At 47.8% G+C, this 142,058-nt stretch overlaps 3 protein-coding genes across 13 annotated transcripts in view; 2 read left to right on the top strand and 1 right to left on the bottom strand.

Moving 5' to 3' along the window:
• VIPR1 (vasoactive intestinal peptide receptor 1) overlaps nt 1-39,364 on the top strand; it is a 100,120-nt gene extending 60,756 nt beyond the window's left edge. The window contains exons 5-13 of the mRNA XM_044425305.1: nt 2,494-2,591; nt 5,269-5,401; nt 24,497-24,650; nt 24,979-25,039; nt 26,174-26,240; nt 29,356-29,447; nt 36,555-36,693; nt 37,302-37,343; nt 38,844-39,364. Of these exons, the coding sequence (XP_044281240.1) occupies nt 2,494-2,591; nt 5,269-5,401; nt 24,497-24,650; nt 24,979-25,039; nt 26,174-26,240; nt 29,356-29,447; nt 36,555-36,693; nt 37,302-37,343; nt 38,844-39,035 (978 nt within the window). The 3' untranslated portion in view covers nt 39,036-39,364. The remainder of the gene's footprint in view (nt 1-2,493; nt 2,592-5,268; nt 5,402-24,496; nt 24,651-24,978; nt 25,040-26,173; nt 26,241-29,355; nt 29,448-36,554; nt 36,694-37,301; nt 37,344-38,843) is intronic.
• A 42,142-nt stretch (nt 39,365-81,506) lies between these two features.
• Nucleotides 81,507-105,900, bottom strand: SEC22C (SEC22 homolog C, vesicle trafficking protein). Of its 4 annotated transcripts, none has more exons than XM_044425262.1 (7): nt 105,886-105,900; nt 94,397-94,606; nt 93,116-93,279; nt 91,835-92,014; nt 90,557-90,675; nt 90,061-90,126; nt 83,604-88,869 (listed from the first exon to the last, which is right to left on the bottom strand). In XM_044425262.1, exons 2-7 carry the CDS (start codon nt 94,576-94,578, stop codon nt 88,666-88,668), a joined length of 915 nt encoding a protein of 304 aa, XP_044281197.1. In that variant the 5' UTR covers nt 94,579-94,606; nt 105,886-105,900; the 3' UTR covers nt 83,604-88,665. The 4 variants fall into 4 exon arrangements, with proteins under 4 accessions (XP_044281199.1, XP_044281197.1, XP_044281196.1 ...); XM_044425261.1 differs by lacking the exon at nt 105,886-105,900 and adding an exon at nt 97,486-97,596; XM_044425264.1 differs by lacking the exons at nt 83,604-88,869; nt 90,061-90,126; nt 105,886-105,900 and adding an exon at nt 81,507-82,001 and having other exon boundaries at nt 94,397-97,248.
• NKTR (natural killer cell triggering receptor) lies at nt 105,402-141,088 on the top strand. 8 transcript variants are annotated; one of them, XM_044425254.1, is made up of 17 exons: nt 105,402-105,548; nt 107,036-107,131; nt 111,458-111,532; nt 112,628-112,735; nt 114,049-114,093; nt 116,202-116,289; nt 125,127-125,156; nt 125,822-125,967; nt 127,872-128,103; nt 129,021-129,173; nt 132,265-132,352; nt 133,403-133,548; nt 134,774-137,605; nt 138,029-138,124; nt 138,278-138,337; nt 138,715-138,819; nt 139,686-141,088. In XM_044425254.1, exons 2-17 carry the CDS (start codon nt 107,074-107,076, stop codon nt 139,762-139,764), a joined length of 4,341 nt encoding a protein of 1,446 aa, XP_044281189.1. In that variant the 5' UTR covers nt 105,402-105,548; nt 107,036-107,073; the 3' UTR covers nt 139,765-141,088. The 8 variants fall into 8 exon arrangements, with proteins under 8 accessions (XP_044281189.1, XP_044281190.1, XP_044281188.1 ...); XM_044425255.1 differs by lacking the exon at nt 105,402-105,548 and adding an exon at nt 106,031-106,415; XM_044425253.1 differs by lacking the exon at nt 105,402-105,548 and having other exon boundaries at nt 106,031-107,131; nt 138,718-138,819.
• Nucleotides 141,089-142,058: the final 970 nt, after the last annotated feature.

The raw sequence follows: 142,058 nt of genomic DNA, 5'->3' as shown, positions 1-142,058 counted from the left end.
TCAAAAACAGCCCACCTGGGGGCCTGATCCAGTCCAGAATTCCCCAGCTGCCCATGCCCCCGTCCCCAGGAACTAGCCCTTCCCCCGGCTTTTAGCTCGCCAGCATTCAATGCCAAAGCTAGAGTTTGTCCTTTCTCATCGGCTTGCCAAAGTCACACTGACATTCAGCTGCTCAACATTTACTCAAGCGCTGGCCGGACTGCAGTGGTGGAGTAGCCAATGTGTCCACGCTCCTCTCCACAAAACCTCATGCAAACCAAGCTTGATCTGGCCTGCGGAAACAATTTGGCCCCAGGATTCCGCGAGCGCTCCATTCCGAGCTAGGAAGTCGTACAACAAGGCAGCTTGCAGGACAAGGGTTGGAGCATCCCCTCTCCCGTTGCCGCCTGATACTCTGAACTTGCGTCTGGCGCCTCCGCCATGCAAAGCCTCTGCTCCCTTGCCAGTTCTTTCCTCCCTGTGCCAGGTGGAAGGGGGTCTGTTTTACTTCTGTTCAGCAGTCCACTCTTGCTCTGGCTGAAGCCTTGTTGGTCCAAATGGGCATCTCGGAAGTGTGGAGTTAAAAAAAGCGAATGCACGAATTAAGAAGCCATCGTGTGTGTTCCACTGAGATCAGGCATCCATCCAAGGCCCTGCTCCACTGTGTACAGAAAGCCACACAGCAGGAGTTTCCCTAATCCCTTTGTGGCTGCAGTACAAGTCCTGTGCCCTCCTGGGTGGCCAAGAGCCTTCAGCATTCCTGACAGCAAGCAGCCAGTTGAAAGCTTGAGGGACTTTAAGCTTCGGCCTGGAATTTTGGGCATGGGGAGAAATAAGCACAGCTCAAAGGGTACCTCTCGCTCGCTGTACCTCCAGTGATGCTCCATGTGTGAATTTCCCATTAACCTTGAGTAGAACTGCTTTAAAGCAACGTTCCTTCTGATTCCGTAGGATGCTGCAGTGTGGGAAGTCTGTAACGGTGCCCCGTGTGACCCAGCTATTTCTAAGCAGTTTTAACGGATTGATTGCAGTGCGGGGTGGGAGTGGGAGTGGGGGTGGAAAGGCAGGTCTGAGAACATCAGCCGTGGTTCCGCAGTAGGACAGTGACTCCGCCTGGGGAACGTCCCAGGTTTGATCTCTGATGTGTCTCCATTTGAGAAAAGCAAAAGGATCGGATGATCCTGGGCCAAACGGAAGGACAGACAGGATGGGATGGACCAGATGGAAGGTGCCATGCTGGGGTTCTGTGTGCCAGCTTCTTCCATGGATGCAAGTGCCTGCATTTGAACAGCACGATGGACCATATTCAAGGGTGGAGTATAGCTTGAATGTGGGTTGTCCTTAAAACATGGGTTTTCTGTTGTCTGAACCCAGCTAACAAACCAGGGTGAACAACCCAGTTTACAACCCAACAACAACTATGGGTTCTCTTCTCTTCATGGTTCAAACATCATGGGCTTTTTAGTCCAGCAAGGTTCAGATGATACAACAACCCATGTTTGAACAACAACGCACAGTTCAACAACCTATGCTCAACCCGTATTTAACCCTAAGTGTGAGTTCTGGTGTAACCCGAATACAGTCCCTGTCACTCAAATGGGGATAATGGAGGTACGTAGCTTACAGATTCTGAGATCAAGAAAAGAAAAGCTATAATCAAGAATGACACCTTTCTATAATTTCGGAGCCAGTGAGCTGGTGGCATCCAGAGGAGTTGCAGCAGATGCGCATGGGCAGAAATAATCAACCGCTGCGAAAGGAGGCAGAGGTGATCGGGATTGCCCCTTGAGCTACAAATGCAACCATAAAACCAATTCATGTTTGAGATCCCCAGAGCATCACCTCACTAAATGCCTGCTTTAGCGTTGTCCTCTGGGCCTCTTTGGACACTGGTAAGGATGCCTCCCAGTCTAAGGTGCTCTAAGGTGTCCTGATTTCTCCCTGCTTGGGCTCTGAGAGAGCTCTCCAACCCTCAAAAGCAGCAGCCTTCTTCAGGCCGTTGGCAGAGATGATGCCTAGGACTAGCCCTGCCGTCAGGCAGAGTGGAAAGCTCTCCTCAAGCCGCAGAGGCTAAGAGGAGGCAGTACAGCACTGGAGGAGAGAAGCCCCCGTCCAAGCTCTGCTCTGCATTCAAGCGCAGCTGCGTTCGAGTCCCATCGTCCGCGTCAAAGCAAGATGCAGCCCCCAGTCCAAAGGGCTTTTGTTGGGCGCCATTTTGTGCTTTGCCTCAGGGAGCAGTTTGTTCCTGGGATGGCCCTGGAGACCCCCCCGCTTTGGTGGACTTGCAGGAATATCTGCAGTGGGCGCCTTGCAGCAGAGAGGATTGTGTTTCTTTGCCAAATTGGAGGGGGAGGGGTGTGCTATAAGATTGGGGGATGATGGGTAGTGGCAGGGGGAGTGAACAACATTGGATGTCTTTTAATGTGTTGAGGGCATCTTGGCCAAAGGGGAGAGAAACCTGTCTGTCGAACCGGCAAGCAGCATGTTATTCATCTCTGTTTTCTGTGCTGTCAGACTGCGTTCTACGGCATGGTGAGGACCGGGTACACCATCGGGCACAGCCTGTCGCTTGTTGCCCTGACGGCGGCCATGATCATCCTGTGCTTTTTCAGGTAATGGGCAAACTGTGGAGAGGGGAGGGAACTTGGGGGAGGGGGAGGGCATTGGTTTCTTCCTTGGCTCTCAGTATTGCCCCCCCCCACGGTATGGTGAACCAGTGGGGTGCTTTGCTGGACAGAATGGCAGAGCTGGACAAGGGTTCCAATGCCCACTCAGAAATAATGTTGAAGGGGTGATGTTTGTGAAATCATTGCAACCCATCTTATTGAGAGTTTTAAAAGAGAATGTGGTTTTTAGAGTGTTGGACTGGAATTCAGGGGACCAAGACTCTAGTCCTCATGAGGCGTTGAGCCAGTCACTAACACTCAGCCTTACCTGCCTCACAGGATTGTTGTTGTGAGGATAAAATGGAAAGGAGGAGGGTTGGGTAAGGTGCCCTGGCTTCCTGGAAGGCAGGCAGGCAGGCAGGCAGGCTGGCAGGGTGAATATAGATCACACAGCAGCAAAACCCTCCCACTTCACAGGTTATGCATGACTCCCACTTGCATAAAGAGCACAAGTCAGCTTGCAGGCCACATTTAGCAGAGGGACATGTGGGGGTGGGCACATAAAGGGCCAGGCCACTTAAGAATGTCAGAGAAATCCACAATGGATTAAAAGGAGTTTGGATTTCTGTGACTTTTACTGGAACCTTCCAATCTTTTCCTAAGCATACAGATTCAGTAGAGTTGTGGACCGGTTTGACGTTTTTCAGAACTGTGTGCAAACTGTGTGCAGAACTTAGTCATTAAAAATACTGAAAAGATCAAAAAGTGTAAAAACCCAGCCCAAAAAGTGCATTTCCCCTCATTGGATAATGTATAGTGTACATTTGCGCAAGGACACATTTTTCAACCTGAATGCAAGCTCAGGATGTCCAGGGGACAATGGAATTGAAGACAATTGATAATCCATGAAAGTCAGACAGAAAGGATTTAAGACCCTGCACTGTAGGGATACACTGAAACAAGGAAATTCAGTTGATTTGTGCTCAACAGATTTCCTATCCATTTCCAATCCACTGATCAGAAAAAGGCCAGGTCATGTTTGGGAGTGGGTGGGGTACAGACTTCTAAGACAGAGTGTGATTTGTGCATTTTTATTTCCCACTAATAATATTCGTGCAAATAGGCATCCCCACTTGGTCTAACACGATTTGTGCAAAGTCAACTAATTTGTGTAAATCAAAATTTGTGCAGATTATGATTTGTGCAAATTACAATTTGCACAAATCAGCCTATTCCACACAAATTACGCTTTAGTCATTTAGTTCTGGGGTGCTTATTTGTGCAAATTTCATGCACAGTTTTTAAAAAGCTACAAATCATGATCCTTCTCAGCAACAGAAGTCTGCGAGCTTCATATGACAACAGGGTGCTCCCAGTGTGGGACTAGCCCAGTGAAATCCAGGAGGCAATGCATGAAAATCTGTCAGGTTTTTAGCCCCCGCTGGCGTTTCCACATGTCCCTCTCTGTTGCCAGTGCCTAATACATTATTTTATTTGCTTTTGCAAAGTTCTGCTGCTTTACAGCAATCTGCGGAGCCGTGTATGATTCAGCATATAAAAACAAGAATGCCTCTGTAAAAGAAGCAGAATTCTATACAGCAAAACAGTATAAATCTTCCCTGAGGCACCTCTGGGAAAGCTCAGGGAACCTTTGCCCAAAGCAGCAAGTTCGTTACTTACTAAAAAAATCATTTCAGTTTAATACCATCTTTACTGCTCTTCCTTCTCCTCAAAATCCTAGAAGCTGGAGGTGCGAGGAATCCCTCTGGCATTGGGAATCTATTGGATTCCCTGGACTCACCTCCCTGGACTCTGGTCCACTTTGCAGTGGCCCAGAGTCCAAGCAAGTACGCCTAGGATTCGTGGGGTGCTTTTCGGGAACGGGCTGCACCACCGCTGGTAGCACCGAGCAAGGGAGAAGGTTGGCCTCCAGGAAGGGCACCTGGTCCACACACCCAAAGCATCCCTCTCCCGTATCCCTGAGCCGCTCCTGAGGGGGAAGGGCTGCCAGGTGTGCATCTGGGTGCCCACAAGCATCGCCAGGCTTCCTTGTGGCTCAGAGCGCTTTGCAGGACCAGTCTGAGTAGAAGACGTCCACGGATGCTGCGGGGATGGATTCCAAAAGCGTTCTCCACAACCCAACTAGGACTGTAGCTTAGTCTAGTGCTTGGACTGTGTTGCTTATGCAGTTGCATTAATATCCCAGGGCACAGGGCCCTTTTCCTCACAATTGCCTATGAGGTGCGTTCGGCTGAGTGCCAGCGTCACACCCCACGTCACCCAGGAGCTCCCTGGCTGAGTGGGGACCAGAGCCCTCCCGAGGTCTGGTCCAAGGCTCGGCCCACTCGTTCCCTAGAAGCCCTGCTCCTTCCAGCAGGCTCCTCCCCTTCCCCGGAGCGAGGGAGCCAGCGAAGTCTTCCTCCTGGCTTGACATCCAAGGCACCGACGGTCCCAAGCCCTGGCCTTTTCCCCAAAACTAGAGGTGCCGTTTTCCCACAGGGAGAGAGGCTGCCTGTGTCAGCAGTGTAGCTGTGACCTGCTAGGGTTGGTATCCAGAATCTTGCCTGCCATGGCAGAAGAAGACCAGGATCAGGGACCTGGCTGGTCGGTCTGTCTCTGCCTCTCTCTGTCTGTCTCCATTTGGAACCCTTTCCAAAGGCCCCTTTCTCCTCTCTTCCCCCAGGAAGCTGCACTGCACCAGGAACCACATCCACATGCACCTCTTCATGTCCTTCATCATGCGCGCCATTGCCGTCTTCATCAAGGACATCATCCTCTTCGAGAGTGGCGAGTCGGACCACTGCTTCATCAGCTCGGTCAGTCATGGCTTCCGTCGTGAGCGTCCCGACGGGTTTCACCCCCTAGCCTCGTGCACACCACTTGCCTTCCTCGTAGCATAGCCCATCTCGCCTGGGCCCCGGGTGAACCTCCCTGGCAGGGGATGAAAGGTGTGAGCGAGACGCCCCACCTGGTTGGAGGAGGCCTCACCTGGGCGTGCGAGCTCCTGCTGGACCACCCCCTGCATCCTCCTCCTAGAGGATGCTTGAGGGATGGACACTCCGGTGCTTGGTGCTCCTGTTCGCCGGTCGACAAGTCCCGTTTAGGTCTCTGCTTGGTGCCAGGAAGGCATTCCTGTTCTTCGGGTTGGCAGTCTTGGTTGAGATGAGTCGCGCATTTTCAGCAGAGTTTGAGCTGAAGGGCTAACGGCTTTGTCACTGTCCAATGGCTCACTCCTAGCTCTTCGGACAGAGTGAATTTTTCATCTGCTCCCCCGCGGTTCAAAGGCTCCCGACGTCAGGATTCTTTGCTGCTTAAGCCCCTGCATGAACCAAGATACACACCAGTGAATCTGGTTCACACATGCAGTGGGTGGAGGCGGGAATCCTCCCTTTAAGGTAGGAAATAGATGATTGTGCCATTTCAGATCGGAGGCAGAAGTCGTGTTTTGGAGTGCTTCTCTGTGTGCCGACCCGGCGTCTGCAAGGTTTGGGAGCAAGGAGAGAGCTGGTATAATAATCCATGTGCTTGGATTCTAACCCACCCACAAGAGTTGAATGACGTGTCTCAGGCTTTGCTCGCCTTGAGACTAGATTACGCGAGCCCACTCGGGTGCCCCGGGCTTGGTCTGCAGCCTGTTGCAAAGCTCAAAATGCCGCACTGAGGCTGCTAACCAGGGTTTCTTTTTAACAGAAAATTATGCCCTTGCTTGTAAAGTGCTTTTTGAGATCCCTGATTGAGGAATTTTCCTCCCGGAGAGCTTTGCCTGGCATCTATATTGAGACAATTTGGGTGCTTTCGCTCTCTTGCTAAGACCACTTGGCCAAAAAGTCTGGGGCAAGTTTAAGCAGCCATTGTTAGTGTGTGAAGCCTTACACAACTTAGGATCAGGTTACGGAAAGTGAAGGAAGGGCCTGGAGGGTTGGCTCTCTTGACTTGATTTTCAACCGACGGAGATGACCTAGTGGATAAAGTGCAGGCAAATGAATTCCATGCCATACTTGAATTCTGGATTCTAAAGGAAGCAAAAGCCAAGTATAATAAACATGTACTCTGGATTTTTGAAAAGCCAGTTTCAACACACAGTACCCTCCTGTGTGGGATTGTCAAAGCGGTTTAATTGTGCCGTGTGTGCGCAACAGCTGGAATCTGTGAGGTCCCGTGGCCACAACAGAAAGAGTCTGAGCTGGGTGGGAATTCTCAAGACAGGAATTCTAAAGGCACAATTGCAAACAGCTCCAGTAAGGAAAAAGGCAGAAGGCGGCAGAAGTCGATGTGGCTTCGGAAGACACTTAGCGATGACCTCAAAAGGGAAAAGGACGTGTCTAGGAAGCAGACGGAAAGCCAGGTTACAAAGGAAGAGTACGGACAGGTAGCGCTTCACTGCAGGTAGGACAAGTGCGGCCCACAGGGCTGACATTTCAGCACCTGAGCTCTAACTAGCACTTTAAACTCAGCTCAGAACCTTGAGCAGCTGCATGGAGATGGGGCAGTGCCGGTTTCTTGCCTCTTCCTTTCCCACCTGGGACCTCCAGGGACCGTTCTCTTGCTTTGCCAGTTCTCCCAAGTCCAGGGTCAGTCGTGAGGGCCTCTGAAAAAATCCAGTTCTCAGCCTGGCCCACAGCCTCCTCAGGGGCTTTTGGCTGTCCCCTCTTCTTAAAATTCAGAGCTGTGTGTCGTTAAGGGCTGCCTTTGCGAAAGGACAGATCCCTCGCAATGTCTTTCCTGCTGGAGCTTTGCTTGAGGGATCGGACGCCTTTGCTAGTTAAGGAGTGCCAGCTGATTAGCCGGTTGACCTACTCACACTTGGCCACTGGTCCAATGTTTGTTTATTTATTTATTGTTATTTATTTATTTTTCGATTCATATCCTGCCTTTTCCCTACAAAGGGCTCAAGGCAGCTTACATCCTTCTCCTCCTCCATCTTATCCCCGCAACAACAACCCTGTGAGGTAGTCTGGGCTGAGAGTCTGTGACTGGCCCAGAGTCACCCAGTTGGCTCCATGGCTGAGTGGGGACTCAAACCCGGATCGCCTGAGTCCCAGTCCCACGCTCTTAACCACTGCACCACACTGGCTCTCAATGTTGCCAAGTGTTCGCATGGAGCCAAGAGCACCCCCAGGGGGTGGGGCCATCGACCAGTTTTCACTGAGCCCAGTGAGCACAGCAACTGGAAGCTGTAAACAATGCCTGGAAAGGCTAATGCAGGAAAGATGTTGGAGAGGAAGCGATGGGACTGAATTCTGAAAGGGCTGGCAAGGGACTTCTTGAAAAATTCTGTTGCTCTGGCCTTGGAAAACAGATCGAACGATAGTTCTTATCCTGGAGAGTTTGCACATCTCAACTTCAAACAGATTTAATGTTGAGCAAAAGCACAGCGTGTTGTCAGGCCTATCGGCAAGCTGTGAAAATGGAAAAGGGATGTCGGCGAAACTGGGGCTCTGGTGGCAAGGCAGAGATATGAAGCTTGCTCTGCAGCCCTTCTCCTGGTCCCTGCAATGGGCATCCTGCAGTCTCTTCCCGCATTCCAGCCCAGCCTGGGTCTGTTGGACTACAACACCCAGCATGCCCTAGCCAGGGGAACCTCTCTGTGTCAGTTCATCCTGCCCCAACGTTTGAACTAAAGCCCCCCAAAACGGACAGGTTGTTGCCCCCAATTCATTATCCACGTCCCCTTTCAAGGTGAAAGTTGTTTTGTACAACGAAGTACACACGTTGTGTTTGGCGCACTGCCAACACACCACTAGAGTATCCCCCTTTTGACATTTTCCGGGAAAATGTGGCTCCCAGAAGGCCCCTCTGGCAAAAGTAATGGGAAGAAATGCTATTAAAAAGAAAGATTACATTAATAAGGTTTGTACCGTCGTGTTCATTCTGATTCATCAATGAATTTTCTCCTCCTCCTTAAACTCTCCACTTCCAAATAAACTGAAAACTTGCAGAGGGAGGGAGTTTGCTCAAAGAAGGATGCGAATGGGAGGGTGACCTCTCAGAACCAGGAGGAGCAGCCACAGTTTCCGAAAAGCTGCACCTGTCTCCCCATCTGCTTTTGCCGGGGTTCTTCCTCCCGCCAGTGCATATCTGCATAATGATGGCGACTATTAATTATTATTAATTATTTTAATTTATGTGGTTTTAATTTATTGTTGTAAGTCGCCCCGAGGCTTCGGCGAATGGGGCGGCATAAAAATGTTTTAATAAATAAATAAATATTATTATCAATTTATATAACATTTACACGCCACCTTTCACAAGCCAAAGTGGCTTGCCTAGCTCCCTATTATCCTCACAACAACCTTGGGAGGTAGGTTGAACTGAGAATCTGCGGCTGGCCCAAAGCCACCCAGAGAGCACCACAGCCCAGTGGGGACTAGAACCTGGATCCCCCTGGCAATTTTTGTCCTACTATATTGGATTGATGATCAATTGATTTGATACCCTGGCCTCACTTTATTAGTTAAAAAGCCATCCAGTCAGCATGCAACAAATTAAAACAATAAATCTTTAACACATTTAACACAGTGAAAGCAAGGTCATTGTAAAGAGTAACATCTTAGAATAGCAGTGTTGGTTTCAAAGGCCAAATGGAAGATGCGTATCTTTGCTTCCTTTCTAAAGAGAGTGAGGACCCGCGGTATTTCTCGAGTAAAAGCGTTCCATCGTTTGGCTGCGACACAGGCAAAAACCTTTCCACAGGTGCTTAGCAAGCACCTGAGGACCGTGGAAATCAGCAGAACAGTCTGCTGATCAAATTCGCAGACGACACTAAAACTGGGGCAGTGGCCACAACTGAGGAGCAGGTACTCCAGATCCAAAAGGATCTGGACAGACTATGGAAGTGGGCAGGAGACAACAGGATGGAGTTCAATGTGGATAAGTGCAAGGTCTTGCACCTGGGGCACAGAAATGGGTGTCGTAAGTCCAGGTTAGGTGACAAGTGGCTGGAGAGCAGCACTTGTGAAAGGGACTTTGGGGTGCTGGTTGCCTGTAGGTGAAACGTGAGCCAGCCGTGTGATGCGGTGGCCAAGAGGGCGAATGCCACCCTTGGTTGCATAGCCAGAAGTGTGGCTTCTAGAGCGAGAGAGGTGATACTACCACTCTATATGACTCTGGTTCGACCGCAACTGGAGTATTGTGTTCAGTTTTGGGCCCCTCATTACAGGAAGGATATAGCCAGGTCAGAGTCAGTGCAGCGAAGGGCCACAAGGTTGGTGGCCGGTTTGCAGGGGATGCTGTATGAGGCAAGACTGAGGGAACTGGGTCTCTTCAGCTTGGAGAAGAGGAGACTCAGAGGGGATCTGTTGGCGACATACAGGTATGTGAGGGGATGTCACACGGAGGTGGGTAGAGACCTGTTCTCCCCTGCAGAGGAAGGCAGGACGCGCTCCAAGGGAGCAAAGCTCAGGGAGCCAAGGTTCCATTTGGATACCAGGAAGCACTTCCTGACAGTTAGGACCCACAGGGTGTGGAATGGGCTTCCACGAGAGGTCGTTGAGGCCCCATCAGTGTGGGTGTTCAAGGATACAAGGCTGGACATGCACATGGTGGGCATGTCATGAGCGGAGCCGGCTGGAGCCGAGGGTCAGACTAGATGGCCCGGGAGGTCCCTTCTGACTCGCTTTGTTTCTATGAAATCTAAACAACCCTGCAGGTTCATAACTAGAGAAGAGAAGGGCCCGATCCCCTGGATCATTTGGCAACGTTGCCACCTCATTTGCCCTGGCTGCAGCTTCCAGATGCTCTTTGGGGTGTCCCCAGGGAGAGCTGCCCAAGCTCCCAGCTTAACTGTCATGGCATCCCCTCAAGGAATCCTAGGAATTCGAGTTCAGTGCATGCCGAGCGAGATGCCCTGGTGGCAGAATGGGGGGTGATCCAAATCACTATAGGGCAAGATGTGTGGGGAGGCAAACTACATCGGTGCAGGATGTAACGGATCCTTTTTTCCATTGAAACTGTTGGAGCATTGGATGGTAAAGCCGTTTTTACTTCCAGGAAAGGATGCCTGGAAGGAGGGGGAAATGGAAGGACATTTGTGGCGAAAAGCACCCCTCAGCATCCCGTCCCTCCTCGTGCTGTGCTCGAAGGTTTCCCTTCCACCCCCGTGTAACCGTAGCTTGGCAATAGCCCGAGTTCTAACATATGACTCTAATTTCCTTCTTGGTGGGAGCCCTATCCAGACCCTTCAGTAAAATTCCCAGGGCAGCTTGCAACATTTCCAGCATAATAAAGTGAATTAAAATGCACATAAACAGATGCAGTCTACTTTAAAAAGAAGTCAAAAAAAGACCTTAGCAGCATTTGGAGCAGCATAAAAACGAGACGCCCAGCCAAATTAAAACATGGAATTAAAAAGCTTGAGAATGTGTAGGTTTAAAAAGCGCCTGAATTGTCTCCGTGTAGATGCCAGGCAAAGCATTCTGGGGAGAAGATTCTCAGATCTCAGCGGCCTTTTACTCCGGATATCATCCGTGTTGGTCCAGAGCTGCAGAACTTTTGGCCTCGGACCAAACTGCATTTTGGAGAAGCTCTTGGAGGCTGCATTCCAGTGGTGGGTGGGGCTAAAAGCAAAAAGGGAGGGGCCCAAAAGCTGGGAAATGGGGTTGAGCCAGGAGAAAGGGGTGTGGCCATGAGGGGATCCCGGGAAGGCCAGGATCGGCTGCTGAGGTTCCACATCCCTCCCTGAGACTGTGGGGATCACGGAGAAGGGCTCCGATGAAGATCTGTGTGCACGGACATTTGTGGTCTTTTAGGAGATCTCCAGGTGTTCAGACCTCCAGCATTCCTGGCCACCGGCCATGCTGACAGGAGCTTCTGGGAGCTGAAGCGCAGACATCCGTGGCCCTCCCTCCTGCCCACCCGTGCTTTTGGTAGCTCGCTCCATTTATTAAGGAGTGGAGAAGAATTCAGTGTTATTATAAAGTGTTTCCATCCCCTTAAGAAGACGGGCTGTGTGACTGTGGACTTGGCAACCCAGCCTTGGTTTTAGAAACACGCACAGCAGGCTAAACTGAGCATGGACCAATTCATTAGTCCGGCCTCGTCTCTCTCCGTTCTTGCATGCAAAGGGACATCAGAAACGAGTGCCTTGCAGAAGCTGGCCTGCTTTTGCTCCATTTTTCACCAAGTGCCAAGAGCAATTATGCAACTTGCTTGGCGCTGAATTGATCAGGTCCCCAGCAGGTGCGGGCAGCAAATGACCCGATAGGCAGGAAAGCATTTCTCCTCCAGAGAACTTCAAGGCCCATCTATACCAAAGGGGCCATGTAAAAACAGCATCAGCAACCGGTGGGGAGAGAGCGGAAGTGGAGAGATGGGGCATTTCACATTGTGCGCTCTCGCTCTCGCTCGCTCGCTCGCTCGCTCTCTCTCTCTCTCAGCTACTGTACAACCTGGAGATGATCCACAAGAATCATCCTAAGCCCCTACAAGGGTGTGGGCCTCCCCCCACAGGCCAAACCCAGCCAACCAGGAGTCCCAGTCCAGCCTTCTAGGCTTCCTAATTGGCCATGCCTTCTTCCTCTGGCCCCTCCCTTCCCCAACTGCTGATCGCTTGGAGCTTTCCTGGGTTTTGTGCGGAAGTTTTCCCCATTCAAAAAAGTTAAAACACCCTTGCTAAGGCTTTATTATGGGCAGCAAGAGCTTTAAACTAAAATAGGTTGGTGTTTTTGGCCATGTGCTTTATGATTTCATCCACCCTCCCCACTGGAAAGTGGACTGCAGGATGGAATTCAGTCCTCGAGCTGAAAGGGGCAAGCACCCCAGCAGGGACTGTGCTTCTCAGGTCTGGGGGCTCGTGGGTTTTGAAATGCTCTGCTCCTGGGGTTTAGGGAAGCGACGCCAGGATGTATTAATTCTTCATCAGAATTCATGTTGAACCCAGGTGTTGGGTTCCCACCTGCAATATCCACCCGGATGCACGATATGATCCCATCTCATTACATTGCTCATAATGAGCAAAATCTAGCATTAGGCAAGATGTAAAACTTGTTTACACAAATCGTTAATAGTTGGACAAGCCTAATCAGTTCTACTTCCAAAAAGCTCAGTAAAAATGCTCCATTTCAGAAAGGAAACAGGTTGTTTGGAAGAACTGTACCCTGGGCCAATTCAAAAACACCGCCTGACTCCACTGTTCCCGACTTATGTCGATCCACTGACCTCACCCATCTGCATCCTTCCCTGGGAGTAAATGCCACTGAACTCCATGGTTCCTCTTTATGAGTAAACCATATAAGTTCAGCTTTTTTAAAGCCTTAAATATCCTGGCATTAGAAGTGCAAGCAATGTTGCTACACAGCTAGCCTGAAATAGGAGCTCCATCATTTCTGCTCAATTCTTTCATTCTCTTAATTTCTGAAAAATCAGGGGGAGAGGCGATTTGGGGGATTCCAGGGGCTGCTTTGCCCCCCTGGACCTCTGAAAGACTCTCACAAACATTGTGCCAGTACAACACACAGCCAGGAACAAGAAAGAATGAAATGGGCAGCGATCAAAGGATGTCGGGATGTATTTATCTTCACAGCAAGCTGAATATGTCTTTTGTCCACCTCTGTAGTGGCTTGGCATTGGTTCTTTTTTAAAAATAGGACTTTTGTGATGGGGGGGGCGGAGGGTGAGGAGATAGTAGGAACCACACAGGGAGAGTCACTGACAGGCTAAAAGAAGTGCTTTTTGGAAATGTGTCTCTGCGTGTTGGCATGTTTGCAGTTTTGCCTATATGTGGTTTTGGTAATGCATTTTTAAGTCAGCTGGCCTTTGTAAACTGCTCGGAGAGTTTCAGCTATCATGCAGTCTAGATATTTAAGAAACGAAATGAAATGGAAGTGAAATTAAATTAAGTGAAATTAAATTAAATTAATGCAAACTGCAGCCTGCAGTTTGCCCGCTCCTGGCTTATAGCAGTCGAATGCTTGCAGTTCAGAACTTTACAACTGAGCAACCGCAACAGATGTGCAACTCGAGAAAGAGGGTCGCTCCCACAAACCAATTAGCAGAGATCGGATCAAGCATTGCTCGACAGCACAGCTGGCCCACCTTCCTGTATTCCCACAGTATTCCAGTCCCAAACAATTGTCAAATCCCAGGCAGCATCATTCTGGACAGAGGTTTATTTTCAGTTTTGATCCTCTCGTGTCTCGTTGATAGAGCCCTAAATAACTGAACCATGTTGTTTGGTCATCAGGAAAAATTTATATTCTTCACCATCAGGGTTGCACCTGCCTCTTCCTCGTTGGCCCACCCATAGAGGTCGGATGGCTAGAGCATCCCCTACAGTTGCCACTCTTCCCAGAGAACTCTGTGGTAGCCACGTACCAGGACTGCGGGAACTGTGATCTCGGGTTCAGACAGCACAAAAAACCATGGTGGTATGAAGGAGCTGTAGAACAAACCATTGATTCTTATCATGGTTTCTAAAGACCAGACTTACCATGGTGAAATACCACACACAGCTGGGTTCAGACAACACAAGAGACCAACAATGGTGAAAGAACCACCCTGGCTTCTCGTGTTGCCTGAACCCAGGCACTGCCTCTGAACATAGAGACTGCATTTCGCACCCTGGGTAATCACCACAGATTGATCTTTTCTCCATGAATTTCTCCCATCCCCTGTTAAAACCATCCATGCCAGTGGCCATCACCACATCTTGTGGCAGTGAGTTCCAGAGACAGATGCTTAACACTGACCTAAGTGGCCTGGGAAGTCCTTGATAATCTTGTTTCTTCCACTGAACATCCTTATCTATTCCCATCTATCCCTCGCTGCTTCCGAGGAGCTCAAGCACCAGCTGTATATAACGAGGGGAGAATACAAACAGAGCCATTCCATGTTGACAGATTAGGTTCCTCTTTGCTCCCCAATTCTTCTCCTTTGTGTGTGTGTTTTTTTTAAGATTATAAGCCTGCTACCAGAAACTGCCATTTTATTGATTAAACGTAATCTGTTCTAGGAGCCTTTGTGGCTGAGCAGCAGGATAACATTACTTTCAGTAAATAAACATAGATAATAGGTAGAGTTTCTGCAGGAAGTCTTTGATGAAGACAGGTTATATGGCCAAACTTGCTTGATTTTCACAGCAATGCAACTTTATCTGCCTTTAAACTAGTCTCACTTTTGTGATACCTTCCCTTTAGCTTGAACACACATTTACGGACTTGTGGCTTTTGCAGTCAAGTATGTCTCTTTTTCCGGTTGAAATGGACACGCACACACAAAATGCTTTTTGATATTGGAGACATGAAGTGTTTCTCTTGGCAAATACAGTCTCCAAAAGACACTCAAAATATGGCTTCACAAGAATAGCAGAATGACTGGGACAATTGTCTCCATTCATGGCAGGTGATGGTGGGGATTATTCTATTTTTATCTTGCTTCCTAAACTTGATTTTATATGTCAGCTGAAGAAGTTGATCTCAGCTTCTCAGCTCCTGAAGCCAAGATCATGTACAGGAAAAAGCTGAGCCAGAAGTTATCCTGTGGGAGCTGGAGGGCAATGGTGGCACTGAACTGGCTTTGTGATAGTGACGAAGCTGACTCCTTTGAAGGCAAGCAAGTCATTGAGGCAGAAAGAGCAGCATTGCACAATGGTTAGAGAGTATGAGTCATAAGCTAGAAGAGCCCAGTTCAAAATTCAGTAGCTCCAATAGAATCATCATAGTTGGAAGAGACTTCACAGGTTATCTTATCCAACTCTCCAGGAATGTAATATACTCCAGGGGCACAGCATCCCTGGGATTCTAGTCCTTATTGAGAAACCAAACCTGGGTCGGGACTTTTCCACTTCAGGCTGTAGATGGAGGTGTGCAGTACTGAATTACTCCTCTGTGTACAAATATTCCTAGCGTTTCGGGAACTGACAAGGAGATCAGTTCAGGCATCTCATTTTCCCAAATGTTCTGCCTTTGTACATGCAAGGAATGTATTCAGTTACGTGTGTCTTACCTGCAGTCTGAAATGGGACAGCTCAAGAATCGGGAGCCCTCTCTGTAACACCAAAATAACACTAGCCCACCATACAGCTTGGTTTTAAACATTTTTGAGAGACATATTTTGAGATTAGGAATCATTCTTTATGGCTTCTTTATTCAAATATCTACACGCTTTACAAACCACAGTCAACGTGGACGTCGCCCCATGACCGTGTGGATGGCAAGGGGACAGTAACTTTGTCCCCGTTTCCGTACTGGGATGACAGTGTCCAGTGGGCAGGGGAGGAGCTCCTAGCTGGCTCCACCCCTTATTTCAGAGATGGGAAACTGCCGGCTCATAGGCCTTGCCTGCGTGTGCGGATGGGATGTGTGGGAGGTGAGAGGTCTCTATGGCGCCTCATGAATTCACGTGCTAGAAGAGAGAAACAGCCACGGTTGTAAAATGGCCGCCACGAGTCTCCTTGCCGTGGGCTTTTGGGATGTCACGGAATATTCACAGGCATCTCCGGCTGCCACCGAGGAGAGTCACCGGGTGTTGCTGGAAGCCGTTCTGTTGGGGGAAAGCTGCCTGTCCAGCCAAGAAAGAGACCTTGTATGTGTGATGGGGCTGGCGGGGAGGCAGGGGAGCTGGAAAGGAGGTAGGAAAGAAATTAGGGAAAAGCCCCTCTGGTACAGTAGCCCCTCAACACAGGAGGGCTTAAGAGTTGTGTGGAACAGGAGGGGCTGCAGAAAGGAGAGCGTAGCGATTTTTCATGGACTTACTCCAATTCACTAGCCAGACTGAGGACTCTGGCTCTCGGGCTGGAAGTAATGTTGGATCCAGAGTTGGACTCAGCTGAGGCTCACACACGCACGCACGCACAACCTGTGCTGGAACAGATCGGCCTGGTTCACACGGGACAGTGGGAAATGGTGTGTTAATTCATGAGTCCATACCTTGCCAGGCCACCTTCTACATGCATCCCATTTATTTACTTAACACTTTTCTATACTGTCCCTTTACAGATGTCTCGGGACGGTTTGCAACAGATTAATAAAACAGAATAAACATAGAAGTGCGAGCAGCAGTTGCGCAGCATCCGATGTTAAAATATAAAACCACTAAATAAAACAGGTTAACAATTAAAATATTGGGAGAATGAAAAGGTATTTGCCTGATGCCGAAAGGAAAGAAGCGTTGGCGCCAGGCGGACCTCTCTGGGAGCGTGTTCCACAATCGTGGCGCCACCACAGAGAAGGCCCTCCTCCGGGTAGCCCCCCTCCTGATCTCCTTCGAGGACGGCTCCCCGAGGAGGGCCTCTGACTCTGATCTCAAGGGGCAGGAGGGCACATAGGGGAGAAGGCGCTCCTTTGGGTATCCAGGACCCAATCCGCTGCTGCTTTGAATGTGCAACCTCCACCCACCCAGTCACTGCTTTCTGTGTGTCATGAACACCCAGACACTTGGCTTGCCCATTGGAAAAACAACCCAAAATTAACCCACAATTCATTAGGTTGACATAGAAAACATAGAAACAGAGAGAGTCAGAAGGGACCTCCCGGTCCATCTAGTCTGACCTCCGGCACCAGCCGGCTCCGCTCACGCCATGCCCGCCATGTATATAACGTTTGGTCATATAACCTATGAACAACCCAAAGTATTCAGGCTTCCTCATTGCGCAGAAACCTACAATTGGGCCATTCAGACATTCCATATTTAAAGCGGCCACGGCCCTCTCCCCAGCAAATCATGGGTTAATTAATTAACCCATGATTTGCCACCACTACATGGGAACCAGCCCTTTGGCCCGGCAACTTTCCATCAGGGTGCAAACTAGGAGGAACACAGAACAGAATACAGGCATTGACAGGACCAAGACCGGGCATAAATAGATCAACTCTTGAAGTAAATGCCAGATCAAGGGATGCTTCCCTTTCATGGCAGCGGGTCCACACTCTCTGCAGGTTGGGGCCAAGCTCAGTTGGACCTGTGTGTGGCCTGTTGCCTGCCCATCCAGATGGATTTCAAATGTCTTGACATTTCCGTCCTGTCAGAGGAAATTATTGAGATCGGATGAGACAGAACTGCGAAAATGCATGAAAGGCAGCAGAAATGGGGGCAGAATGAGGCCTCCAATGACCTTGCCCTGAGGTCCTTCCAAAGTGAATCCTGCACACGACGTCTTCCAGCCACCTGAGAGCCATTGAACCCTCTCCTGCGGACATGGATCCCCCCCTCATTATCACCGTTATTAAATTTAACAGAGAGCAAACTGAGGAACATCCATAGACAAAGGTTCCCAGGGCTCTTAGCAGACCCTTTCTGTGTGATGAAATTAAGCAAAGGGTTACTCTTAAAAGACAAAGCAGAAAAGAACGGAGAGGGAAAAGACAGGCGTTCACGGCCCGTGGTGTAGCTAAAACCAGTCCGCAGGATAAAACCGATCTAGGAGCCCAAAGCCTGGGAGGATTCCAGTTGACCAGTCCGAGAGGCTCAGTGTCGGTGGGGTACACACACCTGGTGCTGGTCTCCGCAGCACCCCTTCTTCTCATTTTTAAAGAGGGTGGGCAACGAGGCACAGGCGTGGAATTGCTGACCTTCAGAATGTATTTTTCTTTCCCAAAAGAAACAAGCAAACCAAAGCAGGGCAGCCAGCTCTGTTTGATCCCCGTTGGTGTGATTTAGGGGGGATTGAGATGCATGGTTTCCTTTTGGGAATCAGGGTTGGCATGAAGGGAGTCACACAGGGCTCTGATGAATCAGGGAAGTGGGAGACCCTGCAGAGCATGGAATGGAGGCATAGACAGTGGTGGGGAGAGAGAATGACGAATAGGAATGCTAGTCGCTTGCCGGACAAAGGAAAAGAGGCACATTGCCATGTAAAGATGCGCACCCTCCAGTAAGTGTTGTATGCAGATTCCAAAATCAGGCGGCTCCACTGCACAAAAACACACACATGCCTACAGCACAGGATGTCCTGCGTTTGGTTTGACGCCCCCAAGCTGCATGCAGACGAAGGAGCACAAACACACGCGCAGGAGCACACATGGTTGTGCATGGAGCACATAAAATTGCAGCTTTGGGGTTTAGGAGCCCCAGCCGGTCGGCCGCAAGAACACTCGCATGGAAGGAGGTCCTGACAGATGCTGGAAACGGGAGCTGTGCTTTTCCGCTGCCCCCTACGGCCTGCCGCCATTCTCTGTCCTGGGAGAAGGATTCCAGGACAGAAATGGAGAGGTCGGTGGTCAAAGAAAATCGCACATGCTCGCCACGCTGGCCCTGGCCGGACCATGCCCTCTTCCCCACTCTCTCTGGGCTCTTGAGCAACAGTTGGCCCATGGCTCCTGTCCCCCGGGGTAGTCAATGACTTGATATTGTTTGTGGCAATTTTACACAGCTTGTCAGCAGGACCAGATCTTGGGCAGGGGGTGGGTCAGAAGACTGAGGGGGGCATGAGCTCCCTCTAGAAGGACCTCAAAGGCTGCCACAAAGAGGACGGTCAAGATCTCTTCTTGCTGATGCCAGAGTGCAGGACACGGAATAATCAAATCAAGTTGCAACAACCCAAATTCAGGCTGGACATCAGGAGAAGCTTCCTCACGGTCACAGCAATAGGGCAGTGGGACCGGCTGCCTGGAGAGGTGGGGGGCTCTCCCTCACTGGAGACATTCAAAAGAAACTGGGCAGCCCTCTGAGTGGGATGGTGTAACTTGGTGTCCTGCAGCAGCAGGGGGCTAGATCCAATGCCCTTCATGGCCCCTTCCAGCTCTACTGTTCTATGATTCTATGATTCATGGGGGCAGTCACCCCCCAACAGGCAATGTTTATGCACAGCAACTGCAAAAAAAAAAAAAAATGCCCCACCCCACCTCTGGATCCAGGTGTGGGTCCTCTAACCCATCTTCCTGCTCAGTACTGACTATGCAGTTTAGGGTACTGGTACAGCATCCCTGCCTCTAGCACAAGAAAGACCTCCCCCCCTCCGCCAGCTTCCTGTTCCACTTCCGAGCAGCCTGTACCACGAGGGCATTTCTCCATGCAGATGGAAATGCACTTCCCTGCAGTTTCCATCCACGGATTTTGTTCCCGTCTTCTGGAGCAACCGAGAAGGAGCTTGGCAGCGCTTCATCAGGCCCAGATCTGGGGGAGAAGGACAATTCACCCCAGCAGCCTATTGACATGCACAGCAGCCATAAAATAAACCTGAAATTGCCCGCTGAGGGGATCCAGGGCCCCTTGCGCCTGCACTCTGTAGCTAAGCCTCCAGCCGTTGTGCTTGACGGAATCGTACGTGGGGGAAAGGGTCAGTGGTGGATGCTGTGAGAAGACACAGCTTGCATCGGCCTGCCACCTTCAGAAGGGAAGCCGGTGTCCCAGGCGCCTTGCGCCGAGCCGGAAGCGTTTCCCCCGGGCCGTTCTCTGCCCCCAAACACGCTCACAGCCCCCTGCCTGCGGTGCTGCTCCACCTCATCCCAGAAAGCCGGCTGACTTGGCACGCAAGCGCTCCCAGCCAGCAGCTGACTGGGAGCAGATGGGTTCACTTGGCATCGCACTGTTGCTCCAGGCCTGCACAGGCTCCCCCCGCCTTTGCCTTCTGTCGCCTGGATGGATTTCCTCTGGTTTTGCCCCCTCATCGTCTGCAGGGGGCTGAAAATTGGAGAATGCCCTTTCTCTCCCAAGGCAAGATGGCCAGAGCTTCTTCTGCCTTTTGGATCCACTCAGTCAACCAGAAGCACTGGTTTCTGTGAACTGCAGGGAAATTTTCACTGTTTTTGCTGTTCCTATAAATAGCACGGCACATGTATTGAATCAATATATGTGTGGCTGTTTGTGCAGAAACAGGCTGAGAACGAAGTGTGCAGTCGGTAGAGAGACGAGACTGCAAGGGGAAATAAGTAAAAGGGAGATAATTGGATGGATGGAGAAAGATACCAGTAGGCAGTAGAACTGGGTCCAGTGAGGAAAGGCTAGTGAGGGTCTCCAAATTCCAGTTGGAGCTTGGCTGAAATATCTTGTACGAACCCACCAGTATTAATAAGCCATGGTTGCTTGACCATGAACAACCCATGAACAGAACCCTTGGTTTGTTGTTGGCTTGTGAACTGTGGGTTCCTTGTGGTTAGGAAACCATGGTTTGTTAGTAAAGCAAGGTTCAGACAACACAAATGCCGCATTTCAGCAACAACCAGTCATTCAGTGACAACCCACATTCAACCCATACTCAACCCTTGGGTGTGGGTTATCATCCTGTCTGAACCCAGCCAATGGGAGAAGGGTACTTCCAGGTGAGACTTTTCCCTTCTCACCCTGACTTGTTTTGCATGGGACTGGAATAAGTGGAAATGTGGCCGAAGCTAACCAAACTGAGTCCTGTGCCCTGCTTTTCTGACTCCCCCCCCCACCATATGCCAGGTATTTAATTAGAGCAACATAGAATGATAATCTTATCCGAAAGTGTTGCTGTTATCAGAGAGCCAGCATATCCCAGTGGTTACAGAGTTGGTCCTGAACTGGGAAAATCCAAGTTTTAGTCCCAGTTCTCTGTGAAGTTCCCTCGGAGACTTTGGTCCACTTCCTGACCATGCTTTGTGACTGGCAAATGCCCACCACAGTAGCCATTTTGTGAATAGTAAGGCCAGGCTGCCATTTTGTGAGGGTGCCCACATCACTCTAGAAAGTTTAGGTGTGTCCTTGGCCCCCAAGATGGTTGGAGACCCCTGATGTTTAGGGAAGGCACAGTGGTGTCCCCTTGACTTTGAAGATTTGCCCATGTCGTAACAAGGAGGGGGAATCTTCAGGATTTGATCTCAATTTGCCACTTTTATGGGATCAGAGAATCATAGAACAGTAGAGCTGGAAGGGGCCATGAAGGCCATCCAGTCCACCCCCTGCTGTTGCAGGACACCACGTTACACCATCCCACTCAGACGGCTGTCCAGTTTCTTTTTGAATGTCTCCAGTGTGGGAGAGCCCCCCACCTCTCCAGGCAGCTGGTTCCACCATCACATTGCTCTGACAGTGAGGAAGCTTCTCCTGATGTCCAGCCTGAATCTGGGTTGTCGCAACTTGACTTGATTATTCCGTGTCCTGCACTCTGGCATCAGCAGGACGAGATCTTGACCTTCCTCTTTGTGACAGCCTTTGAGGTTCTTTTAGAGGGATCTCATGTCCCCCCTCAGTCTTCTCCTCTCAAGGCTGAACATGCCCAGTTCTCTGTCTCTCCCCACAGGGCAGTGTCTCAAAACCCTGGGGGGAGCGTGCCTGCCCCCTCACTGGCCACTTTCCCAGGTAGAGCAAGCCCATTTTTCCCCATTGGGACTAATTTCCTTGATAACGATAAGAATGCCGAAGCCACTGTCCATCCGGTGGTGGACATTCTGTCCTGGATGCTCCTTGAGGGGATCTCGCTCAAATTCGTGTTGTTTATGCTGACCAGTTTTGTTTTGCAAACATATCTGACTACTTTTATCTCCGGTCTGCCGACCGCAATAAAAAAATCAAGACTTCAGCTGCATGATGAATGCTTCGTTCACTCTCTCCGTACTGTGTATACATTCGGGCTCCGCAGGTCTGCAGCTGCCTCCTTCATTGTGCGGCCTTTTGGCCTCTGTGTTTACACTCACTCTTTTCTGTGTGTGTAACACACGAGCCAAGAATAACGCTTCATGCAAACATCTGACCTTGTGGGCCCAGCCCATTAAAGCTTATGATGCAATAAACGTGTCACTGTTTTTTACTAAAATGGCACCAGATCTGGTATCCACAAGGAGGTCATATGAAATATTGTGAGCTTCCATGCTCGGTCTTTTGCAAGGGGACTTCTCGTTTGCCTAAGTTTCTGCAGTGGCCTGCTTCAAACTGTGTTTGAAACGTGCTTCTGGAAGAGAACTTTGTGGATTGTTGTTGTTGTTGTTAGTCGCAAAGTCGTGTCCGACCCATCGCGACCCCATGGAGAACATTCCTCCAGGCCCCCCTGTCCTCCACCATCCCTTGGAGTCCACTCAAGCTCACACCGACTGCTTCAGTGCCTCCATCCAGCCACCTCATCCTCTGCCGTCCCCTCCTTCTTTTGCCATCTATTGTTCCCAGCATCAGGCTCTTCTCCAGGGAGTCCTTCCTTCTCATTAGGTGGCCAAAGTACACTGGATCAAAAGAAAGATGAAGAAGTGGGTTCTAGAGCAGATCCAGCCAGAAGTTTCCCTAGAAGCAGAAATGACAAAACTGAGGCTGCCATACTTTGGACAAGGCTCAGCAAGACTCCCTGGAGAAGACAGTCATGCTGGGGCAAGTTGAAGGCAGAAGAAGGGGGAAAGATGGATGGATGGATGGATGGATGGATGGAGTCCATCAAGGAAGTCATGGCCTTGCACCTGGAAGAGCTGAATGGAGCTCTCCTGGACAGGACGTTCTGGAAAGCTCTCAATCCTAACATCACCATAAGCCACAAACAAGTTGACGGCACATCACAACAGTTGCTTCAGATGTAACAAGCCCAGTCTGATAAATCACGGTTTGTTGCAGGGGTGGGTAACCTCAGGCCAAGGGGGCCAAAGCTGGCCCTGCTGAGGCCCCCGTCAGGCCCACTGTGGTTCCCTGGTTGGCCATATCCCCCTAACCACGAATCCTTCAGTGCTCTCCCAACCTTGTGGAGTTTTCGCCACATGCTGAGAGGTTGACTTACTTAAGAGCAGCAAGAGCTTTTATCCTATGTGCATATACTTAGGTCTCCACCTCCCAGCATGATCTCACTTTTAAGCTGGATTATACTGGTTTGACTGTCCATTTGGCCCCATCTGTTTTGCTGTTGGCCGCTCCTCCACTGGAATGCAGTTTCCAGGGACTTCTCTAACACTGACTTCTCTCCCCAGGCTGAACAGGTTTGCCGTGCCTGGCTTATCAGATCAAGTAAAGCCCATGTGCCTCTCCCCACCCTTTCCTTTTTACTCTTGTATGGTTTCCTGGTTCCCTAAACCACGGTTTCCTGCAATGCTCAACCAGGCAACCAAAAGGCTCTCAACAAACCAGGTTATCAAACCGTAATGTGGTAATTGTCCACTTTCTTTGCTGTGTAATTATTTCTCTTACCGATTTTTTTAAATCATGCCGATACAGAGAATTTAATTGCTTTTTAATTACTTCTAGAGGCATTCAATAAGTATCCCAGAAAAGTGCGATGATCTTCATTGAGTAGTATTGCCTTTATTGTGTGCTTCATTTTATTTATTTTATTTATTAAAACATTTCTATGCCGCCCCTTGCCGAAGCCTCGGGGCGGCTTACAACACAATAAAATACAATAAAATACAAAAATAACAATATAAAATTAACAATATAAAATAAATAACAATGTAAAAGAAGTCGCCCTGACCAGATGAATGTTCTGATCATGATCATGTTGTTTTGACAGGGTAGTATCCAGCATTTGTCCAGCTTAAGTCCCACTGATTTCATAGTCCTGCTCTATGTTGGAGTGACACTGGATGTGTGAGGAATCCGGACTGGGGGAGGACCCTGTCAGCTTTCCTCAGTCCAGCTCCCCAGATCCTGACCCACTTTCCCTCTCCCCTAAATCTGCCTCCTGCCCACCTGCAGGGGCATCCTGCAAGAAGCGAATTCAAGTGGAATTCTGCTTCCATACCCACGACTTGCAAGCTTTGTATACTTTGCACAAAGAATTATGTAAGTTGCGTATCTTTCACAACGAACTGCATGCTTTGCACACAGAATCAGGCACCGTTCCCAAGCATCCTCAGGCTCTGTCTCGGCTTTGCTCACTTCCTGGCTGTGGCCAAGTGTGGGACACAAGTCCAGGAAACGTAAGAGCCAGATTCCAACCGGATCTTTCCATCCCTCATTAGACGCACACAATACAAAAATGATATTTTAACTATTTTTGATAGATATATGCTGCTAGATTGGCACGTATGTAACCTAGAGTAAACAAACACCAAACCAACCTATCCAACACCTTCTCAGAGAAACTTTGCTTCTGTCTTGCTTTCCAGGTGGGCTGCAAGGCAGCCATGGTGTTCTTCCAATACTGCATCATGGCCAACTTCTTTTGGCTCCTCGTCGAAGGGTTGTACCTTCACACACTGCTAGTCATCTCCTTCTTCTCAGAGAGGAAATACTTCTGGTGCTACATCATGATTGGCTGGGGTATGCAACCTCCTTGAGCACTGCTTTTATGGGGGCAGGTCTACCTTAGCGTCCCGGCCTCCCGGAGTTGCAGTTTGGACCTTGTGCTGCAGAAATCTAACCCTGCATTTGTGAGTGCACCAACACTGTTATGTCAAATCCAGAATGTTGTGCGACGTGGCATCTCCAGTTGAGAGGCAATTTTGACTTTTGCGTGTGCATGTGAGTGTTCGTGTACGATGCACAAATTATCCTTCTTCTTGAATTTTCTCCTGTTTCTTCGGAGCTGCTTTGAGTAGATCTCTGTAGTATATACCTTGAAAATCTAAGTTTGATCCTTTCTGCGCAGGTGCACCAACACTGTTTATCACTGCCTGGACCCTCACCAGGATCCACTATGAGAACGAAGGGTAAGCAAGCAAAATCGGACAGCGACATAATTTTTTTGGCAGCTAAAAAATGCCAGGAAGTAGAATTTTTCCTACCTTTGCTCCTGCTAGTATTGCACTGCGAGTTTTTAAACCTCAGAGGATTCTCAGGTGTTCCTAAGGGAGAAGATCAGTTAAAGAAGCACAAAAGGTGGAGACTTTCCCTGCGGGATGGAGGGAGCCAAGTCCTGATATTTTGTGATCAGTTGTGCTACCGAGGCTTACTTTCAAATAGGCATGTTTGCTGCTATAAATCGGTAGCAATGGAATGTTGGAAGGGGGGTGGGTTGGATTTTTCCACTTTGCCATTTCTACCAATGGCCCCATCTTGTTCTGGAATACAAATCCCAAGAGTTTCTCCCTAGATTTCAGTCCCGAATAGGTTCGCCACCCTTTGTATAAACAGTATTGAAGTAGATGGATCTGTAGTCTGACTTGAGAAACAGCAGCGTATAAAGGCCTATAACTGCTTTTTCTTCCCATGCGTGGAGTGATACAAACAGAGAGAAAACTACTCCAGTGGCTTTTTGCAGACTTTCGGGCAATTTCACAATTTGTGGGCTTAACATTGGTGCAAATGCATTTGTTTGTCTTTGCACACATTCACCCTTCCGGAAATGTGCGAATGGGACAAGAATTCCCAAATCCCCCATTGCACGTATTTCAGCCTTTAAGTTTGGAAGAGAGGCATTTTTGATTGGAGATATTTATTTATTTATTTATTTATTTATTTATTTATTTATTAAAACATTTCTATGCCGCCCCATTCGCCGAAGCCTCGGGGCGGCTCACAACATGAAGTTAAAATACGAAAAATAACAATATAAAAATAACAATATAAAATAAGTCACCCTGGCTTATTTTGTGCAAAAATATGCAAAATAAAAAATCAGCTGGCATGTGGACTCCACGTGACATGAGAAAACTGATCCACTACAAAATGTACTCCAGGAGACCTGGACTCACCTGAGTCCATGTGGATTTCCCCAACACCCCGCACAGCATCTGAAAATCCTCTGGAAGACATGGGAGTCCCACGTATATTATTATTATCTTCTGTATTATCACCTCCCCGTACGTTGCAAGGCGCTCTTGACTCCAGATTATGTTTTTCAGTTGCTGGGATTTAATCGAATCGTCCTACTGGTGGATCATCAAGGCTCCCATTTTGGTTTCGATACTGGTAAAGTTTCTGCATTTTTCACCCGTTATAAAAGTGAGGCTAACCTTCTGTGCTTGGCTCTGGCTCCCCAACCTGTGCCAAAAAATCAGAAGAATCTGCCAGAACTTTGTCAACTGGGAAAGGCGTGTGCTGGGCATGTGGGTGTTCGTTTACCCAGAACGGAAGCGGGATTTTTCTGTTCACCCTAATTCAGACGCTGCTCACCCTGCTTCATGGCTGCTGTCCTGCAAGTCGGTGTTCACAACTTCCCTTTGAGCTGCCGAAGTGCCACTAAGTGTCCCAACCAACCAATAAATCATTCCTCTGGCAGGTTATGGCCATATCTAAAGGACCGCCTGCCCCCATATATACTCACCCGCCCCCTTGGATCAGCCCAGGAGGCCCTTCTGCAAGAACCGCCCCTCAGGGAGACGAGGGGCGGGGGGCAACCAGGCGAAGGGCCTTTTCTGCTGCTGCTCCCCATCTTTGGAACTCCCTCCCCAGGGAAATCCGCCTGGCGCCATCTCTGTTTTCCTTTCGGCACCAGGCAAAGACATACTGTTTTAGGAAATTTTTTAACATTTAGCCTGTATGCTGTGGTCCTTTTAATTGTTTTTATAGATGTTTAATTCATTTTGTTTTAATGTGTTTTTATGCTGTTAGTGTGATGTATGCATTGTAAGCCTCCTAGGAAGGCCTTGGCAATTATAGGCAGCCTACAAAGACATGTAAATAGATAAATAAGTTCACAGTAGCCCATTTTCAGCAATAGGTTCCATCGCCCTGCCTTGCCACCAAGGTGGAGGTCATGATCCAGATCGGTGCCAAGCACAGTGCTTGGCCTGGCTCATCAGACATTACGGGTGGCTCGGAGAGTTCAGCGGTGCTGGCTTTGCTCTCCATCGATTGTGGTCGGATCCAGAGCCTGCATGGGGTCTCCGGCTGTGGACATCCTCCGTCTGGCCCAAGAAGGCTGCAAGACCTTTCCGCCCACTAGCGGCCTGGGGCAGAGGGAGCTGAGGGTTTCCCCGGACTTAGCAGATCTGGAGAGCCAGCACAGAACTGTTTTCTCCAACCGTGTTCCTCCAGTGCAGGGAGACCTGGAGCAAGGGGAGCCATCCCCTGGACGTGCAGGCTGGAGAATCGCTTCTCTAGCCATGCCTCAGGGTAACTTCAGAGCCTTCCGGCTTTTGCCAGCCACGAAAACCGTGTGCCCCGAAGCTGAGCCGTGGCCACGACAGTACTGAGCGCTTCCCCCAGCTGGTCGTCACTCAGATCAGCTGCACCTGCACACATTTTCTCCCACCGGAGAAGAGAAGCTCAGGCTTAGTCGTGACGCCAGATCCCAGCTGCCGGGCCCAGGATCCGCCTAGTCCAGCGCTCTGTGTGCATGGTAGCCAACCAGCTGCCCCCAGGATCCCTCCAGCAGGATGGGTACAAGACTTCCACCTGTGCAAGCTCTGCAGCAATGGGCGTCTGCAGGCAGGCCACCTCTGGTGAAGGAGGGAGCCCATGGCCAGCAGGGCTAGTGGCCACAGATAGCCTCCCCCTCCTCCATGAATCTGTCCCATCGCCTTTTAAAGCCCTCCAAATGGGCGGCCACCAGCACTTCCTGTGGCAGCGAATTCCATAGATCAAGTATACCTTGTGTGAAGAAGGGCTTCCTTTTATCTGTCCACCCATCAGCTCCATGAGACATATAAGGGAAGGAAGATTTTGGCAGTTCTGCCTCAAAGCAAGCCCTGCTATGGCCAGAGGCAGCATGGTCGAAGTTGTGGGACCTTTTATATCTAAAGATGGGTAACCTTGAGCCCTCAATCAGGTCTCATTTGATGTGTCGGTTTCTGTTTTGCTCCACATCATTCTGCCTTCCATCTCGGGCTGTACACAAAACGCAAGAACTTGCTTTGGTGGGGGTCAGTTACGAAGATGTTGCAAAATAGAATTTTGGAGACACTTTCAGCTCAGGCATGTTTCCAGCCCTCTCTCTCCAGAGCTCCAACAACAGTTGTTTATCTCTGACCACATGAAGAAAGCATTCTTAAAAAGCGGATTTTTAAAATGCACGATTGCTGTGCATTTACCCAAAGCGATCTGTGTTTCTTCTCGACACTAGTGCTTCCTTCTCACTGTTGCTGAAAGATAGGCTGTGTTTTCTGTATTGCTGTTAAGAGGATATGAAATTAAAACTGTTCTTATTCTATCTGTGGGGAGCATTTCTCCTAGAAAGAGGTAAAAGTCAGGAGAGGGTGAGGCATCTCTGGTCCGGGGGAGCTGTGTTAATCCTTCTGCTTTTGTACCATCCTCTTGCAAAATGATGGCTAAGCCCTGCTTTTGAATTCAGGAATCTGTCCACCCAGCTGATAAGTCCCCTGAAGTGAAATTCTACTTCAGACCAACGTGCTTCAATTAAATCGCTGCAAGGTAGTGGAATTCTTAAAGCATTTGCATCTTCTATCAAGGGGGAAAGTGCTGCAGCCCATCAAAATGTTTTGGCCCTTTCAAAACAAAGTTTTTTAAGAACTAGGAAAGCTACTCATGGCCTTGCAAAACCGCTCACCACTAGCCTGCTCATGATTCCCCGGCTCGGGGCAGAAACATTAGACCACAGCGATGCCCCAGGTTTATCCCGTGCCACCTTCTCCCCCCACCTCCATCCCTTCTGACTAACTATGAAGGCTCTTTTCCCATCCAGGCATCGACGTGGTGCGAAGCTGTGCTCTGTGGGTTTGACATCATCATTCTTGAGATGTTATAACGCAAAGTCCCAAGATGGCTGATGTCAGGCCCAAGATGGCTGCCGTCCTGTCCTGCTTTCCCCTGTCGCTCGCCACGTTCCGTGTCTTGCCTCTGTTGTCCGTATTTTCTCATTTCCCCAGAAAAACGCTGCGCTGTGCGTGAAACACTCCTGGACATGGCATGCCACTCAATGAGCTCACGCCCTCCACTGCTTTCTCACACGCTTTTGCACACCTCTGCCCCAAAGTGCAGCAAATCTTGGCAGGATGGGAGAAAGAGCTGGGCTAGCCCAGGAGCAGAATTTATCCCTAGGTGGGCATTCATGGGCTGTTCTTTACAGAAAGGGGATTTAAACCACCCTTTTCCACCCCGTCCCCTTGCTTTCTCTCCTCCGCAGATCAACTTCATTCTCTTCATTTGCATCATCCGGATACTAGTGCAGAAACTTCACTCTCCAGATGTTGGGCGAAACGAAACAAGCCAATATTCGTAAGTCTCTGTTCTTTCACCGTGCAGCTTGAGGTGATAGTCGTTGGATGCTGGTTTTGCTTTGGGCTTTAAAAATGGGTTGCTTTGACTGCTCTCTGAGGTGTCCCAGGAGGCATAAAATCACATGGGTGCCTTCTGCTGTCTTGGATCCATGTGTGGTGGGATTTCTCATCCAAGTGCTTCCCCCACTTGAGGCAAAAGAAAAACATGAATCAGCCTCGATTGAGCACGATTTCTTTAGCCCCTGCAAATTCAGGGGGAAAGTGGCTGGTTGTAAAATGGATACCCCACCAACATTACACTAGTGTCCAAAGAAAGTTAGAAGGAGGTCTTTGCACCATATTTAACAGAGCATATTGTTTGGTCCTGGGGCAAAGTGGAGGCAAAAAAACCCTGTTGCTTAGTTCTTTCTACCTACGGACAGCTGTGACGTAAAATCCACAGTTGACTTTAGGACAGGAGTAGTTTGGAAAGGGGGGAGCAGAGGAAACTGCTCTCCGAACCCAGCTGTTGAGTCTTGCACCCCCGGTGGGCAGTTGCCAACACTGCTTCCGGGCAGATAAGCAGTTGCTGAATTTCTGCTGGAGTTCAGGACACGTAACTCCTCCAATCCCATGAACGTTTTTTCAGCTTGCTTTTGCTAGAGGGAATTTAGAGCTGGGAAGGTGCACAGGAGAAGGAGGTGCCCTTAACCCCTTGCTAAACCGGCTTCCCAGGATTGCCCTACTTCCCAAGTAACAACCGTGCGAGTTCCAAGTTATTTATGTATTTTCTTTCCATTGCACTCCCCGCCCCTGCCAAAGAAACCCAATCAGCCCTCCAGGTAGGTGGCAATAAATCCAGATTAAGAAACTCTTAGCACGCAGCATAAAGATGCTATCAGTGAAAAATGCAGCGTTGGAAGAAAGAAGGAATTAATAAACAGGCAACATTCCTCTCCAGCAAACCTGTTTATATTCCAAAGACCGGCCCGGAGAAAATGATCCGGGCCTGATGAACAGGACAGCAGAGTGGGGGCGAACTGAGCTCCCCTCGGCAGGGAGGGGGGCTTTCGGTGCCTGGTGGTGGCTACCAAAAAATCCCTTCCTTGTGCCCCCACCAGCCATGCCTTTGATGGCAGCTGGTCTGTGAGGAAGACTTCCTTGAACTTCTGCAATGCCTCTTGGAACAGGCAAACTCCCTTCCCTCCCCAAATTTCTTCTCAGGCCCTGGAACTGCCGCAGCTGCCACAAGCATTTCGTTGTCCCTGGGTCCCCTTAGCCCTGCAGGAAAGATTTTTGGGGACAAAAGGGACGTTTTTTTCCCATGCATGGCCCTCCCTAGGACCCGAGCCCTTGTAAATCACCCTCTGGGAGAGATTTCTGGCAATCCGCTGCTTGTTCCTCATTACTGTGGTTTATTTCATCTCTGTACCCCTGAAGCTCTCTACAGTTTACAACAGTCCATAAAACAGATGGCAGAATGCGACAGAAATATATAAAATTGTGGGGAGGAGAGGGAGAGTTTAAAAGCTACAACCAAACAATAACGAAGAGAGACTTGGCTAAGCACCTGGGATGGGCATTGCCTTTAAGCCTCTAGGGAGCCAGGTAGGTCTTTAAAAGCCTCGGCTCAGAAGGCCATCTTGACCTGGCACTGGAAAGGTGACAAATTTGGCATTAGTTGGCCACAGTGGGGAGGTAAGAGCATGGGACTGGGACTCAGACGATCCGGGTTCGAGTCCCCGCTCAGCCATGGAGCCAACTGGGTGACTTTGGGCCAGTCACAGACTCTCAGCCCAACCTACCTCACAGGGCTGTTGTTGTGGGGATAAGATGGAGGAGGAGATGTAAGCTGCCTTGAGCCCTTTGGAGGAAAAAGGCAGGATATGAATTGAAAAATAAATAAAATAAAATAAATACTGGGGGGCCACCACCGAGAAAGCCCTCCACTTTGTCGCCCCGCTCTGTGCTTCCCTTGGAGTCAGTACTCGGAGGAAGGCCCCAGAGCAGCTTGTAGTGGGAAGGGGCGCTCTGAATGGGATCGCTGTCCCAAGCCCTATAGGGATTTATAGGTTAAAACCAGCACCTTGCATTGGGACCGGAAGCATGCAGGCAGCCAACCCAAGCGGGCCAGAACTGGTCTTACATGTTTGGATCTGCAGGCCCCAGGTATTTCTCCCAGAAATGCAGGGTTGCATAGAGAGAGTTCCCCTCCCCAGTGTATTTTCAGTGTCTCCCATGAAAATAGGACCAGGTCGGTTACTTCTTGGCTCAGTGGGATCTGAACCCGAACCCTACTGCTGGTGCACCAGCCTATCTGCATTTCTCCCCATCCTGCAGCAGCTGCCTTCGCCAGCCGGCCACCCTCCAGATCTGCCCTGGACTACAACTCCCATCATCCCCTCCCGGCATGGCCACTGGCCCTGCTGGCTGGGGATTCTGGCATGGCAGTCCAGCACCTCTGAAGGACACCGGCCCGGGGAAGGCAAGCGCTCTTAGCCCCCGGTTCAAAACGTTTTGATTAAATCAGCCCGTGCGGCCCAGAGCCTCGTCAGGCGATCCCGGAGCCGAGACGGGGCATAGGGCAGTGCTTAGATATTAATTAACAAAGCACCTTGGGACACACCTGTTTGTAATGGGCAGCCAGAGGGGGACGGGTGGAAAATGAGTGAAGCGGAGTCCGGGACGGACGACACACAGGACGGCAGAGCATCAGAAAAGAGGCCCCTGGCCGGGGCAATGGCAGCCCCCAATTGTGTGGGGATAGCCAGAAAGGGGGCCAGGGTGGCTCTTCCAGGAGGCCGTTGGCTGCAAGCAAGAGGAGGCCAAGGACGGGAACATTCAGCGCAGCGGAGTGGCGACGTGCAAGGGAAAAGAAATTCAACAGGGCAGTTCTCGTGTTCTAGTTGACGGCATTCTTCCCTCCACCTTAATCAGCTTATTCTGTTTTGGGAATGCCCAGTAGAAATGAATAAAGCAAAGATGGCTGTGAGGAAAGGTATTCCACATTCATTTATTCATTCATTCATATTACATTTATCTCCCACCTTCTTTCCTTTCAAGGAGTCCAGGCAGGTTACATAATTCTCCTCCTCTCCGTCTTATGCCCACAACAACAACCCTGTGAGGTAGGTTGGGCTGAGACTCTGCCTGGCCCAAAGTCACCCAGTTGGCTCCATGGCTGAGTGGGGACTATAACCCAGATCTCCGGAATCCGAGTCCAGCGTTCTGAACCCCTGCACCACACCGGCTCTCAAATGGATGATAGGACTGACAAACATTCCACAAAAAGATGCAGTCTCTGGAAACCTTCATCATTCTAGATCATGGGCGTGAACCCTTAGTCCAGGGGCCAGTCAGGCCTGCCTGAGGCCCCAATCCTGGGTTCACATGGTCAAATCCGGTGCTTTTCTTGTTAAAAAAAAAAAAAGGTGCCGGAACTCATGTTGCCGCCGGCAGTAAGCACACACACCAATCCCAAGCCGAGCAGCCGAGCAGCATCCTGAGCTGCTGTCTCTCACTATCAGATAGCAGATCGAAGACACAATAGCAGCCTGCAGGCGCTATGTTAATGATGTTTGCTGCTGATCTGCTACGCCAAAATCACTTCGTAAGATCCATTGAAAAAAAGGTGCCAGAATGCCGTTCCGGTGCGTTCTATGACAAAAAAAGCCCTGGTCAAATCAAACCATGGTGGAGGGTGGATGGGTCAAAGGACGGGCCATCAGAGGCACCCACAATTTGATCAAGCCACTGTGGTTTGCCCCTTCTGAAACCCAACATCACCCACCCCTCCAATGCTGCTGAATCATGCCGTACGAACCCAGCATGGGGTGGGTTATGGGTTTAGGGGTTGCCTGCCATCGGTTGGTTTACCATGCCAATGGCCCACACTTGCTGGGTTCTCACGACACGACAACCCACTCTGTGCCATCGGGTTACCTGCAAGTCACAGTTGCTACTTAAGCCTCCACAGTTCACCTGGATTGTGTGAACCCTGCTGCTGACGCCTCAGAGCAGAAGCGCAGCGAAATGTGGCAATCTATAAATAAGCCAGACTGTAAATTCTCCTAGAGTCGAGGACCAGGAGCTGAAGGCGGGGCTCTTATTCTTTCGCAGCATCAATTTCTTGATGCATCATCTTCCACTGGCTGGCTGGGACGGGCTGGGGGTAGTGCGCCTTTTTTCTGTCCAAATTTGCATAGGATTGCGCCCTGCGTTATTTATTTTTCAGCCCCGTGCTTAGAAAAGGTACTTCCTGGAGCAATAGGAGCCGGAAAAAAATGCCAGGCCCCTGCCCCGTGTCGCTTGCAGTTGCTGCCTTAGCCACCCACTAGAATGCTTTCTGCGGCTGGCCAGGTACCAGGTGAAAGCTCCCCCACAGCCCAAGCTGGTCCTGGGGGAGCTGGTGAGCCCAGCTGGAGCAATGGAAGCTCTTTTGCCGGCCACCTCCTGGGTGCATTCGAAGATTAGTCCTGCTTGAACGAAGGAGACTTTTTCCAGACTTCTTTAATACGCTTTTTAAGCAAAAGAACTAATCCTTCCTGCCTCTGATGGAATGAGGATTTATCTTAGTGGGCTAGGTTTGGAACCCATTTGACCTCCCTTTTCTGGTGGCCTTTGCTCTCTAGCAAATGTCTGTTTAAAGGAATCGTTAGCTGATAACTTTAAAAGGCTGGCTTCTCGCCAAGATGCTTTCCCTCCAGTCCGAGGGCCAGGTATACAAAATGACTCATCCCCTAATGCCAGTCAATCAGGGGGAGCCTAAATTTAGAAGCAATCACCATTAATTCTCTGTTTTGAAGGGTTTTATTCTGGCCACTTGGTAAATCACTTGTATAATGACAAAAGATTAAACAGGCCCTTGGTGGGTCATTCCAAATTGGGACTGTATCACGCCTGGGGCCGTACTCCTGATTTTCAGACCATGTCTCCCAGCATCCGTGGCCATTGGTCCTGCTAGCTGGGGCTGATGGGAGTTGAAGTCCAAAGGATTTGTGGACGGCTCAGCCAGGCTCACAACGTTCTTCTTATGTGAATATTACTCTGGGCCAAACATGGAATTTCTGGGTGAATACTGGTGAGAAGAGAAAGTTTAACACCCCACCTCCTGGAGCACCTGATTCTGGGCCACGTGCATTTACACTGGAGTAAAGCCTATCGCACATAATTCCTCTGTGTGATTAGGAAGAGGTGTTGCTTGGCTCTCACACCGCAGGTTGAGGGCTTTCCATATTTCTGCCGCCCTCCCTGACGTGGTGGAGGGCAGCTGGCGGATCCGCGCCGCCCTGCATGTAGGGCAAAGTCCCCTGGGCTTGCTTCCTCCCTGCCGGGCTTGCGTTCTGCGTTGGAGGTACTCATTTGCGTTGAAACAGGTCTCTCCCCCCCTGCAGCGGAAGGTGCAGCTCGGGAGAAGCGGCACCGTGCTGTGTGGCTCGGTGAAGGACCGTTCCCGCTGCTTGTGTGCCGGGATCCCCTTTTATGGGAGCATTCCTGGGCCCTTTCAGGATTTCCAAGAAGGCTCTCAAGGCCCACATCCTTTCTCTCTCCTTCGCACGCTCCATGGGCTTCCGGTCATGTTACCTTTTGACTGGCATTTTATTGTATCAATGCAGAGTATCTGTCCATTGTGTCTCTGCCGCATCGGCTTGCTATTGCGAGCTAGATTCCCTCTGCTCTCAAAAGGCAAAGGGCTTCGTTTCAAATCTGCATCCAGCAAACGATAGCCAGCAAAGAAAAAGTCTCTGAGCATGCACAGAGTGGTTTGTTGAACCCTACCCAGAAACTATTTCCAAAAGCCTTCCTTGGGGTCAGTTCCCGGGTCTGCCGGAACAGCTGGAGATGGCAGCCTTGGGATAAGCTCTCCTCCCTCCGGCATCTCTGCGTCCAGGGCCCTCATTTCCCAAGCTTCCTCCTCCTCCAAGGAATCCACGTGCCGAGAACAGCTGCCTCTTCCACTCCCAACAGTTTGCATTGCTTCCTTCTTGCCCACTGCACGGAGAGGGCTGCACCTGTACAGGTGCTGCGCCCCTACCTGGAGAACGACTGCCTGGCGGCAGTGACACACACGTTGGTGACTTCCTGACTTGACTTCTGTAATGTGCTCTACGTGGGGCTGCCCTTGAAGACGGTCCGGATACTTCAGTTGGTTCAAAATAGAGCTGCCAGGCTGCTGACGGGGACGGAGCGTTATGTTCTCATGACTCCAGTCCTCTGTCAGCTTCACTGGCTTCCCATTGAAGTCCGGGCCCAATTCAAGGTGTTGGTGATGACCTATAAAGCCCTCAACGGCCTGGGACCAGGGTATCTAAAGGAGTGCTTACGTCCATATATGCCCGCCCGCCCCTTGAGATCGGCGGCAGAGGTCCTCCTCCGGGAACCCTCCGTGAAAGAAATTAGGAGGGTAGGTACTCAGAGGAGGGCTTTCTCTGCGGTGGCGCCCAATCTATGGAATGCGCTCATCAGAGAGGTCCGCCTGGCGCCGTCATTTGTTTTTCGGCGCCAGGCCAAGACCTTTTTATTCAAATGCTATTTTAATTGTTAATATTATTTATTTATTTTATTCTTTGGCCAGGGCGACTTAATTTATACTGTTAAATTATATTGTTTCATATGATGTTATTTATTTATGTTTGTGAGCCTCCCCGAGGCTTCGGCGAATGGGGCAACATAGAAGCTCCCTAAATAAATAAATAAATAAATAAATAAATAAATAAATAAATAAATAAATAAATAAATAAATAAATAAATAAATAAATAAATAAATAGGTCTAGAATGCATTTTTAGACAGCACGGCAGTCTGGGAGTTGCAGGCTTTGCTTCTTTGTTTAAATGTGTAGGACTGCAGGCTAAATGGGCCTTTCTAACCTCTGGGGTCAGAGGAGATCGTTCTCCATGAAGGATCACCTGCCACTGTTTAGGGGACACACTGGAGAAAGCCCTTGGCACGCGCGCCCTGAAAGCAGGCCTCCGCGCGTCACCGTGCCTTCAAAAGGGCTTCCCCCTCCGATCTCAGTAGCTGGGCAGGTGCAGAGTGAGACAGCCGGGGATCAGCAGGTGTGCCCCATCATCCCCGGCACACCCTCTCCCCCAGTGCCCCCTAATCCCGGTCGCTCTGCCCTTCAGGAGACTCGCCAAGTCCACCCTGCTGCTCATCCCGCTCTTTGGCATCCACTACACCATGTTTGCCTTCTTCCCTGACTCGGCAAAGAAGGAGCTCCTGGAGGTGAAGCTTGTCTTTGAGCTGGTCCTGGGCTCCTTTCAGGTGAGCAGCTCCGGCACATGGAGGGCTTGGGTGTGTGGCAGGCTTTCCAAAACGGAGCCGCCAGGACGGCGGGGGGTTTGGAAGCAGAGGCCGAAGAGGAACCGCCAAAAGCAATGAATATGTTTAGCCTGGGGAAGAGAAGATTATGGGAAACACGATAGTCCCCTTCCAATAGGTCACACGCTGTGCTTGGTGGCAGGGCAAGAGCCGGTGGCAGAAAAGGCAGGGAAATGGCTGATTTCTGCTCAACACGAAGAGACGCATCCTGGCAGCAAGATCTGCTCGGCTGCCGAACAGACCCTGCCGTGGGAAGCTGTGGGCTCTCCTTCATGGGAGGAATCTCAGAAGTGGGGTGGCCATCTGTGAGGGGTACTGCAGCTGCGGGGGCTTGACCCCCATCAGGGGACATAAATCGTGCTGCTTTCCTGGGAAGAATTCGTTTGCATGCGATATTCCGCTGGGAATTGGCATAGCTTTACCAGAGCCTACTTTTCCTTAGTCTTGGGGATAGAGGGCAGGGATACAAGTAAAGCCATGCCCAGAGCAGACACGGGAATAAAATCTGCTTGTCCATTCATGTCTCTCCCATTACCTCCCCTGTCTTCTAGGGCTTTGTAGTGGCCGTCCTGTATTGCTTCCTCAATGGAGAGGTGAGACCGAAAGTATCCTTCGTATCTGGGACCAGTCGGTCAAACATACTGCATAGATTCATCATCTGCTAATTTGGGAATTAAATTCAGTGAACATTGCTTTTTAACTTTATCAGACAAAATGCAACATGTCACAGTATATAAAATAATGAAGTTACAGATATTAAAGTAATTTCATATTCATGATTTCATATATGAAATTATTCACCAAAATCAGGCTATGTTCAGTGTGGCATAACTTCAGGGTGATGCTCCAAATGAGCCACTGATGTAAAGCTGTTCTCCAAACTCCCAGAGCCTTTTTATAATAATTTATAGGGTGCTAATTTCAAGATGCTTTCATTTCTGGGTTCCAAAAAACCAGGAATTCACACCAAATGGGACAGCTGCTACTGCTATAATAATTATTCATTTTTAAAGTACCTAAATTTTACTGAGTGCTGTACACAGATATTAGTGGGGTGGGGTGGAGGAACAGTTCCTACCTGAAGGGTTGCAATCTGAAAGGCACGACACAAAAGGAACTCATGAGGAGGAGGGAAGAGGAAAAAGCAAGCTCAGCCACCAGCTGTAAAAATTATTCAGTGGGGAGAAAATCTGTAGGGAGGGAATGTCTGCAGAATCCCTTGGTGATGCAGAATCCTTATTATGTGGGTTTCCTTCTCAGGATCGCCTCAATAGACCCCCCCCCCCCGGTGTATGAACAGGGGAGCAGCAGGGAGGGGAGTCTAAACAAGGCCCCACACCCATCCTCCATGTGATTGGGAGTTGCGTGTAGAGATATCCAAGAATTTAGCTCCTGTTAGCAATGCTGAACATGCCTCTGAGGATGTTTTCACTATTTCCTGAGACTGAATTCAAATTAGAAAGTGCGTGTGTGAAAAGTGTGCTTTTTCACACTTTAACCTTTGAGGGGAAATGTTGGGAGGCTGCTTGGAAAGTGTGCATTTTCATATCTGAAAATGCGCAATTTTCCTGTCCATGGAAAGCAAATGCTTTTATTCAGAAGCTAGAGCAAGGGAAAATAATTAACCAGGTGCGAGAACAGAGAACCTCAGGGAGTTGAGTCATGAATGCCCAAATAAGGTTATAGCCATTTCTATAATGATCAACTTGGACAGTTATAGGAGAAGAGACCAAGCTGATCAAGAGGATCCGGCTGTCCCATCTCTCACCCTGTTCTTTTATGTTTTTAAGTTCAGATATTCCAAGGAAACAGTCCCTCAGTCTATGGCCACCTATCCAGAGCACCAGTGGCTCTGGTCTGGGACATCAGGTTGGCAGGGAAATTCACAATGTGATCTGCAAGATCCACATGGGAAGATCCATTAAAAAATAAACCTAGAGATTTTAATTAGGACAGATCCATTATACCAGCCCTCCCTCAAAATGTGTGGAAGCAGATCCATTATACCAGCCCTGCTGAAAGACTTGATTTTTCCTCTTCCCTCCCCATCCCGCTTTCCTTTTATGAGGCATCTCCCTTTTTTCACTCCCTAGGTTCAAGGTGAGCTGAAGCGCAAATGGCGCCGGTGGCACATGGAGAGGTTCCTGGGCTCTGACCTGAAGTACCACCATCCATCCTTGGGCAGCAACGGCACCAACTTCAGCACCCAAACCTCTATGCTGACCAAATGTAGCCCAAAATCCTGCCGATGCTCTAGCTTCCAGGCCGAGTTGTCCCTGGTCTAAGGTCCACAAGCAGATGACTGAGAGGACAAATGGGCGGGAGGCAGGCGAGGAAGATGGGGCCAGCCACGGCTTCGGCTTCGGATGAAACGTCCCGACTTTTTAAGAGATGAGTGCACCAAACTGGGTGCGTACACTGGAACTGAGCCGTCCTGGGTGCGGGAGGCACATTTGGAGGGCTGATTTCATTGCTTTTCCCAGCTCCTGAACTGCTGGCATTGGAAATATTCCTGAACATGACATGATCGCTGCGTGTGAAGCACAAGGAAGAGCTGGTGGGAGAGGCAGGGATGTCTGTTGACTTCTCCCAGAAAAGAAGGGAACAGAAGGGATTGCTGTGGCCAAGAGCCAGAGGGGAAACGGCTTGCAAAGGGTCGCCTGTGGGGAGGGATGCGCCCCTTCCCCCTGCCGACAGCCCTCAAAGGAGCTACTTTTCCCTCGAGAACCCGGAAAGCTGCCCCAGCCCCAGAGCTGGTACAGGCTCTGTTGATGCTGGACACGTTTCCAGCACCCAAAGGCAGTCCCCAGAGATGCATCTCCAAACTATTGGAACAAGGAGACGGTGGCACAGCAAGTTCTAACCAGCGACAACTCTCTGTGGACTGTGTAAGAAGCCCTCGCAGCCCCACTGCTCGGGGGACTTCACCCGCCAAGCCCCCCGGGATGGATTGCTGCCTGCATGCGAAGCGTGTGCGGATCCGCGTGGCTGCCTCGCTCCCCGACCTGCGAGCACAAAGCAGGTCGCCTGCTCTTCTGGGGCTCGCTCTGTTCCACGCTGCTGAGCCAGCCGGCGCTCCTCCATCTGCGGAATAAGATTTTTCCCACTTCCTGGGGGCGGGTTGGGCTTGGCCGCTTGGGCCGTGGGGTCTGGCTGAAGACATTCCCGGGAGATCGTGGACCGCTGAGCCTCTGGGGCTGGGAGTTCCCACTGCCTCCCCAGGCTGGAAAAACGAGCTGGAAAAGCTTGTGGTGCATTACTGCGTTCTGAGGGTTTATCGATGCAAACCCCAGTGCCTGCAACTGCCTCGGGTGGGTTCACGATTGTTCCCCAGAGGACTCACTGTTGGCACCTCCAGTCCTGGAAGAGGTGCGGTTTTGAAGCAGGCGTGGCGAACCTGTGCGACTCATCTGGTTTTGATGAGGAGCAAACAGTCCTTTCAAGGGCCTGTTTTCCACATGCTGCAAATGGAGAAAGGAGAAATCCGGCAGCCACTTCTGAAGTCCCTCCTCTGCCTTGCCGTCTCTTGAAGCGCCAGCATTCGTTCTCGGCCCTCTTTGTAAATATTCCAGAAACTTCTAGGACTGCTGTTTTGACAGCAGCTCTAATGAAATATTCCATGAGGTACATGTACAATTATTCAATGTGAAGATGCTTGCAGTCTCTTTTTTGTGGGCCTTCCCAGCCGCTGTAGGCGCAGAATCTAGCTTGTTTCTAAGGTCAATTCACCCTCTGTTATTTATTCAGCCAGACCTGAAAAAAACTTCTTTTTCATTGATTCATCTCAGAAGGATTTCTTGTTTCGTTTCAGAGTGTGATGGGGTTTGAGGGTGGGGTGCGGGGAAATCTTTCCATTATGGCTACCTTTGTGGAAAGCAAAGAATAAACCAATATGAAAAGGTGCTTTTGGTAAACTTACCTTTTCAGAAATCAGTTCCTGGTTTTGTCCTGCACTGGACCTCCCCTGCTGTGATGGGTTGGGACTCAAACTCTGCCTCGAGGGGAAAGGATCCAATTGCAGAAGTCACCCCTATACAATTTCTGGGGTCCCCCATCCCCAGACCACACCGCACCCTATTGGTCAAGTTGTCCTAATAGTTGGTAGCATGTTCAGGGGGCTATAGGACCCGGCGTGGGAAGGGGTGAGTGGGAAAGTCCACTTCCATCAGAGCAAAGGATCCGGTGTGAATCTGAATCCAACCCAAAATGTGCAGGCCTCCCACACGTGGCATCGTTGCAAGACCTCTTCCTAAAGAACATGCAGATTCCATTTAGGACAAAAATGAGGAAATGTTGCAGTTTGACAGCACGGAAAAGGTGAATGAGAACAAAGTTATTGAATTGCAACCACCAAACCATATTTTAAAAGGCCAGGAAGGACTGACACTAACTCAGGAAGCTATAAGAATGCAATGCACCTTCCTGTGTACACAAGTTAGAGATGCCACGTTTTGTGTTTACACAGTACTGCAAAAGCCCTCTTTGGAAGGCGAGGCTTCTCTCAGCCCAGAGTGGAACATGGTGATACTGGCCTTCCTTGGAGGGCTGTTGCAAAACTTGTGAGAGATCCCGGTGGGAAAACCAGGCATAACACTGGAGTTCTGTGCTTGCAACACGGGGCAGGTGCATCCTGCTTGCAAAGGAAGCCGTGGGTGAGAGGTGCACTGGGACCCAGGATGTGTGGCAAGGTAAGAACATCACCGTTTCCATGGGCCCCGGAACTGATCGATTCTGCCTTTCTGGTACAGCTATTGGACACGGAGAAAAAAATGCAACCTTACTCATTTAAGTTCCTGTCTTGTCTTTTCCTGCAACTAAACACAGCCCTTGGGAGATGGGGTGATCTGTATTAACGGGGGGGGGGGGTCAGAGCACTCCTCATGCGCACGCTTTTGCCCAACAGCGGCACTCCAAATCAGGAAGTCAGCAGCTGCTTTTACAAAACCAGTCTGGGAGCTCCAAATGCTGGGCATTGATTTGTCCCTTCAAAAAAATTACTTGCACATTCAAAGCATCGCACTTGTCTTAATCCCCACAACAACCTTGCAGTGTAGGCCAGTGCTACAGCAGAGAGCAGTGGCCTTTGCCCAGTGCCGCCTGATGAATACGTGGTTGCCTCTGGGTTCGAGCTGGTCCTTTCCTGGCCCTGTGCAAGCTCTTAGCCAGCAGACTGCACCAACGACCAAACTGAGCATATAAACGGGCCCTGCCAGGGATCTCCCAGTTTTCAGATTCCAGCCCTGAACAGAGCTGTCATGGCCTCATCTGCCCCTCCAGGCTCCCCCTCTTCCCTCCGAGCAGAGACACGATCCTCATGGCAAACTGGGCGTTCTCAGCAACGGGATATTGACGTCAGTGATCCTTGCCGTGGCGCAGGGTCTTTGGGGGTAGCATGCTTATGGATGGATGAGGAAGGCCCTATAATGGACATGGGGAAACGGGCCAACACAGCCCCCTGTATTTCCAGGATCTCCTTAGACGTATGTGCAGGAAGAGCGTTGCACTTGCAACAAGCGTCTGCATTTCCAACCGCGCCGTTACTCGGCTACCTGCGAAACTCACCCTGGAGTGAGCAAACCAGAGCCAGCCTCCTGCACTAGCGAACCAATCTGCTTCATGCCTGCATCCCTCAGCAAAAGGAAACGATTCATAATTTAAGAGCAACAGCTTTCGTGTGGTGCTCCTAAGGGAACCAAAATCCGTAGCCTACTTACAATGAAGAGGAGGTTGCGGCCCTCCTGTGAAACGCTGGAGAAGGTTGTGAGCAGGAAGCACTGGTTGTTATTCTTATTAGCATCAGCATTAATTTTTTGGTGACCGTGTGCTGTCAAGCCCTCTGCAACTTGTGGCAGCCCTCCGAATGAGCACCCCCCGTAAGTCCTGTGCTTGAAAGTCCTGCTTAGGTCTTTCAAACGCAAGGCTGGCTTCCTTGATGGAGTCCATTCATCTCCCCTTTGGCCCTCCCCTTCTTCTCCTGCCGGCAGCTCCCCTTGGCATGAATGTCTCCTCTGGGGAGTCCAGCCTTCTCATGGGGTGCCCAAAGCACGACAGACCCGGCTTTGCCATTTTTGCTTCCGGGGAAGCTCTGGCTTGATTCAATCCAGGACCCACCTGTCGATCCAGGATAACCACAAAGTTTTCTTCCAGCCCCAGGAAAGAAACACAGGAAAAAAGCGAGTCAGAAGGGGCCTCCCGGGCCATCTAGTCTGGCCCCCAGCTCCCGCTGGCTCTGTTCATGTAATCCCCAAGACGTGGCTGTCCAATCTTCCCTTGAACAGCCTCATGGATGGGGCCTCCACCACCTCCCTTGAGGGTGTTCAAGGAGCATTTCAAATGCATCCATTTCCTCCCCATCGGCTCTCTTCATTGTCCGGCATTCCTACCCATACATGGTGATTGGGAAAACCATGGTGCGGATGGTCTTGGTCTTGGTCTCCAAGGAAACATCCTCGCACTTGCTGCCCTTCCAAGTCTTGGGCTTCTCTGGATTTCTTGGCTGCAGCCTCCCTTTGAATGGATGACTGAGCCAAGGTATACATAAATTCACAATTTCAATCTCTTCATGGTTCACAGTGAAATTATGCAATTCTTCCATAGCCATGATGATTGTTTTCTTAATATTTATCGGCAGTCCTGCTTTTGCACATTCTTCTTTCACTTTGATCAGAGATTAGCATCAGGTAAACCTTCCCAGTCAGTTTTTTCAGTGTGGGAAGTGCAAGGTCTTGCCCTTGGGGGATAGGAATGGGGGTCATAAGTACAGGTTGGGGGACAAGTGGCTGGAGAGCAGCACTTGCGAAAGGGACCTCGGGGTGCTGGTCGACTGCAGGCTGAACGTGAGCCAGCCGTGTGATGCGGTGGCCAAGAGGGCGAACGCCACCCGTGGTTGCATAGCCAGAAGTGTGGCTACTAGAGCGAGAGAGGTATCACTACCACTCTGCATGACTCTGGTGCGCCCGCAACTGGAGTATTGTGTTCAGTTTTTGGCCCCTCATTAAAGGAAGGATATAGCCAGGTTGGAGTCAGTGCAGCGCAGGGCCACAAGGTTGGTGGCCGGTTTGCAGGGGATGCTGTATGGGGCGAGACTGAGGGAACTGGGTCTCTTCAGCCTGGAGAAGAGGAGACTCCGAGGGGATCTGTTGGCGACATACAGGCATGTGAGGGGATGTCACACGGAGGTGGGTAGAGACCTGTTCTCCCCTGCAGAGGAGGGCAGAAGGTGCTGCAACGGAGCAAAGCTCAGGGAATCCAGGTTCCATTTGGATGTCAGGAAGCAATTCCTGACAGTCAGGACCCCGAGGGTGTGGAATGGGCTTCCACGAGAGGTCGTTGAGGCCCCCTCGGTGCGGGTGTTCAAGGATAGGCTGGACATCCACATGGTGGGCATGTCATGAGCGGAGCTGGCTGGAGCCGGGGGTCAAACTAGATGGCCGGGGAGGCCCCTTCTGACTCGCTCTGTTTCTATGTTTCCAAGCCTGGACAGTACAGTGTTTTGATTGTCTTCTTTAATTAGCTTGCAAAGCAGCAGAGCTGCTTTATTTAAAGCTTCAATTTGCACATTAATAAAGCAATCTATTGCACACATGCCTCTTAATTTTATTAAACCAAAACAAGAACAAGAAGATGGAGGCGAGCAAGAAGCAAAGGGAAGTGAAAAACAGTGTTTTGGCCGGGAAGTTTCTGTGCTCACAGGCTGATCGTGCGCATGTTTCCTCAGAAGCAAGTACTGCTGAGGTCCATGGTGCTTGCTCCCATGAAACTGTGCATGGGATGGATCGTGACCTTCCCTTGCTGGTCTTCTGCCCTTAGGGAGAAGGACAAACAGCTGCCTTGTCCTGTTCCTTCTCCCTCTGCTGTTCCACAGGATGTGATATTCTTTGCACGTGCGTGTGCGAATTTCCACTCGCCTTTGCTTCTGCAGCTTTTTGCAACATGCTGGGTAGCAGGCCACTAAAGCCGGAGCCAATGGGCCAGTGGGGGAGACCAGTGGACCCCAGAATCATGGAAGAGCTCAAAGCGCCTGCTCAGGGGAGGACTCCCAGTTAAACCATCCCTCTCAGGAGACTGTCCAGTTGGACAGTCTTTCGGCTCCCATTGCATGCAAGGCAAGCCAAGCTCACGATCCCATTCACAGCTATGCAAGATGAGGCCCCATTGAGCTCAATGGGATACGATTCTAAGTCAACATACTTGGAACTCTGCTGCAACCAAACCTCACTGGCACACGCACAGAAATACATCCCCAGCTGAGCTTCTTCTCCTCATAACAAGGATTCGCAGCCGCACCTGCAATCGCTGCAAGAAAGGAGATGGATGCATTTTTGCAGGAGCTGAGCTGTTCTGCTCAGATGCAGCCGGCTTAGCTCCAGGACTGTTCTAGTCATTGTTACAGGCCTTCTCTGGCTCTCTGCAACCCTACAAATGAAAGCGCTCCAAAACGTCCGCACACAACAGCCCTGCTGAGCTCTTGTCCACTCGAGGTTGTGGCTTCCCTGGCGGAGTCCGCCCATCTCCTATCTGCCCTCCTTTTCTTCTGCCTTGGGCTTTCCCTGGCAGGATGACCCTCTGCAGGGACTCTGACCTCCTCACGACAGGCCCGAAGCACGACAGCCTTAATTCTGTCCTTTTTGTTTCCAGGACTAGTTCTGCCCTGATTAGATCAGGAACCTGCTGGTCCACCTTTCCGTCAGTCCAGAATACTTGCAAAACTCTCTCCCAGCACCCTCATGCGTTTCCTTCCCATGAGCTGTCTTCGCTGTCCAGTGATTTTATGGACCTGTTCAGACGTTTCTCACACGAAATTCTGTTCATTGGCCAGGGACCTCTAGATCCTTTTTTTTAGATGAACCCATTCCCCTCTCAAAGGAAGTCACACTGCGTATGCTCAGAGGTATATGTTCTCCTGCAAGAGAGAAAAACACTTCCTTTTTGGAAGGGCATGCCTCTGCACATGCTCGGGGGCATTTCACCTGAGACACCCGGAGTGCTGCAAGATTCTGCCATCTTAGCCAGCTGGGATGCATCCAATCTTTTCCCACCGGCCTTTGACAAGCAGCAGAAAGTCCTGCAAAGGCAGAGCTGGCCCATGCCCAGCTTTCCCAGCACGGTGCCTTGTTCCCTAAATGGGAAGAGAAGGGCCCAGGATGGCACGCAAGCGAGGCAAGCCACCCACCCAGCCGGGAGTTTGCAAGAATGTCAAAAGAGGTTCTGGCAGCCGACATACCGTTGCAAAAGCCTCTGCAAACAAACTGATAAGGAACTGCAGGCAGGGTGTCTCTCCAGGGACGATAGTTTGTTGAGTCCCAGCCTGAAGAGCTAACATTGGCACCCATCCGGGCGGTGTGTTTGTGTACCTCTTGGGCCAGATGCCGACCAGGGCCCCCCTCCCCTGGGGAGCTGACCTCCCCACCGCCCAGTCGCCAGCTGGTCCCTGCTAGCACTGGCTCACGTGGTGGGCACGGAGCCAGGCAGCTGGCAAGCCCAGGGCTCCTTTGCCCATTGCCTGGGCCAGGCCGAGAGGGAGGTGAGCAGGTGCGTTGCAAAGGCGAAGGGCCTGCTGGGGTGTGGGCCCTTGACAAGGGCCCGGTGACATCTACCCTTGGCACCTCTCCTAGTGGCTGAGCTGCCTGCCCTGGGGTCCCTCACTGGCGAGAGCCAGAGCCTGTGAGCCTGTGAGCCGGGCCTGCAAATCACTGGGACTCTCATGAGAGCCAAGCCAAGCTTCCTTCCTCCTCAGCCCAGGACAGATCCCATTTTCTGTTGGGTTTGGGGGATGGCCAAAGGTGGTGGAAGACAGCGGGTTTCAACTTTTCCAAGGCTGGGGGCCAGCAAAAACAGGAAAGCCACCTTGCGGACCGGTGAGGCAGAAACCAAACCAACAGACTGGAAGATGGAATGGAGTGCTGAAGGACCGGGCATGGCTGGCTGGCTGGCTGGAACCTTGAACACAAGCACGCCAGAGAGCGGTATTCTGTGCGGTCCGACGTGCGGGGGCTTCAGCGGCACTGCAAGCTCAGCTGCCTCTTTGTGTTCCAGACAGAGACGTGCAGGAATCGAGCCTCCGGGTACGGATGCAAGGGCATCTTTCCTCTCCACCTGCCTCCCACTGGCCGGAGAGAAGCCTTTCGAGAAGCAGCCCAGGTTGCTGGCGAGAGGAGGCTGGCATAAATAAATAACCGCAAGGACTGGAGGAGCGGCCGCCTAAACAAAGCGATCCATCACCCTCCAAGTTGGCGCAGGGAGCAGTGGGGAGCACATCCCACGTGGTGCAAGCCCCGTGCCAGATTTAACTGCTCTGCAAAGCGAGCGAGCCTCTCGGCCGGTTCACACATGACAGACCCTGCCAGACGACCAGCGGCTTGCGGGAGGGAAACCTCCCTTGGACAGCATTTGCATCCGGGGTGCTGTGAAGGCCATTCCAGGACGGAGCGATGCCCCGCAGAAGCCTCCGTGTCCCCCACCCCTGGCTTACATCCTCTGGTTCAGTGGTAAATTTTGACATCCAGGCAATCATACAAGCCCCCATAGGCACACCCCGCAGGGAAGTCCAGAGTGTGCAGATCCAGGCCAACAAACCAGTTTTAGGACTTTTCATTCACAAAGAGCAGGGCTTTTACCAACAGGACTGAATTGGCCCATTCACACTGAAGCCATCTCCAAAAAGACCTTGCTGGACAATAGGAATATGTCATTGCTGGGAAACTTCATTCATTCAGAAGGAGCAGGGAGACCTGAAGGAGCGGCCGATGCCGTCATTTCCCCCGCTGGTAAAAAAAGTGCTGGCATTCTGATCATGTGAACCCTAAAACAAGTAAAAACAGAAAAACAGGCTTATATGTTCAAAAGATGCTGTTAAACCTGTCCAACAACCAAGAGGTCCCGGGAACTGATTAAGTGTCCTGCAATAGAGGGCATTTTTATCTGGAGGCAAAAAGCTAGTGAAGCTGGCACAAGCTGGGCCTCAGTAGAGCTCCTGTTCCGTAAGAGGGAGCCACCACTGAGCAGGCCACCAACGCCCCCCCCCCCCCAGAGGTGGCAGCTGAAAAAAGGCCCCAAACTGGATCAGAGTGTCTGGGTAGATGGAGGTCAGGAGAGGCGCTTCCTCAGATATTTAGTTAGTTAGTTAGTTAGTTATTAAAACATTTCTATGCCGCCCCATTCGCCGAAGACTCGGGGCGGCTCACAACATAATATAATACAAAAATAACAATATAAAACTAACAATATAAAATAAATAACAATATAAAAGAAGTCGCCCTGGCCAGATAAATAAGCAAATGCTGTTAACAATTAAAATGACGCTTAAATAAAAAGGTCTTCGCCTGGTGCCGAAAAACAAATAACGACGGTGCCAGGCGGACCTCTCTGGGGAGCGCATTCCACAGATGTGGCGCCACCGCAGAGAAGGCCCTCCTCCGAGTACCTACCCTCCTAATTTCTTTCACGGAGGGCTCCCGGAGAAGGGCCTCTCCCGCAGATCTCAAGGGGCGGCCGGGCTTCTATTGTGGCTCCCGGTTATGTAGGGCTTTATCATTCAAAGCCAGCACCTTGAACTGGGCTCAGAAACATCTAGGCAGCCAATGCAAGTGGTCCAGAATTCCTGTGACGTGATCAGACCACCAGATCCTTGTTATTAATCCGGCTGCTGCATTTTGCACGCTTTTGCTCATGTCTGGTATCAGAGCAAGGCTGATGGTGCAAAGGAGTTTAGCAAACAAAGTGGGAGGAGGGAGAGCGTTCCGCTTCCAGCCTCTCTCCCGCACACCCGTCAAAAGCTTCGGCGGTGGGGCGGTAAAAAACGAAACCAGTCAGCGGCAGCAGTGGGGCAGCATATCCATTCCACATGTCCATCTGAACTTTTAGGGCCCTGTCCTCGGTGTGGGACAAATTTGCGGGGGTGATCTGGCACTGCGGAAAGCCCCTTACAAGTTTGGACCAAACCTGGAACGATGCCGCCACACCAGCCTCCATTGGAAGAGCCAGGCATGAGTTTCAATCCACTTTTCCAGAGAACCCCAAGCTGATAACAGCCTATTTGGTTGCTCCAATGCCCTTGTGACTAATGAGATTAATAGCCCTGGGCTTTCCATTCGCTGACACTTATTTATTTGACTTCCACTGGCTTTCCAAACAGTCCGACTGACTCACTCAAGGATGTTGTGTGTGAACTCCTGACCCTGGCATTTCTTTGCCTGGTTCTCTGACTCTGTTGCCTTCCGAATAAGCCACAAGTGCATATACTCTACGTATGTGTGTTTATTATCAAGAACCGGCACCAACATTTCTTGCTGGTTTCTAATGCAGTTGGAGGTGGAAGCAGTCAGACGCTGGACATTCAGGTTTGGAATTTTTCTGGAGATGATTACAGATGAGTTTCTCAAAATCCTTAAAAACATGCACAGATAAAAAATGTCTCTTGCTATTGAATAATGTCTGGGTGGAGTTTAGAATTCTCAGCTGTTTCTAAAAATGTCCAACCAACTATGAGAAATGGGGTAGAAAGAAGCTAAATGCATCTTCCAGGCCAAAGACCTGGCTTCTAATAGTGCTGTTTATGAGGCCTTCCTTTTTAAGATGTTGTCAGAAGAAGGATGAGGAGAGCAGGCATCTGGACCTCCTGGGTGATGGGGAGCTAAGTGATGCACCGTTGTGTAACCAGACCCCACCATGCTCTTCAGCATTTCAGAACATAGGGAGGAGTTAGTCCTCTCTGGCAGACACTGGCTGGGTTCAAAAAACATGAGAATCCCCACTCCATGGCTGTGTTTTCATTGAGCCATGGCCTGTTGCTGAACCATGAGTTAATGTGTCGTCTGAACCCACCTGTGCTAACAAGCCATGGTGGGTCAACCATGAACAACCCAGGAAGATAAACCATGGTTTGCTGTTGGGTTATGAACCGTGGGTTCACCATGGTTTGCTATCATGGCTTGGTTCAGATGATAACCCACATTTCAGTGGTAAGTCACACTCTCCTTTTGAGTTTTCATGATCAGGTTGTCTGAATCCAGTCCTAAACAGACTTAGTCTTCCAACTTCTAATTTATGTGTGGTTGAGTAGTCAACTGAGTCCACAAAACCCACCAACCAGAGCCAGGTGGCAAACAGTGACTCCTGAACAGGACCTTAACGTATTATTACACTGAGAAATCAAATTAAAAATAAACAAACAAACAAATAAATACTATTATTTGTTAAATGATTCATAAAGCACTTCACATGGAGGGCCATCAGAGCCCTCGATAATAAGTCAAAATATAAAGCACAAAATGTTGCAACAGAAATAAATAGATCATTAAACAGTGGACAGAATTTACTCGCAAGTCTGCTAATGCTTGCCTGAAAAGGAAAATTCTCCCACAAATGGCAGAAATGAAGCAAAGCAAGTGTTTACTGGATCTCTGTGGGGGACGGCATTCAATACGGCAGTTGCTTGTGCTGTTTAGGACAAAGATGGGCAACTACAAAGGTCAGCCAGCCAGTTCCCCCGCCTGCATGAGCCACCCACCCTGCGAGGGGAGAAATGTTATTCCTAAATCACCAGTTTGTCACTGAAATTCGTCAGCAAATCACTGAGCAGGGCTAAATGCACATACCCCACGGACTGGCTTAATATGCAGACCAAGTTGCTGGTATCCAGGCTCCATGGTTTTCCAGCAACGGCAACAACAGTTAGACACATCCTCTATTATATAATCATAAATTGCCATTTATAGTATCAGGAAGGCAAAGAAAAGGATGGAACTTTTATGACCAAGGCTAATTTCAAAGTAAATACACATGCAAATAACAAATCAATCAATGAAATACACCCACAGAAAACAGATATAGAAGTCATAAAAATGAATCATACTGCTCTGTAGATTTTTTTAGAACTCTGCAACATATTCCAGTTCTTCTTCAAACATAAATGTTTGATTTTCCCTGCCTTAGATATACACAGAAAATAACATTATATAATTTTTTCAGGAACCTATTTTACATGCACCATTCATGTAGCCTGAAATGCATGATCCTGCCTAATCTTGGAAGCTAAGCAGGGTCAGGCCTGGGCAGAAGTGGGATGGGTGACCTGAGTGTATGATTCTATGATTATTGCTGTCAACTGCCTAGAGAGCTTTGGCTATGGGCTATGGGCAGTATAAAAATGTAATAATAATAATAATAATAAACAAGGAATCTAGATTCTTTTTCAGTAGGCTGCATATATTATTGTAGGCGTTAGGAGAAGCTGTTGTAGACTGCTCTCATAGCCCTGCCGTCTTCTCCTGGACTCCTGGTGGTTCCTGAGCACTGTTCGTTCTCCAGCTTTTCCTTCAAGGAGACTTCCAACATAATATCCATGGTATTTTTGCTTAAGAGCTTTCCTCCAGAAAACATTCCTGGGGAGCTCATGCATGGGTACTCACAATTGCAGGCTCTTTGGATGATGCCATGATCCTCTGGTTTCACTTCTGTTCTTTCAGACACCTTTTCTGGGGTTTTAATTTGGTGTGTGTTTGCTTTAGAATGGAGGGAAGGAGGTAATATATTAGAACAGGGAAAACCGGGATGTTTCTCCTTGAGTGATTCTGCTGTACCACAGCACCACCTACAGGTCATGTAGCAGAAAAGCAGGAAAGGACCAATGCTGCTCCCAAGACTGCAATGAAAAGGAGAGCAAATAGAGTGATTAACCGGCTATGTAAAAAAGACCTAGGTCTATGGGGTGGGTTTCAAATCCCATTTTAGGAGGAACACCCTCCCAGCTATGGAGGCTCAGTGTCCAATGCCAGTGGGGCTCCAGGCTGTAGCCTGAACTTTCCTGCAGCCATCCCTGTTGAGGGACTTCTATTAGGACAGGACTTAGCACCATGGATGTTTCCTTTAAGGTTCTTCTAAAATCTTGGAAGTTCTGTTGACATTGGAGCCACCAACTTCCCCTGGTAAGAAGGTACTGTTGCATTCCAGTGATACTTGTGGGACCTGTGGGCATCTGCTTGGCCACGGGGGGAACAGGACGCTGGACTGGATGGTCCCCTGGTCAGATCCAGTAGGGCTCTTCTTACATTTTTTACTCAGGGAAGCAAAATCCCCCAAAAAACACACAAAGGAGCCGATCGGGATCCCCCAAAGGATCCGGAAGCAGAAGCCCTGGGGAAGTGGTGGGTTCACAGCCCTTGGGCGGGGGGAGGCCCTTTGGAATAAAGCAATGTGCGTGGAGCCTGCTCGGACACCCTCAAGTTCACTGGTGCTCTGCCAGATCCCTTTTAACTGCCATCCTTCAGTGGCTGAGCATCGCTGTGAGCAATTCTCTCTGAAGTTAGCAGGCTGCGCCGTTGCGGCTTTCAAAGCCAGGATTGCTGCAATTAATTTTTTGAAAAGACAAAAGCATTTCAGCTAGTCTGGAAGCTGGCGCACTCTCTGATCTAAGGCTGTAGATAAATTGCTATTAATTGCTAACATGATGTCTGTCTTTTTGACAAGGGGGTGGGCAAGGCAGGGGAAAGGCTGGAGGGAAGGAATGGCCACTTTGGCGAACTCCGTGGCTGGACAGGAGGACAGAAGGAGACCCAGGGGCACAGACAAGCCAAGCCAAGCCAAGTGGGGGCATTCATGGAGTGCGAAGGCACTGGAGCAGCGGGGGCGATGCCCAAACCTTGCGTGGCTTGGAAGGAGGACCCGAGAAGGTCAGAGAAGCCCATCAGTGGCAGGCAACCCAAGGAGGGTTTTGGGGTGAACCTCCAAGCCACCCCTGCTGGGGCAGGTGGGCAGGCAAAAGGCCCCCCGAAAGCAAAAAGGAAAGAGGCGAAGGGCTGGCGTGATGAATTCAAAAGCAGCCCAAAATGCAGAACTGGGCATGCTTGGGAAGTCTTTTGTTTTTCTATCCTTTTGCTGTCAGAACGTATCAGGAATTCAGAAGCAGCTTTAAAGCACGGATGAGTGGCTGGGTGGGGGGGGGGGGAGAAGGGACATGGCATTTGTGTGAAGTAACAAATACGGCTGCCTGAAGGGGTGGAACACAATAAATGAAGTCACGCTGTAATCGTGGGCGTGCCAGACAGAAGAAAGTCCTACAAATTCTCCCCTGCCCTAGACATGTTTAAGCTTCCTCTTGCCTAAACGTACCATCATCATCATCATCTCCACTAGAAAGACAATTCCATTACAAGAGCATCCTCTTCTCCATTTCTAGCCTCACAACAAGCCCCCTGTGAGGTTGTTCGGGCTGAGGGTCTGTGACCGGTCCAAGTGAGCATCGTGGCTGATGGGGGCCCGGAGCCCAGGTCTCTGAGTCCAGCCCAACCGGAGTGAGTTCTCGGGGGCCCCCGTTGCCACATCCTCAAGGGGAGGGCACCGCGGAAGACGCGATGGGAGGGCCGGAGGATCCAGAGGGCGAGGTTGCCACCCATGGTCTCCAAGGCTGACCATGAGAGCAGAAATGCTTTGGAAGAGATGGGAGGCGACTCCGGAGAGGAGGGAGAGCCATATCCTCGCCCAGGCTCTGACCCCGTGCCGAGGTGTCAGGAGAGGGGGCTACCCAGTTAGAGGGCTTGTGTAGGCTTCCCCGTCCGGCCCTTGGCCAACGGGGGCCACCCCAAGGGAGGAACTGGCAGAGTGAATGAAAGGGATGGACGGGGAGACGTTTCCAGTTTGGGCTGAACACTCACTCTTGACATGAGCAGAGGCTACCGTTCAGCTTGCAAGGGGGCTGTGGCACTGCCTTGTTTGCTGTGAAGTGCTGGAAGGATCTGCGCTGCACTGAAGAGGACTCTCTGGGGCTCGGGAGCCTGGGGCGAGAGAGGAAGGGCCGGGCTCAGGTGATTCCTGCCGTCACAGCACCACACCTGGTCCCTCCCGCTGCAGGTGTGTGTCAGCCTGACAAGGGTCAGAAGCTTACAAAGATCCAATGGCAAGGCAGAGGCCTCTGAGTGGGAAAATCTTCAGCATCAACCGATTTTAGGATATGCCTTTTTCAGCAAAAACTCTTGCTTTGCATCTACTGGATACCACAACATCCCTTTAAAAAGATTTTTCAGAATTGACTGATTGCTGTAGGTATAACACATCTCATGTTTCTTTTAGCCTTATGTTTTGGCAGTGCTCAAAAGTTGCCTCTTTGGGGAGGAGGTTGCTATATGGGTAAAGCTGGTATTGGAACACTCATATTTACTTATATACATGCTGTGAATGGACACATATATGGATATTCAGCCTGCCTTTATTCAGGCTTTTTCCTTAATTCTTAGAAAACTGATATATGCAGTTTTATACATACCCTGTCTGTGCATGTATTGAAAGTGATATTGTCAAATCTAGCTTTTTAAAAAGATAATTTTCATGGTAGGTATTTTGTGGAGTCTGTAGGTTATACCTTAGAAATTGAAATTGGCTCAGAGTTTGAGATTATCTCGACCCAATTTCTGAATTTCCCTTTTTTATTAAAGCATTGGGTTTCATTAAGGCAGTTTATGAATTTTGGCTTTGTTTTCTGGAGAGCAGCTGTGCTGGCCTGTTGTAGCTGCAAAGAGTCTTGTAGCACTTTAAAAACTAACAAATTTATTCCGACATATAGTAATGTGGACTGGAGCTCCCTCACCGCATGAAACAAAACGAAACTAAAGGGAAAAGGCCAGTAATTCTTAGAGGTCTCCGTTGGGAAGAAAGTGAGATTTGGCTTTGAAAATATTCCCTCTCATTCTGCATTTAGAAGAGGCTTTGAACAATCCATTTCTTGCATCTTTTGAAGAGATAAAAGGAAAAGGTTTGAACAAGAAGAAAGAATTTCTTAAGGGAAATGCTATAATGAGAGGAACATGTTCGGCCAACTTTTCTTTAAAAGGGAAATCAAAGCTGACTTGGGGGGATGGGCATTAAACCCCAAATATCTACAGACATCTGGCAGAAAAGACTGTTTTCCACCAAGCAAGGGATGCATTTTCACACTTTTTAGGGTTCTACTGGAGGGTCAAGAGAGGACCGAAGAGATATCACTGCAAAATCTTGGCTACGTTTATTTGTTAGTTAATTTATATATTTCACTGAACACTCTGCAGCAGTGCCTTGAGGACAAGTTTCAAAACAACTGAATGCAAGCAACTCCACAACGAAAAAGCCCTAACGCTACAGCACTGTATTTAAAAACCCAAGATCACAGAAGTGGCTTTGTGTGGTCCCTAAGAGAATGATCTCGCATGGCCAGATGTCCTCTTTCGCACAGGCACACAACTTCGGTGTAACAACCAACAGAGGCCTGTAACCAGTAAACAGAGAGGCAGTGTGGCATAGTGGTTAAGAGCATGGGACTGGGACTCAGGCGAGCGGGGTTCGAGACCCCGCTCAGCCATGGAGACAACTGGGTGACTCTGGGCCAGTCACAGACTCTCAGCCCAACCTACCTCACAGGGTTGTTGTTGTGGGGATAAGATGGAGGAGGAGAAGGATGTAAGCTGCCTTGAGCCCTTTGGAGGAAAAAGGTAGGATATAAATCAATCAATCAATCAATCAACCAGGTGTTCAGATGGCAGATGTATGCACTGTGTCCTTAATCAACCGGGAAATAGCTACTTCTAGAATAGGAAAACTCAGCCCCAAAATCACAGGGCTCAATCCAGGACATTTTTCTACAGGGTACCACCAATAATTATATCTACTTTAGAATTGAGATATAGGCATTACACAGAGCATTCATGTTCCTGCTTTTCCACTATGTATCCTCTAGGTGGCACTGTGGGGTAGTGGAACAGTGCCAGCAGACAAATGAAAAAGTGGCATCTTTGACTTCCAAAAATAAATGTCCAATATTATGACTGTTATATCACAGTCCTAACCTATCAGGCAGAACCTCAGAATCAAGGCTCAGATCCAGCCCTACTGGAATTTCCCAGGTAGAAGTGCTTCCTTTTCCCGGGCCACTCATCCGTGGATGGTTTCCTGGCCTTTGCAATTCAAAAAAGCAGAAATGCCTTCCCAAGGCTGAGTTACGGTCAGTATGAACTTTAAACTAGCATATGAAGCTGTTGTGGGGGGGGGGTGAATTTAGCCCTGTCCCTTCCTCTGGCCCAGCACTAGGCTTGGCACCCAAAAGAACTGCGGCCCTCAGGCCCAACGATGCTGAACACCCCTGTTGAAAGGGTTCCTGAAGTCATGTGCTCAGTGCCCCAAAGGGAACTCTTTAGCCCTTGCTTCCTCTATGCCTACATAGCAGTGTATCATCAATCAACCCACAGCTGATGGGGAGGGGGGTCATTAGGGGAGGGTGCTGTCATTAAGCATCACAAACCTGCCAGAGTTTCCTTGTTAATTTTTTTTTAATGGGTCTGAAGTCAGCATTTAATTGGAGACCAAATTGATTTCATAGTGGCAGACCAGAATAGATAAACACAAGCAATGCAAACGAGCAGGAGTTCCCATAAATCCTTTTCATTTGCAGTCCATTAAGAAAGGGAGATGTAATTATCTTCCAGCACTGGACATTTCCCAGTAATGAGCATGGAGAGATGGCTAACGAAGCAGGTGCCGTCAAGAGGCTTCCAGGCCCCATAGACTGGCATCAGAACAAAGCCCCATGTGATTCAGCTGGCAGCTTGAGAAAGAAAGACTCGACGCATTGCAAAGCTGCAGTAAAGAAAACCGTGAGTGCCAGTGCAGCAGCTTCTCCCGCTCACTCTCTCTCATCCACAAACACACACACCTGCTCTTTTCCCTTTACCTGCCAGGTGCATGAGAGGTCTTCCCCAGACGGACACACAAGAAAAGGCCAGGTATGCCCAGCTGCCATTTTGAATATGCAACCCCCAGTCAAAGGGGCTGCAGCACGTTCTGCAAAGTCAGCCATTGCGGGTTGTTCAGGGGTTAAACAAACCTGGCATAACCCTCATTTAGCAGGAGGGTCATGCCAGGGCTGTTTAACCCCTCAGATAACCCACAGCACCTGGGTCTGCACAGCGCTGGCAACTCTCATTCAACCCAGCCCGTATTCAGAATGGAGGGTTCGTCGCACGCAAAATGAGCCCCGTGAGTGTCGCCTTTGAACACAGAAAGAGATTCCTAATTAATAACGCCTCCCTGTTAGCTTCCTCCGCTCCATTCTGGGCTGGCCGCCAAGAATTTGCTTATAGAAGGAATAAACAAAAGCACCCCTGTAATTCTTGCAGATGGCAGAAGAGTTTTGCAGACCTGTTTTTGCCCTCCCACCCGACAAGTCGCACCTTCCCAAATTCTTCCTCCTCCGGTTTAACTCCGGTTAAAGGCCCAGTGCCCAGTTCTCTGGCCTCAGAAGCTTGACCTCCGCACCCTCTGAGTAGGAGAAGTGGTTCCCACAGCGGCTTATCCACACCCCATAGGACCGTTGGCTGTTTGCCTCCAAGTCTTCACTACGTGGATATTACTGAAAATAGGACCGATGCCGCAAAAGCTAAAATAGAAGCCACTGGTACAGCTGGGTAGTTCTGTCCCTGCAAAGTCTTACCGCTCAGGGAAACGGGAAACCGTCCACAGCCTGGACTCTGCAAGCTTGCCTCAGAGGCGATCCCACCCTGGCATTCCCCAAAATGGATGTGCTCAGGTTTGCATGCTTAGATAATGCTTGGGAAGAGCATTGCGTGCTCCAGGACAAGGCTGGGGAGCATGGGGGGCAGTGTTGGGACCCCAAGGGTTAGAAACAGAGAAACAGAGCGAGTCAGAAGGGGTCTCCTGGGCCATCTAGTCTGACCTGCGGCACCAGCCGGCTCTGCTCACGACATGCCCGCCTTGTGCATGTCCAGCCTATCCTTGAACACCCACACCGATGGGGCCTCAGCCACCTCCCATGGAAGCCCATTGCACACCCTGGGGGTCCTGACTGTCAGGAAGTGCCTCCTGACATCCAAACTGAACCTTGGTTCCCTGAGCTTTGCTCCGTTGGAGCGTGTCCTGCCTTCCTCTGCAGGGGGGAACAGGTCTCTACCCACCTCCGTGTGACATCCCCTCACATACCTGTATGTCACCAACAGATCCCCTCTGAGTCTCTTCTTCTCCAGGAATGAAGAGACCCAGTTCCCCCAGTCTCGCCTCGCACGGCATCCCCTGCAAACCGGCCACCAACCTTGTGGCCCTGCGCTGCACTGACTCCAACCTGGCTATTTCCCCAGCCATTGGCCAAGCTGTCTGGGGGTGACGGAAGCAGCAGTCCAGCATCTGGGGACCCAAGGCTGGGAAAGGCCAACCTGACCTGATCCCTGCAGACGTCCTGGATGGCAGCTCCCAAGAGGCACCATCGGCAGGGCCCGTGGGAAGGAATCTTGGACATTGTCACCTAAAGCCCCTGGAGGGCACCGTGTGGAAAAGGGGGCTCGAGAGCTTCCCAGACGCACCACAGGCATGGACCCAGAGTTGTGCCCCGCTTCCTGGTGCTTATTTCTGGTGTTTCAGTTCCTTGGATCAACAGGCCCGGAAAAAGAGGCCGTGAGAAAAGTCCCAGCCAGAAAAGGCAGGAGTCTACGTCTTTCCAGACTGATCAGGTCAACCTGTCCAGATGCCGCTGGAGCTCCACTTCGATCCTCACATCCCATCGGCTCTGCCAGAAAGGGTTGATGGGAGCTGCAGTTCCACAGCATCTGGGCAGCCATGCCTTCCCGTTCCAAAACCTCCAGTCGCAGAATGAACAAAGATGCAGGACGACCGCAAGAAAATGCTGTTTTGCATTGTCTTTCTGTGCTCTCTTGAGAGAGGCCTCCCCAGCCAGGTGCTCCCCCCGCTGTGTGGGACTACAACTCCCATCACAGGTAAGCAGAGGGCAATGCGGTCCTATTAAAATAGTACTTCTAGTGTGTCCAAGTGCTCTGCAGGGAACACGAAGAAAATGCAGGTCTCTGCCCCGAGGACCTTGCCGTTTCCTCTTTCTTCAGCTCCACTGCCCTTGCAGGGAGAGCAGGTGAGCAAACCCTGAGCGTTGAAGGCTGGAAGATGCCAAGAGTCCTTTGCCTGGATCCAGGATCTCAGCCCTGCTGTGAATGGTCTGAACGCACCAGCAGCACCGACAGACCTGCGCCCCAAACCTATTTCCTGGGGCACAGATTCTTCCCAGAGCTCTGGGTAGCTGTTCCTGCCACCTGAAGGCTTGCTGGCAGTTCTTGCTTTTTGTCCCGCTTCTCTTAAGGGTCGTGTGGGAATACAGCTGGAGAGGGAAGGGTTAAGTCCCCCTCCCCACCTGCTGCAACAGGCACCCATGGCCCAAATACTGCATGGCAATTAAACCCGGAAGGAGGAGAAGAGGAGGCTTCCATTCGTTCAAATAACGTGCAAAAAACAAAACAAACCCTTGAGTGCTCTATTTAATTTGAGATTATTCCAATGAAAAATTAACCAGTCAGTTTTATCCCTGTAAAACGTAAATAAAGCGCAACCATGATTTCTACAGTTGCAAGGGAAGATGTAAATCAACCTATGCAAACTGGAGGTCCGCTGGGGCTCAGCCCCACATCTTCCACATGTCCAGCAACACCCCCGGGAGAAGGTGCTCTGTCTAACTTGCGGGGATGCATCCTTCCCTCCCACCACGGGGGTCTCTCCCTGGATCCAACCCCAGGAGACTAGCCCTCGTCCTCCAAGGAAAGGAACGGAATGGAATCCGAGAGGAGGAAATATCTGATTTTTCTGTTTCTGCACCAAAGGTCCATAAATTCAGCAGCCGCGAGCTTTGCAGGGCCGCCGAACGGCTCTGCTAAAAGGCTCTGGCTGCGACTCCAGCTTTTGGCAGCTCGAAAGTAAATTATTCCTTTCCTGGTGGTGCTCCACCCGTAATGGTTATTGTAGATTTGATGTCGCTGGATTTCCCTCGAGAACGACCACGGGACAAACCAGAATACCAAGAGCGAGCACAAGAGCTGCAGCTGAGAAGTTCAGCTCCTTTTTAGAGGACAGGAGCTGACTGTAAACATGGGAACTGTAATTTAAATAAATCAGACCTTAGCAAATGATCCCCACCACCTGCTACCAACAATGCGCAGCCTTTTAAGCTATTGCATCTTTGTGAATGCCCAGAGTTCTTCAAGTTTCATTTTATTGGCGTTCTTCTAGATTTATAATGGGCTTTGGAAAACTTTGATTGCTGCTTTTTGTCAAGAAGAGCTAGTGTATAAAAATGTCTCCTCTTCATGATGCAGAGGGCTACCAGCGATTCTTGGAGGGTGTTTAGATTAAAGAGACATTGTCAAGAGATTTTTCCCTCCCTCAATAAGATTTAAAAATAACACGCTCCCTTCCTCCTGCCCCCTTTTGTTTTAGTTAAAGTGACCTGGCTGAAGCAGAAGGAAAATGGATGTATCTGTAGAAGAAAAACCCTTTTGGAGGGAGAAATAGACACACTCCACACACCCTGCAGTAGGTAAAAGATGCCGATGGACGGCGAGGCTTCTGGTGTTGCACTGGAACCTGGGCCAACGGGGAGGCAGCGCCAACGGCCATTTTCATGCACGGGGCAAGAAGGACTTCCGCCCCCCCCCCAAAAGGGGTGAAGAAAGGGGTCCTTCAGCCCACGTTGCAGGCTCTTTTTCCTGTCAAAGCATGCCTTGAACCCTGCATTTAAGAAATCCAATTGTCTAATTACACAAACCCTTCTTGGTCCTGGTGCTTTCCTGCTCTGTTGGACTACGGTCCCCATCCTCCCCCACCAACAAGGAGATTGTGGACTCAGCTAGTGGGTTCGGAATGATGAAATCACATCGGAGTGGATTCAAGTTGGAGAACACTCTCCCTCGTGATTACAACACACCGTATACTTCGCAAGAGCTCGTGTGTCGGACACTGTGACAGCAAAGCTCTTATCTAAATCTCTTTTTTGCACAAATACATAATTCCATGCGCCTTTGCTAGAGCAGTAGGGCAGGGGACCATGGGCTCTGTCCCACAGAAGGGATGATAGCCATTTCCTCCCTCAGCTGGCCGTCCGGCAGGACTTTTTCCGTTCTCGCAGGAAGTCTGCAATGAAAGAGAAGCTGTTCCTCCGGCGTGGAGACTCCAGCCTGCTTTGGATTCTTGCTGTGTAGGAATAACTCACTGGGAGCCACTCTGGGCTCCATTGATGCTCCTTCGGCTCCCCGCTTGCCTTGGGATTTCAGGCATCACAGCACAACAGAATTCAAAAGCCAGCCAAGGAAGCGTCCTCTCTCTCTTGCTTCCCCTCCTCTGGGTATCACCCTGCTGAGAATCACTCTGATTACCGTAGGAGCAACTTCCCCTTCGCTTCTGGAATCCGCAGCTCCTGGAGGCAGTGGCAAGACACATCAAAGCGTCTGTGCCAGGGAAGCGGCTAATGAGGGACAGCGGAAGAGACCGCAGCCCTGGCTTCCGATCACACTAATTGCATGTTGCATCGAGAGGTGCCCTGTTTGGCCTACCTGGATACGTGAAGGAGGGACACGCATTCCAATCACATGCATAACAAGCATAAAGGGGTGGGGGATGTAGGTTGCGGCCTTTGCCTGGGGGCTGGGGGAAGGTTAAGCCGCAAGGAGCTCCAGCTGCTCTGGGAGCTCTCAGGAGGGCTAGTGGAGGAGGACTGGCGGGCTAGTCCTAGCCCTGATGCCCGCAAGGGGAACCCGGCTCTGGGGGCTGCATTGGAAGGCGCTTTGGGCTGTGCGCACGCCACGAACTGGGCACCTCTGGGGAAGGGGAGCGCCCAGCCTCTTCGCCTCGCCAAGATGCCCCTGCTGCAAATGGGTACCGCTCCTGCTAAAAGGCGCATGTTTTTCAGGTGCACTGCCACTCAGATTGCATGCTGGGAGTTGTAGGCCTTTTCTGCGTATACACCTTGCACCGATTACCTGGCTTGAACCTGGTGCTCTCCGGCTGTGTTGGAGAAGAACTCCCAGCTCATGCTGGCCTTCCCTACTGCAGTGCCTTCTCCTGCTTTGGAATGGAACCACCAACCTTATTTTATATTGTTAACTTGTTTTATATTTTTATTGGATAATGTTTTAATTGATATGTTTGTGAGCCGCCCCGAGGCTTCGGCGAATGGGGCGGCATAGAAATTTTCTAAATAAAAAAATAAACCTACCTGGCCGTCGGCCATGCTGGCTGGGGCTGATGGGAACTGTAGTGCAAAGCATCTGAACCGCTACCATCTATAATGTCACTGCACTACTTGCATTTGACTTCCCTCCTTGTTAAGAACATCAAGAGAGCAGAGAAGTGCCTGGCATTCACACCATTTGGACCGCAAGCTTTTCAGAAAGGATGGGAGGATTCAACTCTTGACATGGGTAGAGGCTTCTTCCACATCTCAAGGAGAATGCCACTTTGACTTCTTAGAACCCATTAAGCTTCACTAAAAGGACTGCAGGTCTAAAGTTTCACCTGAGTCTGCAGGAGAGCGAAAGAGGGAGGGGAAACTCTCTCGCCACCCCTTCGACTAGCTCTGAAGGGGAGATGCCTCACATGGTCCCTCCCAAGTAGGAGGTCTCCCTCGCCGGCCAGCACTCTTTTGCACTGAAGGCGTGTGTGCCCACCCTGGGGGCCACCCCCGTCCGGCACAGTCCTGGCTGAATCTTCCCCTCAGTGGACTGCAGGAAGGGTGGCGTGGGTGGGCGCCCTTGGAGAACCACACGCCTTGAAGAAAAGGCAGCTGCACGATCCTCTGAACTCTTCCTCTGTCTTAGGAGAGCTGGCAGCCCGAGATCACCACAGGCAATTCCCATCCGGTTCTGCTGATTTATTTTATGTATTCCTCACATTTATCTCCCACTTTTTCCTTTCTTAAAGAACTTTTAAATAAGTTTTATTGGAGAAATGATAATCCTAAAAAGCAAAAAGAAAACTACAAACAACATCCGTCATCAAAAACATCGCACCCGCTGGGTCAGCCCCCACACCCTTCTCTTTCCATTTATGATAACTTAAAAACATATTTAAGTCTATGCAAAGTCCCGTTTCTCTAGCCAATAATAAAAAGATTCCCAAGTGTGATAGAAGTCAGTATCTTCCTTCACCTTCAATGATAAAATCAATCTATCCATTTCTGCACAGTCCAGGATCTTTTTTAGAATCAGTTCATCGGTGGGTAGTTCTTCACTTTTCCAGTGTTGAGCGAATGCAATCCTCACCGCAGTGATTACATGCAAAATCTAATGCATTTCTTGTTTATGAATGTCCTCCAGCATAACGCCTAATAAAAAAAAAAAAAAAACTTCAGGTTTAAGCTTTTTTAAAGAACTTGAAGCAGCTTACTACATTCTCCCCCTGCTGCTCTCAGTCTTATCCCCACCACAACAGCCCTGCGAGGTAGGCTGGGCTGAGAACCCGTGGCTGGCCCAGAGTCACCCAGTTGGCTCCATGGCTGAGCGGGGACTCGAACCTGGATCTCCTGGGTCCCAGTCCCACGGTCCTCCTAACCACTACGCCACACTGGCTCTCTTATGCACCCAACCAGTAGAGTCCACCCTTCTTCAAACACTGTCAGCATTTACAAAGGAAAGGGCTTTCTCTGTGGGTGGGGAGGGGCACATAGCCCACCGTGGCAGATGGACCCCCATGGTGAGCCTGCGCCATTGCAACTGTTAGCACTCCGTGTGTTCTTGTTTCACCTGCCGACTCCCATTTATTTATTTATTTGTTTAGGAGATTTATATGCCGCCCCATTCGCCGAAGCCTCGGGGCGGCTCACAACCATAATAAACTCAATAAATAATATAAATTACCAGGATAAATTAAGTCACCCTGGCCAAAGGATAAAATAAATAAATACTATTAACAATTAAAAGGACATTTGAATAAAAAGGTCTTCGCCTGGTGCCGAAAAACAAATAACGACGGCGCCAGGCGGACCTCTCTGGGGAGCGCATTCCATAGATTGGGCGCCACTGCAGAGAAGGCCCTCCTCCGGGTACCTACCCTCCTAATTTCCTTCACGGAGGGTTCCCGGAGAAGGGCCTCTCCCACTGATCTCAAGGGGCGGGCGGGCATGTATGGAGGTAAGCGCTCCTTCAGGTAACCAGGACCCAAGCCGTTGAGGGCTTTATAGGTCATCACCAACACCTTGAATTGGGCCCGGACTTCAATGGGAAGCCAGTGGAGCTGACGGAGGACTGGAGTCATGTGACTATAATGCCCAGTCCCCGTCAGCAGCCTGGCAGCTCTATTTTGCACCAATTGAAGTATTTAGTCAAGGAACTCCTTCTCCATCTCTTCTCCCCCGATTCTGCCATGTCTCCCTCCTTATCCAAGGCTGGTTCTCGCACTCCAAGTTAACCCTGAAGCTGCCAAGCCCCCTGCCTATTCTCCCCTGCCGTCTTCTCCTCCGAGTCGGATGAATCGACTTGAGCAGATTGGGATGCGCGAGAGACAGGACCCCTCTCTGTACCCAGGACTGCGTGATAAAACATTCAGATCACAGGCAAGAACGGTTGTACACTAGAGAGAAATTATAATACATGAATTACAATGCATTGATGAACCTGCAACAGAATAGCTTGCATCCCTGTGAGGGTGGTGGGGAGCTAGGAGATACAAAGACAGAAATCAGTAAATTCTTCCAATAAGCCCATTTTTTCAGAGTTGGATTCCTTCACCGCAGGGAATATTTAAACCTTTTTGCATATTCTTATCACGCATTATCTCCACCCTGCAGCCCAAGTGGTGGAGAGATATGTGCAGATATAATCCAAGGAAGGGTTTATGGCTTCTCCACACAGGGGCATGTATTGTCCATTCCCAGAACTTCACTTGTGGTACATTGCAGGTCTGTTCCGTACCTGCACTCTCTCACCTGCCTTCCAATTGTTTCCATGGCTTTTTTAGATCAAGAAGCAGGTTCTATTATCTGAAAAGGGGGGAACAAACCACAGTGAGAAGCTCAAAGTAAAATTCCAGCAGAGAAATAGGTGCAAAGGGCAGAAAAGAATCTAGAGGCAGAAGTTTCATGGGGGAAAATCCCTCCTCTGATTTTGGGAGCTGGAAGTGTTTGGTTCCCATGCAGCTGCGGGTGCCTGGAGCCCCCCGGTCTTTGCCTTTCCACAAACCGCCACGATTTTGTAGGGAGGAAAAGATTCAGCCTAGCACAGTTGGAACACACCGTAAGACACTTCATGCATTGTCACTTGCTGGGCTGGAGCCCAAAAATGCAATTTCTAAATAAATGGTTTTGATGGAAAATTCCCATAGCCGGTATTACCTCTGCTTCTGGTGGATCCCACACTAGCATTCCCTTTCCAGTTCGATGTGACCATAGAATCATTGCATCATAGAGGTGGAAGGAGCCGGAAGGCCAGAGGCTCCAAGTATCCGAGGGGCTCCAATGGAGCCAAGCTCAGGGAGCCAAGGTTCGATTTGGATGCCAGGAAGCACTTCCTGACAGTTGGGACCCTGAGGGTGTGGAATGGGCTTCCCCGGGAGGTGGTTGAGGCCCCATTGGTGCGGGTGTTCAAGGATAGGCTGGACATGCACATGGCGGGCATGTCGTGAGTGGAGCCGGCTGGAGCCGGAGGTCAAACTAGATGGCCCGGGAGGCCCCTTCTGACTCACTCTGTTTCTCTGTTTCTCAGTCCCTGCTCAGTGCAGGACATCAGGTTGACCCATCCCTCTCAGATGGCTGTCCAGCTGCATCTTGAATGTCTCCAGTGTGGGAGAGTCCATCGCTTCCCCATGGCATGGGTTCCAATTGCTGTCCTGCTCCAGCAGTCAGAATGCCCTTCCTGACATCTAGCCAGAATCTGGCTTTCTACAACCTGAGCCCGTTATTCCGCGTCCTGCATTCCGGAATGATCGAGAAGAATCCTGGCCGTCCTCTGTGTGGCAGCCTTTCAGGTGCTCTGCTCTCCCTCCCTCTTCCTTCTCTTCGCTAGGCTAAGCATGCCGGGTTCTCAATCTCCCTTCACAGGGCTTTGTTTCCAGACCTTGGATCTTTGCTGCTCTCCGCTGATCCCATTCCAATTTTTTTGCATCCCTCTGAAACTTTGGTGCCCAGAACCAGACTAATTCTGAGTACAGACAACCTAGTACTTCCCAGTGACTCTTCTATGAATGCATCCCAAAATAGCATTTGCCCTTTTTGCAGCTGCATCACGTTGCTGGCTCATGTTTAGCCTGTTCTCCAGAATAACTCCAAGGTCTTTGTATTTTTCCATTCCGTTGAGCCACGTATCCCCCATCTTGCCTTTGGTTTCTTTTTCCCAGGTGGAGGACTTGGCACTTGTCCTTACTGAATCTCATTCTGTTGTTTTGCGTCCAGCATTCAAGTTTATCAAGATCGCCCTGGATCTTCATTCTGTCTTCTCGGGTGTTTGCTATTCCACCCAGTTTTGTATCGTCCGCAAATCTGATTATCTTTCCTTGTACGTCCTCATCTAAATTGTTAATAAAGATGTTGAGGAGCACTGGGCCCAGGACTGAACCCTGCGGCACCCTGCTAGTTACCTCCCTCCAGTTTGAGACGGTGCCACTGACGAGCACTCTTTGAGATCCTTTTTTTAGGCAGTTGTGGCTCCGCTTAATAGTTGTTCTATCTAGCCCACTTATCGCTGATTTATTAGAATGTCATGGAGCACTGTGTCGAAAGCTTTGCTAGAGTCGAGATAGATTAAGTCCACAGTATCTCTGCTGTCCATTTGGGAGGTCACCCCGGTCAAAAAATGAGATTAGATTACTCTGGTAGGATGTCTTCTTAAGAAATCCATGTCGGCTTCTATTAATCCTTTAAGAAATGTCCATCTCCTTTGCTCTCTTGCAGGTTTGGGAGACAGGCCACCCCGTGAGAGCTGGACCACAGCCACAGCTCAGCAGGACAGATTGCTGTATAGGGTGGGCATCACCCATCTCACCCTGGTGGTCCCTGCAGCAGCATGACTCGTAGAACTGGGTGTGGGGGGCTGTAGGCCTTGCTCAAGCCCAGGGGACAGATCTCGGGGATCCCCCCAAAACCACATGCCCTTCCCACACCCCTGCAGTTTTCTCTGCATCCTTAAAAGGTGAAACACCTCTTCTGGGCCCTGATGGTCTAGAACGTGAAGCTGAAAGAAGCTAGCATGCTTAAGTTTGGGATATTTTGTTCCGAGATCCCCTTTACCCTGGGCCACGATCCTTTTACGTCCCCTGTGCCTTCAGTCTGCCTGGTGCTGGAATGCAGCTGCTGGAAGCCTCTATAAAATGGGATTCTCCCTGGAGTTGACAGAGGCTTCCCGACCACTTTGTACGAATGCAAATACAGACAGCTACACGAAGACCTAATCCCAATTACTAAGTTACTAAGGGTGCCATGCATGCTTAGGCTGAAAAAGTCCCGTGACTCCCAGCATTCCCTGGGTGGCTGGGGGATGCTGGGAGTCGTGGGACTCTGTCTGATTGCAGATGCTTCCACAGGGTTCTTTGGAAACCAAAACTTTGCTCCTTCGGCTGGCCGTTCCAGCGCAGTTTCCTTCCCTGGGTGACCGCACGTCTGCCGGTTTGCGATTGCCCTCAGCTGCACTGAAAAGCAAGCAGCATCTTTGCATTTCTGTCACATCCTGCCTCACCTCTTCAACAGGGCTTGAATAAAAATATGGGCCCTGTCATATTTATTAAAGCTGCCAGTAACCCAATTAAAAGAGATCAGGGAAATGTATGAGATTGAAAAGGATGACTCAGTTCACTGATTAAAACTGCTGAGATTTGCATAGGCATATCGGCTATTTTTGAAGAACGTAGACTTTGTTTTTCCACGACGTGCCCGTCTGTCATGGCTGGCACTGCCGCAGAGAGACGCTCTCCTTCCACTTCCATGCAGGGCAAAGGTTTTTTCTACACATGAACTTTAGCACTTCCAGGCTTTATAAGTGCATGCATTTTTTAAACTTACCATAAAATATCATGTTGCCTGCTTAAGTGCAGATGATTTTTCAGTCAGAAAGCTTTTGCTCTACTAAAGGAGCACTGCTATATGCCAGGTTTGGGAACTTCCTTCCCAGAGGTCAAAGAGAAGTCAAAAAGAAAAGAAGGGGGCTCAGTTTTGTAAGTCTCTTGCAAAGTTTTGGGGAGGTTTGGATCGGTCAAGTTTTGGAGATGTGAACCTTTCGGTCAAGGGCCTGTGCTACCTCTGTGGTCAGGACTTGAGCAGGACTCTGGGGCAGCCCAATTCCACAGGAAAGTGGATGGCGCTGGATCAGCACCATGGAAACCTCCAAATGATGCTGGCACTAAAAGCCAGGCAGGGTTGTCTGTGCATTGTTCCAACAAGGAGCAGAGCAAAGCTGAGCAGTAAATAAGAGTTTGGGTGCATTTAGGCTGAAAGATTGCCTCCATATGGGGAGCCTTGCCTTGTAAAGAACCTGTTTTATTAATTTATTATCTTTTTACACCACCCATCAGCTCAAAGGCTCCCAGGAGGTTCCCAGAAAGAAAATACAATAATAAATATAAAACAATCATTATAAATTCACCATGAAAATATAATAATGCAATGTTACAGCCACCACAGCTCAGTCAATCCTAGAAGTACAGTGAAAAATATTAATTTAAAATGGGGGGGGGGAGGATCTATTAAAATATTTATTTGTTTAATTGGTTTAAAAGCCTCCCAGTAACATCACACTCTCTGTTCAGCTATTACAATAACATTACAAAATTGGGAGAATATAAAGGTTTTCATCTGGCACCAAAAGGAACAAAGAATGGACACCTTTTGGGGGAACTTTCCCCAGATGGGGTGCCACAACCGAAAAGGCCCTTCCCCTAGTGACCACCCTCCTTCAGCGTTCTCCGCTACACCACAACAGTTCCTGCAATGTGCCAGTTTCCTCGTGATCAGATTCCCCAGAATTGGAAAACAGCAAAAGGATCTCTGGGATACAGACAAGCCAACCCCTGGAACCCTTGTTTATTTATCTATTTCTTTAAAGCTTTTTTTATCCCACCCTTCACAATATCTCAGTGAGGTAATACAGTAAAATATATAAGATACAGCATCAAAATTGCAGTAAATGAAATCCAATCTTAAAATACTACTAACATTTAAAATAGTGGGAAAATAAAAAGGCCTGTTGTCGAAATGAAAAAAGCGTCGGCTCCAGGCACACCTCTCTGAGAAACATGTTCCATAGCCAGGGTGCCACCCCAGGCAAGGCCCTTCTCCAGGTGGCCACTCTCCTGATCTCCTTCAAAGAGGGCTCACGAAGAAGGACCTCTGACCAGATCTTGGAGGGTGGGCAGGCATATAGGGAAGGAACTGAGGAACTGAGTCTGGGGGAGCAGGGGGGAAGCTTCATGACACCTCCCCCTGTTCACGTCCTCCCTCTGAACCGGAAGCTCTGGAGCCCCTTCTACCAGGGCAAGGGGGCAGGATTCCCTGAGGACGGGAGGGTGGGAATCTCGGACCATGGCAGGAGATGTCAAAAAATAAAGAAAATGATGAGCACATGATCAATATTAGGAGGGTGAGTACCCGGAGGAGGGCCTTCTCGGCGGTGGCGCCCCCTCTATGGAACGCGCTCCCCAGAGAGGTCCGCCTGGCGCTGTCGCTATTTGTTTTTCGGTGCCAGGCGAAGACCTTTTTATTTAAAACTTATTTTAATTGCTAAATTATTGTATTTATTAGGATTTTAAATTAGCCGAGAATGCACTGGGGGTGGGGGTTAAACGTTTTTGGGGTTTTTTGTATTTTTTGTGAGCCGCCCTGAGGCTTTGTTGCGATGGGGGAGGCATAGAAATGTTTTAAATAAATAAATAAATGCCTTGTCTGGACACGTCCTTTGCACTACTTCTGGCTGGTGAACCTTCCTTTGAACTGGGAAAACCCCACAATTTGATCAGCTCTAGGAAACAAATACGGTGGTGTTCTTTTAGGGTGGAAGTGAAGCCCAAATATGTCTTCTACAAACTTTCCTTAAATTAGCAGTCCCCTACATGTTCCAACAGAAAGAGATCCTGCAACGACTGGCATTCTCCAGCCAAGAATGCACAGAGTTGAAGATTTATTTTTTCTCTCTAAACGTGAACAGGGTCGCACTCTAAATGGCTCGTATTTAAAGAATTCGGCAAATGAGCAGCTTCTCCGGCATCCCATCGTGTGGCTCTGTCGCTTGTCTCCGCACAAGCACACGGATGCTTCGAAGACTTGCTTTTATTCGACCGCTCGCTGGACCAAGTTTTCTTTCTTTTCGGACTGAAATTGCCCTTTTCCCTTTGGTCCAACCCAGCAGGTCTTTTTCCTCCGTTTCTTATGAAAACCTTCCTGACCTCCCGCCCAGAAAACGAGGTTATTGCTTTCCCTTCCTCCCTCCCTCCCCTCAGTACAGCTATTTTAAAATATTCATATGCTGCTCACCGGCCCGTTATCTCCTGCTTTTTCCATCTGCCTGATAATCAGGTCAGATGTATAATTGTTTTCCATCTTCTCATTTTTATCCACATTATTTCAGCTTAGCTGTATGTTAAGCCAGCAGGTTGGATCGCCTCACTTCACCAGATCCTCGCATCCACCCGTGCTCCAGCCCCTCAAACACGGAGTCCCTCCAGAAAACACGGATCACCGGCAGAACTCAGACTGGGAATCCTTGGCGATCCATCAAGAAGCATGCCCTAAAATTGGGGTGCAGAACCGCTTTTTCCGAACTGCCATATTGCATTCCAAAGAGGTTCTTGGGGGCCACATACCCAGCGGAGGGCAGGGCCAAAGACCCGGTGCAGGGGCTGCAAAACCCCAACAACCTTGAGCTGAAAGTGTTTGCTGCCAGTCACGAAGCCATGGAAGAGGCATTTCAGCTGTTCCAGCTGAGCCCAAATGCTAGAGAGCCCACGCCATGATCCTGAAGGAGATTAGGGGAGTGACGACTCATCCCAGAGAAGGCATTTGACCTTGACCTTTGGAAAGATTTTTGGCAATAAGATGGGATTGTTTAGGGACGAGGCATCCTAGCAAAATGGGATGAAGAAAGCCAAACTTCTCAAATCATTCATCCATTTCTACATTGCTCGGTGCCCAAAATCGTCAGGTGGAGCAAGGTTTAAAACCCTTTGTAAAACCAAACCATAATACAAATGTCACAACATTTCAAGTTCTCATCATCCAAAGATCTGAGGCTAAAATTCCCCTTTCTAGGCAGTTTCAGTGTTGACAAACTGCAATAAAACCAATGAAGTAAGTTAGTGATTAATACTACTAATAATTTAGTTTAATAATAAGTATGCATGGTGTGAAGGAAGCATTCTGGAGACAACTGGGAACCCAAACAGCCTTTAGTTTCCTGCCAGCAAACAATCACTCATGAGTCCCCCAACATTTGAAGAATGGAGAAATAGACTAGCAGAATATGGCAATGTTAACTAACGATGTAAACAGAAGATCGCTAGAAGAATTTGGTGATAAATGGAAATTTTATCATGCTCAATGTGACTAACGGGAGTTGAGGGGAGTTTGGAAAAGGAAAAGGAAAGCAGTAGAGGGCTAGAAGTGATAAGAAGATTTGTTGTTGCGTAGGTTAGGGGGTTTTTTCTGTTAAACTCTCACAGAGCGCTGAAAGATGGAAGATAGATTGTTTTGGGGGACTGAACTGCGACAACCCAGATTCGGGCTGGACATCAGGAAGAGCTTCCTCACGGACAGAGCAACACGACAGTGGGACCGGCTGCCTGGAGAGGTGGGGGGCTCTGCTACACTGGGGACATTCAGAAAGAAACTGGAAGCCATCTGAGTGGGATGGTGTGACTTGGTGTCCTGCACCAGCAGGGGGTGGACTTGATGGCCTTCAGGGCCCCTTCCAACTCTACTCTTCTAGGATTCTACGATTCTATGAATGTATGGGTTGCATTTGTTTAAAAATCCTTTGGCAACTTTGCTTACTTTGTTCATTTTAGTTTGCTCTGTTTATTTTAGGTTTTATATTCTTTTTTATGTATTTGTATATGTTAAGAAAAGAAAAAAAGAAAAAAAGCAAACCCCTTAAGCCTTCAATTATCAGATCCTGTCAAGTTACATGACCTGATGCTAGAAACACTAATGCACACCAGCTGCCAAAGACTCCCAAATGCCAATACTATTGCATGTTGTCAGCTGAATACTAACCACTATTGCAGGTTGTCAATAGTCTATTATTGCCAAATTCTGACAGATACTTGAATATGAAAAATCCCTTTTTCCTGGTGTGTTTCTTCCAGCACCATTCTTACCTAATGCGAAAGGCATGAAGCAATTTGGAGCCCAGGAGCTGAAATGCTGGAAGGATCACTCCTAAACATCAGCGCGGCTTTGCCAACTGGAATTCATCTCCTCGTTTCCAAGCCTCGCTCCTGATGAGGCCCGCTTCTTTTTCTGTTCCTCGCCAAGACTGCCTGCGGTGCTCTGGTGCATGTCAAAAGGAGACACTTACTTTCCTGCCAGATTAAATGAAATTTAGTTCATTTGCAGCCTGCTGATAGAATGCGAAGTGCTTGACTCAGACAGCATTGCTCTGACTTTGACCAGCTTGCCAGCGTCCTAATGCCCCTTGCTGTGGGATGTTTGAAAGCCAGACATGAAAACTCCCAGAGGACATGAGAAAATCTTGCTTGGAGCTGCGGAGTCGATGCATCCCTCTCCAGGAGCACGCTGAGTTCTGTGCCAGTCCCTGTTCATCTTCCGGAATGGGCTTATCCTCAGTGGTTCCCATCCGTAAAATGGGCCAGTCTTTTCTAGCACATCTTTGTCCTGCTTAGTACGGCGCTTCAAAGCAGCGTGTTATCCACGTGATGTGTTCCCTGCTGGAGCTTCCAACACATGCATAGCGTAAGGGTGACCCATGGTGGCCAGAGAATCGTGTGAATGGCATCAGTTTGCAGCCAGGATGACGGATTGCTGGGAGGAAGATGCAAGCTTGAGATACACCCTTCAAAAACAAGCATGATGGTCTTCGTGCAGCTTTTTCACATGAATCTTTGGATGTTGAGGCTGCAATAGGTTTATAGGTTGGCATGTGGCTTCTTTAATGGCTGCCACTATTTTTCAAAGGTTGGGTGCTGCACAGAGAGATCTTGTGGACCTCTGGGGTATCCAGAGGACAAAAGGATTTTTGGGGGGTGTGATATCTTTGGGTTTCTGGATCTGAGGTCAGAAAAGAGCCCTCCCCTGCAAACTGGGAATCCTTCCTGCTACCTTGTACCTAGGTAAGAACCAAACATTGCCTTGGAGAAGGAGGAAAGAGGGTGTTTGGAGGGGCTAGGAGGGAAAGAGGCTCCACCCCACAGGAAATGCAGGATTCTTGTGGCACTGCAGCCTCTGTCCCTCCCCACCCCAAGTGCCACAGGGAGGTGGCCAAAACTGCCAGGGTGCCATGAGCTGGTCCCTCTCCCAGTCCGCATGTCAGGAATGCTTGCCCTCGGAGTCCTGCACTGAGCAGGGGGGTTGGACTCCCTGGCCTTCTTATTTATTTATTTTATTTATTTATTAGAACATTTCTATGCCGCCCCTTGCTGAAGCCTCTTCCTGGCCCTTCCACCTCTACTATTCTGCGATTCTGTGATTTTAGGACTCTTTAGGTGTGGTCTGAAGTTGTGCCACACAACATTTTGCCGTTTCTTTTCGTAGGATGCAGGAAGTATATCCATGTACCGCAGAATCAAGGGGCCGGGTAAAACTGCGGAGGTGGCATTCGAATAAGTTGCCAGTCACCTGGGGCGAACGCCACCTGCCTTTCAATGATCAGCAGCGCGGAAGGAGATCAAGAAATGCCATGGCCTTTCCCTTTATTGGTGGTGTGCGTTTCTGAGCGCTTGAACCTGATTGAAGAAAGGCTTTAATCTCCCCACGGATTCTGGCGTGGCTGATCCAAGCCAGCGGCTTGCCAGGGGGGTTCCGATACTGAGTTTCTCACTCCGCGGTGCAAAGCAGGTGGACACAGAAATGGATGTACCGGAGAGCCAGTGTGGCGTAGTGGTTAAGAGCCTGGGACTGGGACTCAGGCGATCTGGTTTCTAGTCCCCGCTCAGCCATGGAGGCAGCAGGGTGACTCTGGGCCAGTCACAGACTCTCAGCCCAACCTACCTCACAGGGTTGTTGTTGTGGGGATAAGATGGAGGAGGAGAATGATGTAAGCTGCCTTGAGCCCTTCGTAGGAAAAAGGCAGGATATAAATTGAAAAATAAAAAAATCTTCAGACATGGGGAAGAAGGGATGTGTGTAAAAGGTCTGAGGTTCGGTTGAGGTAACAAATAATAGGATGGGCATCTTTGTGTGCAAACCTACACCAAGAGCATGAAGGTGCCCTCGCACACGGACCTCCAGGGACACCTTACTTCCCCGTAGACTGGGTTCAGATCACACAATAACCACACTCAAGAGCTGGAGATGGGCTGAGTGCAGGTTGCTGCTGAACTGTGGGTCATCGTGTGGTCTGAACCCAGCCTTGCCTTGCCAACCATGGGCCACCCAGGAAGGTAACCCATGGTTTGTTGTTGGGTTCTGAACTGTGGGCTGGTCATCATGGTTTATCCTGGCTGGGTTCAGACATGGGTTTCTGTGTTGTCTGAATGCAGGTACCACCTGCCTTGACCGCACCCAAGGCAGATAATGTAGGGAGGCTGTGGGGTACACACACAGCAGTGGCCCCCACAGACCTTGCCAGGTTCCCCGGATCGGCCCCCTGTGGCTTCCACGGCACCCGGCATGGTGGTAGGGCCAGCCCTCTCTGCAGGAGAATCCAAAGAGCCCCTCACACGCAGAGCGCAGAACCTGTGGCCCAAGCCAGCATGGGAGCCCTCCTTCCCGGGCCTCCCACCACCCCAGGGGCAGTTTCTCAGGGCAGTGGTGCATCCAGAACCCCTGAGATCACGTTGTCCCTGCACGTTATTCTCCTTCCTTCTCCTTCCAGATCGTGAGCCATCTTTGCTTCTCAAATGTCAGCTCATCATTTTGCATTTGAACTAGAGCGATCAACCAGCGAAAGAGCATTCGGTGGATCAATTCGTGGACTGAAATGACAGATGATGAATTATATTGAATGATATTTGCATATTTTGGCAACGTTGGTCTTGTTCTCTCGAAGAGAGTGAAGGAACTCTGAGTTAATTTACAGTGGAACACTGTTAATTGAAATAAAAGCTACCACTGAGTCTGTTGAACCCAGATGTAAACAGGAATCGCACACATACTTGCTACCCTGGAACTAAGTCCCAGTCAACTCAGACGCTCGTGGGGAACAAGCAGACTTTAGACTACAGTCGTGTACACACATTTTCCTGGGAGTAACCCTTACTGAGCTCAATGGGATACATGGGGCTGTGTGTTCGTTGAGCTTTGTGCGTTCCCTTTGAAATCCACGTGAAAATTCTTAAATGACTTTAGCCCCATTGACTTCAATGGGAAATACTCCGTTATGGTCCCAGATCCACTTCCTTGGGCGGCGTTGCTATGCACCTCCTGAGACTTCCCACCAAACAGAGACAGGCAGAACTGCATCTCCAATATTTAATCCGTCATTCAGAAAGACATTCTTTGCAAGGTGGCCTGAAAAACGTAGTCTCTGTTCCCTCCATTCACAGTCCTTGCCAGTTGGTTAAGTGGTCCGCACCATTAACCAAAAACTAGAGTTGATTAACCCTGTGCATTTTAGGAATCCCTGCACCACAACACCTCACACTTCACTCTCTGCACCCTTCTGCGGGCGACTGAGAAAGGAAAGAGCAGTCTTTGCTCTTGGTCGCACGTTGGCGTCACCACGATGGGTGGTCAAAGGTGGCATGACAGCAACTCAGCCAAGGATCACGGGAGACGAGGAACCAGGAGGGACCGGCTCCGTCCCTGTGAGCTGTCAGCGTTGGTTTTCACCCCCACTTGGATTGGCTTCTTATTGCTGAACTTTCAAGCGACCTCAATGAGAAGTGTCATTCAAGGAAAAAGCAGGGGCCCTGAGGAAATCAGATTTTTCCTCTGAGGGGAGAGAGGTCAGAAGCTTCCAAACCTTCCCTGAGTCCCTGCAGAAAGGGCCACAGGTCCTCTCCTTTGGATACTGAAGCTCCCACAGGGAAGAGAGTTGCGTGGCCGATCCTTGGGGCAGGTGTAGCCCCCAGGATAGGGGGGGAACGGGAGGGAGGCAGCTCAAGGAAGACATATTTCTAAAAGGGGCTTGGGGGACCCACTCCCCCATTAGGGCTTTGGACACATCGGCGGATGGGCCAGTTGGATTCAGTTTAAACAACCAGTGAGCAGCTCAGGTGTTTCCAGATTAGGACCTTGGACACGGGAGTAATCCCAGAGGGGTGATGGCCTCTGCATGATCTTTCCCATCTCAGAATCCATCCTGCCGAAGGAATGGTTAGCACTGATCTGGAAACTGGGAAATGGCAGAGGGAGGGAAAGAATGCAGGACTTCAACAAGCTTTCAAGGAGACTTAAAAGCCAGCTCTACTCCATAAAACACAGAGAGGGAAAGCGGAGGGAGTGGGGGTTGAATAGAAGGAATAAAAAGAAAGCACAACTGTGAAAAAGATTGATTCGCGGTAAGCAAGATGGATGACCCTGTCTCCCAAAACCCAATCTTTCTATTTCTTACAGCAAAACAAGAAGGTTGCTGCTTTATCCTGGCAATTACGACCGCGCTGGGCCATCCATCTGCCAGTCGGGGGACAGCCAGCCCATTTCTCTTGCCCTGCACATCTGCCTGGCAGGCAGTTCCTACTGTCAGAAGCGCCCCGAAAAGCGCCGGGGTCGCTTCTTTCACCGAAGAGCAGAAGGAGCGTCTCTTCCTTCGGTGCAGGACCCAAGGGAGACCTCCTCCTCCTACAGGCTTTCTTGTGGGCCACATTTACATGTTATGCCAAGCATGCTTTTAAACAACCAGAAGCAAGCTTTCTTTTTCAAGTGGGAGCGCAGCATATGGGGTAGTGGGATTAACCCTTTCTTCCCTGCATCATTTCCCACTTGAAACCGCCCGTCACTCGCTGTTCTTTGCATCCAGAGTTGCTGTTTGCAAAGATGAGGCCTCTTTACTAACAGCAAGAATGAATTACCAGGAGTCGCAGGGAAGACCGAATGGCCTTGAACCCCGGCGTGTTTACGGGTGAGCTCACCCAGGCCCCCTGCTTACGACAGCATGCTACCGGGTAGTGGTTCTCCCCTCCAACTACAAATTTTTAGAACATGCACAGAGTGTTTTATAGATTCTGAGTCACATGGGCCCAGCAGTTGGGCAGTCAGAAGAAGGAGAGACGTCTGCAGAGGGGGCTCAGTGCAATGGCATTTGATTGCAAGATATTAACATAGCAATCATGGGATTATTGTGAGTCTTGGCATGCCAATGAGGGAGATTGCAACGCTGTTAACCTGGCTGCCTGACCAGTTCTTTGTTGTTAGTCGCGAAGTCGTGTCCGACCCATCGCACCCCATGGACAACACTCCTCCAGGCCCCCCTGTCCTCCACCATCCCTTGGAGTCCACTCAAGCTCACACCGACTGCTTCTGTGCCTCCATCCAGCCCCCTCATCCTCGGCCGCCCCCTCCTTCTTTTGCCATCGATTGTTCCCAGCAACAGGCTCCTCTCCAGGGAGTCCTTCCTTCTCTTTACGTGGCCAAAGTATCTGAGCTTCATCTTCAGTATCTGGCCTTCTAAAGAGCAGTCAGGGTTGATCTCCTCTAGGACTGACCAGTTTGGTCGCCTTGCTGTCCAAGGGACTCGCAGAGTCTCCTCCAGCACCACAATCCAAAGGCCTCAATTCTTCAGTGCTCGGCCTTCCTTATGGTCCAGCTTTCACAGCCATACATTGCAACTGGGAAAACCATCGCCTTGACTACACGCACTTTTGTCGGCAGGGTGATGTCTCTGCTTTTTAGTATGCTGTCCATGTTTGCCATAGCTTTCCTCCCCAGGAGCAAGCGTCTTTTAATTTCTTGACCAGTTAGAAACAGAAACAGACCGAGTCAGAAGGGATCTCCCGGGCCATCTAGTCTGACCTCCGGCACCGGCTCCGCTCACAACATGCCCGCCATGTGCACGTCCAGCCTATCCTTGAACACCCACACCGATGGGGCCTCAACGACCTCCCGGGGGAGCCCATTCCATACCCTCGGGGTCCTGACTGTCAGGAAGTTCTTCCTGGCATCCAGATTGAACCTTGGTTCCCTGAGCTTTGCTCTGTTGGAGCACGTCCTGCCTTCCTCTGTAGGGGAGAACAGGTCTCTACCCACCTCCGTGTGACATCCCCTCACATACCTGTATGCCAGCAACAGATCCCCTCCGAGTCTCCTCTTCTCCGGGCTGAAGAGACCCAGTTCCCTCGGCCTCGCCTCATACGGCATCCCCTGCAAACCGGCCACCAACCTTGTGGCCCCGCGCTGCACTTACTGGTCTTACTGATCATTTCTTACTGATCAGTCCTTCCTGATCAGCAAAACAAGAGCCCTGGCAGCTTCTTGGGGAAGCCATCAGATCCCACTTCTTAAAGTAACAGCAAATGCCAAACAGTAACCCGACTTGGAATTTTGGGGTGCTTCCTGAGAAAGGGGTACAGGCATCTTCTAACACAAACACATAAACAGCCCTTTTCTGCCAGGGTTTATCTGAATTTTCCCAACGCCGCAAACAGCACCTTCGGGAGCAAAAGGCAAAGGTGGGCAATTTGCTCCTTCCTCTGCAGCCAGGAGGGGTGCTTTGTGGCCACCGGTTGTCACCAGATTGCAGTTCCCATCAGCCCCAGCCAGGCTAATCTCTTGCCCCTGCCTCCAGTGCAGAAAGCGTCTTTAGCAGCGCTTGGGCTGCCCTTACAGCTCCCCAGGTCGGCTTCCAGCCCCCGTCCACTGCCCCAGATGCTGCAAATGAATGCTGGACGGACCCCAGAGCCTCCGCACTGAACTGAATCTATGGAACGCGCTCCCAGAGAGGTCTGCCTGGCGCCGTCGTTATTTGTTTTTCGGCGCCAGGCGAAGACCTTTTTATTCAAATGTCATTTTAATAGCTAATATTATTTGCTTAATTCTTCGGCCAGGGCGACTTATTTTATAATGTTAATGCGTTTTATATTTTTAGTGTTTTATATTTTACTGATGTTTTGTAAGCCGCCCCGAGGCTTCGGCGAATGGGGCGGCATAGAAATTCTTTAATAAATAAATAAACAAACAAACAAACACCAGGAGTGGATCCGGATTTCCTGGTTGATTTCTGGATTTGCAGACCTGCCTGGGAGAACTACTCAGTTCTGGTACTCTGAACTCCTGCGCTCAACACGCCTTTTGACTTAGGGCTGAGTTGGAAGGTGCCAGGGCTTTACCAAAAAGCAAAGTGGATCCAGCCAGCCTGAAGTCCGCCCACCGCTGGTACAGGGACAGACCCGGGAGGAAGCCGGGCTGACTTCTGGGCAGACACACCGAGGGGTGTTCTGCAGCTTAGCAGAGGAGTCTAGCAATAAAATGGGGTGCGTGTGGTCTGTTTCATTAGCTTTTGGAGTGCAGATTTTTAATATTTTCTCCTGAGTCAGGAGAATAACGCACCTTCTCTTTTAAGCAAATGAAAGCAGAAATGTTCAAGAGCCTGCATAAAGCAATATTGCTTCAGAGGCCTGTTGGGTAGACACGCTTGTTTTAATCTCAGCTTCCCTCCTCTACCTTTTTACCCCTTGAAGATACCTTCTAGTTCTTTAAAGCTCTCGGTATCAATCAGGCTATAGGAGACCTGGTTAAGGCCGGCTTGGGTTGCCCGCAGTCGCTGGCCTGGCTTTGGCGCCTTTGCAAACACCTAGGTGAGGGCAGGGGGTGGGGACGGCTAGCCCCCTTCCCTGCCTTTCAGACCACATCCGTGGATCAAGGTCAGGAGCTCCGTGTCTTCAACCAGCTCCCCACCTCTCTGCACGTCGTGACGTGTGATGCGCACGTCAAGGGCCCCGTGTTCTAGACGTGTCTGGGGAGATGTCTGGGAGAGGAAAGACTAAAGCAGAAGCAGCCCCAGGTCTTGCGAAATCTCTCCCCAAAGTATAGCAAGACCAAGGGAGGTGCGTTCCGTTCTTGGCCAGACTCAGGAGAAGCTCCTTTCCTTGCACCATGTGGCGCTCCGTGCTGATGAATCCCATTCATTCGTGCAGCTCCCTGTTACGCAGGTAGAAGCGGCGAGAAAGGGGTGCAAGTTCAGCTCTTTCGCTTTTCCCAGGCTTCTGCCAAATCTCTCCCCACCGAAGCTGCGGTTTGTACTTCCGAGGAAGCTTCGGTGGGTGCTTCGCTGGAATGTGAGCTGCCGCTTCTAGGGGGCGGCTGAACTTGAGGGAGGCCAATGCTCCCCCGCCAGCCTGCACGTCTTCCTCTTGCGAGGAGCCCGTGGGGGCTCGCAAGGCTCCCCTCCTCTCCCTTTTATCCTCACAACGACACCCCTGTTGTGTCCCACGGTTTTACAGATGAGACCAGAGACCAGTTGGTATTTTTAAAAGGAGTTTTTTTATTTTACCTGCGCAGGGACCAGCACTATCACACAAAGATGGGATGAGTGCCGGCCCCCAGTAGAGGGACAGCGGGGTTTTATACCTTGTTACAAACAAATGGAAAATTGTTATTGTCATCCTAAGTGAGCTAGCATAACACAGAAGCGAGACAGTTGCAAAGCGGAGCGGTTTGCAGTTGGCCTATCCTTTCAAGTTTTACGCCTTTGATAAACCTTGCTCATCTTCTGAAGTAACACTCTGTATATGCCTGGGGCAACTGATAAACCTCCTATTAGGCTAATTTAATACACAAAGCCTTCTATTATGCTAACTCAATACACAAAGCCTCCTATTATGCTAACTTGTGCCAGGTGGGTCGAGCCTAACAACCCCTGTGCGGTAGGTTGGGCTGGGAGTCCGTGACCTGCCCCAAGGCACCCAGTGAGCTCTGCTAAATAGGGACTAGAACCCTGAGGGGACCGGGGACTGGAACCCTGATGCCAGGAGGCAGCGGGGTCTGGCGATCTGCCTTCCCACCCCGTTTCGGGACCAGATCGAGGCGAACAAGATGCAAAACAAGACCGCAGTGCTGGAAAGCAGCGTCGGTATTTTGGCGCCCTCTGGCGGCTGAGAGCAAAATGTGCAAGGAAAGAGCGTTCCCATTTTATTCCGCATTAGCACAAGGGGAGAAAGTGCTGCCTCAATTACCCCGGACCTGGGGCTCTCCAGACACATTGTAACTGCAGCGCCCATCATCCCCAGGCACCGTGGCAGAGTCCTGTTGGTGATGGGTTCTGTAGTCCAACACTTCACCCTCTGCCAGCACGGCAACCGACGCTGCAGACTGGAGGCGGCTGGACTCCCACAGGTCTCCTCCCCTTAGCAGGCCCGATACAGAAATAGGCCTCTCCTCGAGTGAGGTTGTGCACATGATCTCTGGAATCCCCCTGGCAGCATCTTTCTGCCAGGCTCGTCTTGCACGCCACGTGGCTTTGCAGACTTTCTTCGTCATAGTTGGACCATCCCGCACATGACTCTGTTCCAAGGCAGGTCAACGGCTTGGCTAGTTTGTCCAAATGTCAGATATCCTCAAAAATACGAGGGATCCTACTTGTTCCACTTTATCCTTCCATCTTCTGACCTTGAGGGGGGCGGGTGCACCTTATTGGACGGTTGGAGTGGGGGAGAAGGCCTCCACCTGTGCTTTTGTGACCAGCTTCAAAAGCTCCTACCTGCATCCTGAGCTCACATCAAATGGCACATTTTTTTTTTTTTATTTATATCCTGCCTTTTTCCTCAAAGGGCTCAAGGCAGCTTACATCATTCTCCTCCGCCATCTTATCCCCACAACAACAACCCTGTGAGGTAGGTTGGGCTGAGAGGCTGTGACTGGCCCAAAGTCACCCAGTGGGCTCCATGGCTGAGCGGGGACTCGAACCCAGATCGCCTGAGTCCCAGTCCCATGCTCTTAACCACTACGCCACACTGGCCACATCTGCAGGATTTCCGCCATCTCAATGGAGAAGCGACAGAATTTCTCAAGCCATGTAGGGAAAGAAAGCAGAGCTATTACTTGCAGGATTCCAGGGCTCCCCAATGAGCAATGTCTTCCTACTTAGGAGAACCAGAGGGTGGAAGGTTGCTGAAAAAAGGGAGCAGAGGATTGAAAAGACTGAGCAAAGGAAAAGCCACTTATGCAAAAAGTATTAAGCATGTTTAGGGAAAGAACATCGTGGTTCAGTGGGAGTTGCAAACGGACGAATCTGTTCATGTCGCTTTCAGATTTTTAAACATCACACCTTCCTTCCCTCTCAAAGGACTTTGCCAATTCTGGGAAACACCATCTGGAGCAATCTCTTTTCTACCTGCACCAGGCAAATTCTGCAAGAGGTGCCGCTCCCAGGAGGAAGACCACCGTGTCATACTTCCCAGACATGGGGCTGTTGAAGATGCTGAGCCTGCCAGAGAGAAAGAGCATTCTGTGGCCGAGTGCAAGATAGCTGAGGATGCAGGACCCCAGACCCAGACTTTGGAGAGCCACATTTTATTTATTTATTTATTAAAACATGCCCAAACCCCACACCTGAGCAAATGTGTCGGTTTCCATTTCACTCATATTCATGCTTTAATGTCAAGTCTTTTGTCTTGAATACAGGTGATCCTGCATACGTTGGAAAATTCTGATTAAAACAGAACCATGGTTAAATGCTGGTGCATCCCGGTGAGAGGGCAGAAGCTTTGTGTCCAAAGGCACCTGTGTCCAATCCTTGGCACGTTTGATGGAAGGGCTGACCAGGTACCAGGTGCAAGGAAGGCGCCCCGACTGCCGACACGGCTCAGAAATGGCAGCTCTGTGGACAATCCTCCACCCTGCTGCTGATTAGCAATCTTTGACTTTGGAAGTAGTTTTGGTAATGGAAGAGACACTCCCTTCATCTCTGGACAAATGCAAAGGAGTCCTTCACATGACACAGTTGAACTATGGAATTTGCTGCCATGGGAAGTGGTGACAGACACCAAATTGGATGGCTTTAAAAGGGGATTGGGCGGACCCCTGGGGGAGGCGGCTGTCAGTGGCCACTAGCCTTGCTGGCCACGGGCTTCCTCCTTTGCTGAGAAGCTTGGGCAGCTCTCGCACCCATCCTGCTGGAGGGATCTTTGGGCAGCCGGTTTGTCAGCTTGTGGAGAGTGCGGGACTGGATGGGGCCACTGGTTCGATCCAGCAGGGGTCTTATTTTCTCATCATACGCAGACAGTGCCTCCGTGTGAAGTGTGGGCCAAACCCATGAGCTATGGGGCTAGACCCATCAAGCCATCAGGCCTTCAGGCTACTGGGCGGTATAATTAACATATAATTAATAATCCAAGTAGTAATAATTGGTTGCATAGCCAGAAGTGTGGCTTCTAGAGCGAGAGAGGTGTTATTGCCACTCGGTATGACTCTGGTGCGCCTGCAACTGGAGTGTTGTGTTCAGTTTTGGGCCCCTCATTACAGAAAGGATATAGCCAGGTTGGAGTCAGTGCAGCGAAGGGCCACAAGGTTGGTGGCCGGTTTGCAGGGGATGATGGGGTATGAGGCGAGACTGAGGGAACTGGGTCTCTTCAGCCTAGAGGAGACTCAGAGGGGATCTGTTGGCGACACACAGGTATGTGAGGGGGTGTCACACGGAGGTGGGCAGAGACCTGTTCTCCCCTGCAGAGGAAGGCAGGATGTGCTCCAATGGAGCAAAGCTCAGGGAACCCAGGTTCCATTTAGATGCCAGGAAGCACTTCCTGACAGTTGGGACCCCGAGGGTGTGGAATGGGCTTCCACGGGAGGTGGTTGAGGCCCCATCGATGCGGGTGTTCAAGAATAGGCTGGACGTCCACATGGTGGGCATGTTGTGAGCAGAGCCGGCTGGAGCCGGGGGTCAGACTAGATGGCCCGGGAGGCCCCTTTTGGCTCGCTCTGTTTCTCCGTTTCTAATAATCTGGAGCGCTGCAGCTGCAAAGGCCTACAGAGGAAATCTCCGAGGCCCAGGCCACTCCTCTCCTCCACTGTACAAACCACAGACAGCAGGTAAATACAAAAATGTCATTTATTCTTTTACTCTGGTTGTCTAGAAGTTATATACATATATACACTCATGCAAAAACAAAAAAGACGTAACACAAGTTCAGTCATTTTAATACAGTGCAAAAACGTCTTCAGAAAAACCCAGTTCCTCTTCTCCCATGCAAAGACAAGTGAAGCTTCTTTGGTTTAAAAATAAAAAAAGACATGGGGATTATATAAGATCCCAGTCTCCCTGGTAATTAAAGGGTGAACAATTTGGAATTTGATGTTTATTGATTTTTATTCAGAAAACTTTGTGTTTCTTTATTATATTTATATCCCATTTTTCTCCCCTTGCAAATCTCAAGCTGGCTTCATGCAGTCCCAAGGGGGTCTCCCCTCCAACCTCAGACCAGTCCCAGGCCTGCTTAGCTTCAACAGGATGGCTGTCTTTCGAAAAGAAGATTTGCTCCTCTTTTAAACTAAAAGGACACTTAAAGCACACCAATCTTGCAATTTCCTCTCTTCACAATATACCCACATCTCTGCCTATTTTCACCAAAGGAGAGAGCGCTCTCCCACCACTTTTAATTAACACCAGAATAATTGTAAATGGGTAGGTAGATGAGGCTTGACATAGAACCGGTTGAGAATTACCACCACTGCTCTAAGACCGCACCAGCACTGAATCTAGGAAGGCAAACACCTGCCCCTCCAGATGTTCAGACTGCAATTCCCATCAGCTTAACCAACATGACCAATGGGGCAGTATAAAAACATGGCAAAGGCCACATGAAGAGGGAGCTTGCAGACTGAATGTTCTTCCACCAGACCAAACAAAGGCTCTCCCAGAGACGGGCTCAAGCCCAGGCGACCCTTCTCCCGACATGCTGCTTTTCTGTAAACAGAGAATTCTTTTGTCTGGAGAAGCATCCCCCACTTAATAGCCAAACTGGCACAGAACAGACTCAAACCACCTAGACCCCCATTCTCGCCGTGTTCAAAGTTTGTCTCGGCAGGCCCCTGCTGGATCGCAATACACAACCTTAAAAAAAATTCTTAAAAGCCGTTTCAAACATGGCACTCCTTTGCAAAAACAAACAGCAGCGAACTGAAGAATGGCTTGTGTGGCGCACAGAAGGGGTGGGAATCATTTTCAGACCAAGGGCCAAATGGCATTTCAGTGAAACTCTCCATTCCAGCAGTGGACAGAACTAATTGGAGAGGCAAAGAGCTGCTCGTTTTAGCCCAAAGCTCCCACTACTTGTAACCACTCATCTGAAGCATTTCCACTTTTTAGACATTCCAACTTTTTAGAAGCATGGAAACAGGACAAAAGCAGGGAAAAGATGAGGCTCCCAGACTGGAGGGAGGGGGTAATGCCAGGAAAAGGCGATGCATCCATGGAGGATCCCTGGGCCTTGGATGTGGGAAAGAGAATGGTGCTCCACCCCAGGCACTCTCTCTGCCTCACTGTCCCGTTTGTAAAATGGGAAAGAGTAACCCAAGAGGACTGGGAGAGTCATCCAAACAGTTCCACGCTTGACCATGTGGTTTCCTCCACATGGGGACTGATGCAGTTGCCAAGTGGCTACCAAAACACGCTGCCAGGAAAGTTTCACTGTTTATCTCCGTGACCGTTTACTTTCCAGGATGGAACTATTTTCAAAATTTGAGAAAAACCTGGTGCATTTGACAGCTCCAGCGGTGGCAAAGTGGTGCACGGGTGTTCTGTGCGCGAGGAGCTTGTGAAGTGGGTCACTTCGACATGCAGCTCCAAGAGGACTGTACCACGTGCTTTTTCTGAATGTCTGAATCATCTTGATGCATACTGAGGACTAGAGCCTAGGTCTTAAAAGTTGGAGACACAGATGCACCATATACCACAGAGATGCGGAAACTACAAGTATGCTTTAGGAAGTGGGCAAAACAGAGGGAAGTATTTTGGCATAAAAGGGTGGGAAGGTGGAATGAGCTCTTTTTCGTGAAGGAGGATGCCAAATAATAAACCATGAACTCTCAGTATGAGCTGCCAGTAGATTTTAAAAGATTATTCATTTCCTCAGTTCTCGGTTCAGACTGCCTGCAGACTAAGGAAGTTAATTCTCCATCCTCATTTCTCTCCCATCACCAAGAAATAAAACAGAAATCCTGAGTATAGGATAGAAATCCTGCATAATATGAAACAAGGATGGGCAAGTGATTGACAGGTTTTATGGCTGCACATAACCACCAGACTATCACAAGTATGAATCTCCCGTTAAATCTTACACTGCCGCGATCTCTGAGAAAACTACATCAAAACTTTACACGACAAACTTGTTCCAAAAGTTATTATTAAAAAGGTTCTACAAATGGCAAATGCTGGCATATATTTCCACATATTAGACGTCAGGACCTAAAAGCAGCAGAGTTTGAGAAAAGCATGAATTCTAGTTACTATTTTCAAAAGTGCATGCGCTTAAGTTAACGTCCTATGGGAGACTTTAAACACCCCGCAAGCAGGCGAAGTGACCCGGGAGCGAGAGCCAGCTCTGCTCTGAGTTACAGGGCAACCGCGTCCACGGCTATGCGTGTGTTTGTCTGTCTGCTTTTGTCCAGAGATACTGCACGTCAGGAGCCAATCTTTTCAGAAGCCTGCAGACGGCCTCCAGCCACACAGCCAATTCCACAGGACCTCCAAAACAGTTCCCATGTGCCACACCCTCTCCACTGAGGCAGGAGGCTCCAGTAGCCAACAGCCACGCCTTACACAAGTCGCGTGCAGCTACCTGGCTGAGGAAGCAAGCCGCTTTCAAATATAGTCACCTGCACTTCTCCGTCTTTGGTGTAACGTCTTAAATTAGCAGAGGCGCAGTGCTTATGAGCCGTTGGCAGATGCTGCTATTGTGCTCTTTCTGAGATACCCAAACCCTGTGCCATGAGGAAGGCTGAGAGGCACCCTGAAAGAAATCGAGCTGCTATGATGAAGAAAGCCGCTGCTCCATTCTCCAAGCGGAAAGCACCCATCTCCCATCTTCTTGCCTGAATGTGGCAGCTGAAAAAGGAGTGAGGAAGTTCTTAGGTGCAGCCTGGGATACTGTCGCCAGCCATGGCAGGATCTGTGAACCCAAAGCGACTGGGAGTGGGGATCCTAAAAGCAACCAGTTGCAGGATGGTCCCACAGGGATGAAGGGCTTACCGCTGTTCTGCAAGATGCTACAAGGGTGTAGGAAACAGAGTACTTGAATACAGAAGAAGCATGTACTTCCACTTTCCATCAAGAGTATGGGAAGGCAGAAGGCACAGCTATGATGTTTGGGGAAAGCTGGCCAAGGTAACGGCGGCTTTACACAACGCACTGAAGTTGCTGTTGTCGAACGCTGAAGCTGGCTTCGGCATTTTCCTTCGTGGGGCTGCACCGTGTGCAAGACTCATTCCTATTTCAGTATTTCCACATCATACAAAAAGATGCGGTCCAGGAAGTTGGCCAAACCCTGTGGCAAGCCACCTGCTTCCGAGGAAGGAGAGCGCATCTGGTTTGCAAACAAGCAGCAACTGCAGGGCAAAGACAGACCAGGCCAAAGGAGGGCAGGAGGAATCTTTTTACTTGGCCAGGCTGTAACATGGAAGGCAACGATCCGAGGAAAAGGAACGAAACTTTCATAAGCCTGCTTAATAAATCGGATTCAAGGAGGCCACTGAGCAGGTGCCTAATTCTGAAATATTCTGCTCTAAGAACCCAATCTGACCATTTTTTAAGCAAAAGAAAAAACATTCCGCTTGTCTGGGAACAGTGGACAATAAGGGAGCAATCGCAATGGGCCAGTAGTAGCGGCTGGGAATGAAACCCATCCCAGCTCCCCAAGCCTTGCCAGAAGTACCATGAAGAACGAAATTCTTGTTTGCCAAGAGAAAGGCTTAATCTTGAGGGATGCGCTGGTTACAGTCGCCACCACAAACTAGTCTGGCTGTTGGCAGTGCGCACCTGAGCCCCTCTTTAAAGCTGCCCCGTTAAACTGAAAGACGTATCTTACAGAAAGGAAGTCCACCTGCAAGACCACCACTCCGCCTTCTGCCCGGCATGCTCCCCCACCTGTCCGCTCACACGCCAGCGGCGTGTGGGGAAAGCAGGCACAAGCCTCGCACACCAAGTGCAGGAAGCATCACTTGGTGTGCGAACCTGGAACCCTTCCGTGCAATTCCAAGGCCTTCTCACGCACTCACAGGCCGGTGACGAAGGCTGAGGACGGTTGTGTACAAGCACCGTTCACCAGGATGCTCCAGGATAGGCCCCCACCCGGCATTCACAGGGCTATTATCCTCGCCTTTTCCACCCACTCTTCTGCTACCCATTTGTCCACAACTTCCTCATTACTATTACGCTTAAAGCACGCAGTGGGCCCCGTCGTTCAAGAACTCGTGCACGCATCAGTTGCCCACTGCCTATCACTTAAATCCTCCTTTCCCATGAAAACATGGATTTTTCAGCCACGAAAACCTGGGCATTCGACTTGCAGGAGCCTAAAAGGTGCCCACAGCAGTGTGCTGGCGGGGGGGTGAGCAGATGCCTGACCAATCAGAACACGGCTGTAGGGGGTTCACCTCACAGGCTTCCCCCTGCGCGCACCGCAAGGCCCATTGCGCTGGGCAGGGCCTTGTCTGGTCGCCTCCTGTGGCAGGATGGAGTCCATAGCCGACTGCAACCCGGTTCGTGCTTGCGGAGCATCAGGGCCAGATCAGGCTCCTGTTCCATCGCTGGTCCACTGTTTGTCCCCCGTCAAGTACAGCTACAACCAACCCGTCTACTAAAAGGCAAGATCAGCCCACAGCAGGTACCTACGAGGAGGTCGCCAGAGGTGATGCTCAAATTCTCCTCTGGATTATGCACATTAACCTGTACAGAACAGGTGTGCAGAAGAGTCTGCCTGCAATCTAGAACCGCTCGATGCCAAGACCCATTCGCCTGGGGCAGCCACGGCTTAAAACCCGCTATATTGTGCAACCTGGTTCGGACCAGCTTTCAACACACGCACCCTGCCAAACCAGAAACAGCACCTCTGGAATTCTGAAATGCCACATCTGGAATTCCATGGGTAGTTCTCTTTTCATACTCCTCCAAAGTCTGAATGCTTCTCCACAACTTGTCGCGACAGTATCTGGTGGGAAGAGAGACAAGCCACCCCTATGTGGAAAAGTATCTGCCAGACGTTCCTTAATCCATACAAGTAGAAGTTGCAGAGACAGACTGTGACAAAAAGGACAAAGACCTTTATCTTCCTGGCTGAGCTGTAGAACAGGTAAAGGTAGCACTGCAAAAAGACATAAGGAGCATATTAACAAGCAGGTAACCTCCCTTGGCAGAAATCCAACCATGCCTGGAATACCACATACAGCTCTGGGCACCGCCCCCATCCCCAAAAAGGTATGTTGAATCGGAAAAAGTCGAAAAAGGGCAACCCAGTGGAGCTACTCCTCAGCAAAGAAAAATTATAACTCCTGGGACACTTCAACTGGTGTAGAGAAAATAGGAAGACGGTGCTCCCCTCTTTCATGATGTTAGGATGCAAACAGCTTTGGAAAGCAGCGGGGGCGGGACGACAAAGCTTTCGAGAGCTGCTCGTCCTGATGACTCTGTGCTGCCTCCAGGACCAGGGGCAGTTTGCCCGATTCCTGCAGCTGCCGCGGAACTTGGGCAGGAGGCTGCTATTGAGCATGTGCCTTGCTCGTGGGACTCGCACGGGCAGCTGGCCGGCCACCACGTGAACCGAAGGCCGGCCTGGAAGGACCATGATCTGGAGCCGCACAGCTGTTCTCTGTCACTTTGTTTTCTCTGCTCATATGGAACAGTGGGGCCTGCAGGGCTGAAGCCGTCTCAAAAGAGAAGCGCCGGACGTGCAAGAGCGATGGGGCGGGGGGACACAAAGCCACTGCTCAAGTCTTCCCGGACTCTCCATTAGGCAACTACCCTCTGCGTTAACCAGGGGAGGGGGCTCAAAAAGATCAAGGGGCAGGGATTGCAAAAGACTGAGGGAAGGAACAGCGACTGACGCAGGATGCGTTAAGGACATTTAGGGAAAGGACCGTGTGGATTTGTGGCAGCTGAAGATGTGCAATTTCGGCCATTTCCTTCTCTTTCATTTTCAGAGTTTTAAAAGTACATGTTCTTTGAGAGGTCAAGGAACTTGTGAGTTCTGGTAGATGCAGAGAATGACGAATGGGAGGATCCTGGGCCTGATCCAACAGGACCTTTGTGTTCCTAAGGTTGCTAGAATCTGCCAGTTTCAAGAATGAAGGTTCATGAACCTTGTGCTATGAATAGATCTCCTAACGATCTAAACACACAAACATCAGAAGCACGTGCTGAGCTTCTGGGCATCAAAACTGCCTACACAGAGGACTGTATTTAAAATAGCATGCAAGTGCAGGCAAGAAGCTCGTGATTTTTTAAAAGGAAGCATCAGCTCCACCAAAACAGAGAAGAAAGTAGGCAGGTTACTTACTGATAAAAAGCAGGCCGCAAAAGGCAGGAGAAATGCTATTACATTTCCAATTCCTTTGTGATCTTCCTGTTGGAAGATGATAATTGAAGGTCAAGTTAACTCAGCCTGGGCAAGTTAAATCTACAGAATTATCAGACTGCAAAGGGGGCCGTGCTACCTTGCCATGACAAAAGACCCCCATTTGGAGATCTGCCCTGCCTGGTTACTCAGGGGTGATTCATCTCGTAGGGAACAATTGTAGCTGTGCTTAGACAGAAAAACAGTCCTACAATCCCCAGCACAGGGTAATGAGACTTCTTCTGTCTGAATATGCACAGGAGGGCATCCTTACTGTTGTAATTACGTACAACCCGACTAGTATATTCCTATCCGCAGTGTATCTGCAGAAAACACGCAAGCTAAAATCAGGCCAAACACGGCAATGAAAGCGAGCCTTCCCGATGCGTGCCAGTCCCTGCCCCCAGCTCCCTTGATTGCCTTTTCCCGTCCCGCTTACCTGAAACGAATACTCTGCAAGGTGGACGCCTCGGATGAGATTCAAAGCTCCACACATGATGTTGAGGACGAGAGATAAGATTCCCAAGGCTGACACAGGTTGCATTCTGTATGCCGGGGCTACAGGCCAATCGGGGGGGGGGGGGGGGGGGGGGGGGAGACTGGTGAACACGGCCCTTCTTCAGCATAAACGCGATTTATCTACCATAAAGGACTGCTGTATGGGTTAACAGTAAGTGAAGCTCTTGCAGTGCTTTCTATGTGCTACACAGAAAGCTGCACTTCATAGCAGGGGTCCACAACCGCCAGGGGAGCAGCCCGTGGCCTGTTAGGAACCGGGCCACGCCGCGGGTGATGAGCGGTGGACGAGAGCAAGAGTTCAAATGTTAAGAGGCAAGGAAAAATCTCTTCGAGGTTCGAACTACGTTTCTAAGTCCAAACCGCGGGCACAGTGGGAAAAGCGCCCTCGGTCGTGTGCCGTCAGCGCTCGCCTCCTGTTGCGTCTTGGGCTTTTCACTACTTTTTGATGGTTCTGCCTTTTAACTGCCTGCCTCCTCGACCCTTTTCAGTCCCTTTTACCTGCCTGCCTTCCCAATCGTTCTGCCTTCTCGAGCCTTTTCTGCTTCACCGCTCCTCACTTAAAAGTTTGCAATTTTCATTTTATTATACAGTTCTGTACATATTTACACATTTTATTAATTTTAAAGTTTTAATTAATAAATTTGGCATTTCATTGTGTTACTTGTACCTTAAATTATGCATATTTACTGTTTCAGTTTATTGAGATGGGTATTGTTAGGGGTCTGGGAACAGATTAATTCACTTCCCACTATTTCTAATGGGAACACTACTTTGGACTTCAAACAATCCAGAGTTCAAACAGCCTCCTGAAACAAATGAAGTTCGAAGTATGAGGCGCCACTGGAATGCGCCTGAATCATCCCAGAGCCATCCCCCATCCCGATCCATGCAGAAATTGTCTTCCACAAAATCGGTCCCTGGTGCTAAAAGGTCGGGGACCGCGGCTTTACAGCATTCAAATAACATTGCCTGAGTTTATGGATACTTGTCCGCACGCTTACCTTCAGCAGGTTCCCTGTGCTAAGGGGATGCTGATATGCGTATTTTCCTGCATCTATGTCAACGAGTCATTTCGTGCTCGCACTGGGCTCTTGCAAAGCCCAGAGGCGTCCGCAAACAGTGCTAAAATTAACCAGCACCAGCCGTATCTCTTGGCCGGGGATAAGAAACAGAATCCCATTCTGGGCGGCAAACTTACCAGGCTCAACGTGGAGCTCTGCGTGGCCGTTTACCATCCCGTTCCTCATCTCCAGCTCTTCCAATTTCACAAGGGCAGGAGGATGCAAGCGAAGCTCTTCTCTGATTTTTTCCAAGTTGAATTTTGTCTGAGCATCACTAGTGTAATTGAAACGGCTTTTCACTTTCTGGATGACATTGTCTGAAACAGAGGAACAAGACAAGCGGTTACCGAAAACAAGAAAACGGGCACGATTAGGCTTTGTCCACAGAGCACCTGCAAGCTGTGGAGTGCAGCTTCTGAGTTCAGAATTTGCATACATTTTTATTTAGCACAGAACACAGCTGGAAGGACAGGACAACTAAGAACATGAGAACCACCCTGATGGGTCATGCCAAAGTTCCACCTGGTTCGGGAGTCTCTCTCCACACTGTAAGCAGCCAGAGGCCCATGGAAAGCTCATGGAAAGCTCACAGATAAAATATGGAGGTGCACGGTGCCCACCCTGCCCACCCACAATGCTGCTCCCTAGCAACTGGTGTTTAAGGGCATGCTGAAGGAAGCAGACAGCCTCCGTGACTCCTAGCATCATGCGTCATCAATCTGTCCAGTCCATTAAAGCGATCTATGGTGGTCGCTGATATGCCAGTCCCTTGGGGCTGATTTGCCATCCAGGTCGGTTACTCAAGCTGAAACAGGCACTTGCATTAAAAGACCCCCATTTGGCTGGGACAGCTGCTGGCTTAAGTTCGATGTGACCAGGTTCACTATTCCAGTACCTGAGAGCAGAGCAAAAATGTCAGCCTTTCCTATATGTTACATTTAGGATGCAATCCTGTGCATACTTAGAGAAAAATAGTCCCAGAACTCCCAGCAGTTTCCAGCCAAGCCACTGAGGCCCTTTTTGCGCCTAAGGGAGCAGCCAAATTAATTTTTACCAGCACTGCATAAGGAGGACTCTAAGTCCTATACTTAGAAACACAGGAAGTATACCAAGTCAGACCACTGGTCCACTGAGTTCATTAGCGTTACACAGGCTGTAAGTTACCTCCTCAGGGTTATAGGCAGGGTCTTTCCCAGCCCTACCTGGACATGCCAGGGATGGAATATGGGAAACCTTCCAGGAAAACCACACCCTCTACTCTGAGCTAGCTATAGTCTCTAGCCGGTCACATCATGAAGCTCAAATACACATCCAATACACAAGAAAGCAAAAGGAGCAATATTAACCATGCTACTTCCCAAAAAAAAAAAAAAAAATCCTGAGGAGGAGGAGACACACAAAGCAAGCATGCTACACACCAAATTCAAGAAAAGCATATGGTCTGGAAGCCAGGCCCACGCTTGCGGCATCATAGGAAGTGGCAAATTCCCACTGCAGCTCATCCAGAAAGCAGAACGCCATGACGGCTGGGTAGCTGCTGTTACAGATGCCCATGCAGGCAACGTCCCCAGAAGAATGGAAGCTGAGAAGAGAAATAGCCAGGATTTGTCAAAAGCTACACTTATGCACAGACACAAACGCACTCAACAAAAAGGAACAGAGGAAGCTGCACTGATGACAGAAATCCAACTGCTGCAATCAAAGCTGTTCTTAAAATTTGACTCCAGATAACCCAGAATCTTTGTAACCAGAGCACAGAAATGGATACCTTGTGCAAAACATGCCAATTGGTGAATCTTCACTTTCAGGGTTTTGGTTTGGTTTTGTTTGCTTGTTTGTTTGTTTAAGAGAAGCGTGTTTAAGGGGGCAAGCTGCAAGCTGCTTTCCAGAGTTATAAATATAGAGGTGAGACTAAGAGACTTAGACTGACAAGAGACTTTGTCATTAAGGTGCATTTAATCTTCAGTACGGAAAGAAAGCACCCAGGGCTCACAGCATTTGGTCAAGGTTGTTGGAATACATTAAAGGGATACAATACACAAAGTCACGCTCACCACACCTTTACATCCCACATGGTTCCCCTACCTTCTCTCTATAGTCTAGATTGCACAAGAATGTCATAGTCTGTAAATACACGTCAGCTCAGTTTTGAGATAACCCGCTGGGCCTTGTAAAGCGAAAGGGCCTGACCAAATCTATCCATTCCTTGCTTCCCTCAAAGACAAGCAGCAGCTGAATAAACCAAAATGTGAGTCACGGCCATTCCTGGTTTGCTCAGCTCAGCGTTCAGGTTTCCTTAATGGGGCTTAATTACTCTAGCAAAGAGCTGGGTTTGAAAAACACTTCTTAAACAGTGTGTTTTTAATTTATTTACTACATTTCTATCCTGTCTTGTTCAAGAAGGGCTACAGACATAGTAGATAAGCAAAAAGCTCGCAGCAGCCCTCCGAGGAGGGCTTAGGAGTCAGGAACTGGCCCAGTGGGCAACCCTAGCTTGAACTATGGGGCAGAAAAGGTCTGCGTGCCACTGTGGGCCATACTTCCAAGGTGCTCAGGGTCCAATCACTTCCTGCCCTGACTTATCACAAGCTTTTCTTGGGTCGCTCGTCAAAATTGGGGCAAGAACATGAGCACGAAACTACCCCTCAGGACAGTATCAGATAGCGCCCACATTCGCCTCCCGCCCAGGTGTTGCTTACTGTATCCGGAGGTCACGTTCGTTCGCTGTCCCGCGATCTGGGTAACACGTGAGAATGGATGACAAGGCCTTGAGTTTCTTCCTGCATTCCAAGAAGTCCTGGTCTAGGTGGAAGTCTGTGGAGGCCGAGAGCGGAAGTCCATCCCTCACCCGCACCACGCAGGCAAAGAGGATCATGGACATCCTCCACAGGAGAATTCATGGGGGCAGCCTGGAAATAAACGTTATTTATTCAACCTATTTCATAATGCCATTCTTCAGACAAAACCTTGGACAGTGGAACCCTAGGGATCTTTAACAGGGAAATCATCCTATGGCTTCCATGCCAGCTGAAGAATGCTGGGCGTTTGCAAAACCTTCTCCTGTCTCAACACCCATATCCTAAATGTTTGAATCCTAAATGTGGCTAAATTAAAATACAATATATACGAACACAATATAAAATAGCATAAACAGTGGAGAGACACACAGAGGCAGCTTAAAACAGGGTTCTATGAGTAAAAGAGTCAAAGCCAGTGTGAAGGTCTTCATCGAGTCCTGCAAAGATGTCAGCCCCAGCAAGCCGTTCCAGAAAGAGCTCTCCAGAGCCGAGGCGCCACTCCTGAGAAGGCCCTGTCATGGACCACCAGCATCCTTATTTGAGCAGGCAGGACCAAGAGACGGTTCGCTGAGAAAGACCTCAATAACCTGCCCAGTTTGCAAGGGACTGTCTTCTCTTAAATATAATAGCAGGCACGTGTTGAGTGTTCCAGGTTTTCTGACTGATAGCTACTGGCTCCACTGACTCATTGCTTTAGAGTTCAAGGACATAAACCATAGGGGTCTGTGAAGGGTGGACTTTTTTATCTCTTGGGAAAAGGAAACCGCTACCTTTACGGACATGTTCTCCAAACAGGACACATAACCCTCTCTTTGACCCTTACAATGTCCACATTGTAATGTCTATGAAGCAGGCAAAAGGCTGCATCCATATCTAAGCTTATAAGATAAAGAATGTACTAAGTTGCATAAGACTTCAGCCACGTTCCAAAGTACCCTTCCAACCACAAACCTTCCTTATGAACCTCAGGTGTTTGCAACCTCATATTTAATATTAACATGCCTTTCCCATCAGCTTCACCATCTAGCCCTTTTAGACCTTGAAACATCCCCAAGTCCTACAAGTTCAGGTCTGTATGAGAGCCAGTGAAGCAGGGCGGTCGAAGTGCTGGACTGGGGACCTGGGCCCTAGTCTCCACTTGGCCATGAAATTCACTGGGTGACACTGGGCCGTCACCCCTTCTCAGCTCAACCTACCTGAGGATAACAATGGAGTGGAGGAGAACTAAGTAAGTTGCCTCAGGCTCCTTGCAAGAGGGGAAAAAGGCAGGGAATAACTGAGTTCAATGAAAAATGTGACAAACCAGTTTGGCAGAATCCAGCAAGGAGTCCACAGCCCAGCTGACTGCCTATATCAGTGGGCAAGGCCCCCTCTGCCACTCGCACAGAGTAGATTTAGAGGCTCTGGGACCAACATGAGCAGAAACACTCATTTCTAGACTTGGGCAGGTGAGTCAAGCTCACACAGCAATGCTCCACTGAGCTGTCTCCTTTGAGGAATGTGTGTTTCGGCTCATTTAGGCGCTCCCTCTAGAAATCACTGAATCTCCACTTGCATAGCAGAACCAGCAGGACATTATCACTTGTAGAAAGGAATGGTAGATGGTAAGAGAATAGGGAGAATCATAAGTGCTCTGTTAAATTCTGCCCAGAATCACTGGCTCATTACAGGCACCAGACCAGTTCCTGCCCTTCTCCCAAAGCATCAGTCATTGAGCACCAGTTCAGGTATGCTCGAGGAATGCCTCTTTAATCAAACTGGCTTTCTGTACATACCTCAGCTAGAACAAACCTAATCTCTACCCCAAAGCAAGGCCTGTTGTTTCATTTTAAGCAAGCTTGTTCCATCCTGAGCTCGCTAAATTTCCCATCAACTGCTTGGTTTTCATACCCCCTCATCCACAAAAAAATCTTTTAAAAAAAGTGTGTCATCTTTCAGAAAAGCATCCAGAAGAGTTCAGCAGAACAATATTTCCTGCTTTAGCAAGGGGTTGGATTAAGTGAGTTTTGAGGCTCCTTCGAGCTCAATAATTCTAAAATATACAAATGAACTAAAACATGTGATGAGAAATAAGAAGATTATGCTTCAAAGAATCCCTGCTGCTCAATTACTGCTAGTTTCACACTTCTGAAGGGAGGAAATCCTTTGCATATTTAGACTGAGAAGAAGTCAAACAACTTATGGCATTCCTCAGCCAGCCAGAGCTATTTTCTGTCTAAACATGCAGAAAATTGTGCCCCAAGTCTTGCTTTCGGCAGCCTCCTGCACTACCTAATTAATGCACAATTTCTCCTCCACCCGCTTTTAAAAATGATTTAGCTTGACAGGTTATAGCCTGACAATCTCTCTTGACGCTATCCACCCCCCCAAGTATTCTTTCCTGACCTTGGCTACATAAACCTGCTCTGGCTAATGGGCGGTAGAGAACTTAAATGCATAAATAATTAAAGCTTGTTTAGGCTTGACAGTGGCCCACTAAATCCCCAAAAAGGCTTCAGCCAGAAGCATCATAATCCATTTTTCTGACTTATGAAAAAGGTACCGGTCTCTGCTAAGGACCCCTTCCAGGCAGCACCCTTCTGACCCTCCATCCCACCACGACTTTCCAAAGTGCCCGGCACTGTACAACACGGAGGGAGAAATCATCATGGCACTTGTCCTTCCGCCCCCCACGACACACACAACCCCTCGCGGCGCCGTCCATGCTTTCCCTCACAACAGCCCTGCAAGGTAGTCTCGGCCGCTCCGCGCTGAGCTGTAACACTCCCGTCGCCGGGGGGGGGGGGATAATGGAAGGCGTGGGCCAAGACCGCAGGGGCAGGACCCAGGCGGGGAGGGCAAGCCGGCGAGCGCCCCGGCCGAGGACCCGAGCCCAGGTGCCCGCCGGACGGCTGTCTGTCGCGGCGCCCGCCCCCCCACGCGAGGCCCACGGACCCCCCCCGCCCCCGCGAGCCCCCCGCCCTCCCCCCGGCCGGCTGGCCGCGCCTCACCGGGCCCGCGCGCCTCCGGGCCTCGCCGTCACAGCGGCCGCGCCGGCAGCGGAGAAAGCGGCCTCCACCGCGACAAACGCGCCCGACCCGCCCGCTTCCGGCCATCGAGACGACGCGGCCAGAGCGCCGGAAGAGCGCCGCGCCGGAGCGCCCTCCCTTGGCTCGCTCCCCCTAGAGGTAGAAGCCGCAAGCGCACCCTGAACTTCGGGTCCTGAACGGAAAGCCGCGACGCGGTCCCAGCATAGGGTGGCTGCAGGGAGTGCGGCCTTCCTCACCGTTGGCAGCGCAAGCCTCTCCGCAGAAAAGCCGCAAGCGCCCACTGGATGCTGGAAATGGAGGCGAGAGTCCGACTGGGCTCAGGTAACCCGACAGGCCGCACTCAGGTCGGGGATGACCTGCAGGTTATCATGTTGTCTGAACACAGCGGAGAGAGCAAGCCGTGGTAACTCAACTGCAAATCATGGGATTGTTATTGATAATCATGGATCACCCACGTCCCTAGTCCAGCACTCTAGCAACCACTTCACACTGTCTCTCTTCATGCTTTGATCATGGTTAACCAGTCATGGCCTGATCATGGTTAAGTAACCACGGCTTGTTAGTGCAGATGGGTTCAGACCACGATAAGCCATGTTTCAACAACATTGGACGGCAGCTTCAGTCACCCCAAGCCAATTGGGCATACCACTTGGGAATTGTGGGAGCTATAATCCAGTGCATCAAGTTAGGAAAGTTTGACCTCATTGTTTGTGAGACTTTGTCCAAGCTCCTTCAAAGGAAGCTACATTCTTGCTAAGATTTTCAAAAAATAAAATAAAAAAGAAGAATCCAACTCCCATCTTCATCTGCTTGAATGATGAGGCATATGTTTTCTATCAGATCGACTAATTAACTAAAACCATGGTACAAAGCTGCTTTGTTCAGGTTAAAGATGGGGTAGATTTTGAAACTTTGTGGCAGAGAAGAACTGGGAATTAGAGTTATCCTCTGTCAGTCCCATGGTTCCAAAGTGCCCTCATGGAGGTCATTAATCATAGATTCCTGGACAATACGCCTATATCCAAATATGCGCACCTTCAGAGGTACACCTGGTCCTCAGGTTAAGGAGTTCCGTTCCTGAGATTGTCTTTAAGTCCCATTTGTATGTAAATCAAATCACATACATAAAAAGCATATAAAGCACTGAAGAAACACTTCCATATACACTAAAGCATCTTGAACACAATACAGCATTTTAATAATGATAACAATACAGTAATGATAAAGTAACTACTGAACAGCAACTGAACAGCCCCCTGAGTGTGCTGGTGTGACGTGGTGTCCACTGTAACAGCAGGGGGTTGGACTCGATGGCCTTCATGGCTCCTTCCGACTCTATGATTCTATGATTCTATAGGTGTACCATATAGTTCTTAAAAGTTTTGAAAGAAGGATAGAAGTGGTAAAAAGATTATTAATGTTAGCTCAAGAAGTGTTACCCTTTAAGACTAGTGTTAACTGGATGATGCTGGAGGTGGGACTGGTGTTGGAGAGGATGGACCTGGTGCTGGAAGGTCAAAGTTTGATTGTGCTGCTGGAGGCTGGGGGTGCTGTTGCCACAGGAGTTGCTTTCTGGTTCCAACTTCACTGCTCAGCGGCACCACTTTCAGCCTCCTCCTTCCATTTCCCTCCTTCCTATCCTTCCCTTCCGAGGCAGGATTTGCTCGTTCTTAAGTAGGGGTTGTTCTTAACTCAGACGTTTGTAACTGGGGGACTGGGTGTTCCTGGAATAAAGTCGTTCCCTAAAGAAATCCATCATCTCTCCCCAGCACAGCCCATCCAAGCCACACACTGAGTAGCTGTGAAGTGGTAAAAGAGATGTGTGAAAGCCACGACTGCAAACTTTCCTATCTTAGAAGACAATGCAGTCATTAAAAGGGGAAGGCCATGACCCTGGTTCTGCAAGTCTCCTGTTAGATAACTTCCATGAAAGCCTACACTGGGAACAGACCTGGTTTATCTCTGTTTCTGGATTCAAGTGTTGTTTCTCTTGGCTCAAGCCAAATGTCACTTTGGATGACATTCATCCTTCATCTGCTTTCAGAGTAGCAATAATAAGCACAAAGCAATTACGTGGCTTATTTGAAATGTTCAAAGAACTTCACATCCATTCTTTCATATGCAAAAGTGCGTACAGCCTTAGCCACATCAGCTGCTGGCTGTGGCCCAGGTAGCTGCACAAAAACTTTGGGGTCACTGGGGTAGGTTGAACCACCTCCCTGCCCAAGCAACTTTGGCCGCTGACAGCCGTGATTCCTGCAGCTGGGGTGAGCGGCAATCCTGGCAGCAAACTGGGAATATATTCAGGGGCTGAGGCACTGGGTGGGAGGCATTGAAGGCTGCATAAAACCACTGGGGGGCCGCATGCAGCAAAGCACCAAAGCGTGCCTTGCAATGCAGCCGCTCCTCAGAGTGGGTCTATCCAGAGATTCTTTTCCATAAGGAATGCCTTTACTGCTTTTGAACGTGCAGCTGATAAACAATTGGTTTATGCCAATTTTATTGTATTGTTGATTGTTTTAATGCTCATTGGTTTTAATCTTGTAAGCCTTCCTGAGACGCGATAGTGAAGGATGGCATAGACATGTTTTAAATAAAATAAATAAATAAAATGCACACACTGGTATCAAAACTAGGCGCACATGGGCAACTGCCAAGGCCCCACACCCAAGCAGGGTCCATGGGACAACCCCCCTAGAAATGCCCCCCCCATATATGGACCCTAAGAAGCAATTAACACCTGCCTCAATTTTGGTGGGGAGGGGGGCAGGAAGAAGCCCTAAATCATTTCGTGGAAAATCAGGCTACATAACTTTGGCCCTGTATACACGGGCAACACACAACAGCCATTTGATATCTGGATTTGACCTAATGCCAAGGTATGAGAAAAACAGCTTTTGCTTTCATTAGCATTTCCCCAGGCACTTGAGGTTCCTTTGAGCTTCCAGTATTCAAGAGCTGGCAGGGAAATGTTTGGTTAACTCTTCTTCACCTTTCCAAGAGATTCAGTGAAGAGCTCGCTGAAGGCTTTTCGCTCTCTCTTACCTGCCTGCTTGTTTTACAGTCTGGAGCTTTGTTGCAATTATTATTATTATTATTATTATTATTATTATTATTATTATTATTATTATTATAGCATTTCTATGCCGCCCCTTGCCGAAACCTCGGGGCGGCTTACAACATGATAAAATACATTGAAATACAATAGTACATAATAAATTACCATTAAATATAACAATACAAAAAATACATTGATTTACAAATACAAAATTAAAATTATCAGTATAAAATAAAAATATAGGAGGAGAAAGAGAAGGAAGAAGAAGTTGCCCAGGCCAGATCATATGTTTTAACAATTGAAATGATGTTTAAATAAAAAGGTCTTTACCTGGCGCCGAAAAACCAGTAACGACGGTGCCAGGCGGACCTCTTTGGGGAGTGAATTCCATAGGTTGGGCGCCACCGCAGAGAAAGCCCTCCTCCGGGTATTTACTCTCCTAATTTCTTTCATGGAGGGTTCCCGGAGAAGGGACTCTCCCGCAGATCTCAAAGGGCGGTCGGGCATATACGGACGTAAGCGCTCGTTCAGGTAGCCAGGACCCAAGCCGTTTAGGGCTTTGTAGGTCATAATCAACACCTTGAATTGGGCCCGGGCTTCAATGGGAAGCCAGTGAAGCTGATGGAGGACTGGAGTCATGTGAGCATAACGCCCCGTCCCCGTCAGCAACCTGGCAGCTCTATTTTGCACCAATTGAAGTGTTCGGACTGTCTTCAGGGGAAGCCCCACGTAAAGCGCGTTACAGAAGTCTAGGCGGGAAGTCACCAGCGCGTGTGTCACCGTCGCCAGGCAGTCGTATTCCAGGTAGGGGCGCAGCTGATTAATCAGCCGAAGCTGAAGGAAGGCGTTCCTCGCTACCGCTGTCACCTGAGCTTCCAAAGAAAGCTCCGGGTCGAGGAGTACTCCTAAGCTGCGGACCTTATCCCTAAGAGGGAGTGTTGCACCATTCAGGACCAGGTCAAATCCACCCTCTCCGAAACCCGATCCGCCAACCAACAGGACCTCCGTCTTGTCTGGGTTGAGTTTCAGTTTATTGGCCCTCATCCATTCCCTTACCTCGGCCAAGCACCGGTTCAGCACAGCCACTGCCTCATCTGGGTTAGTGGAGAATGAGAGGTAAAGCTGGGTATCATCAGCGTATTGATGATTCCGCAGCCCACACCTCCTGATGACCTCTCCCAGCGGTTTCATATAGATGTTAAATAGCAGAGGGGATAGAATGGATCCCTGTGGTACCCCATGGCATAGCTGCCATGACGTAGAGACATGGTCCCCCAGCACTACCTTCTGGAATCGACCGTCGAGATAGGAGCGGAACCACTGCAAAGCAGTGCCTCCAACCCCCAATCCCGCAAGTCTATCCAGAAGGATACCATGGTCGATGGTATCGAAAGCCGCCGAGAGGTCCAGAAGAACCAACAGGGATGTACTCCCCCTGTCCTTCTCCCTGCACAGGTCGTCGTACAGGGCAACCAAGGCAGATTCAGTACTGTACCCGGGTCTGAAGCCGGACTGAAAAGGATCCAGATAATCAGTTTCCTCCAAGAGTGCTTGGAGTTGTCCCGCCACCACTCGCTCCAGCACCTTGCCCAGAAACAGGATGTTGGCCACAGGTCTATATTATTATTATATTACATTTCTATGCCACCCCTTGCCGAAACCTCGGGGCAGCTTACAACATGATAAAATACATTGAAATACAATAGTACATAATAAATTACCATTAAATCAAAATCAAAAGCTGCACACCCCTTCGCAACCAAAGGCTTCCCAAATTAATCTTCTCTAAAACATCAGCATTCTTGCTGGAAGGAACCGCTTCAAAATGCATTTCTTCACAGCTGTTGGAAAGGAGTTTGCTTTGAAGTATCCTAATTGTAAGACCAAAATGGCCTTATCGGTACCCACTTTAAGGATGTAAGAAGTTGTGCTGGATTCAGCATTCAGTCACACAGTGGCCAACCTGGTGTTCCATTGGGAACCCTCTTTTCCCCCCGAATCCCACAATACTAGAACCCGGAGTCACCCCATGAAGCTAAAAAAGGCCCTGCCAGATCTGACTTTAGACCATTGGTGAGATGACAGAGGGCCCCCAAAGTTGATGGGAAAGATTTGGATAGGTTGTGTGGCAAAAGATGCTTTGTCAGGCCTCAAACTGTTTAGGACTTTTAAGATAATGGTCAGTACTGGGAATTATGCTGCAATGAGGGCTTGTATCAAACTGGTTCCAAATTAGTAACTTAATAGCTGCATTATCTACTAGCTGGCAAGTTTTGAAGGAAGCTCTGTGTATATGTTAGGAATAAATATACCAGGACTCCCTCCAGAAAAGGTACCCTCTCCCCTACCCCCATTTATAGCTGCAGTCCTATGCATATTTATACCCCACTGATTTTCAGCTGTACTTCAAAATAAACATGTACTGTAACAATCAGGTAGGGCTGTGACAACATCAAGGGAGGTACTCACAGTACTAATGTTCTCTTTTTCCATTTTTAGGGGCTGGAAAACCCAAGACGTACAGAAGGTATTAATTTGGATATTTTTCAAGAAGCCTCCTACACAGTTTGCATGATGCATGAAAACAGAACAAGACAAATACAAAGAACAATTCATACAGAACAAACAACTCAGAAAAACAGGTGCTCTGTTCTACCTTTAATATTTGTATAGTGCGGGAAATGGAAACATTCTCTCTTCTGGATAAATGTTAAAGGTACATGACCTTTTTATTGCTTTGCAGTGGGTGCTGGAAGCTATGTATTGTAGAATAAACATGAAACTGTAAAGGGATAGTGAAAAGCTTCTAAAGGATTTCTCCAGACACAGCAAATATGGTTGAATGTAAAGAATTCGGTGACACACCAAGAAGCAAAAATCTGAAAAGCTCACATATAAGCTGACAGGGGCTGACCAAGGAAGAGATGGCGAGGTTGTGGTAGACAAACTGAGACAACTATCAGTCCCTTGTGCAGCTGATGTGGAAAAGGCAAATGCCAGTCTTTAGGGAACTCGGTACATCACAATGCCTTCAGACAAATTGATCATGCTTGCAATACTCTGTGCACAGATCTGACTAACGCAATGCAAAAAGGGAGGCACAGATCTGGAAAAGGTACAGCAAAGGAAGGCCAACATTAATTAATTAATTAAAACATTTTTATGCCGCCCCTTTTGCCGAAGCCTCGGGGCGGCTTACAACAACAGTGTTGGAGCAACTGCTTGACGAGGAGCATTTGGATCATTTAAGGAGGTGGAAAGAAGCACGACGGAGGTTGATAAAATCATGGGGATTGGGGACTTTTATACTTTGCAGGGGGTTCTGTTCCTCCCCCGCAGCAAAGACAACTGGAAGACTGAACAGCATCTGAAGGACTAACGTTTTCCTTATTTTGTTGAGGTCACCAGCATCGCACTCCATGCGATGCTCAGCCAGCCCCACTGAATTCAATGGGGCCAGCTTCGGAGAAGAAGCACGCAGGATTCGATTCATCCCATTTACAGACTGCGAGCCTAGGACTGGCCCAGGCCCACCCAAACGGCTTCACTGCTGAGACCACAACCCGGGTCCTTGACCCCAACACGTCCAGCACACCTCGCTGGCTCCCGGTGCAGAAGGTGCTCACACACGCCTCCGTTCACTGTTCCATGTAATGCACCATGCGTACGGCTTCCATGGAGCCTGAAGTGCCTGATCCTGCCTCATCTTCGAAGCTAAGCAGGGTCAGGCCCGGGCAGAAGTGGGATGGGCGACTTGAGTGTATGATTCTATGATTATTGCTGTCAGCTGCCTAGAGAGCTTTGGCTATGGGCAGTATAAAAATGTAATAATAATAATGTGCATGCAGAGGTGTTTGTGTATGGCCAAGCAGTGCAAATTTCATCTATTCCTACATTTATACATATATTTATAGGCCACCCATAAGGCCTTTGCGAGCCTGAGACTGGCGAGATCTGGGATCCTGTCCCCACTCAGCCCCGACTTCGGCCTTTCTGACTTTCAGCCCCACCTATCCCACAGGGCTGCTGCTGTGAGGCCAACGCACACGCATGCTGGGCTGCAACTCGGGACATCCAGGTTTCCAGGTGGCCACATGGAGCCCACCGGGGGACTTTGAGCCTCTCTCTCTCTCTCAGCCTGGCCTACCCTGCAGGGTTGTTGTGAGGGTAAAATAGAGGTGGGTAGGCCACCCCGGGTTCCACACAAGGGGAAGCCAGGCAAGATGTACGGGGGGGGGGGGCAACGCGCGAGTGAGAGAGCGCGTGCGCGACCAGTCCGGCACGCACGGCGGCTCGGCGCCAAGTGCCACATCCGCAGAAAGTCTGGGCAGGAGAACGCGAGCCGCGCGGCGGAGGGGGCGGGAGCGCTTCGTCTCGCGAGAGTGCAACGTGCAGGCCGTCCTGGCCCGCCTCCTCACGCGCGGAGGGATCCGTGCGCGCGCGCGTGCGCGCACGGCCGGCCCGCCCCCTGCGACTCCTGGGTGTGGCCTCGCCGAGGGCGGGGAAACGAGTTGCTGTGCTTTTCCCCTCCCCTCCGCTCGCAAGAAAGCGTGAACCGTCGGGAGGAAGGAAAGGGGCGTGGCTCGCTGACGCCATCGCTCCCTGGGCAAGGCGCTGCCGAAGGGAGGGGGAACTAGGAGAAAGCGGCTGCTCCGGCGCGTGCGTTCCCGGGGGGGCGCGCGGGCGGCTGGCGGGCCAATGGGACGGGCGGAGTGAGGGCGGGGGAGCGGGGCCGCGCGCGCGGGGGCGCGGCCGGGGGGCGTGGCCGCGGCGGGGCGCGCCGCCGAGCCTCCTGGGGCGTTCTCGCTCGGGCGAGTCCGTTAATGGCGGCCGGTCCGGCGGCGGCTCTCTCCCCTCGGGCGGCCGTTCGCTTCGCTCGCGGGCTGGGGCGGGGGCGATGAGGGGCCGGCGGTAGGGCCTGGGGAAGCGGGGAGCATCACGCGGGCGTCGCCGCCGCGGCGGCCTGGTAAGGCGCCCGCCTCGCGTTGGCGGTGAGGGGCGGGCACGTCCCGGCGGGCTCCCCGGGCTCCCCCGCCCCGTGCGGCCGAGGGTGGATAGGGGTCTCCCGGGCCGCCGCCGCCGCCGCATCATCCTTGGGGCGGACCCGCGAGAGGAGAGATGCGGCCGTCCCCGAGGCGCCCGCGGTTGTGCGGGGCCCCTTCCCCGGCTGTCCGGCGTCTTTCAGGGCCGGGGGACCCCCCTCGCTACGCGGAGCAGCGGCTGGCGGGGTGTTTTCCGGGGCGAGGGGCGCAGGCATGGTTGCGATGCCGCCTCCCGATTTATTCATTCATTCATTAACTTACTATTTCCGACTGGAAGCGGGGCGGGGGAGACGGACCCCCGCGGAGGAGCCGCGCCAGCCCGCCTGAGGGGCTTTGTGTGCGCAAGTCGGAAGCGCGCCCCGGCCTCCGCCGGCTTCCTTCTGGCGATTTCCTGCGTCCCTTGGCTGTGCTTCGCCTTCCGACCCCAGGCTCCTGCAATCAGCCCAGCCCTTTTATGGGGCTTGCAGTACACGCGCAGGGGTCCGTCTCTCCCAGCTCCACTTCTCTCCCTGCATGCTAGTTTTCTTAAATAGGCACGAGTAGCGGGATCCTGTTGCTCTGTTCCTGACTGACACTGAGTCCTTGCAGTTTATTTATTTATTTAAATAAATAAACAGTTGGGCTTAGGCTGTAAGAGAATGTCAGAACCTTGATGAGGATTTCTCCTGCAGATTTCCAGTCAGTTGAGGGTTAAGTTCCTGTTGTTCTGCCTATTACTCTTCCCAGGTTTGGACACTTCGAGAAGGGTTCATGCTTGAACTTCTCTTTACACACACATGCATAACTCGAGGGTATGATGTTCACACTTTCCTGTTCATAAATGTGGAAGTTATAAAAATAGGATCTGCACCTCTGCTCCTGAAATCCTTTGTGGTGTTTGGGTTCATGATGTTCCTTCACAGTCGTGCAAAGATGGGCGCTGAATGAAACCATTGTTCTCTAGCCCGCAGTTCTGTAGTGCTAGAACTGGCAGGCTGCTCTGTATTTGGCCTCTTACAGAGTGTGGGGTGGATTCCATGTCCCATGCGTCTGATGAGGCAGGACTGTCCACACCTCCTAAAAATTCCAGTGTAAAATGGCTACATTTTCAGTATATTCTCCTTTATACTCTTTCTGCACAGTCTTTGTGAGATACCCTAAGTATAAATAAAAGTTTTAATTGCTTCTAGACTCATGTGAAATACATGCTACCGATTACTGTTGGCTGTCTTCTTATGTCAGTGGAGAATGGTTTCCAACCATAGCACTCCAACCTCTCTTCATGGTGGGAGAGATCCCTCTTGTAGAATTGCATCCAAGGCACAATATGTCACCTTCTGCTTCTCTGTAAGGTGCACCTGGTGTTGGGCTGCCCTATTGAATCCTGTTTTGGATGTACTGTCACCTTCTCACGTGCTTCTCTTTTCCTCAGGGTGGCGTGCAGGGGAGCTACTGGGGCTTTCTGCTGCCATGGGGGCACAGGATCGGCCACAGTGCTTCTTTGACATAGAAATCAACCGAGAACCAGGTAAGAAATGGGGGCTTTGTGAGCCTCTGTTTACTGCTTTTATTAAGTCAGCCTTTGAAGCCCAAGTGTGTGTAGCCAGCACATTACCCTAGAATAGATGCTTAGTAGATGCTTAGGTTGCACCCTCAGTCATAGGACCCTGACTCCTGATCCTCTTGTGCTGTCTCGCGGGAGCGGTGGAAACAGTCTCCATCGACCCGGACTGCATTTTGCTGGACTGGCTCTTCTGTGTTCCCAGCCTTGGCGAGGCAGTCAGTCCAGTGCTCTCTCAGAGAGTTAGGGAGTGGATCATGGTTCCCCCCCTCCAGGGTCAGAGCACTGTCTCCAGCCCCAGATCAGGGAATCGGAAGTGCCCTGTGACCCTGCAGACTGTCTAGGGGGCATGGGATTGTTCCATAAGTGTATGGATGCTATATTGTTTTGTGGTATTATCTGTTCTCTGTGGTACAGTGCTATGAAGGTGGGCATGTCCTTGTTGAGGTTTAGCCATGTGTAGTGCTGTACACCTGGCATTGTGGTATCAGTAAATAAACGAGGAGCTGGTGGTGGTTGTCTCAGAACAGTCTGAGTAGGAAAAAAAGTAAATACACTGCTAGGCAAGGTTTATGGCACTTTTTGGTTCAGGGAAGGCTGGATGGATCATCTTTTAACATATGTATCTTAAGTTATTCCTTCCAGCACAGTGTAATGGTGTATATGTAAATTAGCAGTTCTGTTGAATCCTCACCTGTTTCAGTGGGATAGGATGAGCAAGTTTCTTAGAGTATGACTGGATTATTCTTCCCCAACAATTCACAGTTCTGGGTCTGACTGTCATGAACAGGAGCCCACAGTTTCTATGGGTTGTTCAGTTCAGCAGGAGTAGCCAGCAGCCCTTGCTCTTGGTTCCGTTTACCGCAAGCTGCAATTCAACAAACCATGAATTCTTGTGATAGGTGAACTGTGTGTTGTTCTCATGTCAGTTTTAACAGAAAGCTCTTGATGTCTCTTGCAAATAAATAGATAATGTATTATTGTGCTAATTTTAGCGGTATTACAGGCAGTTTATATTGGCATACCTTGGAGATATTGCGGGTTCAGTTTCAGACCACTGCAATAAAATGAATATTGCAATAAAGCAAGTCACACAATTTTTTTGGTTTTCTAGTGCATGTAAAAGTTATGTTTACACTATACGGTAGTCTATAAAACCCGCAATAACATTATATCTATAAAAAAAGCTTTGAGTTCTCTGTCTTATATGGGTGTGGTTTGTGGTGCCCCAAAACAATTAAAAAGGTAACGTCAACGATCACTGATCACAGATCACCATAACAAATATAATAATAATGAAAAAGTTTGAAATATTGTGAGAATTACCAAAATGACATGAAGTGAGCAAATGCTATTGGAAAAATTGTGCTGATAGACTTGCTCAGTGCAGAGTTGCCACAAACCTTCATTTGGTAGGAAGCTCAGTAAAGCAAAGCACAATAAAATGTGGTATGCCTATATTTAAAACTGATGCATGGGCCTGGGAAGGGTACTCTGGTTAGATAAAGTAAAAGTAATTGGCTGAAGTAGAAGTAGCAAAATTTGGTTATCCCTGTTTCAATATTGCTACCTCATAGTGTCCAACCCCAAGAAAAAGCTACGTAGTGCATTGTAGTTTATCAGACTTGATTGTTGAAAACATGTGTAAAAGTTAGAAGTATTCAAGCTTCTTTGTGTATAAAAACTCTACATCAGCAAGAACTGCCCCCAACCTGAAGTACCTGGCACAGAATTGAGGCAAAGAGAGGCCCTTCTGTACTTATGTAAATTTATGAGCTATTTTTTCATCCACAAAGGATCCTTGAGTAGTAAACACACTATTATAAAAATAAATTGCTTTATAATAGCAGCAGTGCAATTTCAGGATATGAAAATTGTTCAACAGACAAGTAATTCCTCATTATCAGGACATTTTAAAGAGGTAACAGGAAAGTTTTGACTAGGTGCTAAAAATAAAGCAATCGAAACTTCCTTGGGAGTGCATTCCAAATTGAAGAGGCCACCACAGAGAAGCTCCTCTCTCTCGTAGATGAATGTGCATGTCTTTTACCGATAGTACTGGGGGAAGGAAATCTAAAGATTTTACTGCATGGGCAGGATTGCCTTGAACATGTCTTAGAAACCATCTGTGCTTCTGTGGCATGATCTTCCTTGTACTTCAGTGCTGCTTCTACAGGCTTTTAATTTATTTTTTTTAATACCGTAGTCAGTGATGTTGGTTTTCTGGAAAAAGCAGAACTAGAAAAAAATTCACTGCCCTAAATAATGCCTGATTTACTGTGTATTTGGCTTTCCTTTACTCCCCATCTCATACTTCCCCTTAGCAAGCACACAAAATATATAGTCTTTATTAAATAGGACTAAAAATGTAATCCCTGTCAATTTTATGTTCAGTATAAAATGGACTTTACAGTATTTGAACTGAAATATTTGCATATGAGGAAAATGAAATTAAGTACACAGTATAGTTCAAATGCTATATACAAATACATTCAAATTTATGTAGAATTTACTGTATTGTAATGTTTGTAAACATGTAAAAACAGTAGCATATGTGTCCTTAGGATATTTGTTAATGCTTAACAAAAATGATTATACCTGAAAGAAGAAACTGTTTTAAGGAAGGGCTTGGTAGATCGTAGATCAAGCGTGTGTTTTTGTTATTGTTGAGGTAACTGCAGCGCCTTCAGCTTCATCTCTCTCTGCACTGCTTATCAGTTTCATTATTCAGAACATCTGGTTAAACATTGTTTCTTTAAGGGGTAGGTGTGGATTTGGGGGCACCGGTTAAGGAACTTGGGCAGGGGGTGCTGCTGGGCTTGTGTCCTGCTTGCGGTATCCTCTGGGCAGCTGGCTGACCACTGTGTGAACGTTCTGCCGGACTAGATTCGCCTTTGGTCTGATGCCCTGCGACTCTTGCATACTCGAACAAGACGGTAACCCCAGCCTTGGTTTCAGTTTTAGCTTTCCTTCAACTAGTTATTAAAGACCCTGAGCAATGGAAGATAAATAAGCCATGTTTAAGTTCAGCTAGGAGCCAACTGCACTGTGCTCAGGAGGGGGTTGTCTTGCCTTATTTTCTGGTTCCCCCATGGGCACCAGAGGCCTAGGGTTTGCCAATACCTGCCTTTGAAGAATAATGTTTAGCAGTCCGTAACCTACATTTAGTCCATCTAACTTGATCGACTGCGGTACAGCAGCCCAGGCAACTGTAGATAAATGCAGGCATGTATGGTGTGGAAATTTTTTCACAAACTATACAGCATTGGAACTTTGTACGGATCACCGTATATAGTTCTTCACATTTAGTTGTTAATTAAAAATGTTGATGGAGGAAAGAGATATGTCCTGTGCTTTGCATTTCAGTAGGTTATTAATAGTACAGGGTGTGTTTGTTTTTTTTAAGACTAATAAAAAAGGAAGCATCTTGGCTGAAGAGCAAAAAGCATTTAGGGATGATAAGAGTTTTAATGGTGTCTACTTGGCAGAAAATCTTCCAGTCAGAAGGGTGATGTAAAATGAGATTCTTCCTCTGGGATTGTTCAGTAGAAAAGAATGTGTTTGTGGTTGTATGTCAGATAGTCTCAAATTGTACAGTCTCTTAAGCTGTTGCACATGCAAGTTTACAAGGTAATGGGCAAAATGATTGTTTTGCCATTAAGTGCAGATATGCCAAGAGGTCTTTAAGCACAAACTATATAGTGAGCCTCAAAGGTTGAAGAAAGTATGTGGCCTAAAACTGCTTTTTCCAACCTGGAGCCCTCAAGATGTTTTGGGCAACTCACAGCACATCCAGCCATTCAGTGTGGCAGATAGGAGCTGAAGTCCAGAACACTTGTAGGGCACCAGATCAGAAGACAGCTAGCACAGACAATAATTGGGAAGGATACTTCCTTAGACTCGGTTTCTGTCTCATGTCAGTCTTAGATGAGCCTTGCTTGTGTTTTTTAATCAGTATTAAGTTATTCAAAGATACAAAAGTATCAGATTTGTACATAAGCAATCACCTGAGAAACAGGGCCACCAAGCACGCCCGCACACTCTAACTCTAGTTTTTTTCCCCTCCTGAGGGAAGAGAAGAACGGGGGTCCATTAAATCCTCTCTTTGAAGCAGTGGGGATATACAGAAGTGAGTGGTGAAGAGTAGGCAAATATCCAGATACATTTAAAATTTTATAGTTTGTGTTGCTTCTTGCCAAGAACATGTAGCAGTAGAGTCATTAAGAAAATTTAACCAATTTGGCCCAGATATAACGGAACTGGAAAGTAATCATATTTTAATTCTTATTTCAGTTGGTCGTATCATATTTCAACTTTTCTCTGATGTCTGTCCAAAGACCTGCAAAAACTTTCTCTGCCTATGTACAGGTAACTTGTTTTGCTATTGTTTGTTGTTGTTCAGTTGCAAAGTCATGCCCAACCCTCCACGACCCCATGGACCACAGCACGCCAGGCTCTCCTATGCTCCACCATCCCCCAGAGTCCATCCAGCCCCCCACCTGCTGCACCAGTGACTCCATTCATTTACTTCATCCTTTGCCATCCTCTTCGCCTTTTGCCTTCAGTCATTCCCAGTATCACGGTCTTTTCCAATGAGTCCTTCCCATTAGGTGGCCGAAGTATTTGAGCTTTAGCTTGAGTCCTGCTCATTAGGTGGCCGAAGTATTTGAGCTTTAGCTTGAGTCCTTCCCATTAGGTGGCCGAAGTATTTGAGCTTTAGCTTGAGTCCTGCTCATTAGGTGGCCGAAGTATTTGAGCTTTAGCTTCAGTATCTGTCCTTCTAGAGAACAGTCAGGGTTGATTTCCTTTAGAATTGATTGATTTGATCTCTTTGCAGTCCAAGGGACTCCCTGGAGTCTTTTCCAACACCACAATTCAAAAGCATCAATTCTTTGGCGCTCAGCCTTCCTTATGGTCCAACTCTCACAGCCATACATCACAACTGGGAAAACTATAGCTTTGACTATATGAACTTTTGTTGGCAAGGTGATGTCTTTGCTGTTTGGTATGCTGTCTAGATTTGCCATATCTTTCCTCCCAAGGAGCAAACGTCTTTTAATTTCTTGGCTGCAATCACCGTCTGCAGTGATCTTGGAGCCCAAGAAAATAAAATCTGTCACTACCTCCATTTCTTCCCCTTCTATTTGCCAGGAAGTGAGAGGATTGGATGCCATGATCTTTGTTTTCTTGATGTTGAGTTCCAAGCCAACTTTTGCACTTTCTTATTTCACCCTCATCAAGAAGCTCTTTATTATTTATTTAAAACATGTGTATTCTGCCATTAGAGTGGTATCTGCATATCTGAGTACTGGTGCATATAGGAGGAAAAATAACAGTATTTAGCAAGCTGAAGTAACTATTTACAATGTTTAGTGTCTCACCTTGTGTTTCTGTTCAGCTTGAAACTAAGATATATTGCTTTGGAATATTTAAGCTAGAGATGCATACTTTTCTTTCCTGTAGGTGAAAAAGGAATTGGAAAAACAACTGAAAAAAAGCTCTGCTACAAAGGTTCAACATTCCACCGTGTGGTTAAAAACTTCATGATTCAAGGTGGAGACTTCAGTGAAGGTAGAGTCTAAGACACAATGGATTCCTCTCTCATTAAACAGGCAGAGAATTTATGTTTTAATTAAAGTATCACTTAAATGTAACTCAAAAGCAAATATTAACATGTCATGCTAATTTCTAATTTTATATTTGTAGCTCAGCCTCTGCCAGAGATTCATGGTGATTAATGGCCTTACATTCTTCCCAGGTTGCCAGTGTAGCTCTTCATTTGTATATGAGTAGCCACTAAAAATTTTGTTTTTGATGCATTGTCCTATCATATACTTGAACCTACTCAGGATCTGTAATGAATGTCAAATACTGTTTTTTACAGGAAAATTTCTACATAGTTTTATGACTCAATTATCACTTTTTGCTTTTATAAGGAATGTCATATTAGAAAGTTGGTTGCATTGGAAATTAGACAAATTGACATTTCCTTCAAAGCATCCCTATTTGTGCAGGTTTTGGCTAGAATGTTGTACAGTTCCTCCATGGCAGCTGCTTCTGTGTATGAATTTTCCTGAATTGCTTTTAGTGTACAAAAAGCTATATAGTTATCTAGTGAATTGTCACATGTGACAACTGCCAGGAAAGTCAAACAGATGAAATGTTCAGTATCTTTGCTAGGTGAAGTGACCTTGAATTAGCACTCAGAAGTAAAGTTTTTGGATTATGACTTTGAGTGTCCACCACTTCTCTTTTCATTTAATGTACACCTTGGTTATGGTTTGCATTCTTCATCCTCACTGCAACTCCTGTCTTTATTCTGCACTGAAGGCTAACTTGGAATGTAAGTTTAGTGTCCACAACTATTGAGAGTTTGCATAATGTTAATATTCATTTAGGGAACAATTGCAAGATGTAAAGGAAAAAGTGATTTTGAAGAAGTGAACATTTTTTGCCTATTTTCTTTCAGAATTGTGTGTAAATTTTCTGCTCACACAAACCCGTCATCTTCGCACACATACCATGTTCTTTCAGGATGCCTCTTTCCCACATTTACCGAACCCCTTAGAAAACAGGAAGAGGAAAATAAGCCCTTAGGCACTAAAAAAATAAAAAGTACCTCCTGTGTTCTGTCCACACTTAAAATAGTATCTTTAATACGTGATTCCTCTAAGGTTGTAAGCTGTGTAGAACTATTTACATTAAATAGATTTAATTTAAGCTATACCTGGTTTTAAAGTAGCCAGATAAATCAGGTATTCAGAATTAAGAATGTGTTATTTTAATCTTAGTGACTTAACTATCCTTAATTATCGAGCATGTGAACAATTCCAGTTTTTAATATAGCTGCCATTAATATGTATATATTTATATTTTAATACTAGGTAATGGAAAAGGAGGTGAATCTATTTATGGAGGATATTTTAAAGGTAAGATCCAATAGTTCTTGATCTGCTGCTTCAGTTGTAAGAGTTTTGATTCCTGATGCATTTAATGAGAAGGGTTTCTTAGATCACCTTTGCATGAGAGTAATGTTGCATGGATATTTATGTGCATGAATTTTAAAGACGTATATTCTAATATTAATGTTAATGGACAAAATTTGTTGCGGCTAACGTAGTGGTTAAACATGACTTCAGCATGGAGGCTAGGCAACTTGATTCATGACAACTCCTATCTTCCTGCCTAAAACTGTCAACATATTCTTTTGTTTATAGAGAATGTGGTCTTTTGCAAAATGAAAAGGTAAGAGACAAAAGCTCAACACAAATTCAAACTGTTCCCCTGCACCCTTCCTAATAAATATATGGACCACTGATAATGAATTTGTGGCTGGGTAAATGTAGCTTGGAGAGAAGCCTACAGATAGTCTGAGTGCCTCTAAGGTGGTCTTCTCTTTGGAGAAGGATATAATTGGGATTCCACATACTTACTCCTGAAAAGTCTAAATCTTCCCTTCCCCCATCCCTGCCCTTCCAAGGTTTGTATGTCTATTGAATTCTCAAAACATTTTTCAGCATGTACTTTTCATAGAAGCAATACATTTATGTATGTTACTTGCTATACTTATGAATGAACTTCAGGAGTTTTATATGGTCAGCTATTGATTTTAAAACAGATGTTCAACAGTTCTTGTTACAGTATTGCTTGGAAATCTTATTGAAGGTAGTTCGATGGAATATGTTTTGTATTACTTTTTAAAGTTGCGTGCATGATTGAAAACAGTTACTTTTTAAGGACACTTCGGTGTCAGCAGATATTGGCCTTTAATAGTAGTCTGTTGACAAATACTTATTCTAAAGGTTTTTTGGTTCTTTTTCTCTAAGATTTTATGATGGGTAAGTACAATTCTGGTACTGTGTATTTGTAGCTTCGTCAAACAGTTCTACCATAATTGTCATGACTTCGTTTACATATGAAAATTATTGTGCGGACTAAAATTAGTTTTGCTCAATACCTCTGTACTTATAATTAAACTAACATTTTATTTTAAATGTTTACTTGTTCATACTGAAGCTGAAAGGAGGACATGGACTTTCTCCTTTGTTCATCAATATTGTTGGCGGGGGGGGGGTGGAATGATGCTATGGCCTTAGCAGATTGATCACTGAGATCTGAGATTGGTTTTGTGGAGTATATGAGTGAGAGAATTAGGGCCAAGTTGTTTTCCCTGTGAATAGAAAGCAAATCAAGTATTCAGTACTGGCTCTAAAGAAAAGGACCCCAGTCTTGCTGTATGCATTCGGCATTTTAGCATGCTGATAATGGGTGGTCTGTGGATTACCGGGAAAGCTAAAGCCCAGCGTTTTTGTTGTTCTACTCCCAGTTTAAGGTTCTGCTGTGTAGTCCTAGTCACTTAAATCTTGGCATGCAGGAGGCCTCCTCTTCAAGGAGACATACTTCTTTTACGTTTATCTACTGATAATCTTTAGCTCGGGGAAAGTATTCTATGAGACACTTTGTTCTTCCTCTCTCTTTTTCATCATTGGACTGAACAAAAGGAGGGGGTCCTACTTCAGTGGTAGTGTGTATGATTTGCATGCACAGGGCTCCAGCTGGGGAAGAGGATTTTGATTAGCAGGGCTGAAGAATCGGTGCCTGAAATCTTGAGCCGCTGCCTGTCACAGCAAACAGAACTGGGCCAGATGGACATGTAAAGCATCCCAACCTATTGCCCTCCAGGTATTTTGGAGTAAAGCTCACCACATTCCTGCCCAGTAGCCGTGATGGACCAGTAGCCATCATGGAAGTTGAAAAACAACATATCTGGAAGGCACCAAGTTGAGGAACTGTGGAAAAAGCCATTTCATAACGAATTACTACTAAGTTTTAAAGTGTAAAGCTGTTATAACGTTTAACATCAAAACTGTCGAGCATTCCTTAATGGTTATTAAGATTTGTTGTTTGTATAAAACCTGCCTCGACTTTGTTTGTGCAGGTTGCTATTTAAATTTTCAAATTTCTCAAGTGAGCTCTTGAAATACCCAAGTTCTTAAGAAACTGACTAACCCCTTCTTTCTTTTCTTTTTTGAAACAGATGAAAACTTTATTCTGAAACATGATAGAGCATTCCTTTTGTCAATGGCAAACAGAGGGAAGCATACCAATGGTTCCCAGTTTTTTATGTAAGTAGATGTAATTTGAGAGTTAACTTTTCTTAAATGGAGAAGCGCTGTTCATGAGAAAGATGGTATTGCTAACATATCAACCTAAAAAGTATTTGAGGGAAGGAAAAAAAAAAAAAGCAAAGGGTATTGGACTTTTTTTGCTTTCCTCACAAAGTGAAGAAAAATCTTGGATTTTGTAGGTAAACTCTTAATTCTAGAATAACTGGCTTTGCCAGAGTTTGTTCAGAGTATAAACATAATTTAAAAAGAGTAAATTATTCAATTTCATTCTTAAACCCACTCCTCAGACAAAATGTTTGTCCCAGTTTGGCCTGCAGCAATGGAACATCCCTGTTCAGACATGTCCCTTTGTGAATCCAGTACATGTGGCCCAGTAATGCTCTCCACTCGTTGCCAAGCCAGTTGGCTTCACCCATGTTCCCATCATGGATTTCATTAAGGTCTTTGCATGTCCATCTGTATTCACATAAGGATCTTCTGCATGGGTGGGCCTTGGGTGGAACAGGTGGGATGATTGGGGATTGGGCTGTAAGTTCACTGAAAGCATGGAGGGAATCTTCTGAAGAGGGCTTGAGTTAGTACAGAATTAATGGATTTTATCCTGGTTCCCTGGTAAGGGTTAATTTACAGACAGCAGGTAAAATCTGTGTACAATGTGAAGAGTTTCTCTAAAGCACCTACTTTGAGTTTGTCACAAGTTTCCCTATTAGAGTAACATGTATACATTCTAAAGGGGGTTTCTGCACACAGTTTGAATCTCTTGAGCTACTTCTGGACTTATAGAGTTAATGAAAAAGTAATGTACTTGGGGATTTTTTGCTCAAAACCTATGCCCTTACCTTGTTAAATTGTCTTTTCAGTCATTCTACTTGATTTTATTAGTGTGCGTTTTTTTTTTCTTTTTTCTATCTTTCAAATTTCTTCAGAGCATTTACAAAAGCACATGCTTTATTCACTGTGGACTTGTGTTTGGGGGAAGATTTGGGTTGTTGTTTGTTGTATATATGCACTGCTGTGTTTGCATTAGTGCTTAATAAAATTACAATCCAGATTGCATTCTTCAATTCTTGGTAAACTTTGCCATCTTTCTTGATGGATAAGAATGAATGGTGCTTCACTGCCTTTTTAAAGAAGTTGCCTAGAAAAACTCAGCCGTTTGTCTGAAAGGAGATCTCTACTGTGATTTAATACAGTTCAGATAAGAGGCATATTTAGGTGGTTCCCTAAGGAATGTCCCAAAAAATGGAAAGTAAATATAACCATAAGAGGAAGGAGTGAGGCTCTTGCCTTGTACTTCACTGTACAAAGATGCGTGTATGTAGTGAATTCTGTTGTCTCGCTTGGCAGAGAGATGGCTTCTCTTGAAACCTAAGGCTGGATTAAATAACTGTGGTAGCTGTTTTCTTAGTCATGCTACCTTTTTCTCTGCTCACACGTTTCCATTTTTAAGCTTATCTGAACTAGAGAAATCGCAACTGCTAATACATCAAGCACTGAAGTACCAATGGGCTCTAAAGTTTCTTTCATATTCTATTGCTTATGTGGATCGGCATTTCATTAATACGAGCTTTAGTAGCTTGTCTCTTACAGGCTGGCTACCTTACAGCAGGAAAAGACCAATGCCAAAGAGTTGATATAGTTGGCTTAATTTTGTGAAATGCTGTACATAAATAGGGTTTATATGTCTTCTTTGCTGGAGTTCACTGAAAGGCACTTTTTCGTGGACACAGATCCAAAGTTTATATTATGTAGAAACTAATTTCAGTGCCTCCTATTTCTAAAATAATAAGCATTTTTCCATCTTTGGGGAGGGAATAAGTCCAAAGCTGATAGTTAACGGTTAAAGATTCTAAAGCTGATTTTAATGTGAGCAGGTTCTGTGCCTGCTTCTTTGGAAACTGCTGCCAGTTTGGCAGGCCTTGCCTTCAAAGCATGAGTTGAGTGCTTTGGAACTGAGCGTACTCAAGCCCATGGCAAATGGTGGAAAAGCTGGTATCAGGCATGTGCAGCGAGGCCCCTGGCCTGGCCAAGTCTCCCTGTATCTGGAGCACTGTTGCTTCCCTGGCCACTGAGACAACGCGCTGGATGAGGGTAGGAGGATGCTGGAGCTGCATCAGCTTCTCGGGATTCTGTGTGGCCACAGTTCCTAGCCTCTGTGGATGCAGGTATTGGTTACAGCTCTGGTGTATAAGCATAGTCTGCTGGAGTTATTTTTCTGTTTCCTCCAATACATGGCCAAACAGTAGGTTCAGCCCCAACTACCTGCCTTTTTGTGGTGTGTTCCTATCCAACCGCATTTTAACTTTGAGGTGTTTGGGGTTTTTTAATGCTCTCTGGCATCACTTTCTGGAAGCACTCCAGTGCAGCATATTTTGTATGTTCACACCTCCAGTGCATGTACTTAGAATTAATATCATGATGGTAAACAAAACCAATAAACACATCATCCAGAACACGGATGCAAGAACAGCACCCCCTTATCCATATGGGGAAACCAATGTTGACCGGGATGGACATTTCATACTGTTGCATGCTGTATCAAGAATAAATACAATTCATTATACTATAATCTGCACTATTCATAGAAACCTACAAATATGAAAGTTGCTACGGCTCACCAGCTCACAGTAAATTTTCCATGATTGGGACTACTTTTTATGTGTAGTTGATTCAAAACACGGACACGCTAGGTCGAATAGAAAGCGCATGGTTAATGTACAGTGGGATGATGCTTCAAAATTTCTTTGCTGTTTAGGAAGACTGCTGCATAGGATGCCTGTAGTTTGGTAGGCAGAATACAAAGGAATGGCTACATGTGATGAAACGCTAAACACTTAGGTAGCATAATGAGAACAAGCCTTGGTCACACACGTTTCCCCATCCACCACCTTTTCTAGTGCAGCCGCCTGAAAGCGATCAAGAGCTGCTGTTTTAGCTTAACGGTAGGTTGCTAACTCTGAACCTTCCTACCGATACCACACTGCCCTTAAATGAGTCTGTGACATAACTTCACATAGAATAATGACACATACCATTCTGGTCACCACGCCTAGAGAAAGATATTGCGGAGTGGGAAAAGGTGCAGAACAGGCCGACCAAAAGGATCAAAAGGGTGGAGCAACTCCTGCATGAGGAAAGGTTACATCGTCTTGCATCGTTTAGCTTAGCAAAAGGGTGGGTAAGGGGGCAGCCTTAAGAGGAAAAATCACGCACAGCATGAAGGAGGAGATTTTTTTTCTCTCTCTAGTATCTACCAAAACCTATGTTCATCTCACAAAGCTGATGGATAGGGAGTCAGGACAGATAACAGGAAGGACTTCACACAGTGCATGGCTAACTATGGAATGCTCTTCTGCAGGAAGTAGTGAGGGCCACTAGTTTGGACAGCTTGAGAAGGATTTGGAGGAAGTCACAGAGGGAACAGCTGTCAGTGGTACTGATGGCCGTGCTGCCTCCTCTTTGAGGCACTGTGCTTGTGTGTGCCAGTTGCTGGGGAACCCGGGCAAAGCAGTGCTGTTGCGCTGGCGCCTAGCGTGTGGGATCCTGTGGGCAGCCCGTAGGCTGCCGTGTGAACTGAATGCTGGACGAGATGGACTCTCTGGTCTGATCTCGCATGGCTCTTTGTTAACTCATGGCTCTGGTAATTCATGAAAACAGGCCAGATTTATACATTATAGCTTCCATTGGATTTGTTTTCTCTGACCATATTTAAGATTAGCCACACTTTGGCCTGGTTTTGACATAATACTTGAAACAAGCAAACATGCTGCTTCTCTTTGCCAAGATTCAGGTGACAGCGCAGCGTTTTGCTGAATCTAAAGAAGATGCAAAAGCTAAACATCTTGCTGGAACAGTACAGGAGCACACAAGACCGAGGCTTGATAATGGCCCACCATCATAGTGCTGAATTGCAGTTAAGCTTTAAATGTGAACCAGCCCAGTAACTTTACTCTATATTATGAAAGAGCTGTATATCTTTGTTACTCAGGGTAGGCCTCTCAGGTTCATGCTCCCAGTTCTGTGTGCCAAGGGGTGAGAACTCGGGGGAATCTGGAAAACAGAGCGCAAAGGGCTAAGGGAGGCCTTCTTTTGAAGGGGAGGGGAAATGGGAACATCCAGCTGCAGGGGAGCAACACCCTCCTGATGTTGCTGGCACTGTTAATTCAGCAGAAAAAAGCCGGCTGTATAGTGCAGGCGCACACTTCCCCTTCTCCGCACGAAGAATCTAGATGCACCTGGCACGTGGTTCTGTCTGCTGAAATTTTGTTTCTGAACAGTTGTAAGTAATGGAAGTTATTTCTCTGAAGCTATTTATCTGAAGAGTATCCAGTCACAGTAGGGAGGCTTCAGAGGGGACGTGTTCTTCCCCCTCGCTTTTCTACTTCAAGCAGTCCTTTGGAGGAAAAAACCTCCTGAATGTTAAGAGAGTGAGCCAGTACGCACGGGCATGCAATATACAAGCACCTGGTCACCGGGCCTTGTGTTGTGCATATCCAGGAGTCATGGGTTCTGTGAGGGTCTTTAATGGCTCGCATGATGAGACATGGCGGCTGTTAAATAGTCAAAATGGCCTCTGCATATGCTGCACCCCATCATGGCTTAAAATAAGTCCTGGTCTACTGTTGAATTGTGTAAACAGGCCATGTTGTATCCGAGCCTGAAAGTGATAGACATTTTTGAGTGTGAACCTCAACTTCCTGAAAATGGTTACCTTTAAGGGAAACAGACAAGCCCTGTGACTCTTCTCATAACTTTCTGTGCATGTTCTAGGTTAACATCATAAATCTCTTTTCACTGGAAATTGTTTCTTAATACTTAGAAACAATCTAAAACGTACATATAGGCTTAACTTAATTATGAATATGCCTGTGGAATTGCCCTAATGATTAAATTGGATGAGTGTGTGCATTTTCACACAATACAAGTTCTATAGTAAATGGGAAGAGCTTCAAAAATATGTTCCCATTAGACTTGGTAAGTGAAAGGAATAATTGTAGCAAACCCGGCACTGAATCATTTCAGCAAGGTTCATTCTTGCAGTGTGGAATGTATTGGAAAAGCATCATTAGCATGTGTATTCATATGCAGGGACAAAGATTTAGGATTGGGTCATCAGCCACTGATCTTCTGGCCTATTAGCATTCAATATGTTAATGTTAAAATTAGGGGGATAATCCTACCTGTTTTTCTACAGCTAACTTTTGGATTTAATCCAACTCTTTGGAAATTAAAGCTTACTGCCTTTAATGTTGTATGTTCTACTCTTTTTGATGGGTGTGTAGAAAAGTCTTTAGAATGAGTGGCCTTTTCAACTTGTGAAAGTGTTTTCTGTGTTTCTAACACTATTAGAATATCATCTTTTCACTAGTCTTCCATAATGGTTTGGTGTCCTGGATAGTACAAATTCACCCTTAGATGTCAAATCACTTAAACCAAGCTTGACATATGTAGAATTACATCCTCCATGGGGGTAAAATATAAGAAAGAATAGACACTTTACTAGAAAAGTTTTAACAGCATATCCATTGTAGTGCCATTTCAGGATAAGTAGGATATCTCTTTACAGGTACAACCCTGAACTTGCTATAACTTTCTAAATATGGACATAAAGAAAATTTAGAGCCCTGCTTTTTAAAGTGTCCTTGGTTTTGCATACACTGTGAAAACTGCATTCACTTGAAAAATATTTTAAATTTGTATTAAACTTAGACTTAGTTTTGCTTGAAATTGTACTACAATTTATTTCTTGCCATTTTTGTGTAAAATTTACAGAAACAGTGTTACATCGTGCGCTCCAAAGGTAATGTCTCATTCCTCTAAGGCTGTGTTCTTTTCTCTTCTCTTTCTGTCTTTCTTGTCCTTTTCTGATCATATGTGCATTAAATCTTGTGGTGTTAAAGTTCTTCTTGGGGTCAGTTCCAGCTTTGAGAAAAAGAGACTTGTTTATCTTCATGATAATACTATTTTAGACTCACAAATAGCTTCATTCTTTCAACTTGGAAAATGTAAGATGATATTTCATGGTACCTTATTTAAAATTGTTATCAAACATTCCTGGAAAAAGTGCTGTCCAGGGTTCCAGAAGCAGTATTTTGTAAGCAGCTCTTTGCATTAGGAAGAATAATACTTAGAACTACGAAAAACTGAGATCAGCTTGTGTTTTTACTACAACAGACTTCCTATGGAAGATACATTGGTTATCTAGACATCTGCCACTTTGTTTAACTTTGAGTTTCAGAGTGTCCAGTTTTTTGGGATATCTAAAACATGGTGGGCAAAAAAAAAAAAAAAAAGCTTAAACTTGTTCTAGCTATTCAGAGGTACAGTGCATGACAGACTTTCTCACTAATGAAAGTATATGAAAGTGTCTTTAAGTATTAACATCGTAAATGGAAAACATTCTTCCATGGGGAAATTTCCAGAGCTGTAATGAGCAATCTTCTATTTAGAAACTGGTAGTGCTTAGAGTTGCTCTTGACTCGGTTACCTTTTGGTAACTTTTTTAAAGCAATCTTAGTCAAGGTTTTCTGTCCCTACTGTTGTAGTTCAAAGTATGCGAGTTGCTTTCCAATATGTCCCTTGGTCAGGCTGATAGCTTCTTCTGGGTAAGGATAAAAGAAGCTGAAGCTGACAGACATAACAACTGCTTTCCGGTCTGTCTGTGGCTGCAGTAGAATTTGAACCTGAGCATCCAGATCCCAGCATCCCAGCTGTAGAAATACCCATTTTTCATGTGTTATTTTAATGAGGAGTGACTGTCTTTATTGTCCATGTCGCTAGGCCCAGCAGTGACCACAGTGGGATGCTATATGAATTGCTGCCCAAAGTCGACCGCCAATATGGAAACGTTTGGTTGCGCAGTCTCCCTCTTGTTTGAAATGCTCAAGCGTGTGCTTAGCGTTCATTGCACTGCGTTTATTTCCTTGACTGTTAAGCATATACTTCAAAGTGCAATGCTGCTCGGTCTTTCAGAGCAGGTAGTGGGACTTGGAGTATACCCTTCTCTCGTGACTGCATTGCTTTTTGCAGCCCAAGCAAGCCAGACTGCCCTTCCTTCACTGCAGGCCCAATAAGCAGGCTCCTCTGTGTTTGCTTGCTGGGTCAGGCGTCCCCTGACAAGCTGCTGTGCCCGCTGTTCTTCCCAGCCTTGCAGCACAGAGGTGCGCTTCCTGCGTGCCTTCCAGCACCCATGGCTAGGAGTGGATCAGGCAACGTACTGCTGTGGTGCTCCAGTGGCCAAGTCCTTGCAGGACCAAGCCATCAAGTCTTCCACCAGCCTCCCTTTTATGCTACGGCAAACGGGAGCAGGGAGCGTCCGTCTCTCCTATTTGGCTGTAGTCCCTGGAGCACCTTGGCCATGCCGTGGCCAGGTGAGCAAGTTCCACACCTCCACACTTCCGTGGCTGCTGCTTAGACAGTGGCACTCAATTGCTCATCTTGGCTGGCTAAAAACTGTGGAACCCCTGATTTATGGGAAGCATTTACTGGAACATACGATTTACTCTAGGAGAATGGGGCGTTCTCTAGGCATTGGAAGAGTGCCCTTAATCTCGAGGAAGAAAACTGCAGCCGTTTTTTTCTTCTTCCTGCAGAGGCACTCTGTGCGGTGTAAGGAAGAGGCATACATTATGCTTCGATTGTGTTTTTGCCGAAAGCCTGTGGGGCCATCCTTTCGTAGAGGTCTGTCATTGGACTACCCTCTTGCCAGATGGGAACTGAGGGAGCCTAGTTGTTGTTACAACTGTTGGGTTGTGTGGCTGGAAAGGGGGCAGTAGTGATTGTATCATGTTCGAATGAATAGCAGCATTTATCTCCGGTTGCCATGGATTAGAACTTCATTAGGATGGAACTGAAGTTCATACATTTAAAGTTTAGAGTACAAGTCATTGGCTGGTTTCTCATGCAGCTCCTGTTGTTATTTCAGCACAGTGTTCTTAGAAATCAGTTTGAAAGTAGTTTTGATTTTTCTGAAGTACCCCCACATGTGGGTGCACGCAAATTGGAATATTTTCAAGAAGCTCTAGTTCTTTCAGACAGTGAATTCTATTTTATTTTTTAAAAAAAACTGCAGCTTTTAAATAGATTCTGAAAGATAGTCCAGAACCTGTGAATATTAAAAAAAAAAAGCCAAATGGTGTAAATGAATGAGGCTGCAATCCCATGCACGCTTAACCTCTTAAGAAAGCCCTATGGAATTCAGTGGGATTTACGACTGTACAGGAATAAACTGTAAGCATATATGTGTTGTTTGATGGTTTGTATATTTTAGTTACTACTTTTCTATAGCAGTAGCTGTAAGCCAGTCTCTGATGAAATGACTTAGACTTGATTTGCAAGCGTACCAGGGTTGGGTCGTTTGCAGAAAATGTTTTGTCTTTTTGCGTCTTAATAGATTTGGCTATTAAATTTGTATAGCATTCAGCTGCAGTAGCACCCTCTTTTATTTTTATGACACTTAAATAGTATTGCCAAGAAGCAGATTCCATTTCTGCACAGTGGACCAGTGCAGCCCTTGCTGCACTAGATGAAATCTGCAAATCCATGCTAATATTCCAGTTTTTGGCTCTGCTTGAACAAGTTGATCTATTTAGATACATGCATGCATTTCACCTGGAATAGTGGAAAAAATGAAATGTGATGTTGTGTTGTAATATGATCAAAAAGATGATCTAGTCCCTGCATTTAGTGTGAATCTGGGGTTTATATACAAAATTAACTGTTCTATTTTTTTCTCCCCTTTTTGTTATATGTGCCATTCTGCCTTTTTACCTTCTCATCTGAACACCTGATTTTTTTCCTAAAAATGTCATCTCATGTATGTTGGTGTTCTGCAGAACTACCAAGCCTGCTCCTCACCTTGATGGGTAAGTCACATTTTAAAATTTCCTGCACATTAGGAAGAATCCAGGAGAGAGAACCTCTTCTGAACACACCTGCTTAAGAGCAAGTATGGCTGAGACTTTGAATTTAAGCTGTGGTGACCGAGCGTTGACTGATCGCATTCCTTAAGTTATGCCACAGGGTGCTTGCAATGTTCGGAGATCCCTGTCGGATGGACATGATAAGCATATAGTACAGGAGGGGCATGGAAAAAGCATTTTTCCATTTATTTTAGAGTAGTGTGCTTTTTGCCTCTGTTGTGGGGGGTACTTTTTGGCAGTGAAAGTAGAAGCCCTGAATCTCTTGAAACAAACAGCTTTTCTCAGAGTTTCTGGAACAAGCTGCACCTATAAACAAAGTAAAAATATCTTCCTTTTAAAAGACTTGATTTCTTTTTCACTCTGATAACTCAGATGTATATAATAAATTCTATAATTTACACCCCCATATGCTACTTAATTAAAATATAGTGTGATATTTTCAGAATTATTGACCTGCATTTATACAAAAGTGTGGAACATCTTTGATCCAACCTTTAAAAAAAAGAATATTTTTCTTCTTAAGAATTGCATTGTTGCAAGAAGTCACTCTATGCAGCTCCTGCTTCTATATAAACCAGTGTGCCTTTTGCATCTTGTATTTTTTGCAGAGTACATGTTGTCTTTGGACTGGTTATTTCTGGTTTTGAAGTAATAGAACAAATAGAGAATCTGAAAACCGATGCTGCCAGTAGACCTTATGCAGATGTGCGAGTTATTGACTGTGGAGTGCTGGTTACGAAATCAGCCAAGGATGGTAAGCCCTTCCATTCTGCCTGAGTTGGGTGAAAAGAGCTCAGAATTTGCACTGGTTCTAGACATTCTATGGGATTTAATTTGAATTAAAAATCTGGAAACAACTTTTTAACACACCTTGACTGCTTTCATTTTATAACATTATACGAAATGTAAGCACGTTATATCACTGCATTTGAGGGAAGTGGTCTCATGCTGGATATTTAACAGAACATACCTGCTACAGGATAGTTATAACTAATCCTAGGATGACCTAGAAATATTAAAAAGCCTTATTAAATTAGTTTGAAATGTTTAGTTTATATATTGTTAATTTGTTTTCTATTTTTAATGTATTATATTTTAATTTATGTTGTGAGCCGCCCCGAGGCTTCGGGCGGCAGAGAAATGTTTTAAATAAATAAATAAATAAATAATATAGGTTACAAGAAGCTTCAATGGATTGCTGTCCATTTCCTGAGCTCTGATTGTGGTTTACATAAGCCATTTTCATGACCGAACTGTCCACATACAATTCATTTGCTAATTCATATATTGGTACCATACTCTTTATGATACGGCTTGAAAGTAAACGGGTTTATTACTTTCACTAAGAAAGGCTTGCTTTATCCAAATGTGATTTCAGCTTTAGTAGACCTCTTTACCTTCCCCCTCCTCTTCCCCACTCTGTCCTTGGCCTCAGAATGCAGTACAGCAAGCATGCCAAACATTTTTACCCCCAGAATAACTTGCTAGCTTGAAGGACTTTGGAAGGAAGAGGATTTGTTGAGCCTGTGCAGATGCCATCCTAGGGGCATGGTTTCAGCGAGCATGAGAAATAGACTGCTCCATTCATACATTGCACACAGACGTCTTTAACCAGTTAGTGCATGGAACCTTAGTTACAAATAATAAAAATGGATTAATGTATTTTGCGGCCAGCTTCAAGAAAGCAAAATTAAAAACAAACTAACTTTGAGAATCAGCCGTGTACTTTCAAAAATCATCTAGAGGAAAGACGTCTTCAGGGCCATTAAAAAGAGAGAGAAGTATTAAGATAGAGACCTGACAAGAAAAATGATAGCAATAAAAGTCCAACCAGCTGCTGATAGGACTGTTGAATGTAGTGCTAACCCATGGCATGGGCTGTGGAATTCTGAGTAGTCACAATGTTGCGAATATGGCAGTATTAATAAACCATGGTTATTATCCATGAACAATGCAGAAAAAGAACTTAGGGTATTTGTTGTGTTGTAAGTTACGGCAGTTTAACCTATGGCTTCTCATTATGTATGACTGCAGAACAATAGGGGGGGGTTGCTAGGTTGCAGAGAAAAGCAGTCAAAAAGTGTAACTGCTGTACAGATCTGAAGTACAGCATTGTAAAGGTGTTTGGAATACAGAGAAGGGGTAAAGGAGAAGGAGCAAAAATGCCAGGAATGAGAAACAAACAATTGTTTGATAAGCTGTCTGCCAGACAAACCTGGCTACAGTGGCAAACCATGGGTTAAATAAACATTTAGCATTGTGCTTGAACCAAGCCAGAGAACCAGCAGGGCAAGTTTCTATCTGGAGTCTGGGTAAGTTTTCTTAGGGCAAATAGCAGTAAACCATGCTTTTACATACCTACATATTCATTGTATTTATATCCCATCTTTTTCCCTTCCAAGAAACATAAGGTAGTGTACATAATTCTCTTCTTCCTCTCAGTCTTATCCTCCCGAATTCTAGTCCAGCATTCTTACCCACTGTGCCATACTGTCTCGCAGTGAATTGTGTAGACTTTTACATCTGGCCAGTGATGATCTAGGCAGATCCAAGTAGTGGCTTACTCAGTAATCTGAAGCAACACTATTTGAAATAGTCCCAAGAAGGCGAGTGTGCAATAGTTGATAGTGTAATACATAATAACTTTATTGTTCTAAGTTCTAGAGAAGGAGAAGAAGAGGAGGGTGTCGACTCACTCAGAAGCATCAGATACCTCCACCAGCAGTTCATCTACTTCATCAGAAACTTCATCTGACAGTGAATCTGAAAATGAAAGAAGTAGAAAAAGGAAACGCAAGAGAAGAACTAAAACCAAGCAGTCAAGGAAGCGAAGAAGGGAGGAAAGAAAGAAAGATGAATCCAAGAATAAACGGACATCAGGCCAAAGAAGGTATCTAATGAATTGTCATAAAAATGGATAAGGAAGCCTTTTTTCTTGCTGTTGGATTGAGGAGCAAGCTTTTTAAAGTGCCAAGCCAATTCAGCCAAAGCTTCGCACAATGAAAAAGCCCCACTGAATGAGAGGCGTCTCCAGGTACGCCTGCTGAGGATCATGGAAATGACAGACCAGCTTCCCTGCTGCTGTGCAGACTCCCAAAATTCTGTTCTCCTTTCTTTCCCAAAATTGAGGTGACATATTTCTGCACACCAAGGAATAGAAGCCTGTTGATGAACTTGAGTTACAGGCAGTCCCCGAATTATGAACACCTGAGTTACAAATAACCCATACTTACAGATTGCTATTAATCCTATTATTTTTTTAGAATGAGTGCACAAAATTGTTATCATCATAGAGAGAAAAGAAGCAAAAGGGTAGGGAGGTCTCCAAAGCATGCCTTCATGCCCACCTGGAGAGGGAAATCTCTGGCATTTCCTGCTGCAAAGAGCAGACCCTAGTCAATTTGGGTGGGAGGTGGGGACCCTGGAGATATTTTCAGTTTTTCCATTTCCATGGGGGGACCTGCACCCCTAACCCCCACAAATGAAGAGGGTTGACTATACATAATCCAATTTACATAAAATTTTGATTTAAAGATTAATTTCCATTTTTTCAGGAATGAAACTTGTTTGTAACCCGGGGACTGCCTGTATATGAATATTTGGAGTTTAGGTTTAATATTATATCTGTGTCTGGAGATTGAGTTTTCACTGGGTTATGATTGGGAGGAAAACTTGCAGATGTTAAGTCTTAATCTAGATAGTTGTCAAATTACTAGATATTTTGCTGGGCAGATGTTTTTATTTGGGTTTTCAAAGTGGAATGTCCTACTGCTAGGGTGTCTTAAAAATTGCTCTCTTCCCATCCAGCCACTCCGATAGAAGTGAAGCAAATGAAAAATTGGTGGACTTGAATGCGAAAAGGGACAAACCTGTTGTTCGTCCTGAAGAAATTCCTCCAGTGCCGGAAAACAGATTTTTGCTTAGAAGAGATGCGCCAGTTGTGAATTCAGAGCCTGAGCCGTATGCAGCATTTTTTAATCTTTTTGTGTGCATTATTTCTTTGTGGGAATAGTTCTACATAGTCATTCTTGAGTCAGTTGTGATGGATCGGTCACTGATCCTCATGACTTGCAGAACCTTACCTGACAGGGAATCAATATCCGTATTTCTCTTTCTCAGAAGGTGGAAGAAAATTGTATCAAGCCAGGTATCTCCTGCAATGGCCTGTATCAAGTGCCTTAAAAATAAATAGCAAGGCAATCGTGGAATAATATATTCTGTTCCTACTTTTTCCTGAATCTTGGCGAGGTTTAGAGTCATTTTCAGTGGGAGCTCTAGTCATGGTAAGCTCTGCTACTGCCAGAATTTATTGGGTCATTTAGGGTCCCAGTTATTCCCCACATATCCTGTGACACATGCAGTGAGCAATGAACTTTGAACACTTCCGTTTTTTAGGATTATTAAGAGTATATCTGGAAATTCTGAAGCCATGGGGGCATTATTTTTCCTGGATTTTTTTTTTTTCAGGGAAAAACAGGAGATCGAGGGGGGAAAGAAAACAGGCTATCTTCTCTTTTAGCACTTTCGCAGAGGTGACATGACTGAATTTCTTTGGAATAGCTTCCCCAACCTGCTCTCCTGCAAATACCATGCAGTTCAGCTCCCATCAGCCTTAGGCCGCATGGCGAGTGGTCAGAAATGCCGAACATTGGCATCCAAGCACTCTGGAGGGGTAGGGTTCCTGAAGTTATATTATGTATAATTGGGTTTGCTCATAAAATTATTGAAATGCCTAAAAGTAAGCTCAGCAAACTTGTAATTATTGTCTGAATAAGCTGTACTTTTGAATGTAATATGTTGAGCATGATAATTCTAAGAGCACCTCAAGTTACACGTAACATCCTTGAGGTTCCCATTTTATGACAGATCAGAAGAAGTTTTTCCTGACGCCTCTGAGTCTTCTGGGAAGCAAAAAGAAGCAATAAGAACTGGAGGCAGAGAAAGAGTGATCTGCAGCGTGGGGAAAATCCTAAACCCTGTTCCTGTTTGTGAGGTGGAACTTAGGGAAATCTGATCTGAAGGAAAAATCTATTGAGATGTTACTTGACTGGAAAAGACTCAACTTAGAAATGGCAATCAACCACAATTAATTTAGGAACCTTTAAGCGGTCTCAGCTTCTTATTTGAAGGGTGACATTTTACTCACTTAGGAAATTTTACCTTGTTGAAGGTATTTACATCTTTTTTTTTTTTTTTTTGGTTCCTTTCGGGAGGTGACCTCTAGAGGTACTGTCAGTCCCAGGGCTACACTTTTAAGAATCAGGCTGCTGAGTTCCTTTTAGGTAGAGAGGGTTTCTTTTGGAGGCAGCAAGGAACCAAAAGGTTTTATAAGTGAGGCAGCATTGCCTGCTTCTGAAGTCTGATTGAGAGCTTTATTAAAAATGTGCTGTGAATTCTGAAGACACAAGCACCAAAGATTTTTTTTTAAGAGGGGCATATGTGGGATGTTGTTCTATCAGATCTGGTGGTTTTCTCCCCCATGTGATTTTTTTCTGCATGTTTATTATTCATTACTTGACTGTGTTCAGCAATTAACCAGAGCAAGCCCAGAAACACTATAGAAAAATAAAGATCAGAGACTCCATAGAACGAAACCCAGATTGTCAAGAATGCACATTTTCTTCCATTTAAGATAAGGCGATTCTATCCACTTATTGAGAAACTGAGTGTGGCTTTGAGCATCTCTAAAAGTGTATAAGTAAAAATGTATAAGCAATCAATTTTAATAAAAATGGAAGTATAAGTGCTGGGAATGTTACAGAGGGATTTAAAAAAATCTCCATGGCTGCATTATTTCCAGATGTTTTATATGTCAGGTCCTTTTTATAAAAGTTTTCTCATTTCATAGCTTTTAGAAATCAATTTTAGAAATCTCTTAATGTTATTTTATGAAACCCAAAAATGTTAAACCTTTTTGTGTGGGGGGCTGGACAAAACCAATCCTTCAAAAACAAGCAGTTTTCCCCAGCCCCATTTTTTTTCACCAGTTAGGGTAGCGTCATAGCAGTTGTAATTGTTCTTATCCCTGGTGTATGAGAGGCGGACGCATTGTTCTTCTTCGTGGTTTCTGTGCATCGCATATAAGATTCCGCGCCTGTGCAAGGCCTAGATCAGGAAAACTTTAATTCCGAGAAGTGCAAGACATAATTTAATTCTTTAGCTTTGTTCCATCTAAAGTACTGCAAGGGAATGACATCTTCACGTTTTTCATAATTTGTGTTAGTTTTTCATCTGTATTGTTAGAAACAAGGAGAGTCATTGAAAACTGATGAGCAGGCAGGGGGCAGCCCTGAGTTCACGTCACCCTCATCTAGAGGTAGTTGACCAGGGGATCCCTCCAGTTCATAGGAAATTCTCTTACACACACCTGCCTTATGGCTGTTAGGGAATTCTCTCCACAGGAATGTTTTATTTTTCTATTACACCCTGCCTTATTTCTTTCAAGCAACCCACGGACTCTTACAGAACCGTTTTCTTCCCTTTGTTTTATCACCAGAACACCCCTGTGAGGTAGGTTAAGCGGAGCGCTTGGGAGTGGCCCAGAGTCACCAGTGAGCTCCATGGCTTGGTGGGGACTAGAAGCCAGATCTCTCCAGACCCACTCCAGCCACCATGCCAGACTGGCAAGCGCCCTGTGGAGATGCTTGCTTGCTGCTCAGCGTAATTGTTGCCACTATTTCAGGAAGAGCCTGGCAGTTAGTGCCCTTAAAGGAGCTTCGTTCCTTGGCCTGCCAGCCGAGCCTCTGAAGCCCGGTCGGTCCTTGTCAGAGGGCAAACGGCAGAAGGGGCTTCCGTGTGCTGCGCCGAAACCCCACCCAGAAGCGATGCCTTGGCTGGTCTTTCTCTAACTCACGGAAAGGAAAGGGTTGCCTTCCAGGTGTGGCATTTTTGCCATCACATGTGTGGGACTGCATGGCCCTTGGATGACAGTGGAGAGGAGTCTGTCTGTGTGCATGCATGTTTGCCATATGTTTAGTCATTTTAACAAGAAACAGACTCGCATTTTTTCCACACCATTTTCCTTATACCTGCAACCTTCTTGATGTTTAAGGAAACCTCCTGATGTTGCACCAGTTTTGACAGACCAGAAGCCTTCAGTATCTAAATCTGGAAGAAAAATCAGAGGGAGAGGCACAATAGTATGTTCTGTATTTTTCCCTTTGAAGATTGAAAATTAAATTAGGGGTTTTTTAACCAACACTGAAATGTTCTATCTTGCTTGTTTGGTCTATTGCATGTCTGTCAAAAGAATTGCAGTTGGTAGAATTCCTGCATCTCCTTAGACATTGCTGCGGGGCTGGGACAGGCTCAGACAGCATGGTAGTTTTTCAAAATGATAGAAAGGTCACATGTGCTTGTGATGGATCTTAAGTAGCTTGTGGACTCTCGAGGAAAGAAAATTCTCCTTGCTGATTAATCCTATCAGTTTATTAGATGGGTGGAAAGAATGTGGATGAGATTAAACGGGTGCTGGAAATGACTGACACTGGAAAGGAGTTAGTTGTGTATGTTGAAAGTATTTGGTCTTTTGTGACAGATATGAACCTACAAAGCATAAGGTAAGCTGGTGTGCACAGCTCCTGGCTTGACCACCAGCACAGTAAAGAAGAAAAAGTATCTTTCCTCGGACCAGTAGATTAATAGCACGCTCAAGCTTTTTTGCTGCACACTTGTCATTAGACCTTTGTGATAGGAAAAAGATTATTAAAAATAGGTCTTACTTGTTTAGATCATGCTTTTCTGAGTAAATAGGCTTCTGTAAATGTAGAGCATGGTTATTTATAAAATGGTTGAGGGTGAGGGTCGTAAGACCTAAAAAAGCTGCAAGGATTTAAAATGGGCATGGTGTGGTTTCCTTGTAACTGGCAGAAGTTTTGTGTGGCAAAGAAAGAAAGATATGGTGGTTACAAAGGTATGCTCAAATGAATTAGAGCAGCTAGCGAGGCTGAATTTGATGTCTTGACTTGCCTCTAGCTTGGCTGTGCAGGTGTCCACCTGGGTTTCCTCCTCCGTTAGAGTAGCTCTCCTGGACTATAACCTTTACAGCTCTTCACATCTGGGATCAACCTCCCAACCTATTGTAGTGCCTGTGCGGCCTCCAGTGGCCCCTGAAGTTGCCTTTAGCATGGGTGGGAATTGCCAGGTGGGACGCATGCACTCATAATAGCCTCCTGCTGCATCTTTTCCAGCGATACCACACACCGCCTCATTCCCGCTCCTGTTCAGAGTCGGATAACGATGGCAGCAGTGAGACTCCCCCACACTGGAAAGAAGAGATGCAGCGATTACGCGCTTACAGGCCGCCCAGTGGCGAGAAATGGAGTAAAGGCGACAAGTAAGACTTTGAGACTGTCAACCTCTTAGCTTGTCCCTGATCTTACTGCAAAATGATACATTCGCTAGATTGGCTTGTGCAAGAAAAGATAAAGGTGGCGGTAATGTCAGATCATACGTGACAAGGGGTGGGATGTGTTCAGACCCGGAGGGCCTGCTTTGGTTCTTCCCTAGAATCCCGAGTTTATGTCAACTAGAGCTTGGACAAAACGACATGCACACTTAAAGCAGACACTTTGCAGAATGCAAGTAAGCAAGAGTCCGTGTAACTGATCTTGAGTAAAGACAGGTGTTTTAGAGGCCATATTTCTGTTCCATGTTAGAATCCTTTTAAACCCGTACTTTTTTTTTCCTTTTCAAATCACCTGCATGGTGCTTTGTGCTTTAACACACAAATAGTTCCTCCATGAGAGTTCATTAAAACCATTTATAAAGTTAGATAAACTTCCTGCACTGTGTTCCATAGAGACCGCTAATACCAGAGCGGCAAGGAAGAGTATCTGTGTAAGCTTTTCCTGTCCATATGGCCCCAGACTCCCACTCGCACCAGTCTAATGTCAAAGTATCTTATCCAGTACAGCAAAATACATCTAAACTGCAGTTGCAGTTCCACTGGTTCTAGTGGAAAATCTTGACTGATGTACAGTCAAGGATTTCTTGCATTTAACATTTCTGCAAGGATTTCTGAATTTAACAGTAGCAGTTACAGAATGACTCCTCTCAGTGTCTCCAAAATGAAGAAGGCTTGAGGTAATCTGCAGTGGCTTTTGGAGTGGAAATACTGGGTTCTGATGAAATTTTATGTTGAAAACAAATACCTGAATTTGGCATTCTTTAACCCCACCTCCACCCCAGGTGTTGTCATTTTTGATGAATAGCTAACATACTTTTAACTAATATTCTCTCAGGACTGGTTCACATTAGAATTTTGCAACTGTGAGATGGCTTTCAAAATTACTTTTGTGCCTACAAATTCATGTAAAAGCCTTGATCCATGTGGACCTCTGTTTATCCATTCAGATGTAGATTTGTCCTTTAGTTTCTTGTTATTTGAGTCACAGAACTACAAGTGATACTAGATTTTTAAGAAAGCACCTGTGAAACCCAGTGCTTAGGCATGTCTTCCAGATTTTTACCAGTTCTTCAGAGCCCTCATTGGAGAGCTGTAGAAATCAAGCAGACAAATGTGAAGGGATGCTGACTCATTTTATCTGCTTGCTTTTTAGGCTGAGTGATCCAGGAAGGTGGGATGAAAGAAGTCTTTCCCAGAGGTCAAGGTCTTGGTCACATAATGGTTATTCAGATCTAAGTAGTGCAAAATATATTGGCCACCACAAAAAGCACCGGAAAGAAAAAAAGGCGAAGCACAAAAAGAAAGCCAAAAAGCAAAAGCACATCAAGAAGCACAAGCAAATTAAAAAAAAGAGATTATCCTCTTCCACAGAGATGGACTCTCCTCATTCTTCAACTCGAAGGACAAAATCGCCTTCGGATCATGATGGGGTCTCTCGTTCTTCCTCACTGTCTTCTAGGGATGACTCCTCTAGACGGGGCTGGTCTAAATCTGAGCGAGACAAGCAGAGTTCAGTCTCTCTCTCAAGCAGGGACTCGCGGTCATATTACAGGTCCAGATCCAGATCTTACTCCAGGAGAAGTTCTCGCTCAAGAATTGCTTATAAGTCTTCACGGTCTAGAAGCAGATCGAGATCTAGCTCCGCTCCCAAGCATCTGAAAATAGCATCTAGTTCACCGAAAAACGTGGCCGCTCATTTAAACGATCGTAAGCCAGTTAAGGTTGAACCTGTCAGAACTGCATTGCCACAGAACGATCAGGTTGTGGTACAGCCTGTTGTCGCTGAAAACATTCCAGTTATACCCCTTAGTGACAGTCCGCCCCCTTCTAGATGGAAACCTGGGCAAAAGCCTTGGAAACCATCCTATGAGCGAATTCAGGAAATGAAAGCGAAGACAACTCACCTAATACCTACTCAGACCACTTACAGCTTAGTAAGTGTCAAAGACCCTGGTTCATCCTCTTCATACCATAAGCGACAAAAGAGTTCTGACAGTGACCAGAGTGATTATTCCAAAAATCGGAGTGACAGAAGTTCAGGCAGTTGGCGAAGGTCTCGGAGCAGGACATCTAGAAGTAGATCCTACTCCAAGTCTTACTCAAGATCGAGAAGTCCGTCCAGTTCAAGGTCCCGGTCCCGGTCCCGATCTACTGTCAGATCTCGTTCTGCAAATAAATTCCTCAGTGACCAGTCATGCTACAGTGGATCGTCGTCCTATTTTTCCCTAAGTGAGGATGATCGACAGAAGAGCAAAACGAAATCTGAATCCAGAGAAAGAAATGTGCCATTGTCAAAGAAAAGGCAAAGTAGTTCTGAAAGTACCCTCCCTTATGCGAAAGAGGCGACTTCTCAGAGGCGCAAAGAGAGCACAAGTGGATCCTCATTGGACTTCTCCACAGACAGTGAGCAGGTGGCTAAAGCGCAGCCAGTCGATGAGAAAGCGCAGCTGCTGCCAGAAAAAGCTAACCGGAGACAAAAGAAGAGCAGTGCAGCTGGTGATGGGTACGAAGAGAAGCCCAGGTCTGAGTGGAGTAGTGATCATTTTAAAAAAAGGACTTTGAAGGAGCAATCTGGCTCTCCAAGGAGCGGTCGGAAAGCAAGAAGGAAAACGCATGTTGCGAGCACTTGTGACTCTGAATCGGATTCAGAGAAGGGTAGAGGCAGAAACTGTAAGGAAGAGTCGAGGTTGTCTTCTAGTAAGGAGGAAGGCGAAGCTACATCTGACACAGACACGGATCTCAGCCTTGCCAAATGTAAGGCCAAATTGGATGTAGTCAAGACCAACAAGAGGTCTTCTCCCTCTGAATCAGAGAGCCTGTATTCCAACACGGCTGCCAAAGCAAAATCAAGAAAGCAAAAACACAGCTCCAAAAAGAACTTCAAAAAAGCACATTCCAAAAAAGCTAAAGAAAAATCCAAGGGTAAAAAAGAAAAAAAGCATAAGAAACAAAAGGAAACATTTCATTGGCAACCTCCGTTGGAGTTTGGTGAAGAAGAAGAAGAGGACGAGGACGTTACTGTAAAGACGGGGGTCAGTCATGAGCGAGAGAAGCAAATCACTGGCGTTAAAAATCAAGGACAGGATTCTGAAAGTAAAGTGGTCAAAGACAAAACAAGGGACGGTGAAAAGCTGCAAGAAGTCAGTGTGCTGTCAGATGAAGCCGTAGGCCGTGAATCTCCCGGCAGGCGCCTTGAGAAAGGTCCTGGGGAGCAGGCTCCTTCAGTCCCTGCTTTAAATGCAGATGAAAACGCGGGTGTTTCCGAAAGTGCTGAGCCTGCCAAAGTAAATGCTAGAAATGAGGTGGATGTTACCCAGGTGGATGATATGGAGATATGTACTCCAGATCACAACTCACCTGTAAAAGTTGATGTGGAACTTTCTCCAGTAAGTCTGAAGGTGAACTTCCAGGACATTAAAGTTAGTAAAAATGCAGATGTATCAGGTAATTCTGAAGGAGAGGCTGCAAAGCAAGGACTCAGTACTAGAGAATTGACTGGGATGAAAGAAGGCAGTAGAGAACGAGACAGACAGAGACCTAAACCCTCTACAGCAGTTGCTGCCCTGGAAAGCATAGTGAAAACTGAAAATGCTCAGAGCAGCATAATGGATAATAAATGGAAGCCATTACAGGGTATAGGGAATGTACAGGTTGCAGCTGCGGCTGCTGCTAGCCATTCCTTAGAAGCCAGAAATGTGGCGACATCATCAGAATCAAAACCACAAGGTTTAAGAATAGAAATCAAAAGTAAAAACAAGATTAGGCCTGGTTCTTTGTTTGATGAAGTAAGAAAGACTGCCCGGCTTAATCGAAGACCAAGAAACTGTGAGAGCTCTAGTGAGGAAGAATCTCCCACACGGGAAAACAGCCAGTCAAGGAGCCGCAGCCGATCACGGAGCAAGTCAGATCCTAAATCCAGGCACAGAACAAGATCGCTTTCCTATAGTCACTCGAGAAGCCGTTCGAGAAGCTCCACTTCATACAGGTGCGTAAGACGATGAGCATTTTACAGATCAGTATTACAGTCTTCTTTTCTAGATACAAATCCTGCCAAGTCAGCTTATAGAGAGCAAACTGATGCACGTGTAAAATACCAGCAGTATCGAAATACAAACATTAATCTTTCCTGCAGGGTGGGTGGGTGGTAGTTCAAACCCTGCGGTGGGGGCACTGCAGCTGTGAGAAGACCTTTGCCTGCCCCTGCAGTGCTTCCTCTAGGCCCCGGTTGGTACAGCCCCGTGAGGGTCTGGGGTGAATACGCAGCTGGCAGGACTTCCTTGCCTGTCTCTTCCCTCCTCTGGTTTTCCTGGCCTGCTTGCCAGCTTTGCTCCAAAAACCTTGAAGCACAGCAGCTGTGACTGCCCCTGACATAGCACTGCTTTTCCATGCGCGCATTTTAAATGCTCAGGTCACGGAGCTACACACGAAGCCGGAGCAGAGGCTGGTACAGCAGAGGTCGTTCGAGAAGCCGAAGCAGTTCCTATAACAGTGGCAGAAGTCACAGGTAAATGGAGACGGGGGAAAGCAGCAGGCGGGAGTGGGGCATGGGACAGGAAGCTGCCGGAGGCTTGACCCGGCTCTGGGAAGCTCGGATTAAAAAGTGACAGGTGCAGCGTGACTCCAGCAATGACCGTGCTGTTCTTTTCTTGTTTAATAGCCGCACCTACAGTAGAAGTCGCTCCAGAAGCAGTTCTTACGATCACCGTAGTCGGTCAAGGTATGTGAAGAACGATCAGGGTCTGAAAAGCAAGTGTAGTTGTGACACAGTCACGTTGGCAAGGCCACGATTTCAGTAGAAGGCTGGTGATAGTTCGGGGCTGTGGTTTCCCGACAGCCTGGAACGGTGCCTGCGTGCTGGCACCAGATTCCTGTGGCTCCCGGTTGGCTCTGCCTGCCACTGGAGGAACTCGGCAAGCCAGAAACTGCCTGGCTCTGGCTTCTTTAGCACAATGCCCGAGTTGAGGTTCCTGAACACCAGAGGCGCTGGCTGGAGGAGCTTTCCGCCTTTGGAGCCGGTTCCCCAGCCCTGATCTAGGGAGATAAAACACACTCCTAAAGCAAAGAATCAGGCACGTTCCTTTTCTGCTCTAAAAGCAGGTCGTATACCTATGACAGCTACTACAGCAGGAGCCGCAGTCGAAGCAGGAGCAAGAGGAGCGACAGCTACCGCAGATCTCGCAGTTACGACAGACACTCCAGGTGCGTGAGCTGAACAGCGCTCTAGGGCTCCTGCCTTTCTCCAGCTTGGTGTCTTCGGATGCTTGTTCCCAACAGAGCCAGCAAGCCTTTCCAGTGGCCAGGAATGGTGGGAGATGTTGCTTAGGTTGAGGGCAGCCTCTGGGAGGCACATGCAAATATTCTTCGTAGTGCTTGTGCACTAATAACATCACAACTTTCTGTGAAATCCATCCTGCTACCAGAGTTGCACGAAAATAAGGGAGCGAGACATATTTCTAAGTCTTAAAATTTGAAATTTGTCACTATTCTTTGTGGTCTCTGTGCATTATTCACGTGGGCTCTTTACACATGTGTGGAGCTGTTTTCAGGAAGATTCCAAAGCTGATTGATTAGTATCGGCAGGCCCAGCCTCCAATGCGCCTAGCATGATCTAGACTGAGACCGCCATACCGGTCACATCAATAGTAAGTGTAGCCTGTGCCAAGAATGAGATCCCAGCGGGGATGGTGTGTGTGTGTGTGTGTGTGTGTGTGTGTGTGTGTGTGTGTGTGTGTGAATGCACAGATGACCACTTGAAGAACGACAGTTGCAGGTAAGGAAACCTGCCTTTATTCTTCGTGGTCTCTGTGCATCACACACCTCAAGGGGGAGGGTGGTGTCGCTCAACAAAGTAACAAGGAGAGGGGCCGCTCTGCCAGAGGCACAGCCCCACTGAATATTACAATGTTCAGTGCGTGTAATAGCAATCTTTTTTGAAGAATGTATTTAACAAGCTATATTTCCATTTTTCCTCTGTCTGAAATTAGAATTGTTGCAGAAGTCTGTACTTAATGTGAAAACGTGACGGTTGAGCAGTATCTTGACATGCTTTTTGGATTTTCTTCTAGATCGTACAGTTCTGACAGTGAAAGTGACCGCAGTTATTCTAACAATCGAAGCCCCAGTGAAAGCAGCAGATACAGCTAAAACATTGAAAATATTCTGTTTCCCAGGAGTATTTTTTTACATCACTGCAGTGTGTGAAACTTCCTTTCCATGTCCCAAATAAAACTGAAGAATGCTAGTGAGGTGAGGCCTTGCAACTTTGCGCAGCGTTTTCTTGTGCTGCGCACTGGCAGCCACCACTGGGTTCCTGCCGTTCCGTTTCCAAAGCGTGAGGCCCCGTTCACATGGATTTGGATTTGCAGGTGTCCTTGTGTCTTGAGAGAAAGCCGCTGCGTCAGAACAATCTCTTTGCTGACAGGTGGCATCTTACCTTTCTCAGCCAATATGATGGCAGTCATGCAGCTGTGAAGATTAATACTGCTACAAGTCTGGCGTTTATGTAGTACTTTAAAAGTGAACCCTAAAAACCGATCTACCCGTTCAATGGTGTCTTGCACACCAACAGCATAACCAGGACGCGAACCCAGCTGGATAAAAAGCGTTAAGACAAGCCTTCTGGCTTGGCGCTCGGCAGTCTGTGTCAGATCATACTGTGCCGCTGCAGAGGTGAGGGTTCTTACAAAACTATATATATAAAATACTTAGGCTGAGGTGCTAGGCTTCTAGCTCTTTCTTAAGTTAGAACAAGTATGTGGAGACTTGAAAAGTGATACTAGATTGTCCCGTTTCATTTCTGTATCCACGTAAGGGATGCCGGGAACAAGGTCTTTTGGCCTCCTGAATTTGTAAAGGCAGGCATTTTGTCCTATTTAATTTATGCCTGCTCACCCTGACGAATTGGGTATAATTTCACCAGGGACCTGCCACTCAGCCAGTGCAGTTACTGTGATTTGTAGAGGAGAGAAGGTGGTTGGATTTCCCATTTCCAGCTTTGGATTCCGTGGTGGTGTTGTGTTAATATTGTTAAGAATTAATATTGTAGGTATAACAGAATGGAAGACAGAGTTCACTTTCAATACCAAAAAAAAAAAGGTCATAACAATGACAAACTCTTGGTTTACAAAAACTCATTTTCAATTCCGGAGTACTTAATTTTGATCTACTGCTTTGATTCAGCTGATAAATATCCATTTGTAAATCAAAATTTCAATGTGTACAAAATTTTCATACTGAATAATGCCTTTTTAACAGCAGAAATAGCCCTCTAATAACTGGGTAGAATAGTGGAGGGAAGTGCTGACTGCATCTGTAGTAGTGATACCTGAATTTGTTAACTTTCTATAATTTTGAGATGCTGTACATTTCGTAAATGTTTACAATAGGTATGTTTTTTGTTAAGACAAAAGCTGTAATTTTAAAATGCATTTTTCCTTTGCAATTAAAAAGAATATGACTCATGAAACTATTAGACCTTTGTCACTAGAGGTTCATCAAACATATGGGCATCCTTCATTTACTCAAATGGATCTGGGGTAGTAGAGCTGAAGGTGTTCAGAATGTTTAGTTCACCTTTTCAGTCTTGCCATTAAAAGCTGGGGAAGATGGATACTGAATTCCAATCACCTGCTGAACTTCTCCTTCAGTGAAGCAAAAAGGCGTTTTATTTTACAAAGCTCTGTATGTTTTTAAGCGCCTTGCTTATCCAGTGCGTATTACATGTACTCCTGTTCAACTTGCTTATAAAGGATTGTATCCGGTAGTAATTCCAGTTAGCCTCTGCAAACCATGAGGTAATCATTGATTCCTTTGGGGTTCTTCCCACTAGCAGACTTGAACATTCTTGCTGCAGACGTGAATTGGACCTGGACTTGGCCATACCTCAGATAGTCCCTCTGAAACTAATGGAATTTCAGTATGAATAGGGCTGGCTGCAGTTCCACGTATACAAGACTTTAAGCTCTTTAACAGGAGGCTGCAGTTACAGTCTAAACTAGAGCAGAAATGTGGGGCGTTGGGAAGGTTGTACGTTCACATGGGACTGATTTGCTTTGAAAATAAAGCTTTGAGTCCCAAAACTCAAGCTTCCGGCATTTCCCTGGCAAAAGATAATTGTTTCACGGGCTTGGTGCTGTGCTGCGTTTCAGGGCCACAATTTAAAGCTGGAGATTCTGGATGGAGTTGTGATGCTAGCGAGCTGGCCTATCGGTGCCATCTCACGCAGCACATCGTAAGCACGATACTGCATTTTCTAAACCACAATGTAGCTTTGCGTAGTCCTGCTTTCTTAAAGTGTCCTTGTTCAGTAATAGGTGTGTGGATGTTTTTGAAAAGCTTTTTATGTGTACATCACTAGACATCGTGTTCCTGAAAACACGCCCGCTGCTATTGCTTTGAAAACCGACCTCCTATGAGGTCTGTTGAATCATTTGAGAGAG

The sequence above is a fragment of the Varanus komodoensis genome, unplaced genomic scaffold, assembly GCF_004798865.1.
Source record: "Varanus komodoensis strain SLA01 unplaced genomic scaffold, ASM479886v1 scaffold15, whole genome shotgun sequence".
Taxonomy (NCBI): domain Eukaryota; kingdom Metazoa; phylum Chordata; class Lepidosauria; order Squamata; family Varanidae; genus Varanus; species Varanus komodoensis.
This window is presented reverse-complemented; position numbering and strand designations above follow the sequence as displayed.

Bases quoted from the DNA above. Each gene is read 5' to 3' on its own strand.
- SEC22C (XM_044425262.1), bottom strand. From the start codon at position 94,578: ATGTCCATGATCCTCTTTGCCTGCGTGGTGCGGGTGAGGGATGGACTT. The intron at 92,015-93,115 runs GTGTGTAGCATG...CCTCTGTTTCAG, and splicing joins ATATGCTTTTCTTGAATTTG to ACAATGTCATCCAGAAAGTG. The intron at 88,870-90,060 runs GTAAGTAACCTG...GTCTTTTTGCAG, and splicing joins TTGCGGCCTGCTTTTTATCA to TGCTACCTTTACCTGTTCTA.
- NKTR (XM_044425252.1), top strand. From the start codon at position 106,852: ATGGTTTCCAACCATAGCACTCCAACCTCTCTTCATGGTGGGAGAGAT. The intron at 112,736-114,048 runs GTAGAGTCTAAG...TTTTAATACTAG, and splicing joins AGGTGGAGACTTCAGTGAAG to GTAATGGAAAAGGAGGTGAA. The intron at 128,104-129,020 runs GTATCTAATGAA...CTTCCCATCCAG, and splicing joins CGGACATCAGGCCAAAGAAG to CCACTCCGATAGAAGTGAAG.